The sequence below is a fragment of the Brachypodium distachyon genome, chromosome 5, assembly GCF_000005505.3.
Source record: "Brachypodium distachyon strain Bd21 chromosome 5, Brachypodium_distachyon_v3.0, whole genome shotgun sequence".
NCBI classification, from domain to species: Eukaryota; Viridiplantae; Streptophyta; class Magnoliopsida; order Poales; family Poaceae; genus Brachypodium; species Brachypodium distachyon.
Window position 1 is genome coordinate 16,518,804 of NC_016135.3, and position 138,743 is coordinate 16,657,546.

General features: G+C 47.0%; 14 protein-coding genes, 2 long non-coding RNA genes and 1 other non-coding gene across 22 annotated transcripts; 3 read left to right on the forward strand and 14 right to left on the reverse strand.

Moving 5' to 3' along the window:
* Positions 1–23,259: 23,259 nt before the first annotated feature.
* LOC100827743 (AT-rich interactive domain-containing protein 1A) lies at positions 23,260–26,911 on the reverse strand. Its single transcript, XM_014895665.2, has 2 exons — positions 25,110–26,911; positions 23,260–23,493 (listed from the first exon to the last, which is right to left on the reverse strand). The coding sequence occupies exon 1, from the start codon at positions 26,671–26,673 to the stop codon at positions 25,147–25,149; it is 1,527 nt and encodes a 508-aa protein (XP_014751151.1). The 5' UTR covers positions 26,674–26,911; the 3' UTR covers positions 23,260–23,493; positions 25,110–25,146.
* Positions 26,912–28,591: 1,680 nt separating this feature from the next.
* LOC100828356 (poly(A)-specific ribonuclease PARN) lies at positions 28,592–33,231 on the reverse strand. 2 transcript variants are annotated; one of them, XM_003581283.4, is made up of 7 exons: positions 32,760–33,229; positions 31,897–32,027; positions 31,372–31,694; positions 30,919–31,032; positions 30,473–30,599; positions 30,015–30,279; positions 28,592–29,702 (listed from the first exon to the last, which is right to left on the reverse strand). In XM_003581283.4, exons 1-7 carry the CDS (start codon positions 33,152–33,154, stop codon positions 28,868–28,870), a joined length of 2,190 nt encoding a protein of 729 aa, XP_003581331.1. In that variant the 5' UTR covers positions 33,155–33,229; the 3' UTR covers positions 28,592–28,867. The 2 variants fall into 2 exon arrangements, with proteins under 2 accessions (XP_003581331.1, XP_010240011.1); XM_010241709.3 differs by lacking the exon at positions 30,919–31,032 and having other exon boundaries at positions 32,760–33,231.
* A 131-nt stretch (positions 33,232–33,362) lies between these two features.
* On the forward strand, positions 33,363–34,557 carry LOC100828661 (probable sucrose-phosphate synthase 5). Its single transcript, XM_003581284.2, has one exon. The coding sequence runs from the start codon at positions 33,817–33,819 to the stop codon at positions 34,465–34,467; it is 651 nt and encodes a 216-aa protein (XP_003581332.1). The 5' UTR covers positions 33,363–33,816; the 3' UTR covers positions 34,468–34,557.
* A 3,447-nt stretch (positions 34,558–38,004) lies between these two features.
* On the reverse strand, positions 38,005–42,098 carry LOC104585359. The gene is made up of 3 exons (XR_733099.3): positions 41,588–42,098; positions 39,740–39,806; positions 38,005–38,650 (listed from the first exon to the last, which is right to left on the reverse strand). It is a non-coding gene; the product is annotated as an uncharacterized LOC104585359 (long non-coding RNA).
* A 5,515-nt stretch (positions 42,099–47,613) lies between these two features.
* Positions 47,614–48,778, reverse strand: LOC112269499 (classical arabinogalactan protein 9-like). The gene is made up of 2 exons (XM_024456318.1): positions 48,235–48,778; positions 47,614–47,944 (listed from the first exon to the last, which is right to left on the reverse strand). The coding sequence occupies exons 1-2, from the start codon at positions 48,620–48,622 to the stop codon at positions 47,898–47,900; spliced, it is 435 nt and encodes a 144-aa protein (XP_024312086.1). The 5' UTR covers positions 48,623–48,778; the 3' UTR covers positions 47,614–47,897.
* On the reverse strand, positions 48,746–49,322 carry LOC112269382. Its single transcript, XM_024456058.1, has 3 exons — positions 49,285–49,322; positions 48,883–49,237; positions 48,746–48,838 (listed from the first exon to the last, which is right to left on the reverse strand). Exons 1-3 carry the CDS (start codon positions 49,320–49,322, stop codon positions 48,746–48,748), a joined length of 486 nt encoding a protein of 161 aa, XP_024311826.1.
* A 474-nt stretch (positions 49,323–49,796) lies between these two features.
* On the reverse strand, positions 49,797–54,115 carry LOC100831910 (indole-3-glycerol phosphate synthase, chloroplastic). The gene is made up of 10 exons (XM_003579887.4): positions 53,868–54,115; positions 53,514–53,765; positions 53,250–53,426; positions 52,527–52,601; positions 52,386–52,430; positions 52,119–52,283; positions 51,877–51,955; positions 50,975–51,057; positions 50,243–50,311; positions 49,797–50,108 (listed from the first exon to the last, which is right to left on the reverse strand). Exons 1-10 carry the CDS (start codon positions 54,054–54,056, stop codon positions 50,013–50,015), a joined length of 1,230 nt encoding a protein of 409 aa, XP_003579935.1. The 5' UTR covers positions 54,057–54,115; the 3' UTR covers positions 49,797–50,012.
* A 2,002-nt stretch (positions 54,116–56,117) lies between these two features.
* LOC100829262 (protection of telomeres protein 1b) lies at positions 56,118–61,954 on the reverse strand. Of its 3 annotated transcripts, none has more exons than XM_014896039.2 (10): positions 61,667–61,943; positions 59,312–59,376; positions 58,980–59,163; positions 58,158–58,225; positions 57,995–58,083; positions 57,455–57,733; positions 57,294–57,370; positions 57,136–57,194; positions 56,841–56,996; positions 56,118–56,581 (listed from the first exon to the last, which is right to left on the reverse strand). In XM_014896039.2, exons 1-10 carry the CDS (start codon positions 61,899–61,901, stop codon positions 56,363–56,365), a joined length of 1,431 nt encoding a protein of 476 aa, XP_014751525.1. In that variant the 5' UTR covers positions 61,902–61,943; the 3' UTR covers positions 56,118–56,362. The 3 variants fall into 3 exon arrangements, with proteins under 3 accessions (XP_014751525.1, XP_003581333.2, XP_014751526.1); XM_003581285.4 differs by having other exon boundaries at positions 59,312–59,445; XM_014896040.2 differs by having other exon boundaries at positions 56,349–56,576; positions 59,312–59,445; positions 61,667–61,954.
* A 181-nt stretch (positions 61,955–62,135) lies between these two features.
* Positions 62,136–69,190, reverse strand: LOC100832207 (kinesin-like protein KIN-14F). Of its 2 annotated transcripts, none has more exons than XM_003579888.4 (17): positions 68,944–69,190; positions 68,253–68,416; positions 67,988–68,131; positions 67,289–67,624; positions 67,089–67,157; positions 66,710–66,901; positions 66,024–66,105; positions 65,863–65,952; positions 65,606–65,785; positions 65,239–65,345; positions 64,803–64,981; positions 64,502–64,666; positions 64,143–64,396; positions 63,891–64,054; positions 63,625–63,804; positions 62,744–63,336; positions 62,136–62,622 (listed from the first exon to the last, which is right to left on the reverse strand). In XM_003579888.4, exons 1-17 carry the CDS (start codon positions 69,032–69,034, stop codon positions 62,484–62,486), a joined length of 3,129 nt encoding a protein of 1,042 aa, XP_003579936.2. In that variant the 5' UTR covers positions 69,035–69,190; the 3' UTR covers positions 62,136–62,483. The 2 variants fall into 2 exon arrangements, with proteins under 2 accessions (XP_003579936.2, XP_014751524.1); XM_014896038.2 differs by lacking the exon at positions 68,944–69,190 and adding an exon at positions 68,734–68,819.
* A 5,446-nt stretch (positions 69,191–74,636) lies between these two features.
* Positions 74,637–80,185, forward strand: LOC100832515 (eukaryotic translation initiation factor 3 subunit C). Its single transcript, XM_003579889.4, has 4 exons — positions 74,637–74,802; positions 75,113–75,168; positions 75,422–77,251; positions 78,977–80,185. Exons 2-4 carry the CDS (start codon positions 75,145–75,147, stop codon positions 79,943–79,945), a joined length of 2,823 nt encoding a protein of 940 aa, XP_003579937.1. The 5' UTR covers positions 74,637–74,802; positions 75,113–75,144; the 3' UTR covers positions 79,946–80,185.
* A 4,475-nt stretch (positions 80,186–84,660) lies between these two features.
* LOC100829563 lies at positions 84,661–89,587 on the forward strand. 2 transcript variants are annotated; one of them, XR_002960840.1, is made up of 4 exons: positions 84,661–84,918; positions 85,014–85,084; positions 85,294–86,869; positions 89,116–89,587. It is a non-coding gene; the product is annotated as an uncharacterized LOC100829563 (long non-coding RNA). The 2 variants fall into 2 exon arrangements; XR_733100.3 differs by having other exon boundaries at positions 85,014–86,869.
* Positions 89,588–90,131: 544 nt separating this feature from the next.
* LOC100829874 lies at positions 90,132–91,215 on the reverse strand. The gene is made up of 3 exons (XM_010241710.3): positions 91,003–91,215; positions 90,799–90,880; positions 90,132–90,714 (listed from the first exon to the last, which is right to left on the reverse strand). The coding sequence occupies exons 1-3, from the start codon at positions 91,006–91,008 to the stop codon at positions 90,275–90,277; spliced, it is 528 nt and encodes a 175-aa protein (XP_010240012.2). The 5' UTR covers positions 91,009–91,215; the 3' UTR covers positions 90,132–90,274.
* Positions 91,216–98,360: 7,145 nt separating this feature from the next.
* LOC100830180 lies at positions 98,361–99,605 on the reverse strand. The gene is made up of 2 exons (XM_003581288.4): positions 99,430–99,605; positions 98,361–99,232 (listed from the first exon to the last, which is right to left on the reverse strand). Exons 1-2 carry the CDS (start codon positions 99,433–99,435, stop codon positions 98,657–98,659), a joined length of 582 nt encoding a protein of 193 aa, XP_003581336.1. The 5' UTR covers positions 99,436–99,605; the 3' UTR covers positions 98,361–98,656.
* A 7,537-nt stretch (positions 99,606–107,142) lies between these two features.
* MIR7749 (microRNA MIR7749) lies at positions 107,143–107,288 on the reverse strand. Its single transcript, NR_127036.1, has one exon. It is a non-coding gene; the product is annotated as a microRNA MIR7749 (primary transcript).
* Positions 107,289–108,613: 1,325 nt separating this feature from the next.
* LOC100830489 (heavy metal-associated isoprenylated plant protein 47) lies at positions 108,614–109,577 on the reverse strand. Its single transcript, XM_003581289.4, has 3 exons — positions 109,365–109,577; positions 109,193–109,271; positions 108,614–109,096 (listed from the first exon to the last, which is right to left on the reverse strand). Exons 1-3 carry the CDS (start codon positions 109,368–109,370, stop codon positions 108,834–108,836), a joined length of 348 nt encoding a protein of 115 aa, XP_003581337.1. The 5' UTR covers positions 109,371–109,577; the 3' UTR covers positions 108,614–108,833.
* Positions 109,578–112,594: 3,017 nt separating this feature from the next.
* LOC100830797 (heavy metal-associated isoprenylated plant protein 46) lies at positions 112,595–113,500 on the reverse strand. The gene is made up of 3 exons (XM_010241711.2): positions 113,329–113,500; positions 113,096–113,177; positions 112,595–113,016 (listed from the first exon to the last, which is right to left on the reverse strand). The coding sequence occupies exons 1-3, from the start codon at positions 113,332–113,334 to the stop codon at positions 112,742–112,744; spliced, it is 363 nt and encodes a 120-aa protein (XP_010240013.1). The 5' UTR covers positions 113,335–113,500; the 3' UTR covers positions 112,595–112,741.
* Positions 113,501–130,515: 17,015 nt separating this feature from the next.
* On the reverse strand, positions 130,516–131,552 carry LOC100833023. The gene is made up of 3 exons (XM_003579890.4): positions 131,336–131,552; positions 131,154–131,232; positions 130,516–130,949 (listed from the first exon to the last, which is right to left on the reverse strand). The coding sequence occupies exons 1-3, from the start codon at positions 131,339–131,341 to the stop codon at positions 130,687–130,689; spliced, it is 348 nt and encodes a 115-aa protein (XP_003579938.1). The 5' UTR covers positions 131,342–131,552; the 3' UTR covers positions 130,516–130,686.
* Positions 131,553–138,743: the final 7,191 nt, after the last annotated feature.

A 138,743-nucleotide genomic window follows, 5' to 3' on the forward strand; every position in this document is an offset into this window, starting at 1 on the left:
TCTCTTCATAGGTAAGGTCACTTTGCAACTCGACTTCCTCAAGTGGAACTGTATCTCTCAATGGTGTATCGGCTAATTCCGGGTGGCATTTCTTCAGTTGCGACGCATGGAACACATTGTGGACGCTTGTCAACACTTCCGGTAATTCCAACTTGTAAGCCACTTCCCCTTGGCGTGCCAAAATTTTGTAGGGTCCAATGAAACGCGGTGCCAATTTACCCTTAATTCCGAACCTCTTAACTCCACGTATCGGCGAAACTCTGAGGTACGCTTTGTCACCGATCTCATAGGTGACCTCTCTACGCTTGGAGTCTGCATAGCTCTTCTGCCTAGATTGAGCTATCTTGAGTCTATCTCGAATTAGTCTGACTTTCTTTTCGGCATCCTTTACCATGTAAGGGCCAAATAAACTTCGGTCTCCTACACCATCCCATAGTAGAGGTGTCCTGCATTTCTTGCCATACAAAGCCTCAAATGGTGCCATTCCAATGCTCGATTGAAAACTATTGTTGTACGAGAATTCTGCGTACGGTAAGTTCTCATCCCAACTAGAGCCATAATCTAGAGCGCAAGCTCTCAACATATCTTCAAGAATTTGGTTTAGCCTTTCGGTTTGTCCATCTATCTATGGATGGAACGCTGTGCTAAACTCTAGTCTCGTGCCTAGAGACTCATGCAACTGTTCCCAAAATCTTGACGTAAATTGAGTGCCTCTGTCTGAAATGATCTCGTTAGGGACTCCATGTAGACACACAATTCTAGACATGTAGCATTTGGCCAACTGAGCACTTGTATAAGTGGTCTTCACAGGTATGAAGTGAGCAGCCTTGGTCAAACGGTCGACTACTACCCATATCAAATCATAGCCAGACTTTGTTCTCGGCAACCCGGTGATGAAGTCCATGCCTACTTTGTCCCATTTCCAATCTGGCACTGGCAGCGGTTGCAATAGTCCAGCTGGCTTCTGGTGTTCAGCCTTGACTCTGTTACAAACATCACACAGAGCAATATATCCTGCGATATCTCGCTTCAATCCAGTCCACCAGAAACTTTTCTTCAGATCCATGTACATTTTGGTGTTCCCGGGGTGAATGGAGTATGGTGAATCGTGAGCCTCTTGAAATATCAACTTTCTGATCTCAGGGTCCTAGGGTACGCAAATACGCTTCTTGAACCAAATAGTTCCTTGTCCATCCTCACGAAAACCTTCAGCTTTGTTTTCGGCCATATTAGCTTTTATTTGTGCAATCTCGGTATCAGTTTTCTGGGCTTCTCTAATCTTGTCCTAAAGTGTGGGTTGTACTTCTAAGGTATCTAGATAGCCTCCAATTTGAGGTCCTTGAACTGTTTGCACAATTCAGAGGGTAACACTCTGGCTATAAGTCCATTGACGTAGCCCTTGCGGCTCAAAGCATCAGCCACCACGTTAGCCTTGCCTGGGTGGTATTGCAGGTTCAAATTGTAATCCTTGATTAGTTCCAACCACCTTCTTTGTCTCATGTTCAGCTCCTTCTGCGTGAATATGTACTTCAAGCTCTTGTGGTCGGTAAATAATTCACAATGCTTTCCCACGAGATAGTGCCTCCAGGTCTTGAGTGCGTGCACTACTGATGCTAATTCCAAATCATGAGTGGGGTAATTCTTTTTGTGGCTCTTAAGTTGTCGCGAGGCGTATGCCACAACTCTTCCTCCTTGCATCAAAACACAGCCCAATCCTAGACGCGAGGCGTCGCAATACACATGGAAATCCTCCTGTATGTTGGGCAAACACAGAACTGGTGCCGACACTAGTCTTTTCTTCAGGTCTTGAAAACTCTCTTCACATTTATTGGTCCACTCAAATTTCTTCTCCTTCTTCAAGAGTTCCGTCATGGGCCTTGCTATCTTGGAAAAGTTCTCGATGAACCTCCTGTAGTAACCGACAAGTCCTAAGAAACTGCGAACATCACCGACGTTCTTAGGGATTTCCCATTCTGTCAACGCTGCTACCTTAGCCCGGTCGACAGCAACTCCTGCTCCTGACACAATGTGTCTTAGGAAACTGACTTCCGACAGCCAAAATTCGCACTTGCTGAATTTGGCATACAACTTGTGCTCTCTAAGCTTTTCTATGAACACGACGACAAACTTGTCCAGATATTCTATGAATACCTTGTTCATCATATTCATGAAGTATGCTGGGGCATTGGTTAATCCAAAAGCCATCACTGTGTACTCATACTGTCACGCCAGTGGCACCCGGGGTACCACCGCTGCACGACACGTGGGTTGCATCGCTGAGTTCCCGGGAGGATCTCACCCCGGGCGGCAACGTGCAGGCTGCCCGGCAAGCTACCAGCCCGGAAGGGCTAGCGGGGCTTCGGGGAATAATCCCACCTAGGCACCTCCCAGGAAGGCACTTGCCGGGAGGAGGTGTTCCCGGCCGCAGGTTCCCGCCGTGAGGGAGGGGCCGAGCGAGCAGAGCAGCGGCGCCACGTGGGCGCGTGGCAGGCGCCCAATGTGCAGTCTCGCTAGGGCAAGGAGTGAAGCGCACGACGCATTTAATGAGCTGACAGGAGGGGCGTTATCCGTCTAGTCCTATTTTTAGGCCTTAGACCCCTAGCCGGCGGGTTGGCGCTCGTGCATGCATGCCAGCGCATCGAGGAGGAGCTGCCCGAGCTCCTTGCTCGCCACTTGTAAACCATGCACTGTGGCACCTGTGGTATCCCCTTGGCTATAAAAGGAGGACCCCCGCCAACGGTCAAAGGGTTGGATTTTTCTTGGTTGGTTCGTTGGTTCGGTTGCTAAGCCAACTCGTAGTACAACACTGGCAGTAGCCTGAAGTAGGTAAGAACACTTAGCCAAAAAGAGACCACTCGGGGGCTCCCCCCGGCAACCTGTAAAACAGCCGATTTCACAGTAATACAGGCTCAGGCAAGCAGGACGTAGGGTTTTACACCGCAAGGTGGTCCGAACCTGGGTTAAAAGAGTGTGCATGTGTTCTTAGTGCCTTCACAGGCTTCGCATCGGTCCCGCCGGCGATCGCCGGGGCGATCCCCGCAGCCCACTGCCGAACCTAAAAAGGGGGTGCCCGCCAGGTAGGGGGCGCGTGAGGAGAGCTTGCCGGTGACCGCCGGCGGCAGCGTCTACACCAACATTGGCCTCGTCCACCTCGACTACAGAGCCGGCCACCATGGCCCCCAAGCGGGCTGGTGACTCGAGGATCGACCCGCGTGCGGCCCCAACGGCGCACACGCGGTCGCACGACGTGCTAGGTGCGTCGCAGGAACAGGGTGATCCTAAGCCTGCCCGAGCGCAGCCATCACAGCTGCCACCGCCGCCTCCTCGACTGTCAGCTGATAACCGGCCAAGAGGGCCGGCGGCTCCCATCGCCGGATCAAGCCGCGCGAGCGGCTACAACGCCGCCCACGCCTTGCAGCGGGGTGGCCCGCAGGCCGACGAACCACAGCAGCGGCAGCAGCCACACGAGGAGCACGGAGCGTCGCGGGCGACGCCGACCGGCTCTCGTCCGGCTCAGCCGAGGGTGTCCGGGGATAGAGCGGAGGGCAGCCATTCGGGAAACCGGCAGCCTCTCGCGCAAACCCTGGCGGAGGCCATTATCGCCGCACGAGTCATGGTGCGCTACGAGCCGCCCTAGGGCACGCCGGCGCACGAGGCATGGAGCGCTGAGTTGGACGCGCTCCTCGCGCTCGCTGCCCAACAGCCACAGGGCGAATATGGCCCGGCAGGCTCTGGCATCGGGCAGAACCCGGGACGCGGAGGCGCGCCTTGCGCCTCGCAACAAGGGGAAAACCCTCCCCCGCAGGGAGGCCAGGGGGACGGGGACCCGGAGGGGTCCTCGGACTCGTCACCTACCGTCACATGAGGTGACGCGCGCGGCATCTTGAATGGAGCACCGACGCCGGCGCGATGTAGAGCGCCAACGCCCACAGGACCAGGAGGATGCTCCTATGGGCCCTGAGGATGGCTGCACCGCTTTTAAGCGCGAGCTGCGGCGGGTGACATGGCCCCGCAAGTTCCGAGCACCCGCACGACGGGACCGTCAATCGCAAGGATTTCCTCCTGACCTACACGATGCCATCGGCGCCGACGACAAGGTTAGAGCCAACTGGTTCCCGATGGTTCTGAAAGGATCAGGGAGAACCTGGCTGCTCAACCTGCCTGCTGGGTCCATCGCCACTTGGGCGGACCTGCACGAGCAGTTTGTGAGCGCGTTCCAGGGCGGCTACAAGCGCCCGGGAACGATGGCGGAGCTGCACACTGTAGTGCAGAAGCCGGGAGAGATGTTGCGGAGCTTCGTCAACCGTTTCTCCAGCCTCTCCTACTCCATCCCGGAGGCGGAGGCTGCTGCCATTGTCAACATCTTCGCCATCAACGTCCGTGACCCCAAGATGCGCGAGAAGCTGAGCACGCATCGGATCCGGACGACGCAGGATCTGTACGCCTTGGCGCACAAGTGCGTCATGGCCGAGGAAGGGCGCTTAGCACCCAGAAGAGGGCTCGCAGAAGAAAAGTTCCCGCAAGCACAGCGGGAAGCAAGTCCTCGCCGCGGAGTCGGGGGCTGCTGCGAGGCCTGCGAAGAAGGCCTCGCCCGGTGGCGGGTCTGGCGGCAAGCAGGGTGGCGCCCCCTGCTGCGCCATCCACGCCAACTCCACCCACGACGCGCAGGACTGCCGCATCCTGCAGGGTATCAAGCAGCGGCGCGAGCAGCGCCACGAGGAGCGCCAAGGAGCCGGCGCCTGCTTCAACTGCGGCGACATCGGGCATCTTTCCTGAGGTTGCCGGAACGACCCCAGAGCGGGGCCGAAGCCTGCCGGCGGCAACGCCGGCATGGAGGAAGCCCAGGGGAGACGCGGCCAAGCCCGTGCCGGCAGGGAGCGCCCTCCCCGGGGACGAGACAGGGCCCGTGCCGAGGAGCAGCGCGAGTCCGACTGCACTGGCGGCAATGAGCCGGGCTTCCAGGAGCCCCGCGGCATCGCCTACATCCATGGGGGAGCTTATGCTCTCCCATCTCATGGCGCGGTGAAGCGCCTCACCCGCGACATGTGCGCGCTATTGCCGGACGCGGAGCCGCAGCAGCCGCTGAGGGGGTCGCATGTGCCGATCACCTTCAGCGCCGACGACCACCCAGCGAGGCAGCTGGGTTCAGGGGTCATACCCTTCGTGGTCTCACCGATCATCAGCAACATGACGGTGACCAACGTGCTGGTGGACAACGGAGAGGGGCTGAACCTCCTGTCCGCTAAGTTGGTGGAGAAACTGCAGTTGCCGGTAGAGCAGCTGAAACCCACTGACCCGTTCCGGGGAGTGAACCCCGGGATCGTGCGCCCCCTGGGGCGCATCACGCTGCCGGTGACCTTCGGGTCCCGGGAAGCGTTCTGGACCGAGCACGTGGTGTTTGACGTGGCGCACACCCCGTTGCCCCACAACGGGATCCTTGGTCGGCCAGCGCTAAGTTCATGGCGGCGACCCATTGTGCCTACGGCGTGATGAAGATGCCATCTGTGTACGGCGTCCTCTCCATCAGGTGCGATCTCAAGGACGCGGACTGGTGCGTTGGCGAGGTCGTCAGGGCCGCCGCCGGTGACGAAGACATTGCCGGAGACGAAGGCTCGCCAGGGGACGGCCCGGCGACGATAAAGGTCTGCGCTGCACCGCAAGAGCTTGCTGGGGGAAGCGCAGGCTCGAGCTCATGCCCCGGTAAGGGCCAGAAGCTCCGGGAGGAGGCCACCAAGGTGAAGAAGTTGCCCCTGCAAGCCGGCAACAAGGAGCGCACCGTCACCGTCGGTGCGAACCTTACTGCCGAATAGGAAAGCGCCCTCATCACTTTCCTCTGGGAGAACGCGGACGTGTTCGCTTGGGAGCCGTCGGACCTTCCCGGAGTCCCTAGGGAGGTGATTGAGCATCGACTTGCGGTGCGCCCGGACGCCCGCCCCGTCAAGCAGAAGGTCCGCCGCCAAGCGCAGGAGCGAAAGGATTTCATCAAGCAAGAGGTGGACAAGCTCAAGGCTGCCGGGGCTATCAGGGAAGTTCTATACCCAACTTGGTTAGCTAACCCTGTACTAGTACCCAAGGCAGGAAATAAGCTTCGCATGTGTGTATATTTTACTGATCTTAACCGTGCATGCCCCAAGGATCCTTTCCCTGTGCCCCGCATCGATCAAATAGTTGATTCCACTGCTAGTTGCGACTTGCTGAGCTTTTTCCGGCTACCATCAACTCAAGATGGCAATCGAAGACGAGGAGAAAACAACGTTCATCATCCCGGTTGGCTGTTACTATTACACGTTCATGCCTTTCGGGTTGAAGAACGCGGGTTCAACATTCCAACGCGCGCTGCGCGAGTGTTTGGGACCGGACCCCAGCTAGGCCGGAACGTGGAGGCCTACATGGACGATATCGTCATCAAATCAAAGTGCGGGGACTCGCTGATTGATGACCTGCGGGAAACGTTTGATAACCTCCACAGGATCAAACTCAAATTGAATCCTGAGAAGTGCACCTTCGGTGTAGACTCGGGCCAGCTTCTGGGTTTCTTGGTTTCGCACAGGGGTGTACAAGCCAACCCACGCAAGATAGAAGCTATCGAGGAAATGGAGGCTCCCCGCAAGGTGAAGGATATCCGGTGCCTCAACGGCTGCGTCGCCACACCAGGCCGCTTCATCTCAAGGTTGGGCGAAGGCGCCCTGCCTTTCTTCAATGTAATGAAGAAGAAGGGTCCGGTTGACTGGACCCCCGAGGCCGAGGCGGCGTTCCAAGAACTCAAGCAGTACCTGAGGTCGCCGCCCGTCCTCGTCGCCCCCAAGCCGGGCGAGCCACTGCTACTATACCTAGCAGCGACCGACCAGGTGGTCAGCTCGGTGCTGGTTGCCGAAAGGGAGGAAGATGTTTTGGGGACTGAGGCTGTGAGGCAGGGGGCTGAACGGCCCCCGGCAACCACCGCAGACCCCGGAACCACCCCCGAGCTGGCAATGTCAGCAACGTGCAGGCGGCTCGTGCAGCATCCGGTGTACTTCGTTAGCACGGTGGTGCGCGACGCCCGTATGAGGTACCCGCAGGTGCAGAACCTCCTCCTGGGGATTCTGCTCGCGTCCCGCAAGCTGCGCCACTACTTTCAGGCGCACCGTGTCACGGTGGCGTCAGGGTTCTGCCTTGAGCGAGCCCTCACCAACCGTGAAGCCACTGGAAGGGTGGCCGAATGGAGGATGGAGCTGTCAGAGTTCGATCTGCACTTCACCAACTCCAAGAGCATCAAGAGTGTGGCCCTGGTGGACTTCGTCGCCGAGTGGACGTCGACGAGCGTAGAAGAGGAGGCGCCGGAGACCAGCATGCCAGGCAAGCTAGACGAAGGCCACTGGGTCCTCTACTTCGACGGCGCATTCAGTCTCCAGGGAGCCGGCGCCGGGGTCGTCATCGAGTCACCGATGAGGGATCAGTTGAGGTTCGCTGTCCAACTCGATTTCCCGAACTCCACAAACAACACGGCAGAGTACGAGGGTTTGCTCGCCGGGTTGCGGGCGGCAATCGCCCTGGACATCAAGCGCCTGGTCGTTCGCGGGGACTCCCAGCTCATGATCAACCAGGTTTACAAGGATTACAACTTCCCGCAGAGGACACGGTACGTGGAAGAAGTCCGCAAGCTAGAACGCAAGTTCAAGGGTTTGCGATTCGAGCACGTCAAGCGAAAGGACAACTTCACAGCTGACAAGCTGTCCAAAATGGCAGCGGAACGCCGGAAGCCTCCGGCGGGGGTGTTCTGGCACAGGCAAGCTGCGCCCTCAGTCGCCCCCGAGCCAACTGCCGGGGAAGCCCCTCCGGCAATCGAAGGAAACCCCGCAACAGCAAGGGTCCATGCCGCTGACGTAGCGGCATGCATTGGCAGGGAGACCCCTCCCTGGGCGATGGAAATCCCCCGCTATCTGAAGGGAGAGGCCCTCTCGGAAGACGACGTCGCCGTGGAGCGAGTGGCCCGGCAAGCCAAAATGTATGCCGTGGTGGACGGGAACCTCTACCGCAGGCGTGCAAATGGATTCAAGCTCATCTGCGTGCCACAAGATGAAGGGTGCGCACTGTTGGAAGAGATACATCAAGGCACATGCTCCCACCATGTGTCCTCCCGGGTGCTGGCTGGCAAGGCGTTTCGGCACGGTTTTTACTGGCCCACGGCCCTGGCCGACGCGGAGCAGCTGGTGAAGACATGTGAGGCGTGCCCGTTCCACTCGAAGAAGAGCAACCAGCCGGCGCAGGCCCTGCATGTCATTCCGTCCTCGTGGCCATTCGCGGTCTGGGGCTGGATATCGTCGGCAAGCTGCCGAGAGTAGTCGGCGACGACGAGTACTTATTCGTGGCCATCGACAAGTTCTCCAAGTGAGTGGAAGTGGAACCAGTGCGGAAGGTGACCGCCCAGGCGGCCATCAAGTTCTTTAAGAAAATTGTGTGCCGGTTTGGTGTGCCTAACGGCATCATCACCGACAACGGCACACAATTCACGAGCGTGGTGTTCCAGGCCTACTGCGAGAGCATGGGCACCAAGATACACTTCGCGTCCGTTGCTCACCCAAGGAGTAACGGGCAGGCGGAGCGAGCCAACACGGAAGTGCTGCGAGGGCTCAAGACGAGAACCTTTGACAAACTCAAAGGCCACGGAAAACACTGAGTCGAAGAACTCCAGCCCGTGCTGTGGTCAATCAGGACCACACCTAGCCGGGCAACGGGCGAAACTCCTTTCGCCCTTGTCTACGGGGCAGAAGCTATGCTGCCCCTCGAGCTCAAACACGGATCTCCCCGAGTACGTGCGTACGGCAACTCCAGCCAACACAAGCAAAGGGTTGATGATCTGAACTTCATCGAAGAGCTTCGATGCCCGGCTGCTGTGCGAGCCGCGCGCTACCAACAGGGTCTCCGTCGTTATCACGACAGGCGAGTCCGTCCCCGGGGGCTCGAGAACGGAGACCTTGTCCTGCGCCGGATACAAGGAACGAAGGCTGGGAACAAGTTGACTCCGAAATGGGAGGGCCCCTTCCGGGTAGTGCAGGTGACTAGACCGGGGGCTGTCTGGCTGGAAACCGAAGAAGGTTTGCCGGTGCAAAATAGCTGGAATATTAAGCACTTGCGCAAGTTCTACCCGTGAAGCGGCGGAGCCCGACCCTCAGGTGATGCCGCCGATGCATACCTCTCGAACTAGTGTAGCCGGGCAGCCCCCGCGTGTAAACCACTAGTTATTGTGAATAAAGATAAGTGTTGTTTCCTGCATTTTAAGATTGCCTCGTTTATTTGCATGTTCCTCCTTCTTCTGTCTCCTGCTCTAGGTGCACAGAAGTGTCTTTCCATACTTGGTTGTGAGCGGGGGGCTGCTGGGGCCTCAAAAACATAAACCCGCTACCGGATCGCTCCGGCACGGAACATGCAGGAGGAAGCTGCCACGTGTGCCACATCAACTTGGCATGCGGAGTGGTGAAGACCGTACCGCACTTCAAGGGGCGGGGTGCCACGAGTGCTGCGCTGGCCCGTTGTGCGCGGTGGCAAGCCCTTCCCTCGCGCCTATAAAAGGGGCGGCCCGGCCATGGAACGGCTCAAAGCGAAGCCAAGGAAGAGGCTGCGAAGGCGGACGGTGCCACAGAGGCGCGATGGTAGCGCATGCCATCAGCGCCCAGCGCCGACAGGTGCACTGCCGTCGCGCCCTAGCCGCATCCCCCACTGAGCCCACTCCGAGGGGTGTCGCAGAGACACGATGGGGGTGCATCCCACCCGCGCTCGGCGCCGGCGGGTGCACGGCCGCCGTGTCCTTGCCAAACCTCCTCCAGGGAGCGGCTCCAGGGCGAGGGCTGCCGCGGAAGCACTGTGGGAGTGCATTCCATCAGCGCTTGGTGCTGACGGGTGCACGGCCGCAGTGCTCCTGCCGCATCCTTCCAGAGGGTATCTCCACAAGGAGCGAGGGTTGCCGCGGAGACACTATGGTAGTGCATGCCATCAGCGCTCAGCGCCGACGGGTGCACTGCCGTAGTGTCCCTACCGCACCCCTCCAGAGGCGAGGGTCCTCGCAAGGACGCTGTGATGGCGCCGGTGCCGGCGTCTGCCGTTTGCTCCGGCCCACCACAGTGTCCCTGCTGCGTCCCTTAGGTAGATTTTCCCCAAGCAGCGAGGGCTGCTGCGGGGACGCCGTGATGTCCTCGCCACCCGCGTTTGCCGGTGGTGGCGAGGAAGTCACGACGTCCCGGCTGCACCCCTCGGAACAGGTTCCTCCGAAAGCAAGGGATTTTTCAAAGGCGAGGGTTGTTGTGGAGGCGCGGTGGTAGCATCGTTGTCGGCACTTGTCGCCAGCGGCGATCCTGCTACGGCGTCCCTACTGCATCCCTCCAGCAGGCTCTCTCAGGGGAGACGTGGCAGGCGCACACCTCCGGCAAGCGTGCCGAGCATGAGACCGAACGAAAAGCTAAGTGCTTGAACCTAAACGATAAACTCTTTAAGAACTGAACGTAACTGAACGCTGCCTCACTAAGTGTGGCCCCGGAACCTGCGTGTAGCCGGGGTGTTAGAAGGACGCTTGCGGGGGGAGTGCGCTCCCCGTGCGGCTTCCGGGTCCGTCCTGGGAGGGCATGGCTTGGAGTAGTTACCCCGCAAGTGGAGTGGCTCGCCGCTACTGCTTGACCCTAGGTCGGCACTGCGGGTCCGTCCAGGGTCCCTGGTCTGGTCAAGGGTGAGGCGCGCGAGTCCCCGGCAACACAAGGCACAGCACACAAGGGCGAAGGGATCCACCCCGCGAGGCAGCCCCGGGAACAAGGGACGAGGATTAAGCAGAACTAAAGAGCTTGATTAACTAAGTAGCAAACGATTACATGAACTAATGAAACTGTAATTGTTCAAACGGCGCAAAGCGCCATACTTGCAGGACGAAAACAAAAGAACGTGAACAAGAAAACAGCAAAGGCCGGCAGGAGGCGGCGGCAACTAGTTGCCGGTGTCTTCCGCCGGGGGCTCCGGGGACGGCTCCGGGTCCGGCTTCCGCTGCATCCGCTCGACCACCTCGTCGGCGAACCCACGCACCGCCTGAGTGTGGGTGGGCTCACCCTCGCTGTCCGACCAGGCGTCCAGCAGCGTCTTGAAGGGAAACTCCGGGTTCCGGAGGTGTACCCTCGGAAGGATCGTTCCGGCAACCTCCCGGGCACAGTTAGCAACCTCGTTGGCGCCAAACTTGGCGATCCAGACGTCGAGCGCCCTGAGCTTCCCCACCAGGTTGGAGAAGAACAGGATCAGCGTTGAGACGTCCGTGCCGTCCACCTCCGTGGCCTGCAGCTCGAACCTGGGCAGTAGATCGCGTAGCGCTTGGGCGATATGGAGCGGCTTCTCGGTCTCTAGTTGCCGTTGCCTGATCAATGTGCCGTGGTGGAGCCGGGCATTGAGCGTGGCCTTCTTGGCCTTCCGGAGGCGGCTCGCTAGCGACGCGAGCTCTGTGGCCTTGGCCACATTGTCTTCGCCGGCCTTGGTGAGCTCCTCCCGGACAGTGGCCGGCTCAGTCTCGAACCGGGCCGCCTTGTCCTTGGTGGCATGGAGCTGAACCTCATGCCGGGCCGCCGCGTCCACCGCGCTCTCGGTGGCCTTGGTCTGCACCTCCAGCTTGACACGCAGGCCCTGGATCTCGCCGCGATAGTTGCCGATCAGATCGCTCTTCTCGTCGATCCGGGCCTGGGCCGCAGCGAGCACCTCAACGTGCTCCTTCTTGGTTTCCGCCTAGGCCGCCACCAGGGAAGCCAGGGCTCCCTGGAGCTCGGCGCTGGGCCTCCGGTCGCCGGTAGAGTTCCTCCTCTGGGACGACCGGTGTGGCAGCATCCTCCAAGGCTTCCTGGGCAAGGCGCGCCTCCTTCTTGGCGAGGCGCGTCTCCTCCCGCAGCCGGGAGAGCTCTTGCCGCTCCTTCTACACGGCTTGCCGCAGCTCACCAAGCTGGCTCTTGGCGATCGCGTGGTGCTCCCGCACCTCGTTGAAGGAGGTGAAAAAGGCCAGTTGCTGGTCCTTGACGGCGTCAAGGAACCGGTGCCCCCGGTCGAAGACGCTCGGATCCCAGGTGATGGGATTCCAAGCCACCCCGGCAAGGGTGCTGACGTCGGTGTTGAAGGAAGCGGCCGACGACGACGAAGCCCCCGCCGCTACCGTATAGCTGGGTGGGGGGTCGCCCGCCTGCGACGGGGCGTCCTGTCGCTCCTCCCCGGCAACCTCCCCATCACCCGCGCCCGGGGACTGCGGGGCTGGTGAGGTTGCCGCGCCCCCGGCAGGGGCCACCCCCTGTTGGGCAGCAGAAGAACCCGCGCCGGCGGCACCTCTGGCCGCGGGCGCGTCGCTGGACACCGTCCCAGTGGCGGCGGTAGTCGTCGCGGCCGCTGCGGCCGGCGCAGCAGGGCTTGGCGTGGGGGCTGCTTCTGGCCCCTTCGACGTCCCTATAACCTCGACGTCGGAGTTGAGGTCAACCGCAGTAGCACCTGCTTCCGGTGCGGGTGCGCTTAGGCCTGCAGCGAGAAGTGTGAGAAGTGGAAAGGCTAAAGAAGTTGCCCGAAGGCGGACAAGGGTGCTAGGGTGGTTACCTTGCAGGGCCGTTGGGCCTGCGGGGGGAGGCTTGCTGCGAGCAGAGTGTCGCGTATGGAAAGAGAAGGTACGGTTACGTCATTAACTGACAATTGAAAATGCAGGAAAGGAGGCAGGAAGGAGCCATACCTCTTGCCGGCGCCACCTCCGTTGGGGCTGGGTCGCTGGCAGGTGCGTTGGCGGCGGCGCTGGCCCCTGTGCCGGCTGGGTCGGCAGCGCTGCCGGTGTCCGTGCGTGCCTTCTTGCTCGGCGTGGCAGGCGGGGAGTCGTCCCTCCCCCTCTTGCTGGCGTTTGCCGACGAATCAACCTTCGAGGGGTTGCGCCGGAGCGCGAAGTCCCGAAAGACCCCCCCGAGCGGGCGGGCCCGTGGGTGCCCGTGGGGTTGCCGCGGCCCGGGGCACCGCGGGAACTACCGACGGGGCCTCCACGACGTCGGGGGTTGTCGCCGGTGGGGCGACCGACGCGGCCCCGGCAGCTGCTACTGAGGTAGCCGGCGCTGGGTCGCTGGCGGTCGCTGCAGGGGTAGTCACCGCCGTGGCTTCGGCAACCACTGCAGGGGTGGTCGCCGCTAAGGTGCCGGCGGACGCCCCCAGGGCGGCTGCCGCTGCGGAGCTGGTAGCCGCCACAGGGGCAGACGTCGCCGCAGCCGCCGTGGAGGAAGCCGCGGCCCCTGCGTGCGCCCTTGATCTGTGCACGATCAGGGGCACGTCGTCGCTGTCCTCCTCATCGTCTTCCACGGGGACGACTACCTGGGACGCGGCAGGCTAGCCCGTCTCGTCGGCCGAAGACCGAAGGGAGGGCCAGTTTACCTCCGACTCACCCCCGCTCTCCTCAAGTACCTACTTCCCGCGGGGTGCAGGCGTGGGAGAGCGCAGGGACCGAGTGCGGGTATCATCCATCAATCCCCACTCGTTGCAGGGCGGGAAGGAGGGGACGATGTCGTTCAGCCCCTGAACGCCGGCATGGAGGGAGATAACCCCCGGCGGGAACCCTGTAGCGGGAAGGTCCTCGCCGGAGATCCCCTTCACCCACGCCCTCGCGATGAAGGCGTGTCCTGTCCCCGGGCCCCGTGTACATCCACACGGGGCGGGAGCGCAGTTGGAGCAGCGCGACTCGCCGGCTGATGAAGGTTCGCGCCACGTCGACGTCGGTGAGCCCCGCCACCCACAAGGCCTTGATCTTCTCCATGATGGGTAGGAGATCAGCGTCGCGATGGTATCGATCTCGCCAGCCGCCGTGGGGTTGCAGTAGCTCGGTGGGAGAGGATGAATTTCCCGGGGTCTTTTACCCGGACCCAGCACCAGTCGCCCCACCACTCCTTCTCGATCTTCTTCTCCGACCGGACGATGAACTCAGACTTCATTTGGTCGCGGGCACGGAACACCACCCCTGACGACATCGCATTCGCGTTATCGATTCGGGGGTATAAGTAATGCCGAAACAGTGCCACCGACGGCATTACCCCGACGAATGCTTCGCGGAGGAACTGGAAGGTGGCGAGGAGATAGAGAGACGTGGGGTGGAGCTGCGCCACCCGCAGCAGTTACGACTCCATCAGCGCGTGGAGGAACAGGGAGAACGGCGGCACCGGTCCAGTGAGGATGAAGCGCCCGAACACCCGGAAGTCGTTTTCCTGGTGGTCGACGCCCGCGGGGAAGATCAGGGTCTCCCCGTGCTCGTTGAACCCGGAGGCGACGGCATGCCAAATCTTGGCCAGTGCCTCGCCGTTGTAGCCGGGCCGGTAGAAGGCGAGTGTGGCCCTCATCGCCCGCTTTCTGCTGATCTTTGTCGGCGGCGGCCTTGGCGGCCGCCTCGCTTTTGCTGGCCGCCGGTTTCTTTGGGGCCTTCCCCTCCTTTCCCTTCCTGGTGGTGGGGGGCGCCATTGGGAGCGGAGGCAGAAGCTAGCAAAGCTCTTGAGCGCAAGATGCGAAAAAGTTGGAAGACGAAGGCTGGGGGGCTAAGTGTTTCCCCCTCAGTGCAACAGTAAAAGCTTTATAACACTCCGTCGTTTGGTAACGGCCGGTTCCGCACCCTACGGGCGCGCTGGGATAATTGCTAATCAAAGGGATAATGCGAAGAGTGGCCTTAACTTCCATGTTTAAGGGGAAGGTTATGGCAGAAATCTCGCACCCACTACTCCGTCCGTAACGGCAGGGTATGTTGGACGGTGAAGAGACGCGGGCCCAAGGCGAGTCGGGACCCACGCGTCGGTTGGGGCGTAGCCCGGGAACCGACCAGGGAAGGGTTCGCTCAGGAACGGGTGTTGCCGGCCCACGCCCGGGGTACCACCGCTGCACGACACGTGGGTCGCATCGCTGAGTTCCCGGGAGGATCTCACCCCGGGCGGCAACGTGCAGGCTGCCCGGCAAGCTACCAGCCCGGAAGGGCTAGCGAGGCTTCGGAGAATAATCCTGCCTAGGCACCTCCCGGGAACGCACTTGTCGGGTGGAGGTGTTCCTGGGCGCAGGTTCCTGCCGTGAGTGCGGGGCCGAGCGAGCAGAGCAGCGGCGCCACGTGGGCGCGCGGCAGGCGCCCAGTGTGCAGTCTCGCCAGGGCAAGGAGTGAAGCGCACGACGCATTTAATGAGCCGACAGGAGGGGCGTTATCCGTCTAGTCAGACGAACAGTGGCTGTCCGGTCCTATTTTTTAGGCCTTAGACCCCTAGCCACGGTGTTGGCGCTCGTGCATGCATGCCAGCGCACCGAGGAGGAGCTGCCCGAGCTCCTGGCTCGCCACTTGTAAACCATGCACCGTGGCACCTGTGGTATCCCCTTGGTATAAAAGGAGGAGCCCCGCCAACGGTCAAAGGGTTGGATTTTTCTTGGTTGGTTCGTTGGTTCGATTGCTGAGCCAACTCGTAGTACAACACTGGCAGTAGACGAAGTAGGAAAGAACACTTAGCCAAAAAGAGACCACCCGGGGGCTCCCCCCGGCAACCTGTAAAACGGCCGATTTCAAAGTAATACAGGCTCAGGCAAGCAGGATGTAGGGTTTTACACCGCAAGGTGGCCCGAACCTGGGTAAAAAAAGTGTGCATGCATTCTTAGTGCCTTCACAGGCTTCGCATCGGTCCCGCCAGCGATCGCCGGGGCGATCCCGCAGCTCACTGCCGAACCTAAAAAGGGGGTGCCCGCGCATCCCCGGTGTCGAAGTCCCGTGCGACGACACATAAAAACCATATCTAGTGGTGAAGGCTGTTTTGGGTACGTCTGCTTCTCAGATTTTCAGCTGAAAGTACCCTGATCGAAGATCGACCTTTGAAAAGACACAAGCTCCCTCCAATTGATCGAATAGATCATTGATTATGGACAATGGGTATTGTTCTTTATCGTCACCTCATTTAGTGAACGATAGTCTACGCACATCCTTTGGCTCTTGTCCTTCTTCTCAACAAATAGAACAGGTGCTCCCTAGGGTGATGAACTACGGCGAATAAAACCTTTATCCAGTTGTTCTGCGAGTTGCTTCTTCAGTTCTTTCAACTCATCCACAGCCATCTTATACGGTCTCTTGGCTATAGGTCTACTTCCTGGCATTAACTCGATAAGGAACTCCACATCACGGTCAGGTGGCATGCCAGGTAGCTCCTCTGGAAACACATCTGAATATTCTTTCACTATCGGTACATCCTCTAGGCTAACCCCCTTAAGAGATTTTACCTTGGGTCTCTTAAGTTCATAGGTTGACTTGAAGCGGATTCGCTTCTTTTCCGGGGTGATAAGGGTAATTGTCCTCCGGACACAATCTATGACTCCCTCGTATTTGGCTAACCAGTCCATCCCTAAGATGACGTCAAATCCTTGTGTTTCTAACACGACAAGGTCAGTGGGGTAAATATGCTTCCCAATATCTAAGGACAATAGGCGGCATCCATAAGCCGCTATCATGGCTCCCCCAGGTGATTTCACTCTCATGGGGTCGGTCAAGGTACTGGTAGGTAGCTTATGTTCACTGACAAACAGTCTTGATATGAAGGAATGTGATGCACCGGTATCGAAAAGTATGAGTGCTTGAAAGGTATTTACGGAAGACGTACCGATCACCATACCTTTTTCCTCGGTGATCTCTTCCACGTCAATGTGGTTCACGTGCCCTTTTTGGAAGTTGTTTGGCTTGTGGACATTCCCATCAATTCCTTCCGGGCAGTCGTTGGAGTAGTGTCCAAGTTTGTGGCACTTGTAGCACTCCACTTTGCTGATGTCGCGCTTGGGCGGTCATCACTGCGGTTCCGTCCTGGGTTGCCTCCACTGCTCTGGCCATTGCCATTACCATTGGTGTTCCTCAGACACTAGTGCTGGTGCTGGTGCTGATGCTGGTGCCGGTTGCCATTGCCTCCCTGGTGGTTGTGTCCATGTCCTCCATGGCGATGGTGATGTCCATTTCCACCATGGTGATTGTGGTTGTGGTTCCCATGCTTAACCATTGAAGAGCTGCCACTACCCTCATAAGAGGTGCGCGGCCTTTGGTGTGAACCAATGTGGGTGCTTCCATGGTGGGGCCTCTTCCTGCGGTTCTCCATCTGGTTCTGCTTGTTCTCCAGGATGATGGCGTTGTCCATCAGGGACTGATAAGTAGGAATGTAGACGACTGCCAACTGAACGGCAAGCTCGTCGTTCAAACCATCCAAGAACCTTTCATGGTTTTAAATGTGGTGAAATGCAAGGTGACATGATGCTCATGGAATGCAATGCATTATGAAAGATTTTGAAATTTGGGGATGTTACACTATAACTTCTACACTGCGTCTCAGGACCGTAAAAGCACGTATCAAAATAGTGGTGTAGTCATGACTTCTGAGTCCGCGACCGACAACAACAGCTAAACCAAAGCATTCTTCGGCGTTATCGAGGAGATCTGGGAATTGGACTACTCGATGACAAAGATCCCAATGTTCCGTGTAAGATGGACCAAAGGTGACAAAGAAGAAAGTCACAGGTTCACGACGATGGTGCTACCTCTTGAGATCCCTTTTGAACAAGTTGATGTGAGAAAAATCCCGACAAGAGAGGAACCATGGGCATTTACTAAACAATGCAAGCAGGTATTCTACATAGACGATCCGGCAAATAAAGGCCGCATCGTAATAAGAAGAGGGAAAAGAAGCATTGTTGGAGTGGACGGAGTTACTTCACAAGAAGACTACGAAGGTTTCCATGATCCGACGACCGCCGCAGATGACGAAGAAGCGGAACGCACGATATTAACGAGGAAAAGGAGAGGGAAAAGAAGAAGTGATGGGAGCGAGAGCGAGAAAATACCACAAAAACCCTACCTCAGAAGCACTACTCCGAGGAGTCAAGTTATGACTTACCGAAGGAAGGCGAATGCCTAGTAGTAACATTGTAATGTACTTGTACTGAATTTGAATGCAAACTTTGTACTGAGTGAAATTATGTGTGATCGATGTACTTTTGTGTATGCATGTGATGAATTTTTTGAATTTAATTTAGCACAAATATTAGAGAAATGCATGACTTTATTCATCAAACTTTAAATACATGAATTCCATGAGGTGGTGTACAAATACTAGACAAATGCATGAATTTATTCATCAAACTTGAAATACTAGTAACTATAATCATCAGTAATGGTCGGCCTGTTATCCGCCCGTTACTGATGAGTACCTATACTCATCAGTAACGGTCAGGCTGCTACGCGCGCGTTACTCATGAGTAGTTGGGCATTGCTCATAGGAGAACATTAGTGGCGGTCGCTTTCTAGCGCGAGCGTCACTCATGATTGCAGGATCATCAGTAATGGTCAGGTCCCTTACCCGACCGATACTGATGAGTGTCGGGTATATAAGAGAACACTTAGCGAAATTTAGGGTTATTCCGCCTGCGCGTCCTCAACATACAGAGCGACCAGCTGTTGGGCTAAACCCTAGCACGGGCGAAGCCTTGGGGAATTTCGTGCCGCCGCCGGCGGCGTCCTAGAGCCCGCGCCGTCGTATCCCTCCTCCCGCCGCCGTCCCCGAGCCCGCACCGTCATCCGGTCCCGAGCCCACGCCGTCATCTCCCTCCTCCGGCCGCCATCCCCGAGCCCGTGCCGTCGTCCCCGAGCCCTCCTCCGACCCCGACGCCGCGCCATCTTCCTCCGCGCCGCCCGACCCTGCGCCGTCTTCCTCCATGACGACCCGACCCCGCGCCGTCTTCCTCCGACCCCAGGTGCGCTTGCTCCCCTCTGCCTCCGCTGTTAGGGTTAGGGTTAGGGTTAGTTGCTGTCAAATTAGTTGCTGTCAAAATTAGTTGTTGTCAAATTAGGTTCTGTTAAAATTAGTTGCAGTCAAATTAGTTGCTCTCAAATTAGTTGCTGTCAAAATTAGTTGCTATCAAATTAGCTGGAATTTGATATACATGCTGTTTATATTTGTTTAATTGGGGTTAGGATTTAATTAGGTTTTGATTTTAGGTGTTGCTATCAAATTAGTTGCTGTCAAAATTAGTTGCTATCAAATTAGATGGCTTGTTTGAAAGCTATTCCATGTATATGGGTTATTGTAATTAATTCTTTTATGCAATTACTATATCGTTGTTGTTTGAAGGCTATTCCATGTATATGGGCTATTCCATGTTGTTTATGTGCTATATAAATGTTGTTTATATGCTATATACATGTTGTATATGAATTTTTGCTTTGGAAAGTGCTTCATTTATGTGAATTGTGGGCCCGACCATCATGTCGGGTCATTGGAGAAGGGGCCAGCCATCGTGCCGAGGGGGTACATATGCGGGTGGGTTTTTTATGCAGGTTTCGAACTCCTAGTAGACAAAAATTGCTAGTTTTTTAGCATAAGTCATGCCGAAATTTTTGGTCGATATATATTTGATGGTTTTGATGGCATAGGTACGAAATGGGCAAGAGTAGCCAGAAATCAGTTCTTGAGGACGTAGCTCCTGAGGAGGTAGATCGTGTCGATGAAGAGTCTTCATCGGGAGAGCAAATTGCCAGCTCTGGCGGCGATCCTAGCTCTGGCGAAGGTAGCTCTTGTTCAGAAGAGCAAGACAACGAGTGACGGGTGGAAGAGAGTAACCCGCAGCCAACTGCTTCTATAGCTAAGAAGCCAAGGAAGAAGACGCCGAGGGGGAGCCACAACTTGAAGGAGTTTTGCTTCGTGGTCACCAGGCACTCTGACAGAGCCCGCCCGGAGTCGCCTGAGAGGGCACAGAAGGCCTTCGCAACCACCTGTGGAGCCGTTGCACGTAAATATTGCAAGATCACCGACGAGTGGAATGACATCTCCGAAGTCGTTAGAAACACGTGCATGGCGGACGTTGAAAGGAGGTTCCAAGTGACTGACGAGTGGCGCGAGCGATTCCGAGCAGTCCATCAACATAGAAGTGCGGAATGGTCTGGCGCAAGCAGGACCGAATTCTCGAGACAGCAGGCAGGGTGCCTCTGGTGCATAACATTCTGGAGGAAAAACGTGCTAGAGAATATGCATGTCAGCACATGACACCAGAGGAGTGGGAGGGCATTGAGCAAATGCAGCCGCCTCTTAAAAAATTTACGGTAAGGGTTCACGTGCATTAATTTGTTTTTGGCGTTAATTATGACACTCATGATCCATATATACTCACGTTGGTCCTGTCTTATATGATAACAGGAAAATGCCCACAAATGGGAGGAGAGCAAGAGGTCAGAAACATCCGCCGACTCCGTGCAGAGCAAGAGGTGGGAGTCGGCTGTGACCGCCGGCTTGCAAAAGGCGGAGCACACGGGCCGTGTACTAGGGGGAGCCGAAGGGGCCTGCCGGGATGATTATTTCCCGCCTGCTCCGAAGCGAAGCAGGGTCCATAAAAAGCTCCCCGCTTTTGCTGAAATAATAGAACAAGCTAAGGCGGAGGCGCGAAAGCAGGCATCTATGGCGTGTCAAGAGGTGTCAAGAGAATATGCAGTGCAAGCCGTCCATCATTTGGTGTCGGCATTAGCCAAAGACCACCCCCGCCCTTGACGCCATACTCGGGGGAGGAGTGGACGGTTTGAGGAACCTCCTTCCTCCTCTTCCTCCTCTTCCCCTGTGAAAGAGCACCCCGCTAAAGAGCAGCACCGCCTCCAACACACGTATGGAAGACAATGACACATACACCCCAGGTTACAGCCCGGCTCCTAGCATGGACAACCCCCCCGCTAGCCAACCGGACCCTAGCGAGGGCATCCGGGATAACGATCCGGGTCCGAGCGACAACATCCTTGTAAGCATACTTTTCAAACTCTTTTTCACTCCTTACCTTCATGAATAAAGATCTTACACACATATGCCTTCTTCTTGTTACACGCAGGCACCGGTGAAGTGTCGTATTCACGTAGACAAGCCTGGGAAGCCTGTAGGCGTCATTGGCCGCCTGATGCCCAGACAATCACTGCCACTGGTGCACGGCATTCTTATGAACGACACACAAGTGAGTGTGATGGTGGACTCCGTCGTCGAGGAACATCGTGATTATGCTATCCTGCTACCTCCGGAGGAAGGCGTGGATATCTTAGGCGGTTGTCCAAACTACCGCATTATGTGGCCTAGGAGCTTGGTATCTCTCTACAACCAGCGCCGGCCCTCTTTGACTCCATCTCCCTCCGCCCACAAAGGTACTTCTCAATCGCTGCTCGGCCTTTCCCCTAGGATACTGCCTCCTGTCGATGCCGGCAGAGATGAAGAGCGGAAAATGTCGATGCCTCCACAGCTTAAACATAGCCAGACCATAGGGTCGGCACAGGCTGGAAGCGTCCCTCCTACCTTTTCTCTCTTGGGTGCCGCTGAGTCCATGGGTGGCCGCAAGATCGATGACAAGTACAAGGCAGAGGAGCAAAAGCCATGGGACAATAAGAAGAGGCATAAAAAGAGGGGGCGCGGCGGCAAAACCATCAAGGACTCCTCGAATGTCAATCAAGATGAGATGCACTATGTGCCTGACATAACTGGAGTCTGGGAACACAATAGGCCTGACATTCTCATGAAGAACCCCCGTCAAGGCCAGAGATTCGAAGACGGATCCTATTTCGTGGCTAGGAAGTTTGACCGAGTGCTTATTTACTATCCTGGAAGACCGATGCTCACCGAAGATTCCCTGCGTGCGGTGTCCAGAGAGCAAGAGCTTCATCAGTTCTACATGCAAGCATCAGCTGGTTCTCAACAGCATGCCCAACAATCAATGTTCGAATCCCACGAGACTATGGCTTCTTTGACCAAGAAACTGGGAACAGTCAGGAACATCCTATCACCTTTGGTGTGGATTTCAACGAACTGTTCCACCTCTTCAACCGCCAAAAGCTTGATATCAACCTCTTAAGGTTGTGGTCTGCCTACCAAATAAGGGAAATGCGGCGAATGGAGGTCAAAAAAGTAGCCATTCTAGACCCCGCGGTGTTCAACTACGGTGACATCGGTCTTGAGCCAAAAAAGGATCCCTCAAAAACCTTGGCATCTAAATACTTGGTGGCATATCTGGAGAAATACGCGGATCATGACTTTATCCTCTTCTTCCTTAATTTGGAGTAAGTTGAATTTTATATATGGAACCGTTTGTTTTTTTCTAATTCAGTCTTTCTTATACACCCTTAGATACTAAAGTTTTTTTTAAAAAAAATAGAGACCATTGGGTGACACTACTCATTTGTTTGCCTTGGTCCGCGGTGTACTATTTCGATTCACTACTTCCGAAGAAGGGTGTTCGAGGTCGCTACTGGAAACCCATCAAATCACTCATTAACACTGCCTGGAAAGTTGCGACCAAGGGAAAACTAGCTGATAAAGGCTATAAAGACGAGCCTCACCACAACCACAGGTTCCCTTGCCAGCAACAGCCGGCCGACAGTGTGTACTGTGGCTACTACTGCTGTCACATCCTTATGGAGAATTCCAGCATGTTCAAGCCTGAGTGGAAGGGGTCAATCGTGGCGATGAAAGAATACTGCCGGTCCGAATGACAATGGCAAACCGACCTAAATGGGTCGTGTATAACATTCAAAGGGAGTTCTCCCATCTCATCAACAATGAGGTCATCAAGCCTAGTGGGGACTTCTACGAACGCGTGGAACAAGTGGTGACTAGGGTTCACCGACAACTACAAACGTGTGGAACAAGTGGTGACTAGAGTTCACCCACAACAATAGCTTCAAACTTGATTTTGCTATGAAATTTTGACACTTTGTAATCAATGTCGTGAAGTGAGATATATTTGTATTCTTTATATGCTTTCAATGATGCGGCTTTATATACATTTGTATGCTTTAAATGATGTGGATGCGTATTTTTCTGTGCTGTGCTGTGTATTCAAATATTTTTTTTTTGTGGTTTTAATTATTATTTTTAATTACTGAAAATGATCAGTGTCGGGCGAGCGATGATGGTCTTCATCAATAACGGTCGGGTCAGGCCGCCCGCCACTGATTATGGTACATCAGTAACGGTCACAGCGACCGTTACTGATGATAGGTACATCAATAACGGTTGGAGCGACCGTTACTGATGATACACATTATTACTGATAGGAAGTTAGTAACGGCGGTCCCGACCGTTACTGATGTTGTTTTTCGATCGTTACTGATAAACCTTTCTGTAGCAGTGAAAGACCAAAAAAAAGAAAGATGATCTGCCACATACCCTGCCCACAAAACAAAGCTAAATCATAGCCTACCAGTGAAAGGATGTTGTGAGTGCAATAGTTTAATTATAGTTTTACCTAGGTTTGCGGAGTTAAACAACCCACCATCATTCAGGTCCAGTCTTAGAATGGTTCTCCACGTCGTACCATAAGTTATATTTAACAATTGCAACAGATAATATTTCAAGTTATATCTATCTCTGCTATGTCCTTCCTACTAGTAAGTTGACGATAGTTGATACTGAGTAAGCCCTGTGTCTGCAGCAGATCTGGGTAGAGCACAAGTGGCCGAACAAGACAGCAAAAATCTGTTAATACCTGCAGATATAAATAAGCAAAGTCAGCACATTTGAACACAAACTATACAAGAACATTTCATATTTGCAAGACAATCACAACTGCAGTCAATTATATATGTACTACGTGACAGTGTTCCGACCAAATGGAGAACTTGAAAATGCAGTGAACGAAACCATGGAGCATTCTGTCTATTGTCTAATGAAGCGAAACAAACAGATATTAGTATGTGTATGTGTGAATTGATGACATGGCACAGATTCTTTTAATAAAAACCATCGTTGCCACTGTATTTACCACAAATATACATACCATCCGTTCATTGTTCTGGCCCATCAAACATACTCTTGCACCAAGGCAACCAACTTGCAAGAAATAGCTTAAAGGTAGATAGAAAAAGGTAAAGAAACCCATCTTCATATTCTAATTCCCAGTTTCAGAAATACACAAAATTTAACAATGTAGACCTAGTAGCTTGAATGAGAGCAGATAACAAGGTGGAATTAGTATGGGAAAAGAAACTAGCCCTGGCTAAAACCTAAAAACAAAGTTTATAGCAATTATCATACATAACTACCAGTGTCCAGAAAGGCTGGTCCTAGCTGGCTTGCTTAAACCTGTATGATGTTGAGTTGCTTTGTGCTATTCTAATGGAATGTATATGCACGGGTGATGATACAAGATGTAGTCTGTAGAAGCATATGATTTGGAAATATAGTTAACAAAAAAACTAGAAATTCTTCATGTTACTGGAGGAAATGTTGAATGGGATTTTAAAAACAAGAATTCATAAACCTGGTCTGATACACTAGTTAGAAAGAGACAGTTTGGCACCAAATAGAAGTGCCTCAATTGGATTGATCAGAGCCATGAAGGCATAGTAAAAGCTTCTTTCCAAATACCTAAGTTAGATGTAACAGACATTGACTGAACCTAGCACATTGTTTAGTACAAGAGGCGTAAAGTACATGGTCCGAAGATCCGTGGATGAGCGTAGAACAAGATATATAGTATTTATTTACTTTTTAAAAGTGCCTCCAGCACAACATGACCCAAACATGCATGTTAGTAGCTCTTAAGGGTAATGTATGAAAATTGATTATGAGACAACAGACACTGATTTGTTCTTACTCCTTGTTTTATCATATTTAATTTCTTAAACTGTATCATGCAGCACTCAATTGACACAGGTATTAAAAGGTAGCAGTGCCAAAAAAGAATGGTACTCCCTCCGATCCATAATAAGTGTCTCAGATTAGTACAACTTTGTACTAAGTTAGTACAAAATCTAAGACATTTTTTATGGACCGGAGGGAGTAGTAAGTGTAAACTATTACATACTCTGTTCTAGTGTTATGATTCTGACTGATGACTTTAGAGGTAACTACTAACTACAAGCTAGTTTACATGTTTGAAGCAACAAGCACAATAGGCAGGGGCAACTGGACAAGCCTAACTAGAAGTGTATAGTTACAGGCCACAGTACCATGGATGGTTTCCTGGAAAATGTGCTAAGGAAAAACAATGTTTCTGGAACAGCTTCACAGATTTCACTAGTTAATTAAGACTTGCAGTTACGGTTGTCACAGGAGAAAATATTGAAGTTATAATTTTTTTCGTCCTTGAATTCTAATTACCATTTAGCTGGCAGAAGATACAGCTTGGTGCCCAAAATCAGCGCCGTCTTCTCCGGTAATCGTCATCATCACTGTCCCTTGACTGGCTCCTTGACCTAGCCCGTCCACGCCTCTCCCAATCATCGTGCTCGGTATACTCTGAGTGCCTCCTCTTCTCACCTCCGCGCCGATCATTCTCATCGAAGTTCCTATCACGTTCCCTTTCCTTCTCCAGGACATGCTCCTGATGCCGGTTCCCCTCCCCACGGTTATGCTGCCTGAGCCTTTCACCATCACCACGGCCAAACTGCCTCCTCTCTGTGTTGCCCCGAACATTGCCACCGTCCCTGTCCTCGTTCCTACCACTTGGTCTTTCCCGCCCGGTGCCACTCATTTTTCCATAGTCCCCATTCCGGTACTGCTGGCGATGGTGCTGCTGCAGCCTTGGCTGCTGCCATGGCATCTCATAGCCTCCAAAGTTCCATTGCTGCTGTCCACCCCATAAGCCCCCAGGCCCAGCCACCCCCTGATTATGCCACACCCCTGTGCCAGTGCCACTCATTGCCATCCTGTTGGCTGCCATGAATGCTGGGGTCAAATGGGGCGCTACCATCGAAGGCATCATATCAGTACCCATCCCAGCATTGCACTGACGCACCGGCGGGGACCCACCGCCCATTGCACCGAACACGCGCGGCCGGGAAGTTATGGACAACCGAGCCTGCCCATCGCCCAAGAAACCCACATTGCCCCGAGCTGTTGCCTTCGCGTTACCGCCGCGGCATGGATTTGGAGCTGGGCCGTCAAAGTCGGCACCGGGGCGGTGGAGCGCAGGCGGGCAGGAGAGCGAGGCGACGCAGTGGTAACCGTGGAAGGCGCGCCCGTGGAGCGCGGCGGCAGCGGAGGCGGCCGCGGACGGGTGGAGGAAGTCGGCGCGGCAGAAGCCGCGCGACCTGCCCGAGAACTTGTCGGCGAAGAAGTGGAGGTCCTGGAGCGCGCCGTGCGGCGCCAGCGCGGCCTCCACCTCCGCGTCCGTCGTCCACCAGGGGAGGTCGGCGATGTACAGCGCCGTGGTGGTCGTCGGCAACGACGCTCCCAACGCGCGGTGGTGCGGCGGTTGATGCCGCTCGGTGGGTGGTTTTGGCGCGAGGAGCGCCCGCTGGTGTCGCGGGCTGGGTGGCTTCGGCGCCAGGAGCAGTGGCTCGTGCTGCGGGGTGGGTGGTTTTGGCGCAGGAAGAGGCGGCTGGTGCTGCGGGGTGGGTGGTTTTGGCGCGGTAAGAGGCGTGGTGGGTGGTTTTGGTTGGGGCTCCGGCTGCGGTTGGGGGGTTGGGGAGCGGCGCGGTGGTGGAGATGGGGATGGGGAGAATGAGATAGAGATGCCGGGGGAGGGGGTTTTGGGAGGGGAGGACGGGGAGGGGGAGAGCGGCAGGAGAGGGAGGAACCCGAGGTTGACGTCGCCGTAGAGGTCGTCGCAGTCGTCGTCGGTGGAGGGGGTGAGGACGCAGTCGGCCAGGACGGCGGCGATCGCCTCCGCCTGCGGGAATTCGACGACGGCATTGAGCTGGCCGCCGGCGACGGCGTCCATGGTTGGCTGGGTTTAGCGCTTGTGGTTTCGTTGGCCGGGGAACTACAACAGGGGAAAGGGAAAGACACCACACCGCCGCTGCCCAAAATGGTCACACCCAAGTCCCAACCCAAACGCACTGTACAATCAGGTGGTACGATACTCAACTGGAGTACAAACACGTCAAAAGAATTTTGCAAACAAGCTCCAAATATCCGGTGGATGCATACTTTGTATAGTAAAAATGGGTGTGCAGCTTTGTAACAAAAAATCAGGTGTATTCTTTTCGTCCAACAAAGGATGTCTCACTTTGATCAAATTTGAATGCATATATACAGTAAACCATGTCTAGATACATCCAAATTTTGATAGGGAGTACAATATTTTTCGACCAAGTCTTATCTTTGAACCACCTCGATTGGTAAGCAAAAATTCTTAGTGCATTTCCAAGAGTCATTAGCCAAATGGGCATGCCATTTGCCAAGTGTCCATGTATCACATTTTTAATGTTCATCTTTTAAATTGTCCGTCCCAATTTCTCAATAAATAATGACAAATTCGACGACAGATTAACAACGGGTAAGTCCATGGAGAGGTCGAGCTCCTCCAACTGCAAGAGGCAGCTGGGGAGCCCAATAAGATGGGCCCCGCAAGCCACCTCTCGGAGAGCTAGAACGTCATGACGTGGTCACAGAGCCGCGCCGTAGTAGCGAATGTCCTACCATCTTTGAAGTTAGCGCATTCTATCCTTCATTTCTAATTTTATCAGTTTCCGAATGGTGATGGTCTGTTAAGTCATTGTTACCCTTTGTTATGGAAATTTCCGATTTTTCTTTTGGTAAAATGTTTAAAATATCTATTGTAGCAACATCACTGTAGATGCATAACTTGTGTTCCCATCTGGTTATGAGATTTTTTCGCAGACTTGGAATGGAATTATAAATATAAAAGAGATGGAAATATTTTTTAAGTCGCACATAGATCTAGCAGTACAATTGATTGTTCCGGAAGTAATTTACATATCTTAAATAACAATTTGTGCATGTTTTTATATTTACGTATTAGGAGGCGTGTAAAGGCACGTTCCAACTTCTAGGGGACTAGTAAACCACGGGGAAAGAGACCAGCGGCGCTGTCCAAACTAGTCACACACCCAACTAAACACACTATGTATTCTCTAGTACAAACGGTTCAATGTTCATGATCAATCTCGTATTCTTGTCATACCCAGCTAATGAACCAAACGCATCATGTGAATTTCGTCAGATGCTCTATCTGTCGAGATGTAACAACTAACAAGGACACATTAGTCAAAAAGCCCTTGCCGTTTCTCACTTTTTTAGTGTACCTGCTGAGAAGTGAGAACAAGCTATATTGTGACATAAGTTTTCTCTTAGACACGACTAACATGCATAATTTTTGTTTATGTGAAAGAGAGAGCCAGGAAAAAAAAAATCCTATTCTTCCTTCCATTAGCTAAGAGAAAAGAGTAAAAATCCACTGACGGTCACAAGGGTCTGGTTCACTTTGGTTATCCAACTGTGAATGAATACATAAAAATACGTAAGTTTAACCACTAGTTTTTATTGTAATTCCTCCGTTCTATAATTCTTGTCTCAAATTTGCGTAAATATGGATGTATCTATTCCTAAAAAACGTCTAGATACATGTAATATTTCGACAAGAATTATGAAACGGATGAAGTAGCATATTGTATAATACCCAACAAGATTGTAATATTCTAGAAATGCTTTAACTTTTCCAATAACGATATCATCTAAAGGAATGTCCATAACTGAAACTAGTTGTGTATATGTTTATATTGCCATCTCTAGATGAAATACAGAGCACAAGAGAAAAGTGTCCTCCCAACACCTGAGTGACCATAGGTTCTGTTGGTTTTAACCCATGAACTTCAGAACCAGAGCCAATGCTCTTCAACGAGTGAAACAGAGGATAATTTGAGCTAGTAGTTCTGCACTTCTGCTTGTCTTATAACAAAGGATGGCAGCATTTGGTATCAAAACCATCACGCTATTAAATGAGATCAAGAAAAATACTTGCCTGCGTCAGCACAAGATAATGCTGTACTGCAGAGTTACAATGGTGAGTGCTAAAAAGCACCCTGCACAGATACATTTATAGAACACATACTCATCAGAACAATTGTTGTATCAAGCAGTCAGGCCCCAATAAAGGCAAAAGTTAATGTTAGTCACGTGCTTCTTGTTCGTTTGTCGAATAATGCTTTGCCATCTTGTAGTGCATCTAAGATATCTTGGCATGAAATTTCACTATCATCTTCCTTCTTGGAAACATTCTTTGTTCCGCCTGCATGCTTTTCTGAGGTAGGTATAGTTTCATCAAGGATACTCTCGTTTAGTATTACTCCGGGTGTATCAGCAGCATCTATGTTCTCACATTTGAGCAGACTCTTTGAACTTGAACAGACAGCTTCAGCTTGGTCTGCAAAGAAATACTTCGATACAGATGAGCCACAAATGTCTCTGTAGGTGTCATAGTTTGCAGCTCGTGTTTTGCCTCCTTCCAATATAGTTGACAGAGGGTGCAAGACTGATATAGCACTATCTGTTTTCTCCAACGCAGCCTTCAGATCCATGAAATCGTTTACAGACTCTTGTTTACTGAACTGAACAAGGACAGCAGTGGAATCAATCGAGAAGATTGTCGTGACTGAAGCTGGACCAAACACTTTGCAGATGCAATCCTTTATATCCCTTGGTCTTAGCTCAGACTGGTATCCCCAGATGAGAACAACATTATCATACAAAACAGTAGGATATCTACGCTTATAACCTGTATCTGGTCTCTCCATGCCAGTACTTAAATCAAGTGATGTTCCACTGTTAAAGCTTGGGGACAGAAGATTGATGTATTTCTGCAGCTTATTATTCATCGCTAAGTTGTCCCTAGGTGGGAGGTGCTCAAATTTGACATCAAGATGATCACACAGCTGCGCGAAAACACATCCAGTCATGAAAGCATCATACCCTGCTTCATGCTTAGCACCTGAAGCAAAGCAAGATAACCTGCAGGGTTAGGGAAAAATAAATAATCAGAAATAGTACCAATTGTTAAAACCAACAAATTTATTTAAGACAAAAACGCAGTAGCTATATCCTAGATGCAGAAACAATTTTGCACATAAGCATGTAAACTAAAAGAATCTGAGTACGTCAAAAATCAAGTGTAACAAACCATGCATTGTTTCCTAAGCATGCAAACTAAAAGAATGTGAGTCCATTAAATCAAGTATCTGGACCAAACCATGCATACCATAAGCAAGTAAACTATTATCAAAAGAAACACATAAAGTTTGAAGAATCTGGAACAAACCATACATTGTTTCATCTGCCTCAACTTCAATTCTCACAGGAGAAAGGGTAGATGGCTCTGCAACAGTTGAATGAAATGCAGGGCACAACAATGAGAAAACTGAGGACAGAGATTTGCTTTTCTGCCTCATCAGATATTGAACCGAGTCGCTGGCAGACATAAGATGCCTAGTATCTGCAATGTACGGCAAAATTTTGTGGATACCCAAGGCAAACTCCTTCACGGTTGATGGAAGAGGACCAATAAATTTGCTGTAGACTTGTGCAATGTCTGTTTTACAAAATAGAGATGATTAGAAGAAAGCAACCAACAACTTAGTTGGTATCTACTGGCTCAAATTCCCAATACATCTGTGATGTAATTTCCATGATTAGAAATCATTATTTCAGTGTATTGGGGAACCTCATCAGGTGTGGCAACTGCAAAAAGTTGCTTATCACAGAAACATAAGAAGTCGGTGTACCTAAGAAACAACTATGACCAACAATCAATTTCCTTTCTGAGGCAAGAAGATCAATGACATGGCGTATTCCTACTGCTGATTTGACTCTTGCTTCTCTACTTCTGAGTAAATCTTCCTGTAAATCTTTCTGCATTGAAATGGGATCAGAGTGATTAGTTACCTTAAACCAAAACCTCACCTAGAGATCACTATAGTTTGCTTCCATTAATGAGTAATGATAGTGGTTATATGTAGCTTGCCCTTGTTCAAATCAAAATCAGAGGAAAAAACATATGTGCGAATTTTAATAAAAACAATAATGCATCATTCAATCTAAAGTCGAATAGAAAAGGCAGAAGCAGTCAGCATTAAAAATAGATTTATTGTGGACAGAAAGCAACAATGCATCATGCAGTCTAAAGTGTAGCATGTGCCAATTTCAACAAGAAATCAAGAAAATTTCTTACCATCAATGATACACTGTCGTTACTATCATCTGTATAAACTACTCTTTTTTCGGACGTGTTATCCTCACCAAATGTTGAAATATACATGAGGTCTTTAAAATCTTTTCTTAAAACCTGGATAAGAAATATGTTATTTCAGTATAGCATACCAAGAAGCATCATCTAAATTCATTACATGCAGATAAGTTTAAGAATGCACAACAGAAAACATCAATCTGTAAATCTGCATCAAGCACATATAATCCTAAATCCAATTATAGTTGGCTGTATTTCCATAAGGCATGTTACTACCAAATTGATAAAGCCACAAATTCTGGAACATAAATTCTTGTAAGAATAAACACCATATAACCAAAAATATGTATCGAAATATAGACACATAAAATAGATGTTTCAGAAATTAGCTGTCCAGCTACCGCTCTATTCCAAGGCAATGAATAGGTCAGACAATACCTGTTGAATTAACTTTAACTGATGCGATGTGAATCCATTGAGTAAAATAGCTGGGTGCATTTTGAAGAAAACTGTCTGAAATTGGTGTGTGCTGAATTTATTGCATTCTAGCCAATGGTTATCCATTCTTGGGTTGCTGATTATCACATCACGCCATTCCTTGAATTTGATTTTCATTCTCTCTGTGAAAAGAAGATCAGCAGTACTCCTTAATGGCACATCTTCCTCTTCAGACGTGTTTGGAGATGCTATTCCATCATGATACAACACATTTAATTTCTGAAGAGCCTCTTCTTCTTGTGCTCTGGATAAATAAGATATTCCTGAGATTAACGAAATATCGTAAATAAACAAATAGCATAGGCATTTCATGCATGACTTATATGTACCATAGTTCATGAATAACAACTAAAAAATTGAGTACTACGCTAAGGTTAATCCTCAATTTGGATGAAATAGACTAATAGAGATAGAGACAATAATGTAGTAAGAGATCAACAAAGTATTAGCGGTAAGAGAAATCACCTTCATGGAAGCACGTGTTGAAATCAAACTGGTATTTTGCTAAGAAGTCAATTGAAGTGGTCTGACAGAGAAATTCGTGAGATGAAATGTCATCTGGAAGCTCCTTGCGAGGGAAGATAAAGAAGTTATGCCTGCAGAGAAGAAGAAAAAACTCAAGTCCAGGAAAAGGCTAAATGCAGAACTGATCAAGAAATGAAATCGTGAACAAACTATCGGTAGCAGATCAGCTATACCAAGTTACCAACTCTAAACAGGAGGGAACATTATAGTTTTACATACAAGAAATTTATGCAAGAAGAATCATTCTACAGCAAAGATGTTCTTGGGTGTTGAGACCAAGTGTTCTAGAGTGGCAATAATCTGCGATACACCTACTAATCTGTATTTGAAATAAAACGAAAAATATTGCCAGTCCAAAACAAAGTCGTAAATACTAATTTTCTGCTAAGTATCAACTGTATCATCAAAGTTTTTGATATGACGGTTCTGAGGTACTGATTTTCCATAAAACTCGAAATCCCAGCTCTTCACCAGCATGTAAACAAACAAGGCAAAAAAGAGGGTAGCCAATTCAATCCTAAACCCCAAATCCTATTTCTCATCCCAACCCCATAACTATAAATACAGGCTAGCTCAAAATGTCACCTCCCCCTCAACAGATCATTCGGAGTTAAGCAGGCCCTATGCCAAACGCATTGCGGGCATCAGATCATACTCAGCATAACGCATCAAAATTGGCCGTTCTCTAACACAAACAACTAGTGAATGTCTAGGACCAATCGGCGATGAACAAGCTGCAGAACGGGTGGCCAAGTGTAAACGCGTCTCTGGTGGAGGGGGCCGAGAAAACAAGTGTGACGCACGGGTGGGCGACGAAGGCAGACTTGGCGGGGTCCCAGCGGAAGGGGCAAACGCCGAGCTGTAGCGCGGCGAAGCGCTGCGCGGAGTCGCGGAGCTTGAGGTACCGGACGTCGGCGCGGTCGAGCTCGAAGGTGTCCCGCCATGGCGCGCTCGTGACGCCGCTCATCTCCAGGTCGAGCCCCACGAACGCCGCGTCGCGCACCCGCGCCCGCAGCTCCTCCAGCGCCTCCGCCAGGTTCCCCCGCGTCACCTGCTTGACCGCGACCCCACCGACCCTGCTGCTTCCTGCTCCATCCCCGGCGCCGTTCGCGGGCAGCAAGGAGGAGGAGGAGGAGTACAGGCGGGTGAACAGGGTTCTGGGCGGCGGCGCGCGGGCGAGGCGGCGGCTGCTCTGCATGGCCGCCGTCGATGGAGGGTGGAGGCGGGCAGTGGGTTGGGCTCGATTTTACCGTGAACGGATGGGTCGAGTAAAACAGGTCGTGGAACGGTGGAAGTCGTATCGTATGGCCCATATGAACGAACAAAGACTGATCATGTCATGTGCTACGATGGGCCTTGGGCCGTTCATCAGTAGGACAACTTCTTACGCTCTGATGGACGACGACTGCAGATGAACAACATATGGAAAATTCAATTTTGCTTTAACCAATTACCGCGAATTCTCGTATAGTTGCTGGTAATCAATAGTATATGCCCGTTGCTTCAGAATTCAGCTCTGTTTTGCTAGAGGCAATATGCCTACAAACAAGTGAGCTGAGAAGCTTGTAATCTGTATGCGCAACTAGAGAGCCAAGTGAATCATAAGCAATATGTCCATCAGACCACTTTAGCACTTTCGAATAATAAGTGATACTTGTAGCGGTGTAGCCTGTGGACGTTAGGTGGCTCAAGGCTGCAAAATAGGTGCTTCGAATATCTATTACTATCTACTAAATTGAAGTTGGTGGTGATGGTACCATCGTCACGGTTGCCACCATGAGTTAACTTCATTAAAAATTACAAGCAATATGACACTGCCCGTTATTTTCTTTTCCTCAAGATCAAAACAAGCATCATTGCATGATCCACCGCTTCTCCTGGCCGCACCACTGCCGCCTCTACCTCTCCCACGTCGCCGCCTACTGCGACGACAACCAGCAGCAGCCGCCGCTGCTCCGCCTCCCTTCTTCCTCTGCCGCCGCGGGCTCGAGGTCCGGCGCCGATGACTCCCTCTCGGACTCCCTCCGCGGCCTCTCGCTCCGCATCTCCGTGGACGCGTCCCACGAGCCCAACGCCGCCGACTCCGCCGCCACCATCATGGACACGCTCCGCCACCGCCCGGCCTCTGACAAGCAGGTCCCGCCCAGGGGGAACTCTGCCAGCAGGCCCATGGGCTTCGCGCCTGGCACGAGGCAGAGCCTGCTCGTCCTCGCCGTCGACTGCTACGGGGAAGACGGGAAGCCGGATCTCGAGCGGCTAAAGGAAGCCATAGATCTGGCCATGTCGACGGCCGGCGATGGCGCCGGCGGGCGGACGGGGTTCGTACTGTCAACCGGCATGACGATCCCGGAGGCTACGGACGCACTCAGGGCCTGTGGCGTCGACCCCGCTGCCTTCGACGCCATGGTCTGTAGCAGCGGGGCCGAGATCTGCTACCCGTGGAAGGAGCTCGCAGCCAACGAGGAGTACGCCGGACACGTGGCGTTCCGGTGGCCCGGAGAGAGTTTGTGATTTTGTTGACCCGTAGCAACGCGCGGGCACACCTGCATCTAGCGGCCCAGCGCCCCCTGCCCTCTTCGCTCCTCCGGTGCTCCCGATCTGGACCAAGGACGCCGAGCCCCTGCCCCCTTTCCTCTTCATCTATCTGGACGGGTGGCTGTAGTCTGTGGAGGAGATCGACGATGTGTTCTGGCAGAGGCGGGGCGAGCCGCGAGCGAGGTAGGTGGAGCTCGGCAGCGGCGCTGCAGCCTGAAGACGGAGGCGCGACGGCAGTGCTGCAGAAGATCGGGAGAGGCCGGGTGGCGTTCGACGACTAGGTGGAGGCGTAGGACGACACGCTGCCAGTTGCGAAGCGCCTGGGTCCCGTTGACGGCCAGATCCCAGTGACGAGGATCCGCGTGGGGAAGACAACAGTGACGCTCCTTCGTCCGGCCTGCGTCGTCAAGATCCTCCGGCGCCCGCTCCTTGGCGGGTCGGTCGGGCGCCTCCTTAGCTGGTCGTCGGCGCGCCGCGGCTGCGGATCCGATGCGCGGTGGCGGAGATGGGCATGGTGGTAGCGCGCGCCTTCCTCCAGTGACGCCGCAGCAGCTGCTGCTCCCGAGCGGGCGTTCTGGCGCTGCTACGACTGGCGCTTTTCTCTATTTTTTCTTTATTTTTGCTAAAATCTTGGCCTAATTGATGGTACATGCAAACCATGCTTTCTAAATATAATTAGGACATGGATCTGCTCTAAAAATTCCATTGATTTAATTCCCCTCCATATATGATTTTAGGTTTACCATTTTCCTGGATCTATTTTTTGACCCGATTGGACTTGATCATATGACTAGTCGATGATGGTTGAAACAGGCCCAATATATGTGGCATGGCATCGCATAGATGCGTGATGGAGCAAAGGGAGAGCAGCATCTCGTCGGGACTAACATAATTTTCATATGGGCTAAAAATTATAAAATATGAAATTATATCAGAAAATGTGTTTTCGGTAGACTAAATTAACGTTTTTTCGATCAGAAATTTCAGTAACTGCTAGAGTTGCTCTCAATACGTAGCTACGTGCAAAAGACACCACTTTTAATAACTCAAGCTAGCATGTTTTTCAATTTCTTTTCTTCCGTAGCAACGCACGGGGCTTTTTGCTAGTATATTCTAATACGCAGGCACCGACAGTAAGAGCCTGTTTGGTACAGCTCCACTTTCCAGCTTCACCGTGAAGCAAGTGAAGCTGTCCCAAACATTCTAAACTTCATGTGTTAGATGAAGTGGAGCAGTATTGTTCTCTAGTTCATTTCACTGGAGTCAAGATGGAGTCAAGAAATAGGTGCTTCACCTGTTCCACTTCACCTAAAATTGGAAATATTTATCCATCAATGCCATTAGTGAACCGAACGGTTATGTTCTCTGTCCTCAGGCCCCCCACTCATCGTCTTCCTCCTATCGACATAAACGGGCGGAGCCATGGCGCCATGCCGGCTCATCTGCAACCCTAGCAGAGCCAGCCACGCTGCATCTCCGGCGCTCCCGCCGCCCTCCATCTCCGGCGAGCGCACCCTCGATCCCCCGCGAGCCATGAGGAGTCGGCGGCGCGTCCCCTCTACTCCACCGGATCAAGCCCCCACTGCAGTCCTTGACGATGCACTGTTGTTGATTTGATGTGCCATGCGCGGTTGCGGCTGCTCGAGGTGGCCCTGCTGTTGCTCGTCCATGGCGGCGACTGCTACTGCTTGAGGCGGCTGCACGACGTCTGCCTGAGATGGGGCCCCGACTGCTCGTAAGGGACAGCACTGCTGCGCTGCAGTTCGAGGCGGCGTGGGCGGCGTTGTTGTTGCCCGTGCCTGTGCTGCTGCGTGTTCGTGGTCAGACGGTGGATCAATCAATTGACTCCAGGCAAATCATGAATCCATGATCAATCGATCAGTTCTTGTGGAGCAGCAAGTAGCAGTTTGGTTCGACAGTAAAATGAAAAAAATAACACATAAAAAGGACAAGAAGGAGTTTTCATATCAATCTTTCAATTATTTGGATCTGAAACTAGTTCGTGTGCCAAACACATTTGTTTGGTGAAGTAGAGTTGAAGTGGAGTGAAGTTTGGAGGTGAAGTAGAGTTTAGGTGGAGTGGAGCCCTCCAAACACACCCTAAAGAGCACACAAATAATCAGGAAACAAAAGAGAAAAAATATCTGAAAGCAACTGGCTAAAACAAGAGAAACAAATATCTGAGAGCAACCGGCTAGCTCATAAGCAGCCGGTCATACCCAAAGAAAAGACCGGCATCATCAATGTATAAATATATCAGACCAACCAGCTAACCAAAAGAAAGAACGGGCTTCAACAGTAGGGAGCCAAAAAATAAGAAGGAAACGAAATTAAAAAAGGAAACAGCTTAGGGCATGTACAACGGGGTGATGTCAGCTTTCTCTTAGCGATGTCACATAGGATAAAATCTGATGTGAAAGAGAGAGAAACGAAAAAAAAACACAAGTCTTCTTTTAATTAAGAGATGATCTCTTCACAAGAATGATAAGGCAAAGATAAGGATATTTACCATTGTATTAGATTTCACCTTTTCTTAGCATTCATTTAGTTAATTTTATTCATCTAAATATTAATTTTAAGATAGAACACTAAGAGATAACTCATTGTACAACATGTTTTGTTGTCTTTACTAATTGACGTGGAATGGCTAAGATAAGACGGTCTTGACATAAAAAAAAAAGAGCTCGTGGCCTGTCCTAATACTTAAAGGCAACCGGCAGCAGCAGGTCACCAAAAGGAAATAAAGGAAACACCTATCTGAGGCAACCGGCCGGTCACCAAGAGCAAATGAAAGGAAGCAACCGGCTAGCACAGGTCACCAAAAGCAAAGGGAAGTAGGGAACACCCGCTAGGACAGGCTGAGGACTGATCAGCAGCCGGTTGCATCAAAAGTAAAGCCCAAAAGAAAAAAAGGAAAGAAATTAGAAATAGGAAACTGCGTCCGTGGCTAGGAGAGAGTGGCAGAAGAAGTCAAACAAAGGGGCTTTAGGAGAAACGGTGTACTACGACGATTCTGCTCTATAGAGGTGCCCACGGGCTTTATTACAGTAGTACTAGATGAAGAATGTGATCAAAATGATAACCATAAAACATAATTTTAATTGCAAGTACAATAATATCACTTATATGTCATATAAATATAAATGAATTCAATCTTGGTCAAAGCCTTGATAAAAAAAGCTAATATAACCACTATTGTTCGACGAACGTAATACTTATTTTATTTTTTGGCTACCTAGTGCTCATGCCGGTTCCTTGCTCGGTTGTGAACAGCTGCTCTGCCTGTGCTAACAGTCTGGCTGAGATATTTGTTTCTTTCCACTACGTCTGTATGACAGGCGCTTCAAGTTCTATTTATTTTGGCTCTCACTGTTGATGCTGGTTCTTTGTTGGTTCTGACCGGCTGCTGGCAGTAGCCTACTGCCAGGTTGCGTACGTAAAATACTTGATTCTTTTTTCTAACTTTTTTTGACCGGCTGAGCAAAACAATAATGCAACAAAGAAGAAACAAGAAAAGATAAACATGCCGCCTCTTAACCGGCTTGCTTAGATCCTGCAATAAAACAAAAACGGTGTGGACCATGAAGGTTTCGACACGTAGTGTGCCACCTATAGCACCAAGTTTGAACACGTACACAGTTTAGGTGCCACCTATAGCACCGCTAATGGGACACCCGTCAAGCAGCATGCAATTCAACCATTAATTTTTTTTCATATAAACAGAGCAGCAAGCTACACAACAAGCAAGAGAGAGCAAACTAAACAAGAGACACATTCGCCCGGTTCCGATCTTGAGCCAGCACAGCAGTCGCTGAGATGGTGCGCTGCGCGCAGCTCCGCCCTCTCTGTCTCCAAAACCAACCGTCTACCTGAAGGGATCTTCAACAGCGCCAGATCGATGGATCGCCAAAGGCACAGGACCCCGTCGGGGTTGGGAGGGGATCGACGACGAACCAGGAGGAGGAAGCCGGAGGAGACCGGTGGAGCTGCGGCTCTGGAGCTCGTCGCCCTGGGCGCCGCCGCTCTTTGCTAGATGTGGGGAAGGTTTTTGTATTTTTAGATGAGATGCTATTTTCGTGTGCTAGGCATGTAGATCAAGAGAAGGTTCATGATTCCTTCCTTTACTGAAACACCTTCCCACCCCCTCACCGTGACTTTACTGAAACAGAGGCAAATGTGTAGAAATGACGAATACTGATTAACTGAAAGCAATCTAGCCATAGTTTATTGTTCAGTAAGTGGTGCTTGATTTTCAGTTTTGAGGCATTGAAACTTAACTGAAATAAACCAACAACAACTCGCTAAACTTAGACTGAAAGTACACCAGCAACAACAAAATACATTGTGCTATGCAGAGCTTTGTCTGTGCAACCAAAAACTTTAGACAAAAAAAGCTTAGAATTTCTAAATTCAACCCATGCACAGTACTTTTCTCATCCATTCAGTATTTAGTCTTGGAAGTGTCATTTCCCAGTACAGGCTACGGGAGTATTTAGTTTCAGGTGACTCCATTTTCAGATTCAGTTGACAATGATGACTCATGTAGTGAATAACAAACTATAATAGATATCTCTGTCCATAGTTTGGATGCCCCGTCCCTAATCTGCTGAAACTAAACACTGATTTAACGCTACACACTATATTGATGACTGAAAATGACAAGTATTATCAATACTATCAAGAAATTATTTTTTTACAAGGAAAAAGTTTCACAAAACTCTGTCCAAAGCTCAGACCAGCTCAGGTCTGAGCTTTGGAGAAAGAATTATTTGACAAAACTAACACACACTAGATTATTTGACAAAACTGTGAAAATGACAAGGGAGGGAGCTTGTCGCTGCTGCTAAGATGATGCAAAATTTAACTATCAACAGAGACGCAATTTCTAACCGCGCTGAAAACCGAGGAAAACATGTCCGGGACACATGTCAAACGAAACATGTTTCTGATTGATATTATGTGTGAAATGTGCTAACTTTAGAAGACACTTACACATAGTGCCGACTAACTTGACTGCTATCTCAACCATACGAAAAGAGAAGCGAAAGGAGAAAGGTCTGCTGCTAGGATGTCTAAACTTGGAAGATTTCTTTCCATTAAGGCATGTTGGGCTGTGCAGGTAAAAAAAACCAGAGAAAAAGGCTGGACAATCACCTATCTACGGCCACTGAAAACGGTTTTTATGAAAGATTGCTCCTGTTGCAACCACTGAAACACACATGGAAAAAAAATAGTGTAAACTATTTACCTCTAAGAACAAAGCAGGAACAACAATTAACCCCGTTGTGCCACCCCGCCCTTGCACGCCGCCTGATCTGTGCAAAAACGCAAAACAGACGGAGATTAAAAAGCTATCTGAAACTTAATTATACGAAGTGAAACTGATATTTCAGACTACCAAAAAGGAAAGCAGGGGACCAAATCTAGCAGGAGGGAGGTGGTCAATCATAATCTGACTAAGAATGATAAATCACATACTCTAGAAAAGATCGGTCATAATCTGACTAGGAATGAGTTTATTTATGGCATATTAAATCTACGGCTTCATGAAGTTAGGTCTTTTAAAGAAAAAAAAGGCTATTCTCAACAAGAACCGATTTGGATGTGTCTCCAATTTTCAACGGACCAAGGATCACCTTGACTCTGTCTTTCTTAGAACAATAGGTTCTTAAATCCATCATGGACTACCTTTCTTTCGTACTGCAGAGGTTACGATGGAACAAGCAACATGCACGGTGAGTGGAATGGTGTTAGGAGCTTTGAATATTCTTCCTCTAACATGGTAAGCACCTCATTGGAACGGACCAAATGAGCATTTCATTCCCTTAACATAAAGAAGTAATACATGTCTTCCGGTATGTTAGTGCTGCAGTTTGTCTTTATATATACATCTATATATTTTTTATGAGAACCATAGCTGTCACGTTTTCTTGTTACTTTGAAAAATCTACCATTGCACATGTGGGCATACTCAAATTTTTAGCAAATGTTACATTCGTGTTGTGCAGTGGAATACGTTGAATAGAAACAAGAAATATAGAGGATCCATTTGCATTTACATGCATTGCATGAGAAAGGAGTTTACCAATACCTACCACTATTATTGTCAGTCAATAAGGAAGAGAATGAAGAATTTCCATTGGCATTTCTTAACAATATGTTGTTTCATTGGATAAAGCTGAATACTTCATGAAGCTTCAACAAGATATTCATTTGATAGTACATCTTCTGTTTCAATGGATCAAATAGTTCATCCAGACGAATGTTTTGTATCATATAAATTGCTTGATGTCGGTGCAATAAACAAGTATTTTGCTGCTGTTATTTTATTTCCAATAAGTGAGACATATTTTGCAAATTTAGCTAATATTTCAGAGTTTGTCCACACTAATATACATTTCGTGTGACAATAAAGACACTTGACAACGCAACATTTTTACTCTCTCATTCTTCATATTCCTATGTAATATGCTTAGCATATTATTTGAAGATTGGATAATTTCGGGAGAAGTGAAATTATATAAGCGGGCTCCGGATTACGTATGAACTGATTGTATGTCACCTCAGATAGCTAAGTTAATCATAAATGGCATTCCATGCAATCTATATACAGTTCCTATAGTTGAATATATTCTCAGGCCTATTTGTTTAGTGAAGACACACGACACTAATAGAGGTGAATCGGGAAACAATATTGGCAAAGCAATAAGTTGAAGCGAAAGGCAAGAACCAGTAAACTGCAATTATAATCTAATGGAGTTAAACTTAATTTACCCATTGATACCCTGTTATAGTGCTACCCACAAGTGCAACTATCCACGCACTTAGGAATGTTTTTAAATTTTGCCAGGCAATTAAACCTTTCATTTTTATATTTAGGATTTTACTTAACGGATTATTCAGGATAGCCCCATGGAGTAATAAGTTGATTCAGAACTCAAAACGGAACTACTTTCTCAAGAACAACATACTGGAATCCACCTTGGCCACACCTTATCAAGAACAACAGCTCATATGTCTTTTAGAAACAGAGCAAGCAAAGCAATCTTTCATCTCACAAGCTCCCATTTGGACGCAAGAAACAGAAGGAACCTACCTAACCCATACGCGACCACCAAGCAGCGAAAACAGCAGGATTAGCAAATGCCAGAGCGGCAGACACTCGCTATGGGGTGGACGCATGCGCCGAAGTCGTGGGACGCGACGAAGACGTGGTCGGCGCCGGGCAGAGCGGTTCCAACAGGGCGCCACCGGCGCATGAGTTCGACGGCGTGGGCGAGTAGACCAAACGCATGGGCGGCGAAGAGATGGCGCACGCACCGCGGGTCGGCGGTGAGCCAGTCGCGGTTGAAGCAGCGCAGGTCGTAGACATAGATCCGGACAGTAGGCGGCGCCGTGCTGCTGCTTGTGATGTCCTTCGCGAGGGTGGGGGCTTGTCGTGGTGGAGGAGGAAGGCGGGAGGCCGGAGGAGGGGGGAGGCAGCTGAAGGGGCGGCGGAAAGGAGCGCGAGGAGGTGGAGGTATCCAGGCGGACTGCCTCCAGAACTTTCGGTGAGGCTTGAGGATTTTTTATTTTTTTTGCTTTCGCTCAGGACCCTGCATCGTGTGATTTGGGAAGGTGCTGTCACTTTTTAGTCTGCTAATTACTGCTCCACTCCATTGCGAAGGGGCTGTTTGTTTGCCAATTATTTGGCTTACACAATTCATACTTTGTCGATTATTTAGGAAAAATGTGTGAGAGAGATGGTGTATTTTAAATTGGCAACCAAAACTTTGGCTCCCAACCAAACAAAAGCCAAAAAACTTTGGTTGCTAGTTATTTGGGTTGGTTTGTGTTGGCTCCCAACCAAACAGCCCCTAAATACTCCCTCACTCTCATATTAAGTGACTCAAATTTACACAAATATAAATGTATCTATGGCTAAAAAACGTCTAGGTACACGCAATAGAAAGTCACTTAACATGGGACGGATGGAGTAGAAAAAAACCATATATTTATCTCAAGTAAAGAATTACTCCCTCTGATTCTAAATTCTTGACTCAAATTTGTCAAATATGGATGTATCTATTCTTAAAAAGCGTCTAGATACATGTAATATTTCGACAATAATTTAGGATCGGAGGGAGTAACATTTAATCGAAGTAATAAAAAATAACAACATTTTCATCATACATTCAAATATATATCATGATAGATTCAAATAAAACTAATTTAGAGTTGCAATTGTCAGTAGACTTTTCTATATAACACTCGGTCAAAGTTTAACTTTCTTGGCTTACGACAAAGTTAAGAATTATTTTTTTGCATGGATAGTATACGCTTAGAGCGCGTTCTTACCATTATAGTGCCTTTAGTTGATTAATATCGTTGTTGTTGATACAGTTGCTCTTCTTTGATGCTACACACAAATGAGGGTGTACGAGTCAGGGTTACTTTTTCGATTTCACACGGCATGTAAAACGACAATGCCAATAAAAAATGTCCTCTACGTATATAACTATCTCGCTGTGTATAAAATCTTTCCTATCTACTCAATATAGTTAGCTTTGGATTCTATCCATGTATCGGCCAAGACATCCAAATGGTCCATCTTTTCCCGTGCCTCTTACGGGACTCAACAAGTAGTCCATGTGATTCATTGTCCTTATTCCTCTCTACATATTGTTTAATTGTGATATTTATATATTTATTTGTCTATTTTAGCCATCAGATCTATGCGGGATCGATACAACTGCAAGGTGAAATCCAGCAGCATATTAAGTTTGCTGCTATACTAAGATCTACACAAAAAAAGATTACCACGTATGAACTCACAGAAAAAAAAAACAAGCACAATTCGAGAACAAGTCATAGATGAATATGATGACGCCAACAGTGACATCGGTAATCTACTGTTGCCTGTAACAAAATAATATTTATTCTCAATAGTTAAATTGTATTCTTATTGTTTCCACTTTTACATAAAAATAATATGTAACCTTTATTTTCATTTATAGGCTCCAACTATCATGCACATTTTTCGTGGAGCCTGCTCAATGTCATGAGAATGACGTTTAGGCTTAATGTCCACAAACTTGAATGTAAATGTATGCCGAAGAATAATTTAACAGCATGGATTATGAAGGATCTTCCACGAGGTCTTATGACCTAAAACTTTCCGTAAAAAAAAACATATTCCAAAAGGTCAACTACAACAATATATTTTTTTGGAAAATCTACATGTGATGAATTTGCTGCTCAGTAAAGTGCATCCTCTCAAACTTCTATGTAGTTGGTGATTACAATTGTGTGAATACATGTGTTAAGAGAGAGCCTTTGACACTACTCGGCAGCCAAACAATATCAATAATTGTCGATTTAACTCTGCACAAAGACATGCTTCTTTCACAGCAGAGTAGTTGTATAAACATCGTAACTAAATGAAAATGTTTTCCCTTATTTTGTAGGTATAAGTTGCGCATTCCGAGGCTAAACATCCGGAGTTTCAAGATACTACTTATGAAGGATCGATACCACGAGACAGACACAATAGATAAATACATAACTAGCGTTCGAATTGTACCAAGTTATAGGCCTTAAAATAATATAGTAAGGTAGCAACACAAAATGCATAAAGTACACTACAAACACATGCATGTTTTTTTTATATAAATACTAAATCTGTAGGCAAAAAGAATCTATACTATCGAAGTTCAAAACTATTTTGACATTTACAGTCTTACACTCCTATAAATATTCTCCAACAACTATAGTAATCCTTTTAATCATCTAACTTAAATGGGATTCCAAAATATAATAATCCATTCGTCCAACAAAAAATGTCTCAAGTCTATCAAAATTTGGATGTATCTAGATATGACTTAGTGTATAGATGCATTCAAATTTAGTCGAAATTGAGAGTTGGACGGAGGAAGTATCAGAAGAAACTAAAATTAGGTCACACCACACTACCACAGTTTATAAGGAAAATTTAACAGATATATAATTGCAAAATAAAAAAATGATTATTAGACATATAAATAGAAACGGGCGCGGCGTGCCGCCGCGCCAGCCTACTAGGAGCTTTTACAGCCAAGTGAACTCTTGCGAGAAAAAGACATTGTGACCTCTGCAAAAATTTACGGAACCTGTGAATATTAATTCTCAGGAAAGACTGAAGCTGAAGCATACAGAAACAACACCAGACCGGCCTTTTGGCGCGCATCGTTTCCTGGAATCCTGGCTCGTCAGGCTGTCTCGATGCTCTACACTACTAGGAGGAACGGCAAGATCTGGTGTGCCCCTTTTTCACGTCAGTCATCAATACAAAGACGACCTTAGATAGTTAGATAGTGCTGATAATTTATACAGTATCGTTGTTGATTGTTTGATCGTATGCAGAGTACATATATATGAGTTACAAAATAACTGCCGAGGGAAACCGAGTGGAGATCGTGGGAAGGAAATACAAAGCTAATACAGAGTACAAAGTATAACAGTAGTATTCTGCCTCAGTGCCAGCGATGGGATCACCAACGTTGAGACTAGAACGTATGTCATGAAAGCTTGCTGTTGGTAATCTCTTGGTGAAAATGTCTGCAAATTGAGCACTGGTTGGAACGTGAAGCACACAAACATGACCAAGAGCTACCTTCTCATGAATGAAGTGAATATCAATCTCAATGTGCTTTGTACTCCTGTGCTGAACTGGATTGCCTGACATATAAACGACAGAGATGTTGTCACAGTATACCAGAGTGGCTTGAGCAATGGGGCGATGAAGTTCAGTCAGCAATTGACGCAGCCACACTGTTTCAGCGACTGCATGAGCTACAGACCTGTATTCAGCTTCAGTACAAGATCTGGACACTGTTAATTGACGCTTGGATGACCACGAAACAAGATTTTCGCCCAGGAATACACAGTAACCGGAAGTAGATCGTCGAGTATCTGGGCAACCAGCCCAGTCTGCATCACTATATGCTGTCAAGGAAGTTGGTGGGGAGCTGTTTATGTGGAAACCGAAATCTAGAGTGCCTTTAAGGTAGCGTAAGATACATTTGACATGGTTTAGGTGGGGTAGACGAGGATCATGCATGAACAGGCAAGCCTGTTGGACTGAATATGAAAGTTCAGGTCTGGTGATGGTTAAGTACTGGAGGGCGCCGGTGATGCTGCGATAGAATGTGGCATTAGGGACAGAATCACCATCGGAGGAAAGCTTCTGTCCTAAATCAGCTAGAGTTCGAGTAGGATGACAAGTCTAACATGCCAGCTTTGGATAGGATGTCTAATGTCTATTGGCATTGGGAAAGAAAAAGACCTGAAGATGACCGAGTGATAGAGAAGCCAAGGAAGTGATGTAAATCACCAAGGTCAGTCATGGAAAATTCTGGAGATAAGCTATTGATTATGTGATGTAAGAAGGAATCAGAGTAGGCAGTGAGAATAATATCATCAACATAAAGTAGAAGATAGGCAGTGTGAAGTTGGTATGAAAAATAAATAGGGAGCAATCTGACTGAGAGGGCACGAAGCCTATGGTTTTGATGAAGCTAGCAAAGCGCTGGAACCATGCGCGAGGGGCTTGTTTGAGGCCATACAAGGATTTCTGAAGCAGGCAAACGTGATCAGGATGAGCGGGATCTTCGAAACCTTGTGGCTGTTGACAGTACACAGTCTCTTGGAGGGAACCATGTAGAAAAGCGTTCTTGATGTCGAGTTGGTGAATGGGCCATGCTGCGGATGTGGCAATGCTAAGGACAACTCGAATCATGCTGGGTTTGACAACAGGAGAAAAGGTTTCGTCAAAGTCGACGCCTGGTTGTTGGGAGAAGCCGCGGCAGACCGAATGAGCTTTGTACCTCGACAGAGTGCCATCGGCATGGAATTTGTGGCGATAAACCCATTTTCCAGAGACTATGTTGGCTTGCGGAGGACGAGGAACAAGAGTCCAAGTGTTCTTTTGGAGAAGAGCAGAGTGTTCGTCTCACATTGCTTGCAGCCAGTAAGAATCTAGCAGAGAAGCTTTGTAGGTTTTAGGAATGGGAGAAATGGTGGCGGAAGCGTGAAGGTTCAGACGGCGAACAGGTAAGCCAAAACCTGCTTTGCTGCGAGTCCGCGTGGTATGGTCATTTGCCGGAATTGCTACAGGGATTGCTGTTTTCGGAAGTGGGTGAGGAGCGGGTGAAGAGCTGGTTGCAGAGGAGTTTGGTTCGATGGAATTAGGAGAATGTGGAGTTTGTGGAGAGGAATGTGGACACGTGGTTGGGGTGGAAGGGGTGTTGTTGACTGGCGTGGTTGTGGAGCTGGATGCTGGAGTGGTGGGACCAGGGGTTGGTTCACGCGGTGAAGAGGGAGGACATGTGGCAGTGCGGGAAGGAGCTGGCGCACCGGACGAGGCTACAGGACCATGCACAGGCAGAGGGAGATGTAGGCTATTAGGGCTGCATGTTTCTGTTTCAGGATTTGAGGTTTGGGTTGTGGGATTAAGAAGAGCAAATGGGAAAATAGTTTCATCGAAAGTGACATGACGGGAGATAAGAACTCGACCTGAGAATGGGTCATAGCAGCGATAGCCTTTGTGATCATCGGATAGACCGAGAAAAATGCAAGGAGTTGACCGAGGAGAAAGCTTGTTGTGGGACGTGGCTGCTGTATTGGGAAAGCATAAACATCCAAAAATTTGAAGTTCAGTGTAATTCGGGGATGTAGAGAAAAGGGACTGGAAAGGAGTATGAGAGGGACAGGTTTTGGTGGGTCGAATGTTGAGGAGGTAAGTGGCATGACGGAGGGCTTCGACCCAAAATTTAGGTGGCATGTGGGCTTGTATGAGCAGTGTCTGAAGGATATCATTGATGGTTCGCAAGGAGCGTTCTGCTTTGCCATTTTGTGGAGAGGTATATGGACAAGAAAAGCCAAGGAGAATGCCATGTCGAAGAAATAAAGCTCGGTTGATGGAGTTGTCGAATTCTTTGCCATTGTCACATTGGATGAAGCGAATGGGAAGAGAGAAGTGAGTAGAGACATAACGTTGGAAGTTGGCAAATAAAAAGGGAACATCAGATTTGTTACGGAGAGGAAAAGTCCAGATGAAATGCGAGTAGTTATCAAGAACCACTAGATAATATTTGAAACCAGAGACACTGATGGTAGGGGAGGTCCAAACATCACAATGTAATAAAGCAAAAGGTTCAGTACTACGAGTAACAGAATCACTGAAAGGAAGGCGAACATGCTTTCCTGTTTGACAAGCTTCACACAAACTAGAACGATGTGACTCCCTATTACATGGAATCTGAAAATCCTGAAGTGAAGAAGATAGGATGGCTTGGTTTGGATGTCCTAGCCGCCGATGCCATGTGTCGACGGAGGCAAGATAGGCTGAGGGAGCTGTGGCTGTTGGTGCAGAAGACAACGTGTAGAGACTACCAGAGCAATTGAATCTGGCGATCTCCTTCTTGGTTTGAAAATCCTTCATAGACAAACCGAAAGGGTCAAATTCTAGAGAGACAAGGTTATCAATGGTGAATTTGCGAACAAAAATGAGGTTTTTGATAAGAGCAGGAGCAACAAGAACTTCTCGAAGAGATAAATCATTACGAGAGGAAGGCAGAAAAGCATTGCCGACAGAGGAAACAGGAACAGAGGAGCCATCACCAATAGTTATAGATGAAAATATAGAAGGTGGATGACAAGATGACAGCATATGTGAAGTAGTAGACATGTGCGTAGAAGCGCCAGAATTGAAAATCCAATCCGTACCTTCTCCCTGAGCGGCGAAATTGGTCATGGCAGCAATGAAGGCGCCTTGATCCCAATTTGGTGCAGGAGTGGACGTGGAAGTAGTCGTGGACGCTCCTGGTGCGGCTGCAGCTTGGTACAGTGGAACTGTGGTAGTTGCGGGCACGTCTGGTGGTGTTGCAGCCTGCTGGTACTGGTATGGCAGAGGCTGCATCAGGTACGGCGTAGGCTGCATCGGGTACGGCGACTGGTACGGGGCGCCGTTGGTGTAGGCGTGAAATGCATGCGCCGGTGGCCTTGAGCCAAGTAGACCGGGAGAGCCAGTGTGTGGGCGCGGAGCCGTAGTCCAAGCAGGTGGTGGCGCCAGTGTCCATGCCGGAGGTGGGCAGAATTCCAAGGCATTGGCCATGCCTGCACAAGACCAGTCCACGGATCGTGGGTGGGGGCCTGCCAAGCAGGTGGAGAAGGTGCAGAAGTGCCCGTAGGAGTTGTTGCCGCAGACTTCGGTGGCCGGTATACTGGATTCTTCCCTTCATAGTTGGGGCTTGGCCACCATCCAGGTGGCGGTTGCATGGCCAGAGGAGGGGGAGCTGCATGAGGTGGCAGTGCCGGCGGCGTCGCAGAGCTGGTGTTGGCGTGGAAAACTTGAGGACGAGCAATCTTCCTTGCCTGTGTCATCTCCTCCATCTGAAGGATGCTGCGAACTTCGGAGAAGGTTGGTGGCGGTTTCAGCAGCGGGATGAATGCAGACTGCTTGTCGAAGCGATCACTGAGCCCAACCAACAAAGCATTGATCAGCGAGCGGTTGTCCATTTGGTCACCAAGCTCGCGGAGTTCTTCGCCGATGGCCTTGACGCGCTGATAGTAGACGCTGACCGGCATGTCACCCTGAGAGATGGAGCGGAGCTCGCTGTGAAGAGCGTTGATGCGCACGTCGCTGTTGTCCTGGAACAGGCGGCGCAAATCGACCCAGATGTCCTGAGCGGTTGCACCATCACGAGCGATGAGGTTGAAGAGCTCCGTGCTGATTCGCGTGTAGGTCCACTGAATAACCGCCGGATCGTCTTTCACCCAACGAGGATCTTGAGGCCGGGCGACATGGCCGTCATCGATGTGGTTGCGAAGGGCGCATCATCCAAGATGAACATGGAACAGGTGATGCCAATGATAGTAGTTGTGCTTGGCTAGATCTAAGACGACAATGATATAAGGGCTCACATCGGCTATGGTGTCGCTAAAGGAAGGAGGAGAGAAAAGGGGAATTGATTGGGAAGAGGAAGTATTGCCGGAGCCAGGATTGGTGCCAGAATTGGGGCCGAAATTGGGCAGCAGCAGCAGATTTGGTGGTGCCATGGAAGGAAACCTAGGCGACTGATACCATGATAATTGATACAGAATCGTTGTTGATTGACTGATCGTGTGCAGAGTACATATATATGAGTTATAGAATAACTGCTGAGGGAAACCGAGTGGAGATCGTGGGAAGGAAATACAAAGCTAATACAGAGTACAAAGTATAACAATAGTATTCTGGCTAACAAGTGCCAAGAGCAGATCTATGAAGGTAAATGAACTCGAGCTCCTAAAAGCTACATCCAACTTATTGGATCACATCTTTTGTGTTGCATCTCTTGTACTGTATTACTAGTTTGTTTTAAAAAAAAAAGGTGCAAGAAAAGGCAGCGAAAGAAGAAGGCAGATAATGGCCAAGTAAACAAAATTGCCGGCCGAAACTCTCCAAAAAAAGTGAAACGCTCCATTTTCCTATACAAAATATGAGCGATCCGGCATTTCGTTATTTACACAGCACTCGCATGTGAGATATCTTTACCAAAAAGCCCAGCTATTGCTTTCCCTGGATCCTCCTGCTTGATGAGGGACTCCCCAACGAGAACCTACAACAATGTGCCGAGGAGTCAGCTCAGAAAAAGCAAGAAATGCTAGATTTCGGATTGAGCCTACTATAGTGTTCATTTAAGAGTTGTCTCATGTCTCAAACAAATAAAATTAGAGTTGTCTGATGGCTTACTGCTTTGACCCCAGCATTCTGAACAAATGAAATATGGTCAGGTGTGAACAGTCCAGATTCCCCTACAACCTGAAACAGGTCAAAAGTCAACATGGATGCTGTATGCCAAGGTGTCCTTGCATAATCTAACATGGTGGAACAGGTGAGAGTTTCTGCATAGCAATATCGGCAGTAATAATACTAGCTGATGAATTACAGTTTAATGATAATTTCTCATGATGTGATAGACTGACTCCATGTGCCCAGAGCTACAGTGCTTAAAAATGGACTGATAAGAGTATCATTACCAACAATCTCCTTTCAGCCAACCAAGTAAAAATCATTACTGAAGATAAGAGTAGCGTTACAACATTACTGAAGATACATATGTCAGATTCACAGCATAGTACTACCTAAGGTACCAAATTCCAGTAATCGGGTGTCAATAATGTCAAATAAGAACAACCTTAGCAACTAATGCTAGAAAGAGATGTCAAAATTTACAAAATAGGACATAATTACATGTAAAATATTTTCTGTTGCCAAGTAACTACACTGTAGAATATATTGGGTAGTGCTTCATTATCAAGTAATCTAGCTGTCAACTCCAAAAAATAAATAAATTATGTCTGCATCAAGAAATATGGAAGTGTAAAGTGAAAAAAGAAAAAGAAAAAACTGGTAGCAAGAGCCATAGATAACATGGTTATATTTTACTTTCCACAGAACTTAAAAGTAAAAACAGTTGCTTACAATTATTCCCTTCTGGGCTATAAGTTGTCCTCGTTCACCCTCCAGAAGATTTTTGGTATTCGAGATATCAACTTCAAAAGTCTCTGCAATATAATTATGTGTCATGTGAACTAATGAGCCTATAACAGAATTTGAAGCACTGGAAATTCACAGCCACAAGATCAACATCGTTAATGATAATGAACACATTCACTGTTATACTTCCTTAAGGCTGGTTTTCTAGACCAAGTGTAACTCTAGATTCTGAATTAAGAATCAAATATCTGGATTATAATTTTGTCAGTCAATTTGCACCATGTAATATTAGCGTCATAGTATAATGGCAAATGAAGATAAATAAGCCACCAATTCATATGAAGCAACAAGCATCCAGGTGACAAAATAGCCACAATGACTTTTAGTGAACATATCAGACACAGAACTGTGAGGCCCCGTTAGGATTTGAATACATTACTATTAGGGATGTTACAGCTTATTAAAGACTGTTCAAAACCGTGATGTGCATGTGCATAAGATTGTTACTATCTGATTAGTGTGGTGTAACTTTTTTCTGGTACTGAACGGATCTTAAGAGTTTTGCTCAATCTGTCAATGAACACCCCTAATTGATATGTGATGTTCCCTGCATTACAAAATATAGGGTGTGCAAGTTTCCGATATGTAACTTTGACCGGTAATTTTTCTAACTACTTTACGTGGATTAGTTCATACAAAATTGATAGCAATGAACAGCTCTTTGAATATGAATCCAATTATATCAATTTAATATCGCGTAATGAACATATAAGTGTACTAACCGTCGGTCAAAGTAAAATTTAGAAACATGTACACCCTATATTCTGGAATGGAGAGAGTATATGTTCCAAAGAGAACTTAACTAAACCAAATGAACAATAACATACCAAGATTACGGTTATTGATGCCGATGAGCTGAATACCATCTATCCCTAGAACACGGTCCATTTCCCTTTCATCATGCACCTTTAACAACACAGTCAACATGTTAATTACATCAGATTTGGAATGCTGAAGCAGCAGAAAATGGAGTGCAAGTTGAAACGGTAACAGAATTACTCCAGAGCAGCTAGAGAATGAGTCAAAAGGCTTCAACATACAAAACATAGAGCAAAAACAACTCACTAACCTCAACTAAAGCAGCCATGCCAAGTATTTTACATATTTTCAGCATATACTTGATATCACGATCTGGTAAGACAGCAGCAATCAGAAGAACAGCATCTGCTCCCTTGGAACGTGCATAGTAAAGTTGCCAGGCATCAATGATGAACTCTTTACACAGAAGAGGACACTGCATTAAAAATGCAGATCTTTAAGCCATTCATTCATTTGAACTACCAAGTCTGGAGTCAATGACTTCTTTAAGCAAAACATATGGTCAAACACACAGCACCTGTACTCCAGCATTGCGTATAGCCTCCAAGTTGTCAAAACTTCCCTGGTTACATATCAAAGGAAACCAAGTATCTTCAACATGCATGACTTAACATGTCAAATAAGGGGCTAATCTCCCAAAGACAAAAAAACTACTAACCTGGAAGTATTTTGCATCTGTAAGAACACTTAAGCATGCTGCTCCATTTATCTCGTATGTTTGAGCGATCACGACCTGTTCATGTCCCAATAAATATTAGTTAGATGCATATGTGCTTCTAGTTGGCGTTAAAAATGAAGAGCAGAAGGGCTATCCCCTTCAACAAAAAATAGTGTACATTTGTTTGAGTGAATGTCAAAAAATAAAGGTCTCACTAACTGCGAATAGGACAATTCAAGCAGGCACTAACTACTAAGGACTGACAGAACTGAGTGATATGGAAACACATAAAAAGAGCCATATGCAATAAATTCCATATGGGTTGTTCAAAATACAGGTATGCCTATAACATGTTAGATGTCACAAAATATAATATTAGCAGGCATGCAATCATATATATATATATATGTATGTGTGTGTGTGTGTGTGTGTGTGTGTGTCAAATATGAACCATCTCTAATCGCTTTTATCACAGTTCTCACTTGTAGCACAGCCTGACATCCCCATCTATAGTCGTATGCCCCGTAGGTAACTTTACTGTCAATAACAGGTTTTTGAACAATAGGGCAGGTTTAACTAAAATAACTATGTTATCATCAAGAATGGAAATTTACACGTTGAATAATATAATTCACATCCAGTAAGTAGGTGAATTCCAATAACATACGAGACACTGTTATAGCCGAGTGCACCTAATTTTAGCATCAGTATATATCCACTCACCGGATCAAAATTCTCCCTCAGAACCCCCCGGCTTGGTGAAGCCTTCTTGACCTCTGCAATCAGAGCAGGCAGAGCAGTCCGATCATATGATGCTTTCAGGGCCGCTACAAAGTCCCTCGCTGGAGGCGCATTGTCCAGCGGACCTTTCAGCATGTACAAGGGCCTTCTCTCCTTCATCTGCCAAATGCAACCGGAGCATCAGCCACAGACTAGAAGTAGCACTCGATGGCTTACACAACGCTCCAGAACGTCATGGTCATATACCTGCCAAACCTCAACGTCCTTATTCCACACAATCTTCTCGAGGATGTTGCGAGGCGTGTTCCCCTCGTTCTCGAGGCGGAACTGAAACGGGCCAACGTAGTGCACCGACGGCCCCGTCACCGGGCGCCTCCGAATCTTTATCCCGTCGACCCCCTCGATGCTTGCGGCGGCATCTTCCACTGGGATTCCGTCGCCCTGCTGGGTGGCTTCAGCCGTGGCCGCCGTCTCGTCCGAGCTCGTCGCCACAGCATCCTGCACAGTTTATCCGCACAATCAGTTACTAGGCAGGGGGGAGAGCGCCGCCAGTCGCACTAAACCGAGCTCCCGAGCAGCAAAGGGGGAGAGGGAACTCACCGTCTCGGCGGGAGTGCAGCGGAGAGGCGCGGGGCTCCGGCTGGCGGCGCCGTCCATGGGAACGGCGGCGATGATGCGGCAAGGGGGCGCGGAGGCGAGTAGGGTTTTGGGGCGCCGAAGATGGGAGTGGCGGGTCGGAGGTGGTAGGCCTGGCCGGGAAGGCACGGATCCGATAGCGAGCGCTTCCATTTATGGAGGAGGGACGGGGGCAGTGGTGGGAAAGGCAAAAGGAGGATTGGGGTGGGCGTCGGCGTGGCGGGGTTGTTCCGTTTTTAAGGCGCTCTTCATCAGAGTTCAGAGCAGCGTTTCTTTCGCTACCCATTTTTGTCGCGGTGAACCACCTTCATAGTAGTATAAAAAATTCGGAATACTTTAAAGTTCAACCGAATTTATAGAAAATCTATAAATATTTACAACTCTACATTAGTTATATTGAATTCGTTATACAGTAATATATATTATCGTGGCATACTTATTTGATACTTTTCTATAGACTTCAAATTTGAAGAAGTTTACTTAGAAAAACTTAAAACATCTAGGCACAGAGGTAGTAAGATATCTATTAGTACGTTTTTTTAATCATTTGCCGCACTTTACTTGGATTTTGATTTGCTCTGTGTCTCCGTCTCACTTACACTTAGAGGTGATCCCATACCCCACATGCAAGTGATACAGGACAGGACAAATCATCAAAGTGCAAAATAAAATGGCATTTTGATCATATTTGTTGTTTTCTAAGTCTCATCCTCCCGCGAGACTTTAAACGCCTCTCCCCTAAAAAAGCGTCTATGCATTGCCGTTCTCCATCATTGCCGCCAGTGGTCCTCCTCCCCTTCCTTCATTAGAGCATCGCCAGTGTATAAGGTCACATTTGCAATAAGATGGGACCTTTGCACTAGTTTTGTAGCTACCTAAAAAATTTCACAATGCTTGTGGCTAAACTTGTCTTTAAGATGGGCCCACAACACAGAAAAATTGGCAAGTGGTAAGCCTCCATGTATACATAAACTATTAAAAAGTAATACATTTTGCTTTATGGGCTGCCCACAAGCTTATGGGTTGCCCTTAACCTTTCGTGCTTGTGGACAACCTCCACAATGTATAAAGCTATCCTTAAGGGTCACCTTTTTACTTATGGACAAGTTTTCTAACACATTGCGGGTGCCCTCAGTGCTGCTCCGCGAACGGAACAGGTTGGGGACCTCAGTAGTACGTTGTGGTGCTATGATTTCTTTGAGTTAGGATTTGGTGAAAATGGTGCTACGGTGAATATGGTGGCGGCAGCCGGTATAAATAAGAATTAGGTTTCTCCATTTCGTAATCCACCATGCTATCCTTCTCGAAGCATTCTGACCGTAAATTAGGATTTTTTGCGGTTAGATCTTGCAGGGTTTGCATAGTTTCTGTCATATCATCATTAATTGGTCCCTGTGTCTTTTTTATCATACTGACCTCGGTGATTGCTTCCTGAAAGGCGTGCCAATGCCCAAGTCATTCGCTGACCCTATGATGCTATGTATCGTATCAGCACTAGAGTTGTTCTCACGCAGGTTACCGATGAAATCTTTTGCTCATGGGTCTGTTGTTGTGTGAATTCCATCGCCGTTTTTCAGAACAACTAGCACACAAGGACGGGTGTGCTTTTTTTTAATAAAACGGCTGACATACCAACCATGGTCTTTGGGTCCTGAGAAGCGAGAAGCTTGATCACTCCTTTACATCCATTTCGATGTACCCTGCATAAAAACGGGATAAGCAGTATACCCACCATGGGATTTGGAGAGTGATTAAGGTTAACCAGTGACCATCGTCCACTAGCATAGTCCTTGGTTTGGATTTGAATAGTGTAAGTTCACACGGATTCTGAGTTTCTAACAGTTGAGGGTGCCTGAGTACATCTCCGAGGAAAACACAGGTACAACGGTGAACGGGCATCGAGGAGCAGCAAGTTGTACTTTGCTGTATTCAGCGAGACACTTCAAACTCAGACGGCACTGACAGCGGATAACTTGCCTTCCTTTGCTGCATGCAAATCCATATCGAGCAGGTCATGGATGCTTGTCATACAGCGCACCCGGGCACCCCCCACGAACGGCGCCACCCCTCAGCGATGGAGAGGGCGCCGCGGAATTGCCCACATTTCTTCAATTCGTCGTATCAAGATCCAGCGAGTCCCCACGCCACACAGTAGTGCCGCTGCCCACTGCCATCGTGTCGTCGGCTGGCGGCATGCATTTCAGCATTTGGGAGGAGCAGAAGTGAAGCATACAGAACGGCACCAGTGATGAATAACTACAAAATCGAGTACTGCTACAACAACAAAGTGGCTCTAGGAAGGGAACAATAGCAGCAACTGGAAGTCTTGAAGAGTGTTCCATTCCGTTTCCATCCATCCTAGCAAGATCCATGCCAAGGCAGGCAGGATGTCTATGGTTTGGACGCGGAAAAACAAATACTACTGTACACGGCTTCGTCTCCAAGTCCAAGGTTCCATCTCAATCCCTGATCTCTGTGCCGAAGATCCGGTACCGCCTGCTGCCCCAGGGGTCGTCCTTGTCCAGACGGTAGGATTTCAGGCAACACCATACCCAAGGCGGATTCCTGGTCAACGGGGTACCTTCTTCGTCAGCTTCTTCTGGCTCTGGAACACCCAAAAGCCTGTTCATCTTTCTGGTCAACGCGTCCGGAGTGAGAAAACCGCCGAAAAATCTGACCTGACATGGATAAGATGAACAAAGGTACAGAGGTTTCGGCAAAAGTGAATTTTATGCGTGACTTCATAAGTATAGTTTCTACTATTGAGAACGAACATTTTAGGTAAATACACAAAGAGCAAAGGCTGATTAGTACTCCCTCCGTTCCATAATTCTTGTCGAAATCTTACATGTATCTAGACACCTTTTAGGAATAGATACATCCATTTTTAGGAAAATTTGAGACAAGAATTATGGGACGAAGGGAGTATCATCTTACCCCATCCTCCTTGTGGACGTAGGCATGAATTCTGGCTGTAGGATCTTCAAGAGTCAACCGGAGACAATAATTCCCAGTCACTAGTGAATGGAGGTCATTGCCTTGACATGGATATGCTGCGACAATACGGACCAGGGTTTTGAATTTATGTGTCACCTAGCGCAAAAGACAAGGAGATTTTGATGCTGAATCTTCAGAACACTTCCAGCTCAGTATTGATTACAAAATCAGTGCCTGAGAAACAGCAAATGATGCTGATGAAAAATTGACAAAAACGTTGGGAGAAGAGGATTACCTGTCCATGAGTGAGCGACTCCATTAATGTCGTGTAACCTGCTCTTTTGTACTCCACATCTGATAGAATTGAATTGACAAATAATCACATGGCAGGCCTTGGCAAAAAACAGATGGCAGCAAACATGCATCACATAATTATCTGGTTATGATGCATACCAGTAATATCAGGGGCCTTGTGGAGGCCAGCCATTGGCTGTCGATGAACTTGGATGGCACAACGACTGTCATACATCCTGTAGTAATTAATGCATTTGGTAAATATTTGCCTCAGGGAAGTTTAGGAGGCACTAAACATTCATGGGAAGACAGAAGATTACTTCGATCGTTCAACCACACTGCCATCTTCATTCGATAAAAGACGAACTCGACTGGAAGGTAGCAAAGTGCCTTTCCATATGCCAAACTCATGTTTGCAAGTAATATTGCAGAACCTGGCCCAATAAATATCCTTTTGCAAGTGCAATATTTCCTTTGAAAACTTGTTTGTGAAAACCCGCAGGACAGTCCCAATACAAGGCAGTGTGCATAAAACCTCCCTGGGTAAAGGTGCTCCTTCAAGATGTAGAGGGACTGATGGAACTGCTTCCGTGTCCGAACTACAAGCTCACCAAGAGAAATAACAAGGCGACCAATTAGTTTAAAAAATGAACAGTGAGGTTAGCATATTCTTAATAAGAAGGCAAGTCGTGTTTGCTACGATGCACAAGTTCAAGATGTTACTATTCACTTCAAAACAACGTAGTGAAGGCCCTGATGTAATATGTCAAAAGCACTATCGCATCCTAGATTTAATACGGATTTTAATTTGCTACCGTGTGTCGCTGAGGTTTAATAATGAGGACTGATTCTAACCCTACAATGTCTGAAATTCAGTCGTAGGAGCATCAGTTCCATCCCAAACATAGAAAATCCATTCCCCACTCGGAGCTTGACAGACATGAAGTACCTACAAAGGAAAAACTAGATATGTCCTCTGTTGAAATTAGTATCAAAACTAATTTGACTAGACAAAGTACCAACCTTGCATACAAGATCGAAAGTAGAATCTGACTTTATACTGCTTAGTTGCAATTCAAGATCTTTCAGACCTATGGAACAAAATAGGCATTAGTAACAGTTGCAGATATTGTAGAGGACACTTTCAACAGAAATATTCTGCGTTGAAGATAGAGATATTTCAGAGTCTGTGCACAAACACATAATCATAATTTGTTAGACAATGTTGCACATAGATCGTAATAGGATAGAAAGGAAATATCAAAAAGCAGCCGAATAGCATAAATTTATCAAAGATTGGAATGACAAACACTAAAAAGTTACAAACACAGGATCATGGCAAGAAGCAAAAACCAACAAAAAAGGAGCCATGTGTATACATAAATTTTTAACTGTCACTATATTTGAATGAAACCCATGTAAAGATAGCCCTTTCCTAAGAAGGTAAAGGTGGGAATGCAAATTCAATTGTATCAATAAGTATCAAATAATGTTACCTTTGCGAACACAGAAGAGTAAATAATTATAAGGATCACTGTATACAGATGGGCTAAATAGGTCCGAGAAAGAAAAAGAGAGCTAGATAAGTTCATGCATATCACACACACACTAACTGGCAGGAGAAAAAGTTCGAAGACAATGATAGTGTTTAAGAGGAAAAAATAATCTTCAGGTATGATAGACAAGCAGAGTTCTTGTCTGGGTTAGAAGCACATAATCATGTTTGCCTCCATGTTATTACACAGATGTGGAAATTTTGAAATGGCACGATTGGCACGGCGCATAATGTATATGGGTGGCCCAAAGAAATGCACAGTAGTATGTAGTGTTTAAATTAGGAGTCACCTGGAGGATGATACACAAGCCACATTCTCGTCTGGGTTAAAATTCCATCGTCATGTTTGCTTCCATGATATTTCATAGAAGCCTGGTACGGCCTGAATTCTGTAGACACTTTCCCTTCAAATAGTGCAAATGAAGAAAACTTTTTGTTGACAGTTACAAAGAATTCTCCATAATGCATTGTTATCTGCAGACAAAAGTAGATTTGATCTAGTCACCGCCAGGTAGTTAAAAAATGAGGGAAGAAAATTGCACATATAAGCATGCAAAAGGAATAATGTAATTAAATGCCATGAAATGTGACAAGTGGGCATTTGAAGAGTCTTGGGCTATACCACAACATTATGGAGACTGATCACATCTCCGGTTGACCTAACACAGGGCAGCAGTGCAGTGTTATCTGCAAAAAATGTCACAGAGATCCCAGATGTACGTGATTGATCAACAATCCTCAGTGTAAGAGTGAAATCTGTAAAAAAAAAAAGGAAAATAGCCATGACCGAATGGCACAGTGTTATTTTCATCAATATGTGGATTAGAATAAAAATAAATGAAATTACTAAATCATAAAAACAAGAGTACCATATAAATTAGGCCTATAAATTAACCACCAAGTTCGAGATGACACCATTCTTTTGGAAGAACAGGCTAGATATTTGAAGTTTATACTAAGCTTATTTGAACATCTTTCAGGTCTGAAAGTCAATTTTCTTGCTTAGGAGCACAGTTGAGAAAAGAGCTATTTATGGGAGATTTTTACATGTGTTCATCGGAAAATTCCAGTTTGTGGAGGACTACAAGAGAAGACAGTGGAAAGAAGTTGGCTGGGTATAGGGGAAAATATATCTTAACTCTTGTTTAAGTAGCATGTCTTTCCATATCCTGTCCTTTAGATTCCCAAGGAGTTCTCAAGAGGTTGGACTACTTTAGGGCAACATTGCTGTGGCAAGAGGAAGGAGGAGCTCAAGTGGCCACAAGCATTCAGAAGGGGAACTCTTTCTCTGCTAAAAATTAAGCCAGGTGGCTAACATTTATGGAAGGGTATAATGTGTATTAAGCCACGTTTTTCACCTTCCGTCAGAACAAAGTAAGGGATGGTAACTCCACTCTTTTCTGGGAGGATTACTGGAGGGGAGAGCAATCTTTGGCTTTCGAATTTCCTATACTTAAAAGTTACCAAGCGTTCAGTAAATGTGACTATGGCGCATGTGTTTAAGAAAGGATGGGATGCATAAGGTCAGGAGAATAATCTATGCAGAGTTGCTCATTATGTGGGATGTGGTAACTGCTTCAATTATAATGCAGTTGTCCACTTAGCTGAGGAACCAGGTAGATTAGTACGTATGGAAGTTGGGTGGCAAAGAACAACATACTATGCATTATTTATATCTAGCTCTGAAAACCCAGGTGCTTGCTATCCGTTTGGACTAATGTGGATGATTAAAGTATTGAATGTTGAAGTGTTTTTCTGGCTGGTGCTAAGAAACAGTATATGTTAACAAATGGTAATCTACAGAAGAGGGGGTACCGGGGGCTTAAAGCTTGTCAGTTTCGTGGGGCTAATGATTGACCATTTATTCATTTCTTGTCCATTTGCAAAGTTAATTTGGAATACCTGTAAATGTACTTTTGCTTGAGAGGTTTATTTGGAAATATTCAAAAGTTGTTTGAAGACTGGAGGAATTTATTCCAGAAAGGACAAAGGATCCTGTTAACTCTCTGGAGGGCTAGGAATGATGCCTACTTTCAAAATAAACTGCCTTCAGATCCCTTCGTGGTGGTGTTATTAGATTGGCAATGGGGTGTATTACATAGGGAAGTTGATCGTTCTGTGATGCAGCAAGGGGTCCGGTGATTGAGATCGGTGGCGCAGGAGGTGTTCACCAGGAGCACGGAGTGGAGGGTCAGAGTGTTTCAACTAGATGGTGCATTGTCCAGGAGTAGTTCGACAATGGTTGTGGCTGCAGCAAGCACTGCAATGTTACCAAGGTTAGGATAGGGTGACACCGTTCTATTTCTGGGCTTGTAATGTGTTGTCCCTGTTTATTTTTGGGGTTTGCTTCTGCCTAAAACTTTGTATGCTGAGTTGCTGACTGAACAGTAGCTCAGGACTTGTGCCGTAACTTACGGGTTTCTACTAATGGAAATCCGGAGGGATGCGGGCCTTTATCACAATCTCTTTAAAAGGATATACACATAAAAATGTCCCATGCATAACCCAAACTAGAACAATTTTTAACAATTTGTTCAAGTAGTTACAGCACAGCATTATCATATATTCCGTATTCATTGCCAGGAATGAGTTAAACAAGAGAACGCGTACGGAAGAACCCCCTCACTATCTTATGGTTTCCGCAGAAATCATAACTCATCGGAAGTCACCAAAAAGTTGATTTAGGGATGTTTAAAGAACCGAGTTTTTCTTGCGATGAAACCAACAGCCTGTCGAGCAACAAACTAAGGCAATGTTTAAATCGTGGGTGCCACTATAATCTGACCAGCGGCGATAGAGCTCGTCTACGCATTACCTAGCTCAATTCCAGGCATAAGAAACAACAGCAGAACACCACCCCGAGTCTAACCTAGCCCCGAAGCACCCAAGCAGTGCAATCGGTGCAGCGAACAAAACCCTAACGGGAACGGCCGCATGGAAGCTGTGGGGAAAAGGGAAAGGGGATGGGGAGGCTCACCAGTGCCTCGGCTGCGGACGACGGCGCCGATCTCGGAGACGGCCGCGAAGAGGCAGACACGGACACCGGGGACCTTAAGGGCGTCGGCGATAGGCAGGTACACGTACTGGGCCTCCCCTGCCGCCGCCGCCGCCGTCGATGGAGCCGCGTTGCCCTCGCGCTGCCGCTTCCGCTCGTGTGCCGCTGCCGCCGCCATAGTACGATTTGTGCGACAGTGCGAGAGGGACACGTGCATATGAAACGTTTCCCTTCGGTAGAAATCCCCGTCTCCAACAGGCGTATATTTGTGAAAACGATAGTCTTGGCCAGAGAAATGGAATTCGTTTTGAAGTTGAGTATTGGATCCCGACACTGCCGCCCGAGTACGCCAGCGGCAAAGGAAACTTTTCCCTGGTACGGAGTAAAATTTAAACAGAAAAAAAAGAGATTTTTCATACAGTTGCCAGTTCGAGCTGAGAAACATGAACACTTCACAAACATCGATCATACAACTCATAAGCACCGTTTTCGATCTGCAATCACCACTGCGGCTGCATGACATATAATGGCAACTGCCACATCTTTACATTGTACAAAAGGACGTGAGACTTGTCGACAATCTCTTCTGCTTAATTAATGGATCGAGTGCTCCGTTTTGCGAAGAAAAAAAAGACTTGTCGACAACAAATGAATAAGCACAACAACTTCACTAACTAACGACATGATCCTCAGGTTTTCTACCCAGCCGTAGAAGCCTGCAGATCTGACCACACAATAACGACATCACGCTGACGCCGTCGCATAAATCAAAGAATGGCTTAAACACAAGCTAGCAGATTCACACGGGGGCGAATTTCCCGCGCGGCAGAGAGACGCTGCGGCGCGTCTCCGGCAAGGGAATGTTGGTCCTCTCGGCGTAGGGCCTGCTCCGGCGATGCTTCCCTTCGGTCACAGCCTCCATCTCCTGGACCGACGCTCTGATGATACCCAAAAAAACGAGGATAGAGAGTCTCTGTGAGAGTGAAGTCACTGATGCATCGGCAAGTAACAGGAGAAGGTGCAAATCAATTATCTCAAGAATTGTCTATACGATTGTACCTGAGATCAATGCTCTGGGACTGTCTTGTCACCTGTGGCGGGAACTTCTTCGCCTTCCGGTTGAAATGAAAGGTTGGCTCGCTGTTAGCAAACTCGTTTTCCATCTCGGGTGAGTTCTTCGTGGTCTTGGCTTCCGACCTCACTTTATTACCTGAGTATGTGCAACCATTCACCGTTTGCTGTTGTGGTTCTTCTTTCCGAGTTTTTGTCGCACTGTCAGGTCTGTTCTTTGTCATGCTTTCTCGGACGGATGGCTTTGTGATCCGGTTTTCTTCCGAGTCTCTGAATTTCCTGAGGCTTTGAGCCGTCAGAATGGATGCAGGTGTGTTTTTAGAGCTGCTGCTGTGTGTTGCTTTTGCAGGCAGTTCCACCTTTGAAGTAGGAGTACACTCAATGTTTTCCTTCTTCTCCATGGTTTTAGCAGTGCTAGATCTCTCAGCAGAAAATGAACTTCTTACTGTAGGTGGCGGAGTCTTGAACTTCCGTGAGCTGAAGTATAGTTCCCTGCTAATGGCAGGTGACTTGTCATCCAACTCCCGCACTGACATCGGAGAACGAAACCTTCTCTGTTTTCCAGACGACGAACTTCTGGTCTGCCAAAGGAACAAATTATATATTTAGGCCTATTCTGTGTGAAAGAAACTGCATGTTTAGAAAAAGTGAGTAACGCATAATGTGTTACTCTGATGGTATAACCTGAGATTTTATAAAAACATAAACTGAGTTTCAAGTTACACCTCCAGGGAACCAGAGGGAGGAAGAAAAAGACTAACTCACAGAAGCAAAATGCAAAAGATACATAAAAAAGAAACATGAAAGAAGACTCAGTTTTTTTTGGGGGGGAATATACGAGTAATCAAGAAGGTTTAAAAGCTAAATACCTCGCTTGTGCAAGTGTCTACACTAGAATCCTGACCAGCTTCAGGCTTGAAGCGGAAGCTAGTGGTTAGAGGTGATCTTGCTCTTGCATTTCTTGTCTCAGAGGCTGCACGACTGGTGACATCTTTTAGCTGTGCTGCTTCACGTTCCTTATCATCTAATGCCAATTTTAGTTTACCAATCTGACAAAGATAGTTGTGAACCGTGAGTTATGAAAACAAAGTTCCAATGCCTGCTACATTCAGAATTCAACAACACAGTGACATACCTCTTCCTTCAGGTCTTTGACCTGTGCACCTTCCTTGTTAACACGAGCTGCTCCAAGTTCTATAGTGGCTACACGCTCGGCAAACTTGAGAGTGCTAACTGTTTCGCCAAAAGCATCTGCTTCAGGATTTACATGCACAAACATCAAAGTCTTGGCCTGACCACCTATATTATAAGAAAAAACAAACAATTAGCAACGTGGGTGGGCATTTTTGACGAAAAAGTTTTAAATCTTATAACAAATTCTGTGTACCTAAGGCATCTTGCAGCACTTGTGTTAGCTTGCTATTTCGGTACGGAACATGTGTACTCTTTTGGGCAAGTGCAGCTATAACATCACCAAGTGCGGATAATGATTTGTTTATGTGCTTGGCTTCAGTCAGTCTTTCTCCAGTGGCCTCAGACTTGTCCACCCTCTCACTTCCCGCAAGATCAACCAGATGGAGGCATCCTCTTAGAGTTGAACCAGAAATTATCTCCTTCCCTTGCACATGAACAGTCAACACACTGAAAAAGAGAAGCAAAATTACCACATGCACTTATTCTCTAGAAATGGCAATTTGTAAGGACATATAAATGGCATAACCTTATTATGAGCATCAGTTTGATTACCTGTGCGAGCGGCTACTTCGTTCATTAAGAGCAGTTGCTCCAACCGCCCGATTTCTATGGCCAACTTTCATGAGATCCAAAACGTCCTGTGCACACTTCACTGGCACTAAATTTGCATCAGGAATGTTGAGTCCATTTACATGAGAACTGTTACGGATCTCTAATGTGAGTTTATGGTTAAGAAAAAATCCAGAAATTTTGAAGCAAAACTTCGACAGTGAAGCAAAATAAGCATAAATATATTGTTTTCAATTGCTAGCTTGAGAAATAAAGTTTTTTGCGGGCAGTCATCAAAGGATATCGTTTATTTGCACCATCGGCCATCAATAGATCTCTCACTTGTTCATTGTATATTTCAATCATCTGAACTTTCACATCATATGTCGTGGTATCTGATCTGTTCTGGGAAATATCAAACAGGTCATTTAGCGACCGGTAGTTCACGCCCAAGGTTTCCTCTGATGTTATATCTGGACCGCTCTGAGTGACAAACGCCAAACAAAAGCATTGTCATAAAGAATGCAACGAATGACCATGACATGTAAGGAAAAGAAAAAAAAACTAGCAAAAGGACATTATTGCTATCTTCATCGTTTTCCAGCATTAAAGATCATTATCTTTTTGTTATCAGTTTTGCATAGGAACCTTGTCCAGCATAGTATTATGTTTGTTCATTTGGACATGTTCCACAAAAGCAATGGTTTGAACTTCAAAGTAGAGTTGCTGTGAAGACTTACCATAGTATATGTTTTCCCAGATCCTGTTTGACCATATGCAAATATACAAACATTGTAGCCATCCATCACGGATCTTATAAGTGGTTGTGTATCAGCAAAAACTTCAGCTGTTACAAAGAAAATGAAAGTGAGTAGACTGGTAGAATCAGAAGCACATCATCAATTACAAAATATCTTGTAATTTTCCAAAGTAAAAGCATCATTCCTTTTCTAATCGTGTAGTGCTATGCATAACCAACAAGTAATTTTTATATTTTGAATAACCATATAATTAAGCACTTTAATATAACCTTAGAAAAGTACTGGAGGAAATGCTATTGATTTACAGTAAGTGAAGAATATAAATTGAAAAGGTATGATGATGTACATTGTGAGACGTTAGGTCCAAATATTTTGTTGAATGAGAATATCTTCCGTCCATCCTTTCCTTGCTTTTGAGGGTTAATAATCATGATCTCCCCGTTTTCCCCAATATGATCAACAGTAGATCGTTGATCAAGTTGCATCTTCGGGAAAGGTTTCACTCTGCAGTACACTCGAATGCTACCTAAGAAATGTTTGGAAGTTCTCAGTAACAATATATCTTGCTAGTAATGAAATTAAGATGATCCATTTGTTGTTTACCTTTAAGATCTTGAACTTGATTGTACAGCTTACGATTCTCCTCCAGTAACTTGTGGTAAGCATTATGGTTCTGAGCCTCAAAATAGCTTTCTGCAATAATAGGATATTATTTAGAGCCCAAAGATTACAATGATAGATAAAATTGTAAAACCATTACTCACCTAGTCTCGTCAAGTCTTCCTCCCATTTGGCTCTAGTAGATTCAACTTGAGACTTCATCTCATTGAAGGACAGTTTTAACTTCTGAAAAAATCAAATTTCAAAAGAAAAATCATAATCGCATCATCAATGCAACAATGTTCATAATATCTTAACCTTGAACAGGATATTTATCATTAGAGCACAAACGTGTTAGATAATTTTATTGTTTTTACTATGACCTATCGTTACGAAAGGGTTTAACTTCCGAATATTTCAAATATGAAAGTAAAAATTATAATGAGAACAATGCAACAGATTTATAATATACTCTCTCTGTCCCATATTAATTGACTTTCTATTACATGTATCTAGACACCTTTTAGTTATAAATACATCCATATTTGGGCAGATTTGAGTCACTTAATATGGGACGGAGGGAGTAGATATCATAACCTTGAACAGGATATTTGTCATTAGAGGAGTACAAATGTGTCAGGTAATTGTATTGTTTTTACTTTTAACTTTTGTTACAGAAGGGAACCTGACAAGGAAAACCTGCAATTGCTACAAAATACTACCTAACGTGGCAGCTTAACATATTGCCAGCAGACAATTTATGTTACAGGGATTAAAATGTTGATTTTGCTCTTGACAGACTGCCAGCTAACAAGTTAAGCAGCACAATTAATTGCACATCATTGCCTACCTCTAGCTCTTCTTGTTGGCGTTCAAGTCCTGCCCCGTCATCCAAGTGTTTGCGGCTACCACTGGGTAATTGCAGTGAAGAGAATAAGCACTCGCTATTCTCCTTCAAAGTTTTTGAAATAGCTTCGATCAACTCCAATTTAGAGCATACTCCATTTTCATCTTTCATCATCTTCCTTAAAAGTGATCTGACCTGTTAGATATGACATGTTTACAAAGTAAGTTTTCAATCATAAGTGCAGAGATTTCAGATTCGGGACAGCTTATGGCAGGACTACTATTGAATTTTAGCAAGTGCAACCTATTGTCTATTGGATGAAATACATAAATTTACATGATCATAACAAAAGATGCCGTCAAATAAAACTATGATACATCACCTGATTTCGATGGGAGACGAGCAGAATGGTGAATTCTTTAGAGGCTTGCTCCAGTATTGTTTCGAGGACCTGAAAATTTGACCACCAGAAGCATGTCAGCCATTGGACAAGGTTCAGCATTGTTTGTTAATGGCATCAATTCAAGATAATACTCAAAGGATCAACAAATATAATTATACAAATAAGCAGAACTTACCTACCATATCATCTAAAGGCAGGTCCTCAGCTTCACTCCATTCCAGAAGGAATGACCGCACAACTCGAAGAACAAAGTGCTGGAAAAGAGAATGCTGAGATTCTCCAACTTTAGTTTCCTCAAGGGAGACCTCGGAGAGAAGATGCACAAATTCCAGCATTTGTTGGTTCTGATCAGCTGAGTTTCCAAACCTAGATGAATGTGAAGGCAACCTCTTGCTTGAGGATGCGATCTTCACAATACCTCCATACCTCCATATACCGATCCCACCTGAGAGCTTCCACTCGTGGTACCCTTTGAGACAAAGTATGCAGTCAACAACCTTCATTGATGCACCTCCCTGTCAATGTTGTTGGTAGAACTTAGATTCCATGTTTCAAACATTATGTGTAAATATTGAGCTAAATTCTGAACTAGCCTGTAACATATACTTTGTGTTAGAAAATTCAAAGGTGGGTAAGGTCATTGAATGTGTTTGCTTTATTCTTGCACTCTTGCATTAAGATACTCCTCAGATGCATTATGTCCGAGATACTATTCGAATGTATTCTGTTCATTTGGTTTTGGAGCTTAAATGGGTACTGTTTTTTTAGAGAATGGGTGCTAACATAAGAGACATACCCCCATTCTCTTACAAATGAGCAAATCATACTACTCGCAATAATTCCCATAATATGCTAAGAAGTAAGAACAACCCATGTACCTTCTCAATATCCGAAGCTTCAAACGTCAACAAATTCATCTCGCAAACTGCAACCAGGAAGTTCCTCATGTTCTCGAAGTACTGAATTGCAGACTGCGCTGCCCCATCAGCCGACTGCTCCGCGTCAACGGGATTCTCCACGACCTGCCGAAACAATAACAAGCACTGAGATCGCAAGTACCAACTACCACAGGCACCGAAACATAGACAGTTAGACACATTTGAAAATTTGAAGCCCTCCCTTTTTTTCGTGTTAGGGATGCACCTTGGGGACGGCGCCGGGGTTGACGCGGTTGAGGACCTTGCAGAGGACGAGCCCGTTGCGCAGCGCCATGCGGAACTCCTCCTTCGATGGACTCTCCGGCAGGGCCTCCACCGCCGCCGGCTCCATCTTCCGCAGCCATCGCGCCGCCTCGCACCTCCGCGCAGCTGCGTATTGTCAAACAGATCAGAGTCGAGGAGAATGCTGCCTCGCGATTCGTGCAGACAACACGATCCTGTGGTTTAGCCTCCCTCCGTCTCTGCAGCAGATAACTACAGTATTTTCGAATTCCAAATGCAATGCGCAGTATACTACTCCCATTCAAGAGCAATGGAGTGTCCGAGTATACTAAATGCATCATGACTTGAAATCATGCCAAGCCAGAGTAGTAATTACGAACAACCACTGCAATAAACAGAGATTAAGACTACTCCCTCCTGATTAGCATACTAGTAGCACTGACCAACAAATTCCTCGGGTGTACCTGTGCAAATGGCGCGACTGAGCACAAGTGATCGGCCTAATCAGCGAGCACTCAACCCAGTTCTCGCCGCCGGCCGCAACTCCACTCCACTCAACTCAACTCCATTCAAACACAAAGTCACCAACGCAATGACCCGAATTCAGACAGCGGATCATCCAGCGAGCATCACCGCGCGAAAGTAATCAGGTACTCCAATGCAGAAAAACTCACCGGCTTCCTCAGCCTTGCGCAGCGCCAACCCTTCGTCGTTGACCTTCCCGTCCTCCGCTGCCGAGGCAGCCGCGCCGAGCAGCCTCATCATCTTGTCCACCGCAGCCCGCCAGCCCGCAGATCCCACGCAACTCAGCTTGCACTGTACCGACCCCAACGGCAGGGAAGGAAGGAGTGTTTGAAAACCCCCGACCCCGAAGCAGAGGGGTGCTTTAACAGAAACTTTCCAAAGGTCGCATCGTAATACTTTGAACTCACGGGGGTGCTTACGCTGAAAGCTAGGCGGGTCCGCAGCGGGCGGCCGAGCAGCGAACAGCGTCGTGAGCGAATGGATTTGCTACGAGTAGGAGCCCAGGCATGGGGACTCGTTATGTACGCTGATCGCTGTTCGGGACATGTGTGAGTGCGGTGGGGGGCCGGGCCTGCAGGACGGTGGAGTATTTATTTTCCGGAGCTCTCAAAGATTCAAACTACGTTTATCCTTTTGTTTCTGTCTGATTTCGCGAGGGATTCAAACGGTCGATCCGGTGAGATGAGATCCGACACCCTGCAGAGCTGCGTCAGTGGAGTACTACTGCATGACTTTAATTTTCTAAAGATTACATTGCAGCGATCCGCGAACCAAATACTGATACGGAGTATGAGATACTACTCTGTTACACGGTGAGTTGGACGGCGTTTGGTTACGGCGCCGGCTGGGTTGGAGCGGCCCGATCCTATTTTTTTTTTTGCCTTTGGTTTGTTAAGGGCATTCACGGGATTTTCAAAACGCACGAACAGAAAAAGTACAGGATCAAAGCGGCATGTCATATTTAATACTACAGAAATTAGATGATGTTTGAGCACAGGAAAAACATATGATTCTTACAATGAGGTTGGATTGGATGGAATTTTTCCTAGAAAATCTAATAGAAATAAATTCTAAGGAAAATTTCCTATGGTTTGTAATCCTTCGAATCAAACGAACCACGTAGGAAAAATTCCTGAGGATTCAAAATCCTCCAAAAATCCGTTTGAATTCCTTTGAATCAAAGGGGGCCTAAATGGATTCAGACGGAAAGGCCCAGTCCAGGATTTCTTCCTAAAATTTTGATTCATGTGGCTTGTCCGGTTTCTTGGAACCTTGGCACCTTGCGGTCCTCGGCCGTTTCGCTCCAGCCCGAGCAGATCCGAAAGCAAACACGTCGTTAATTCTTTTGAGACAGATGACTTTAGTCCATCACGTGGCCTTCAGCAAGGAGATCCGCTATCCCCATATTTATTCCTTGTTTGCTTTGAAGGTCTCTCAGTGAAATTCAGACACGCAGAAATCTCTGGCGAGATAAAGGGAGTAAAAGTGTGTAGAGACGCACCTGCTATCTCAAACCTATTATTTGCCGATGACTCTTGTCCTTATGGATGCTGATGTTGAGAATGCCCGCTGCCTGAAGGGTATATCGGATCGATATTGCTCAACTTCGGGTCAATTAGTCAGTGTGGAAAAATCAAGCATATTTTTTAGTCCAAACATTGCTGCTGCTCAATGCCAGGAGGTGTGCGAAACGCTTGATATTTTAACAGAAGGTATTTCTGACCTCCCTCCTATTGTCAGAGCTGATAGATCCGATTGCTTCCAATTCCTCGTCGACAAAGTCAAAAAACGCACAACAGTGCGGAAAGAGAGATTGCTCTCGGCTGGCGGAAAGGAAGTCCTTCTAAAATCAGAGGCCCAAGCTATTCCATCGTATGCGTATGCGATGGCCGTCTTTAAAATCCCAAAACAAATTTGCAAAGGGATCTCAGACGCAATGTCAATGTATTGGTGGGGTGACGAGAAAAACGACCGTAAGATGCATTGGTTCGCATGGTGAAAAATGTGTGTTCCTAAGGCGAGGGGAGGTATGGGCTTTCGAGACATACACTGCTATTCAAGCCATGCTTGCAAACCAAGCTTGGCGTCTGATTTCGGAGCCAAACTCCTTGTGTGCTACGGTCCTCTGTGCCAAATACTAAACGGATGGAGATCTTTTGAACACAACTCAAAGAAGGCTCTTCTTTCACTTGGCAAAGTATTTTCGCTGGCTTGAAGACCTTCAAACTTGGCTATATACGGCGTATTGGTGATGGCACATCTACTCGCATATGAGAAGATTCCTAGATCCCAAACACTCCTTCCAGACGGGTGGTATCTCGTCGTGGCCCACATCTGGTTACTATGGTTAGTGAACTCATTAATCCAGCCGCCGAGGATTGTGATGTTGACCTGGTAAAGAAAACTTTCTGGCCCGTTGATGTACAAAGAATTATGTCAATCCTGCTTTCGGCCCGGGTGGACAAAGATTTCATTGCTTGGAATATGACGAAGACATGAATTTTCTTTGTCAAATCAACATCCATGCATATTGGATGCATCAACATGGTCATAAGCTTCGTCGTACATGTGATATGGAATCCTCTTCCCTACACCCGGCATGGAAAATTCTCTGGAAATTTCGTGTTCCGGCGAAGGTGAAGATCTTCTTTTTTTTTGCGGGGAGAAGGTGAAGATCTTCTTGTGGAAAACCCTTCATGGTGCACTACCTTGCCGTGTTGTTCTTGCAAACCGTCACATGAAGATCAACGCACAATGCCCACTTTGCCAGCGCGATGCCGAGGCTATCTTCCATCTGCTTTTTCGATGTGATCGAGCTATGGAGATTTGGGGGGAAACACCTCCTCTGTGATTCCTTCGGTCTGGAGATCCACCTGCGGGCCTTAGGGAACTGGTGGCAACGGCATGCTGGTACATTTGGTGGGAGCGTCGCAAAGCTGTTCATGGTGAGTCTCCAATCGCCAGAGCGCTCTGCCTTCTCGATACGTGCAATGGCCTCAAATTATGTGACTGCCTCACCAACGAGGCCTGGGTGAAGAGACAGGGATGGCTTAAACCTCCTGAAGGCTGGGTTAAACTGAATGTGGATGTGTCTTTTGATGCCGATGCTCTATCTGGTACAACTGGTGCTGTGATCCGCGACCGAATGGGACTTTCGTATGTGCTACCAACTGGAAGATGGACTTTGTTGCCGATGTCGAGGCTGCTGAAGCCCAAGCCGTGAAGATTGGTTTGGATCTCATTGCATTGTAGGGCTATAGTCGAGTCTTGATAAGTCTGACTCGATGGACGTTGTCGAGGCGCTGCCCGTTGGGTGTAGCAGCAGCTACGTACGAAGACTGCTTCGGTCTTGTGGATGATCGCCCCAGTTTGACGTTGCCCATTGCTGCCGAGAGTTAAATAAGGTAGCACATGAGCTCATTTGGCAAAATATAAGCCAATTAACTCTTGGTTTAGTTCCCCCTACCGGCATTCTACCTCTTCTGATCGAGGATGTCACCATTGTTGCTATCAAATAAAGAGGTCATGTGCGTTAAAAAAAAACTTCCACCACTGGTGTATTTGGTTTCCTGTGTGGACTCAACATGTATTGTATCCTAAATCGATCCTGATAATCAGGCAAAGTGGATGCAAGATGAAGCTGCAGAATTGTTGCGTATGTTTGATGCCTGAATATGTGAGGGTGGTGGAGGTAAGTGCCTAAGTCCAGTGTACGGTTGCCGGTATTTAAGATGCATGTACGAAAAATACATTACAACCATTAGCATACACTGCCCAGGTGTGTATGCACATATGCATCATGTTTTTATTATATCATCTATTTTCTTCTGGTTCTCAATTTCTACATGGAATAAGAAAAGAAACAACCAAGATCAAGTTTGAACCGAAGCACACCAAACAAACAGCAACGACAGGTCTTGTTTTCACATGGAAAATGGCCACCTCTCCGGCTCGCACTATTAGCATTTGTTAGGTCTTGATATTGTCATCCATCTACAAATATTCAGAAGTACTCCGTATGAAATATAGGCAACATGGTTAGATCGAATACATTGTTTGGAAATTAACCACAAAATCAACAAAAATCAAGGATGCTTACACCAAATAAATTGTTCAGAAGTTACCCACAAAACCAACAAATCTCAATCTCTGACTCGGATTTTCCCAAATAAACAGGTCAGGGATCAAGATTGTTGACTAGAGGGGGTGAATAATCAACTACAATTTTCCACCTTGTAACTTCCAATTAGGCACAAAGAAATAAAGAGGTATCTAAAAAAACCAGGTGAAACAATCATATATGATGCTACACAAACAAGCAAGGATACAAACAACATAACTAGCCAAAAAAAAAAGGATACAAACAAGATAAGAACACAAAGTATAATAAGCTCAGGTATAAAAACAACCGAAGAACTCAAGGAGATGCAGATTTATGCTCATGTTCATTTCCTTTGGAGGGAGCTAATAATCGTTGGAGAGGTGTGGGCACCACGGTGGTTTCCCAAATAGTCTTCATGTGGCACATCCTGATCTCCTTGAGCTCCCCAGAAGCTCAATCACTAAGTGGTATGTCTCGAGGTGATCACAGTGTGACTGCAATCCATTTAGGAGTTCACAACAACTCCAAAAGTAACAAGCCAATTGAAGGGCCCAAGAGGGAAACAAATCTCAACTTGCGATCGGATTTCAAATCTCAGTCCAACCTCTCTTCTTCCTCACAAGATTTTCAGATCTAGGATGAGGGCGAAGGGAAAAGTTAGAGTTGTTATTATTTTGGAGAGTTGCTTGAGCTAATGAACTGGTTGGTCCGGTCATGGTCTTCACGGTCAAAAGAGGGGCAGTCTTATAAAGCCATGCTAGAAACCTACACGTTACTCTCACATAGTAGGTTGCTTGGACCCTCCTGGTCAAATCCGGACCCTCCAGGGTTCCAGAATTCTGGGCTTTCGGGACTCCATTCGGAAACGTCACAACTTAGAGAAACATTGGGTTTCGCTGGAAACTTTAGGCTGCTTTAACTGTCGTTTTGGATTGTCTAAAGTTTACATCGGTATCTGTGGATAGGTTAATCTCTTTAGCACATCAACAACACTCTCTTTATAGTACGGATTTTCTATGACTCGACGTGAAACGAAGTTCACTAAAATTGATAGAGAAATCCACTAATGAAAATAATACTCGGTCGCATTTTTTCACATCCTTTTTAGGCTCACCAATCATCTTCTTTTTATTCTTTGGGACATAAGCCGTTCATACATTCTTGAAACACATTAGTCCCTGGATTGGATTGTCATTAACTACCAAAATCCATACTCAGGGCATTGATCCATTTTCTCCATTTTCAACAGCTTCAGATAACTCATTCTCGGAACAAAAGATAGGGAAAAGAGGGGGGAGGGATGCTACAAGGGATTGGAGGAGGACGAGGAGCAGTGGCTGTTGTAGGGGGCTGCTGCTGTACACAGGAGGATGGGAGGATGAAGAGCAGCAAACGCCCTCGTAGGAGGAGAAGCAAACGCCGTCGTAGGCCCTCGTAGGAGGCTGCTGCGCGTAACGAGCCTCCCTCCAACGGCCGTTGTCTTCCGCCCGCGCTGAGATGCCAAACGACAACGGAAATGGAGGTCGACGGCGAAGATGGGTCGAGCGACGGAAAGAGAAGAGGAAATGTTTTTATGGGCCGTCCCGTGCCGACCCGTGGGCTCGAGCCGAGGCCCAGGTACAGCCCAAGCTCACAAGCCGAGACAGCCCGTTTAGCCGCGAGACGTGCCGTTTTTGGCCAGGCCCGGTCCAGGTGGCCAGCTATATAGCCGCACCTCTCCCTCCTTCTGTTCTACTTCTGGCCCATCTCGCCGCCGAGCGCCCTAGATCCCTCCCCTCGCTCATCTTCCTCGGTTCCTCGTCGCGTGAGTGCCGCCAACCCTCCCTCCTTCGGGTCCATCCCGCTGCCGAGCGCCGCCCCAGCCCCCTCGCTCGTTTTCCTCCTCGCGCGAGCGCCGCCACCGCCGGTTGGTTTCCCCTTCGACTCTCTCGCCCCCGATCGTTTCTCCTCCTATCACCCCACGAACAGATTCCGCCCTTTAAGCTCCTCGTTTCATCTCCTTAATTTTCTCCAATTCCTATTTTTTTTTCTCCAATTCGTAACCGAGGCAAAAATCGAAGTAGGACGCCCCCCCCCCCCCCTACCTTGCCTTACTGGGTCCTCCGCCTGTGCCCCGGAGTTTTTGTCAGTTGCCTGTGATTCAAATATAATTCGTGTCCTTCATTTTATATTTTGTCTTGATCATAAGCCTTTATCAACTTGTATACTTTCCACAGCTTGAATCCAGTTCAAGTAACAAGCAGAAGCCATGGCATCTCGTTTTTGGGGACAGGTATATGATCTTTCTCTTTTGTGCTGAGCCGTTGCTCCAGATTTTGTATACTTTCATTAATATACTACTCCCTCTGATCCAGGCTATTAATTGTCGAAATATTAAATGTATCTAGGCGCTCTTTAGGCATAGGTACATCCATGTTTCCGCAAATTTGAGACAATTAATATGGATCGGAGGGAGTACATAAGTTTTGTCTCGCCAATTGCAATTATTTACCGTTTTCTCTGTTGTGTCAATTGCTCAACATCAGGGAGCCAGTGACTCCGAGGAGGAGGTGGAGGATATAGATTCAGAACAAGGGGGTGATAGCGAGAAATCAGAAGCTGGTGATGGGGGGCGTGAGGGGTCTAAGAACCCCTATTTGAGCAAATATACAAGTGACAGTGATGATTCTGATGTTGATAACCCCCGTGTGATTCGCTCATTGAAGGATAAGCGCAACGATGAGATGAAAGCTACTGCGGACCAGATGCGCAATGCAATTAAGATAAATGACTGGCTTAGCTTGCAAGAGAGTTTTGACAAGCTCAACAAGCAGCTTGAGAAGGTTGTACGTATAAATGAGTCTACCAAAGTTCCAAATAGATATATCACAACTCTTGTATTACTGGAGGACTTCCTTACTCAGACTCTTGCAAACAAGGAAGCCAAGGATAAGATGAGTAGAAGCAACTCGAAGGCTCTCAATGCGATGAAGCAAAAACTTAAGAAGAACAACAAGCAGTATGAAGATCTAATCCAGAAGTGCAGGGAGAATCCAGAGAGTTTTGAAGATGATGTTGCTGATGAGAAGGATGTTGATGATGAGGATGAGGATGATGATGATAGTGGTGAAGATATTGTAGATCCTGATAAGATGGCTCTGTCTGAATCGGAAGAGTCAGGTAATGAAGACAACGAGGGTGAAGAGGGTGGAGGCTGGGAAAAGAAGTTGAGCAAGAAAGATAAAATTATGGATAAGCAGTTCATGAAAGACCCGAGTGAGATTACATGGGATATTGTTGATAAAAAGCTCAAAGAGATAGTGGCATCCAGGGGTAAGAAAGGCACTGGGAGAGTTGAACGTGTGGAGCAGCTAACGTTTTTGACCCGTGTGGCAAAAACGCCTGCCCAGAAACTTGAAATTCTTTTTCATGTGATCTCTGCCCAGTTCGACGTGAACCCTAGCTTACTTGGTCATATGCCTGTCATTGTGTGGAAGAAGTGTGTTAATAATATGCTTATTGTGCTTGATATACTGCAACAGTATCCTAACATAGTAGTAGACACCTCAGTGGAGCCTGATGAGAAGGAAACTCAAAAGGGTGCCGACTACAATGGAACTATCCATGTTACAGGTGACCTAGTTGCATTCCTGGAGAGAATAGACTCTGAATTTTTTAAGAGTTTGCAGTGCAGCGATCCCTATACCAAAGATTATGTTCAAAGGCTTAGAGATGAACCCTTGTTTTCGGTGCTTGCACAGACTGTCCAAGAATACCAGGAAAGGGTTGGGAACCTTAAGGCTGCTGCCAAGGTTGCGCTACGTCGTGTTGAACTAGTCTACTACAAACCTCAGGAAGTGTATGATGCAATGAGAAAACTGGCTGAGCAGACTGAGGCTGGCATAGAGGATGGAGATGCTGATACTGGTGATGAGTATCAAGCAGCTGATAACTACAGGGGAACACCACCTTTTGTTGTGATTCCAGAAGTTGTTCCTAGGAAGCCTACTTTTCCAGAGAGTGGCAGAGTTTTGATGGATGGATTGATGTCTTTAATTTACAAGTACGGAGATGAAAGGACCAAAGCCCGGGCAATGTTGTGTCACATATATCACTATGCAATCTCTGATGAATTTTCAGTGGCTCGTGACTTGCTCTTAATGAGTCGTTTACAAGATGGGGTTCAACTTCTGGACATATCATCACAGATATTATTCAACAGGGCCATGGCCCAACTGGGGTTATGTGCTTTCCGGGCTGGTTTAATAGCTGAGGCTCATAGTTGCTTGTCTGAGTTATATTCAACTGGGAGAGTGAAAGAATTGCTTGCGCAAGGCGTACAGCAAAGCAGATACCATGAAAAAACTCCAGAACAGGTAAACTTCCTGACCCCCCTACAACTGCAATTTACACTTCCCCCGTCCTTTATTTGAATCGCTGAACGCTGGTCAGTACACCTAGTCCCAAATGAAACATTCTAGTTCGAAAATGTGTCACTATGAGTTGTTTCTGGTAGTAGAACGACAGGTCTGTTGTCAAAATTCCTTGTTAGACTTTTCTTTCTTGCATGTATTAGTTATTTCATTAACTTATTACTCCTTATTCTTTCCAAAATTTCATTTTACACGGAGAACTCCGATGTTGCATAATTTAGAGTAAAATACACCCGCGTTCCTAAAATTATTGACGAGGTGTCAAGTTAGTCCTAAAATTACTAAACTGCATATTTAGGTCCCAATTTTTTGCTAAGTGTGTCACGACAAGTCCTACGCTCGTCCAGGAGCGTTTGACCGGCCTACGTGGCACGTTGACTGAGTACACATCAGCCAAAGAGCCCGCTGGACATAACTGACGTGAGGAAAAATGCATCCGCGATCCTAATATTATTGACGAGGTGCAAAGTTAGTCCTAAAATTATTAAACTGCATATTTAGGTCCTAATTTTTTGTTAAGTGGGTTACGAGAGGTCCTAAGCTCAGTTAGGAGCGTTTGACCGTCATACGTGACCGAATACACGTCGGCTAAGGGGCCTGTTGTCATAATTGGCGCTATGAAATAGTGTGTTGTCTCACCCATCGCCGCGGTTCTTGCCGGCGAGTCACCGGAGTTGCGGCTAGGGAGAGTAGAGAATTGGGGTGGCTTGTTGGGTTTTTGGGGCAGCTACTGAGTTGTTGGGGGTGCTTGGCGGCGAACCGGAGGAGTGCTGGCAATGAGCTCGTGTAGCGATGGAGGGCGGTGCTAGGCAGTGGAATGCTACACAACACGAGGATGGTCGAAGGGGTACATCAACGAGGCGAAGCTTCTAAGCAAGGAGTCACAGCTCGGGGAGGCCATTGGCCGAGGCGGTGTACAGCGATGACGTGCAGTGTGCCCGGGACCGCACGCAACGGCGCAAATGTAGTTCACGTTCCCGACGATACAGAGCACTAGCGCAGGACTAGCTTGTGGCTCTAGCTTCGGCGGAGAAAAACGGTCAAGGCAACATAGCTTAGAGACCGTGGGGGCCGCGGGGTTGGTTGTGGTGTCAAGAACGAGGTTAGGACCTGTCGTGACCCACTTACCAAAAAAGTAGGACTTAAATCTGCAGTTTTAGTAATTTTAGGACTAACTTGGCACTTTGTCAATAATATTAGGACCGAGGGTGTATTTAATCTAATTTTATAGCTTCAGTCATGTCCAGCGGGCCCTTTAGCTGACGTGTATTTGGTCAGCATGCCACGTAGGCTGGTCAAACGTTCTTGGGCAAGCTTAGGACCTGTCATGACACACTTCCAAAAAAAATAGGACCTAAATATGCAGTTTAGTAATTTTAGGACTAACTTGACACCTCGCCAATAATATTAGGACCACGGGTGTATTTTACTCCATAATTTATACACTGCCATTTTCCCAATCTTGAACTCCTTTTATATTTTATCTATCTACTAGATCTAGGTAAAGATTATCTACTCTGACTCTGTATTCCCAACATTGATATATGTGCTTCAACTCTTGATTTTAGCTGTAAGATTTAATTGGTAAAATTGTTTGTGGCAGGAATATGGTGTGCATATTTTGTCTAGTGATCATCAATGCTCACATAGTTAGCCTTATTCCTGCAGGAAAGGCTTGAGAGGAGAAGGCAGATGCCTTACCATATGCATATAAACCTTGAACTTTTGGAAGCCGCACACTTGATCTGTGCAATGCTAATTGAGGTCCCCAATATGGCCGCCAATACTTTTGATAAGCGGAGACCTATGAGCAAAACATTTCGCAGGCTTCTTGATATGAGCGAGAGGCAGACTTTTGTTGGTCCTCCGGAAACTGTGAGGGATCATGTATTGGCTGCCACAAGAGCCCTCAATAAGGGCGACCACGAGAAGGCTTTCAGTGTGATCGCTTCTCTGGATACCTGGAAGCTTTTGAGGAACAAGGATCACATTCTTGAGATGCTGAAGCTGAAGATCAAGGAAGAGGCTCTTAGAACCTATATGTTTTCTTACTCATCTTGCTACGAGTCCCTGAGCCTTGTCCAACTCACCACGATGTTTGACCTTAACGAGTCACAGGCTCATAGCATTGTTAGCAAGATGATGATGCTTGAGGAGCTTCATGCAAGCTGGGACCAACCAACCAAGTGTATTATTTTCCACAGCGTGGATCAAACTAGGCTGCAGGGACTGCTGTTCCAGATGGCAGATAGGCTATCTGTCCTTGTGGAGAGCAATGAGAGGGCATATGAGGCTAGAACTGGTGGTGCTCTTGAGGGGGCTCCGCCGAGGCGCAGGGGTGGTGATGGTCAAGACTCATCCAATCTGGGGAAGTGGCAAGAGAACTTTGCATCATCACAAGGGCGGCGTGGGGGTGGAAGGTTTGGATACTCTGGCAGAACTGGAGGCTCTGGACGTGGTGGCGGCGGCTACCAAAATGACAGGTTCCAAAATGATAGAAGTGGTCAAGGTTCTCGTGGGGGCTATGGTGGTGGTTCACGATTCCACGATGGAAGGACTCGCACACAGTCTGGTTCATCATCTAGAGGGGATGGTAGTGCACGCATGGTGAGCCTGAACAGGGCTGGTAGAGGTTAGAAGGGTTATACAGTAACAATTATTTTGATCAAGGTTTTTGCAAGTTTTGAAGCACCGGTTACTTGAGATATACATCCGTTCTGAACCCAAATATTCGTCTGCTCTATCTCGTTGTAGCTTTTAATTTGAATCTGTTGCGAAACTTGAGACTAAGAGTTTCTTTCGTTGTGCCGTTATGTATGCACTCCTATACTTGATAAGTTCCCAACTATTTACTGTTACCGTTATGTTTGAAGTTTATGTTATCTGTTACCTGGAATGCCGCGGTGGGAGTTCTAGTTGAGCTAACTGGCCGCGACAGTGCAAATCGTCAAGTCTGTCACTTGATACTGCGGAGTATTAATAGTACTTTCTGTTGCTTGTATGGAGTACAGTGCTGCAATTGCTTTACTTGAATTGTTGATTGGTATAGCCTTCCCATTTTTGCCTGTACCTGGGTAATCCAGTCATGGTGTAGTTCTGCTCTGCTCCAGCCTCCAGTATATCTTTCCGCGGCGCAGATAGAAGACGTTAGTGGTTAATCAGTCTGCAGTTCGAAATAATTCACTGGTACACTGTAGCGGTGAAAGTAAACATTTTCTCAAAGATAGCTCAGAATGAGGTTTACTCTATTTTTAAAAAAAACTCTAAATGAGGTTTAGACTTGCAATGGGCGGAGAGAAATGGTCTAGACAACATTGGTCTAAAAATAGAGTATTTGCTTTTGTAATGTACATAGTTTTCCTGTGTTAGGCCACAAATTTCTCTGTGGGATATTTAAATTAATTAAAACCATGAGAAAACGCCTCAACAAAAAGTTTATACTCATTGTTAACAACATTTAACATTGAAGATAATTTCTCTGATTTCAAGGTACTCCAACCTTCTGTGATTGTGACCTTCAAACAGTGTTGGGACTTTATTTATCGATTCTTCTGAAAGAATATTCCTATATTTATATTTACTCTTCAGATCCACTAAGATTTGAGTCCTCTGTTAAGTGTCAGGTTTGATTGCTATATCGTATTGTTCAGCTTTAACTTGAATAATGTTTTTCATTGGATAGTTTATGCATTAGACACTTCCCACCATCCTATTTTGAGAAAATCAAGCATGGGTCCAAGTGATTTATGCTGTAAATTCTGTACATAATCTGACATCACTTCTTTTCAGCGAGTGTTTGTGCTTGCATTTTTCATAACTGAAAGTGTCGCTACTGGAGCCCGCTTGCGACCTCCTGGTAGAGCTTGAGTTCTGTGTGAGGCTGAAGAAGACGACAGGAAAGTTTTCTTTCCTTTTCATGTTTAGGGCTTGAAGATATTTCTGGGATTTAGATAAAATGTTGGGTGTATAGGGCCTAACAGACATTCAGAACCGGAAAGCTAACGGTAATCGCATATTGCCAAGAAATTTCATGTCTGTGATGGCATATAAGCAAGATGTGTATGTTCGGTGGCATATTAGCAAACCAATCGTTTATCAGCGGAAAATAAGCAATTCTTTCTTATAAGAATGCACGAGATGTTCCTGTTTTTAACTTTAATTAAGTTGTTTCATACAGATCATCCACAAATTTGTTGCTAAAAGACTTCTTTCTAGAAACTAAAATTGTATATTATATGCCACTATATATTATTTTAATTCATTTTTCATTTTACTGCAGATCTATTTTTGTGTCAAATTTTCCCGGTTTTGAGGCTCTGCATAGGCCTCCAGTCAGTAAGTTGAGTTTTAGTGTGCATAACTATATTCTTATGTGGCTGTTAGATCTAATGAAGCTGACAACCTGTTAGGTGACAGAAGAAAGACTAATTGATCACTTTTTGCTAACAGTGGGCAGATAAAGGATTGAGTTCTACGGATATTAGAAGCTATGCAATGCTGCAAATGTGATATTACTCTGTTTAACTGCTAGCTGAGATCAGCTGGGCACAACACTACTTGGTTGGTGTTACTAATTGTTCTTTATTATTTATAATTTTATTTCGTCAATTTGGTCTCTTTATTATTTTCTGCAGATGATATGTATCTTATTTGTAAAATTTTAAAAGTGGGTAAGTATAAAGAAAAACACCAAGATGATATATATATAGTTTGTTGTTCTTTGGTTCTACAACTTGATATTTTCCAATGTGTGGAATAGAGCAAGTTGTAGTCTAATAATCCAAGAAACAAAATCTATCTTTGGTCAGCTGCATGACATCTTTGTTTGCAAGCTAGAGAGATTGCAATAAGCTGGGTCATGAGATATCTCAGTTATTTACAGTAGACCAATTATCAATTCGTATTTTGGAGGTCCGCCTGTGGCAGACGGCAGGCCTTCGCGGTGTCGCCAAACTCTAATGGACGAGAAGACCTGATTCGAGACCGTGAGACCCCCTGAGTAGCCGCTAGGGTTTACTATTCCTTACTTTTCCCTGCTCTGTAGCTCTGTCTCTTCCCTTTTGCTTTGCGCTTTGCGCTTGTATATTCCAACTCTTAATTAATGAATCGGCGCTGCCGCTTTCGTCAAAAAATTCGTATTTTGGCTGTAAATGCTAAAGCATTTGATAGAATCCTTGTACCTACAGTCAGCATCATATGAGCTTAGCAGAGTTTTTGCTTAAGAACTCTAATGTGGTTTCACGGATCAGATGTGAGGGACTGAATCAGATGAGCTTATTAGCACTTACAGATTACTATGCTAAATATCAATAGGGATCCCATATCATTATGTATTGTGTTATTTGGCAATGTTTTGTTCCCTTAGCTTAAATAGCTTATTTTATTTTCTGAAGGAGGCCTATTCGACGTCTGTTCTCCATTTGATATTCTCGTTGACAGGCCTCCACAGCCGAAATTTCAATTGGTTAGTGATAATATCATTGCTCTCAGTTCATAAGCTAAAACGTTTTATAATTCTGATGTCTGAATAATCAATCTTTGGTGCTGACACCTAGATATCTAACCTTCTCAGTTGGACTTTTTGAGGCTAAGGTAATTTAACTATGCTCCGTTCTCGTTTTCGGATCAAATTATCTACTCTCTCCGTTCCATAATTCTTGTCGAAATATTACATGTATCTAAACGCATTTTAAGAATAGATACATCCATTTTTAGGCAAATTTGAGACAAGAATGATGGAACGAAGGGAGTATTACATTATGTAAAACCAGAAAAATATGTCTGGTACACAGTCAACTAACAAATAACCTATTCATCTGCAGAGACTTGTGGGAGAAATTTTGTCGCTGGCCTCGGTGCTAGTGTTTCTCCTGTGTTTTCCTTCCGGACCGCTTCTCACGACCCTCTATGGCTATAAATGGATCGTTGTGTCCGTTTCGTCAAAAAAATAAAAAATTGGCCGCTGGTCTCAGTGGTTTCTTTTGTTGCCGCGTTTACCTAACTGGTCACGAGCCCATGCAAATCCGGTGCTGCAAAAGGGAGCAAGAAGAGGCGGTGAAACTAATCGTCTGGTCACCTTTATGTAATAGTTGGTTTCAATCCCAAGAAGGCAATTTGATGCTCTCTTTAAAGAAAGATTTAGTTGTTCCCAATGTACTCTAATGGCTGACTGAAGTAGCTAGGGTCACTCATTACCAGCAATTTTTTTTGGCTATTTATTTGTACTACCTCTGTCCACAAATAAGGGTACTTCTAGTTTTGTCATAAGTTAAACTTTTTTAGGTTTGACCAACATTGTTGAAAAAAATATCAATATATAAGACATCAAATCGGTATATTATGAAGTACATTTCAAAACGGATCTAATGACACTAATTTGGTATCATAAATGTTGACACTTTTTAAAAAAAATGATCAAACTTTAATATCTTTGACTTAGGACAAACCTAGATGTACACTTATTTGTTGACGGAGGGAGTGCGTACTTGAGCATCTTGAGTGGCCCGACGGAATTTAGACAGAAGAAAAGATTTGATACAACCTAAGTCATCTGTGTTAATTATATGTCTGCGAGATCGCTCAAAAAATTTCGGTATGCTGTCTGATGTCCCTGTACCATTTGATGCTACATTTTAGATATGCTCATGTTTGGTCCGAAATTGCAAGAATACATGCTACTTTATGAAATGCTAAGTCTCATGTTTGGTCTGAAATTGCAAGCATCCATGCTACTTTATGAAATGCTAAGTTCTTAAAAAAAAAATCAGAGGATCGGATCTTGGTACAACTTAAACATATGAATATTTATCATGGAATATTTGAGTTGAACCAAATGCAGATGTGGATGAGTAATTCTTTCAGTGTGATCAGTGAACAATTATCATTGAGAGAATGCAAGATGATTATTGTTGCCCCACCACAACTACATTTTCAGGCCGATCTCATCCTGGGCTCTTCTTAGTTCTTACACCATAGACTGTTGCATTGCCGGTAAATCTATACATGATTTAACTACTATAATTACATATTTATTTGTATATCTCCGTTGCAAAGCACGGACATTTAACTAGTGTACATAGGTTTCCTGTGTTGGGCCACAAATTTTTCTTTCATCTTGTTTGGATGTAGACATTGGCATTGTAAAAGGACCGAACGTAAAGATTCAATGTGTTTGGTTGGCTTACACATTCATCTGTGGCATTCGGGCTCAATATTGCACATCGAGCCCAGCAGGCAAAACCGGGTCGCAGCCCAGAGGTAAACCCCTCGACATCGTGCGGCATTCGGGATTTGCTTGCTCCATCGACAGACACCCGCGCTCGAGTCCTCACGGACGCAATTTCTTTTTCCCTTCTCCCTTCTAATTCTCACGCGACCCACGCAGACCAGTTTCTCCTCAGTCTCGAGCCAACGCTCACGCGACCCACGCGAGCCCCCGGCGGCGGCGGAGGTACTACTCCTGCCCGTCTCCTCCTTCTCCAGCGGCCCCTTCACGCCCCGCCTCCCTCCCCTCTCACCCCTCTTCCTCGATCTCCGCCGGTCACCTGCAGACCGTGGGCTTAGGCGGAGGCGACCCGGCGACTGGCTCAGGCGGCGGCAGTCTCCAGCAGGTAGCCTCCTCCCCTCCTCCACCTCCTCTTGCTGTTGCTGCCCCGATGCCTTCCCTCTCCCTATTCGATCTGATTTGGAACTCACCTCTGTGCAGCACACGTGGGCAAGAACAGCAAGACGATTGGCGATTTCCACCCTATCTGCGATTTCCCTTCAGAACTAGAGGTAAAAATTGTTGGATTACAGCAAAGCATCGTGCTGCCTGATTCTGGGCTGGGTGATGCCAGTATGGGGAGAACATTGAAGGCAGTGAGCTGATGGTGATTCTGATATTTTAGAAAAGGGGAAAAGATTTTTCATGCTGATGACGCTGTATAGGAATTTAGCTTACTTTAGGAGTTGCATATATGAAGGTTTTAGTTTACTTTCTACAGATGGAAACAGCTTTGCTACAAGCATCTACTTTAGGAGTTGCAAGAGAGGAGCACACGGTTCATCATTGTATTCTGTTTCAAAGGGTTAATTTCTTCCTAGAGACTGTTTGGTCTTCTTTTGTGGTTCTTCTGTGTTGATGCTCGTCGGCAGAGGAACATAATGTGGGTGGGATCATAGAGATCTCCAAACCCTCCATCTGTAATTTTATTCTATCTGAATGCAAAGCTATATGTATTACCTCATATCTAGCGCCTGTTCTTTGGCTGTTGTATTTATTATTTGAATAATCGGCGACATGCTGTCCTGGATGTAATGAATAAATAAGCAATCTAGACCTAGTTTCAGATTTGTGTGTAACTCCATTCCAGATTCATTTTCTTTGCACCTGTGAACAGAATAATTTCAATGCATCACTTTGGCCATCCAAACAGGATTTGGTATTCAACATCAATATCAAAGTCTGGGTTCCGAATATCAAAACATCCAAACAGATATATTGGCATTCGATCTCAATATCAATATCCTATGGAATTGGCATTGGAACCAATTCAATGCCAGACTTCTCAATGTCTACATCCAAACATTTGGGATATTTAAATTAATGAAAACCACGAGAAAACACCTCAACAAAAAGTTATACTCATTATTAATTTAAACTTTTTTCATTTCATCATTGTTCCCGCTAATCCCTCCGATTCATAATAAGTTTTTCAGATTATATAGTAATACAAAATTGTATTAAATCTGAGACACTTATTGTGGATCAGAAAGAGTACTAATTTTAAATTCGAGGACAATTCTCCGTGGATCGAGCTAACCTCGTGCACTAAATTAAAGGTAGAGAGAAGTAAGATCGAACCAAAGAACTATTTGCAAACATTGCCGCCAGACCGGACATAAACGAGCGTTACAATCCTCAGAAAAAAATAAAAATAACCTAAATGATTAAAAGTGCTTATGCACTTTTTGGACGGGATGGACGCGCTGGCTTCATCACCGTCCGTTCACCCGTGGAGCAGGAAAACCGTCCGATGCTTTTAGGACAGCCCAGCTTCGTGTTTTACCTAGTCCACGACTCCACGTCTCCTGAGATGGGTCCCACACGTCCTTTCCTTTCCAACCAACCCGCAGCCGTTCCTATCCCCTGGTCATTTCTCCCCTGAACTCTCAGCCTATCTCCTCTCCTTGCTGGCGATTTCTGTTTTGGCGCTGTGATTCTCGGTGGTGCGGCCGTGCGGGTCGACGGAGAAGAGAAGCGCGACAAAGGGGGCGTGGTCTACGCGGGTGGGGAGGCCGAGCTCACCCTCGATTTCTCGTCGCGGCTTCGAACATCCACCGACGAGTCAAGACGAGGGTCGCGGTCGGTCTGCGGTGACGGGGAATCTGCATGTCGCGCGGCGCGGTGGTGGGAGACGAGGGAACTGGGTTCGACTGCAGGTGCTTCGTCGACGGCGGGGCGGAACGAGCTCGCCGGGCGCATCGACCACATCGATTTCACTGGGTTTGACTGCAGGTGCTTCGTCAACGGCGGGGCAGAACGAGCTCGCCGGGCGCATCGACCACATCGATTTCACGGTTAGTTCCCTCTTCAAGCCGGTATCTACGCTTGCGATGTTGATTTGTAGCTCCAGGTCCTGTAATGCTGTGTATTTTGTTCCCTCGTGCGCGCTCGGTTGTGAGACTGCCCTGAGATTTTTGTTCCTGCGCGTCTGTTTTTGCGCGCTCGGGGTGGAGGTTTCCTTCTGGCCCTGCCAATTTTTGTCGTTGCAGAGTAGAGTTAAACTAGCATTAGATTTTGGAATCAAAACCCCCAATTAGTAGGTAACTAGAAGGACACTAGAATTAGATTCAACTTGTTAGGCAACTTCTTCGGTCAGTGGGATTTTTTGCTTTGTTGCATGCAAACTAGGAGGGGTAAGCAGTTGTGTTGATCAAAATGGATTAATATCTGTTGATGTGAAATTATAGCCAAATTGTGCCCAATTGACATTAGGCTATCTGTTGGTATTCTCCTTTCCTATTTACGACGTAATTTGTTCTGAATGTTGTTTTTTTGTGCATTTTTGTTCTACTAAATCTATTGCATTCTGCTACGGAGCCTAAAATTATGCGTTCATGAGTTTTTGCTATTTGATTTTCGTACTGGTATGTACTGTCTCAATGTCTTTAGTTGCAATTTTTTTGTCACCCACATAATTAAATGATAAGAAGTTGCTTTGGTTTATTTAGAATACTGGTTACATCACCGACTAGGCAAAACCAATGACCAGTAGTTGCTTTTGCTGCCTTCAATTTACTTGATTATAAGTTGGCTCCTTATCTGACTCTAGTTCAGATTTCAAATACCTATCACCTATTTGTAGCGATTTTTGTCGGGCTGTTCTAGGTTTGCCCCAATTTAATTTCCGTCCATTTCCGTCTCTGCTATGTATATATCCAGCGGAAAGTGCTGATTGGGTCACGCATGCAGTTTAGGTCAAGTTCCCTAGTTTTAAAAATCAATCTAGTGTCCATCTAGTAGTAAGGTCAGGTTAATTTGATTTTTGTTGGCTCCTGGGCCATGAGTTGCTAGACTAAGTGTGAAATTAGTTGCTTTTCGGTCACTCCACTATTCTAGTAAAGGCTGCATCCTATCCTAATTTTTGAACTACAAGTTGCTACTCTAGCTATCCCTTTTTCCAGATTTTGCTTTAAGATAGGTAAGAATTTTGACTAGAATTGCATTGCATTTTCAATTTTATGAAGCAACTTCTGTCATCCTTCTGCATTAAGTTTTTACTTTTTTTTATGGTTGTTGTGACAATTAGTTGCTTCCTTGGGGCACTCGCATATTTTGGATAAAAAGTTGCGTACTATCCAATTTTTGAACTAGTAGTTGCTGGACTAGCTACGTATTTTTTTGCTTTTGTGTATAACTTGTTTTCTCACCTGACATTGACCAGAAATTGCATTATATAGTCAATTTTTCGAATAGTAGATAATTAGGTGAAGCAGTTTTTGCTTCATTGAGTATTGAGTGTCTGATCTTTTCATGCTTTTGTAATAATAAGTTGCTTCCCTGGGGCACTCATGTATTTTCAAATAAAAGTTGCTTACTATACAATTTTTGAACTACTAGTTGCTGGACTAGCCATGCTTTTTTGCTTTTGTGCTTTTCTCACCTGTGACATGGACTAGAAATTGCGTTATACAGCCAAAATTTTGACAAGTTGATAATTAGTTGAAATCAGTTTTTGCTTCATTGAGTACTCAGTTCTACCTTTTTATGCTTCAGTAATAATTAGTTGCTTCCCTGGGGCACTCACATTTTTTTGAATAAAAGTTGCTTACTATCCAAATTTCGAACTAGTAGTTGCACGACTAGCTGCGCTTTCGCTTTTCGGTATAACTTGCTTTTCTCACCTGTGTCATTGGCTAGAAATTGCATTACATAGCCAATTTTTTTGAATAGGTGATAATTAGTTGAAGCAGTTTTTGCTTCGTTGAGTATTCAGTTTTTTTTATGCTTCTAGTGGCTACTCACATGAATAAAAGTTGCATCCTATCCAAATTTTGGTACTCCCTCCGGCCGGAATTACTTGTCACTGATTTAGTACAACTTTGTACTAAATGTGGGACAAGTAATATGGGTCGAAGGGAGTATAGAACTTGCTAGACTAGATATGCCTTTTTAGCTTGTTGCTTGTTTAAGTTGCTCCCCCTTGACTAGAATTTACAGTACTGCATCGGTGAGTATTCATCATATACAAAACAATAGCTGCACTAAGAAATGTAGCTGCATTATTCAGTTTTGGTAGACTAATTGCAGCCTTTTTTTGCAGTAGGCATCCATGAATACAATTGAGCAAGAAGAAGCAGCTGGAGTGCCCAAAGATGCTGAAAATGGGGATTCAGTGCCTCGTCGTAGGAGGTACGGTGCACCAGTTCGGCAACTTTCAATTGCACAACCTGAGGGACAACAGCTGGTGTTGACAACATGTCAAGTACCGCGCAAGCATCAGTTTTAATGGCTCGCTAGTTTCTAAAGTGGGGAGGTATGACTACTGGAAGCATGTCTCTCCAAACAAAGCAATTTGTGTGTAAATCTAGTTTTTGAAGTGGGGAGGTACAACAAATATGTCAAGTCTAGTACAAGCATCAGTTCTGATGGGGGCTTTCAAAACTTGATTGTTGCTTTTGGTTGTTTGTAGTTAACAAGTTTTGAGCATTATCATATGCTTATTTTCTCTACAGATTATTTGATTTGCCTATATGTGTGCCCGCACTCTCAGCAAGATACAACTATTGGAAGCATGACTTTCTTCCTGACCCAGATTTCAGTTCTGGGGTTCAGAGATAGAGGGGGCTATGGATGGATGCAACATTTTTTAACGCAAAAAAATTTGCAGGTGCATATGAACAACTTGATCTGTTATGGGGTTTCCCCTTTTTTTTGCCTAATGTTTTAGCCTACAGAAGCAAATTTTTCTCTTTGATGGGGATATGACATCTGGGATTCACAGCAGTTTGGGAGGCAAAACAAAACCACTTACTTTCATTAGACTTTAGGTCAGCAAGTTTTCTAGATTGCTTTGTAGGGAGGAAGAAGTGTTGTAGTACCTTCAAAATTCTGGCTCTCCCCTTTCCTTTCTTCTTTTCTTTTGCCTGGATCAAAGTTGCTACCAAACCCAGCCACTGGGGAAGAAGATGGGATCTGAGACGGGTAGAGGAAGGTGGGGGATCGGTTCTCTTTTTTGTTAGCCTTACTTTTTGCTCCGGTACAGGCAACTTTTTCACAGCCTATCGCGGACCTGACGCGGCAACCAAAATCCTGGAGCGGGGAGGAAGGGAGCAACGCTGGAACTGGAGGGGGACCCGTGCTTACTTTTTTTAGATATATAAGGGTGATATGACTTACTATATTTCATGTTTGGGCGTGCACCCTGGTCACCTTAAAAATGCACGAGCACTCCCTAGTTCCGTCCTAAAAATAAACGAGCGTTACAATATCGGGCAGCAGCTGGGCTCTCCGCGGCGACACTTCCCCGCTCCGCTCCACCGGCCCGCAGCGCCGTAGTCGTGCCGCTCGATCATCGGGGAGTAGTTCGCCGGGTGGCTGCACGCCACCGCGCGCGCGTAGCTGCTGCTCCCGTAGTCATACCCAGCTGCCACGGCCGACGCGTAGCCGTAGTCGTAGGACGACGGGCTGGACGACGGCAGCACGCCGGGGTACGGCGACCGGGAGTAGTACTGCGCGGCTGCGATGTTGTAGTCCTTGGACGAGGGGGCGCCGTTGTTGCCGCCTAGCGTCCGCAGCTCCACGATCTCGGCCTCCCCGACCTCCTCCTTCAGCTTCTTGGTCAGCTTGGTGGCGTCCACCCCGTCGCCGGTCACCACCAGAAGGTCCTTGTCCCTGCCGGCCACCGCGATCGACTCCACTCCTGGAAACCAAACCCAAACCCAGTTCAATCCAAGATCTCAATGAGCGATTCAGATATTCACGGGTCTCGATCGATCCTGCATACCGCTGGCAGCGGCTGCCACCGTCAAGGCTCTCTTGTGGCACTTGTCGGAGGAGCCCGGCTGCATCCGGATGATGATCTCCTGCTGCGGGATTTCCGGCCGGCGGTTCAGGTGCGCATACGTGTTAGATCGATCGAGACAGATGTACAGAGTACAGACGAGACGTACTCATCATCGACATAAAGTAGATATTGAAAACCTCTTACTCTCATGGTCTTCGCCAAGGAAGTTTGCTGCTGTTGAAGGGACACCAAATAAACAAGAACAAGAATACAAGATTTGGTGCTGAGGCAGGGAGAGAATGTTTTGCCGCCCCCTGTATGGCTGTATATTGTGCACACACACGTAAGGATGTCTATCTATCCCTGTCTCTCAAATTGTGAGTTGCAGATTTCTGTTTTTGTTTATTCTGGTTGCTGCCAACTGCTCCGGAAGGAGTGCACGTCGTGGCAAGAATTGTGTGGCAATTTCAGTAGACGACATCTCTGTTTAGAACTTGAGATCGTGACTTGACACCGCAGACTTTGCCCAGTTCAAACACACACACAACGCAGAGCATCATCCGTTTATTTTATTTTACTTAAGCAAGAAAGGGAGAGGAAACAAGCTACGAAGCAAAGCGTAACGCTGTTCAGTGTTGACGTAAACAGCGCACCAGAAACAATGGATCTCAATTCTCAGCTTGATTAAAAATTCGTTGACAATTCAGCGTTGCAGCGCAAGGTACGGTCAATATTCGTAAGCCTGTCATTTTTCCCCGAAAGGCCAAAGGTGCAACTGTATGGCTAAATTGTGCACTGCTCGACGATCCCATTGTCGCTGTCTTCTAGTACTACTTCGTTTGGATTGAGGTGTGAGAATCCCTTTGGACATGTGCAAGTCTGCGGCACGAGCTTATACGAGGGGATTATAACTGGGAGCAGCAGTTGAGAGGCAGATGGCGCTGACTTGACCAAAGCTCGACGTCTCCAGCTTGCGAAAGCAACACCATGTCATGTGCACGTCATCGTTATAACACCTAGAGCCAAAGAAAAGAAAAGAAAATTATGATAAAGAAAAGAAAAATGTTAGTACAGGTACTAGTAGTACTCCCTCCGTCCAACAATAGAAGACATATTAGGGTTCGGTTGACCAAGTTTTTGACCACAAATTACTTCATAAATATGTGACTAATGTGATCAAAATCATAACCATAAACAAATATCCTTGAGTAGGAATATAATGGATATGAATCTATGTCATATAATTATATATTAATAGAGTAATCTGTGGTCAAAGTATTAGTCAAAGAAAATCTAATACACCCCCTATTGTTGGAAGGAGATAATACTATACTTCTTTTTTCCGGGGTAACTAGCAGTACTATACTTGTATGTTAGCCTACTTGATGCAGGTGATCACTCTATAATTAAAGGTCGGGTTCTACGATTGAGTAGGCATGTTTATCCTAAGAGGGTAGGCATGTTGTTCCTGTTGATAACTGGCTATTGGCTAGAGCACGGGTGAAATCGTGTCGGATATATGACACCAATGGGATCCGGCAAAAAGCAATTCCGAGTGAATGCCGTGCGCCCACTGCAGAACAAAATAAGTGGTGTAACCTCTGAACTTGAAGCGGCATTTAATCAGGCAAAATGCAAGCCAGTAAACGTGTACTGACTAACATCGTCGTGAACGGACTGTCAAAAAATTCGTGGTAATCGGTGTCTGCTTTTAGTATCAATCCACTTTCTACCAGATATATTGGTCGGAAACAATGTCAATCCATCAAAAACAGGCGTCAACATATTTGAACTTTAGATTCAACATCATTGATCTAACCACCATCTAGAACACCAAACCTTGATAAACAATGGAGACATACAATTGATGTTCACCGCTGAAGTCATTGTAATAGTGTATTATAGAGATGGTTGACTAAAGGGGGGAGGGGTGGGGGTGGAATGACGAATAAGCAACCAATTTTATCAAATTATTTTACTATCTAGGCACAGTGAAATTTATGGTTCTCCTAAATGCAATAAGGTGAAAAACCTGTAAGATGGTACCAAGACGATAAGCACAACGGCAAACCACAAGATAAGCAACACAAGTGAAAAAATATGGGTAAAGGCACAAAGAGATGATGATGTGACCTGATGTTCACTTATTTGGAAAAATCTAACACCACTGGAGAGGTATGGGAATCCACAAAAGGTTTTCCCAAAATCCACCAAAGGCTCACCTTCTTCTCCTTTAGCCTTCACACACAACTTATTTGGTTGGCACGAAATTGGTTACGGGAATTCAATTTCAAATTTCATGGGAGCACACTATAACTCACCTCTATTCCTATCTAAAAGCCGTCATTTCTTTGAAATTTTCTCGCATTCTACAAATCCAAGTGGTAGACAAACATGATTTTTAAACTAAAAATTCAATCAACCAAATGAAATCTATCAAAAATTGGATTTCGTTTAAGAAATGAAAGGATGAATGCCAAACAAGCTGTTAGAAAGGTGAAAAGAGGAAAGCTAACATAGGAAACCTAAGAAAACATAATGGAGTACTGTATATGGAGTGTAGTAGCAGTATCTGTATCTAGTTGTCTTTTGTGGTGTTTGATATTACTAGCTGGTCGTTGTCTTGTATACGAAACGAATCTGAAAAGATAGAGAGAGCAGAGAACCAAAAGATTACGAAAACAAGATTGGTACTCCGTTCACGTTTGATATAAGATCTTCTAGCATTATCGTAAGAAGTTTGACCAAATTTCTGAAAAAAATCTAACAATATCTACAACTTCAATCTAGTTTTATTAGATCCATTATGATATACTTATGTTCATAGTATACATTTCTTATAAACTTGGACAAACTTTAATAAGTTAGACTTAGGATAAACTTAGAACATATTTCTCTGATCCTAAATTCTTGTTGTTGTTTTAGTTTAAATTTATTATATACTAAAAGTACATGACGAAGCAACCACAAGAAAGATAGAGAGGCTAGAAAATCTCATAAAAAGCAAAACATCTGTCCGTTAATTTGATACCTTATAAAATCACAGCCCTTAAATTGATGTTGAAAGAATTACCCACCAAAATGCCACTCGGAATTAATTTTCCTTCTGTCCTCTCACGCACAGGTCATACCTTAGCCCCGATCGAGGTCCCACGAGTAATTCCGGCGGTTGCCCCATCGGATCCCGCGCCACCGATCGCCGTCGCCTGCCGACTAAGGCACGTTAGGGAGCACGTACGAACGGACGTACATGGCCCCTCGTGGCTACTGTATCGGTGGTTGATTTGCTTGCGGATGAGCACCCGGCCACGTTCGCGAATCGCGACCCCGGTGCGTGGAGCCGGCCCCTGCCGACCACAGCGCAAGAAAAGTGCCATGTTCAGGAGATGGCCCGGCCGGCAGAAACAGAAAATTCAGCTAAACTTTTACTCATAGCATGTCAGTACAATGGAGACATGGAGCAGCACGTAATTTTGACATCATGCAGCGCCTGACAGGTATATGGGGTATGACAATCAACCAACGCCTGAAAATTTCGGAAGAGGGAAGGGAGATGTTTTACTACAAGAGAGCGGGGGGCAGAACTCTGCTATCTTAGCTCAACATATACGCCAAAACATGAACAAGTTTTATCTCCCGCTTCTATTATTGTTTTTGCACGTATAGTGCTTTGCATTTATAGCTGACAAATTGGTCATTGTATTATCAATTTCAGGACTGGACGTTTAGATTATTCTCTATGATGCAGTCTAAACACACAGCAAGCATTTTATCATACTCCATTGCATCGATGAATTTATGATCATTGCATCGATGTCTTGATTAATGATGACTTTATGATCAATTTGTCTTGATTTATGGTGACTTTATTCTCTATGATCATTGGAGTACATGAATTTATTATCATTGCATCGATGTCCACTGTTTCTCCATTGTTTTCTGATCTGCAGGTGAGCCCCTTCAATTTGGAAGTTATGAAAAGTATGTAGGACACGCACTGGTGATTAATGGTGACAGATCTGAAACCCATTTTTTAGTATGTTGTATTCCATCTGCATTTGAGTTGATACAACTTTTGCTCCAAATTGAAGTCCCTGTCTCCCACTAATATAGCTACTATGACACCAGCAGGTCTAGATAGTGAACTATTAATAATTACAGGTATTGTAGGCCTATTTTTTGTTCTGAAGTCTTTCTTTCCTCACTGTTTGTTTGGTTTTCTAAAAGTATATACATTTTTAGTTTTCCATGGATAAGATAATTTGTTTGTTGTAAAGGTTACGGTACATGTATGTATGTTGCATGGTATATTACCTTTTCTTTCCTTTCGATTATCAGTTACATGTATTGACAAAATCGTCTAAATGATGAATACCAGGAAAAAGAATTCCACTATCGCCTCTTACTCACCATCTGAGTCAGCACGTTAGGTTTTCTACCTTTCTCTTAAATATTTACTTTAACTAAGAGTAATCACCTTATGAATCTACCATTGCTTATTTTAACTGTTTATTTTCATGTATTTTTATTTGCTACCCTTATACCCACGTTTATTGTATATTCATCGTATAGATTCATCTGCTTCATTTATGTTTCCTTTTTATTCTATATGAAATTGGCACAAGAGTTCATCTGCAGTCAAACTCAAATCCCATCTTCACCTTTAATTTTATAATATGATCAAAGTTCACGTATAAAATTAATTCTTCATATTATGCGACAACCATTTAAAAGTGTGTTTTTTACCCTTTGTTGATTTTACATTACTAAAATATTCGGAGCAGCATGAAACATGTAGGTTACTTATGTAACTACATAGTTGCAATATATTATTCTTTCACGTCACCTTTCTTATCTATAGTACTCTTTGTGTTTTGGGACAATTAAATCGGCCACTAGAAGTGCTTTAGTACTCAGGAAACACCATGGGTAAAGAAAGTTCAGTCTGATATGCTAACCAGCTGCGGAATACTCTTGCCCTTTCTCATATTGTTTGTTCTGCTGACGTAGAAACTGCAGCTCCTGATTAACCACCATCCAACATTGTAATCATGTGTGATTTCTTTTGTGTATTACAACTACGGTTGAGGGCGTAATTGGTTCTCATTGGTCCGATGAAGCAGATTAGGACTTGTACTTTACCAAGCAATAGCATGGCCTAAAGATAGATAAATGGGTGCAAGAGACTACAGGGGGACAGACCAAGATAAAAGAGGGGAAGGTGACTATTACAAATGTCAAGATAGAAAAAGATCGCCAATATTATTCACCCTCCTAAATACAGATTTTCATATTCTGATTTAATAATATATCCTTCCAAACGTCAACTGAAAATAACATTTTTTTATACTACTATCATAACAAAAGTCATGTTTTTGTTTGTAAAAAGGGCTCATGTTCCCGTTCCATTTATCATAGACAAATGAAACATAGTACTCCCTCCGTCCCATATTAAGTGTCTCAACTATTTCTAAATTCGCATGTACCTTAACAATACAAAGCAAGTAAAACTGCCCCTATTATAGAGGTGACTTTGTCAAGTTAAAACTTTCTAGCAGGAAAAGGACATAACATGGCAGCATTTGGGAGATTAAAACGATAAAGCTTCGGCAATGCTTGCAGACCACAGCAAGGTCTTCATTCCTGGAACTTTTATTTGCGAAACAGGCGATTTCTCAATAGCAAAACCGTTAGAAGATTGTCTCATGTTTAAAACATGATTTGGATCAATATACTTCCGTAATTGTAGGGATTATGAGATTGATTTACTCTACTTTTCTAGCTATCCTGGGCTTGCTTAATTATGTCTTTCTACTAACCTATCTAAATATGTCAGCTAGAAAGTAGAGATGTTTCCCTCTATTCAAAGGGGTTAGCATTAATAATGTAAAAGTCTATGACCAAAAAGGGAGAATGAATGTCCTCTAAAGACATCTATAAAGTATTGGGTAGCTCGAAATGTACCGATTTAATAAAAGATACAATTAACACATGGCGGCTATTGACATGGTCTTTTTTTACGAATGACATTAATAATCATTAGGCTACAAATAAATTCAATTTAGAATGCTGTTTTATTTTATGGCCCACTAACAAATGAAAGGCCAGATGTTTTTCTTTTTTGTGGGATTTTCTAGACTCCTATCTTTTTTCTGGTTGCTCCGTCATGTACTTTTAATATATACATATCTAAAAAATACGGACCGTTCCCTTCACCGTCGTCTGTCAAATTTTCCAAAAAATTTGTGGCCCCCCCAAAATTGCACGTATATTAGGCCTACTAAGCCGACTGGCCCGTTACCTACACCAAATTGGACTGGAACTACTAAACCGGCTGGCCCGTTACCTGCACCGAATTGGACTGGAACTCCGCGAGGGAATTCATCGCCAGCGGGATCATTACGAGAGTCGGGAAACAACTCTGAATCTGACGAGAAAAAGATCGCTTCGCCGAAACACTACGGGAGTCGTAAGATGAGACCCGATCGGGCACCCATCGGGCAAGAAACCGAAGCCAAGGCCGTCCCCTCTGTCTCCCAGGCACGGCCACGGCTGGTCCCCTCTTTCGTTTCCCAGCCACGTCCGTCTTCTCCTAGGGCTAAATTACACGAGGAGATGGCGAATTGTTAGAAGAAGCTAATGAGACAGACTGCGAGAGAGAATGGTGGCAGCACCTAGGACATAGTAGAGAGAACATCCAGCTGCCCAAAAACATAAATTTGTTTTTCCTTCTAACTCTTTGTTTTAACGGGTGAAGTGAGATAGTGGAGAGAAACTAAAAAAATTAAGTGTTTCCGTCTCAAAACTTTTTTGACCTGGTGATGTTATATAATTTTCAGAAGAAAGTGTATTATTCTAGTTTGAGAGACTAGAGTATGGAGACACAATCTTCGGAAGATTTTTTTTAAATGGATTTTTGGTGATCGTTAAAGAAGAGTAAATAGAGGTTTTGATGCATGTTTTTGAATGTATCATTTTATTTTGTTGTTCCGTTGCAACGCACGGGTATTTCAGTTAGTATATAATAGATGTGTTCAGCTGCAGAAGCATACCATTTCCAGCCTGAATGACATAAAGATCTATGACATCATAAATTATTGTTCAAACACTTTCGACACACCAAGGCGAGGGCCACATTGCTAGTTAGTACTAAAATAACGTCAAGAATTAAGATCGGAGGGAGTATTATTTAGGAATGGAGTACTATAATATGTATACATGTATTGACGGTTATAGAATAATAATGGTTGAGTGCCTCCCATATAAATTGCATAGATCTGTCGCGTCCATCCAAGGTGTCACGTAAAAGATAAAATATATGGGCCCGGTATGTTGTGCATCACGGTGGCTTTACTAGACAGCCCATGACAGACGGTGCAAAATTATCGTCCGGATGCACCTCTGTCGGAGTTGAAACTAGAGACACCTAATAATCAGCCAACTAATTCTTTCACTTTCACCGCACCCGTCAGTTCCGTGTCATGAGCACTTGATCGTGTCCCCCGAACATGACAAAAACACAAGACGATTTTAACACTAGTACCAATTCCTGGCCAGGCTAATTAATTTCGAGACAGCACGCTTTTTCTCAATTCGAACCAGAAAGCAGCACCAAACTTGCTTACATTTCACAGTACCGTGCATACTAACCTACGTAGTTGGAATCCTTGGATCTGAGCTACAGATTTCACACAACCACGATCCAAGCGTACACGTACGTACACACACTGCTTGCTGTACAGTAATTACATGGAACCGGAGATCGATCATCTACTAACGAGCACACAGGAACTGGCGCACACCACAGCTAGCAATCGATTCTCAAATCGACACAAGTAGCTTGCTTGCCTAGCCTCTCCTACATGACGGAGCAGCTGTTGGGGTCGTCGCCGTACTGGTGGTGCACCACCGTGTGCATATTATTCCCTGCCGCCGCCGCCGGGTACGAGTAGTAGTCCTGCTGCTGGCCGTACTGCTGCGCCGGGTACCCTCCGTTATACTGGTAGTGATCCCTTGCCCCGTACCGCCCGGGGGTACTACCGTAGTAGCCACCGCCCTGCGGCTGGTACATACCCCCTCCTCCCGCCGCCGCCGCGTAGTACAACATGTCGCCCCCGCCGGCCCCGCGCTGCTTGTTGTACGGGCTCGGGTGGTAGCGGTACGGGTTATTTTGTCCCGCGGCGCCGTAGTGGTCGACGTCGTGGATGTCGCCGCCGTCGACGGTGCGGAGCTCCACCACCTCCGCGTGCCCCACCTTGCGCCGCAGCTTCTCCGTGATCTGGTTCGAGTCGATCCCCACGCCGATCACCAGCAGCAGGTTCTTCTCCTCGCCGCCGATCGTCACGGACTCGACTCCGGTGATCGATGCCGCCACCTTGATCGCCTTCGAGTGGCCCTTCTCCGAGTTGATCCGGATCCTGATCACCATCTCCTTCTGCAAAAGCTCTCAAAACTATAAGTATTTGTTCACCGACACATGTACGGTTGGAAGAAAAAAAATACTCCCTACTACGGTCGGAATTACTTGTCGAATATTACACACACATATATAGTTGAATGATACTGACTCAGGAAGTAGTATAGCAGAGAGTTTAATCAGCTGGAACCAATCATGCAAGATCTCTTACTTACCCTCATTTCTCCTCGACCGGTAAGCAGGCAAAGCAAATCAGCAAGCTTGGAAAGAACTTGCTAGTTGTCCCTGGCTACACTCCTTTGCAAGCTTAGGCAGGAGGTTTCTACTGCTAGTACTCTGTAGTCTGAACAACAACCCCGCACTGATCGACTTATATACATCCACACACACAAACCGACCATGATTAAACTGATTAGCAGTTAGCCAATTATACCTCCCTATTGACTTCAGGGGCGCAAGTCGTCGCATTGCACCGGAGGCCGGAGCATGCATTATCTCCAAGGCCTGCAGAGAGCGACGCCAAGGATTTACTAAGGCGACCCTGACTGTACATGTAGTTCTGAGCAGGTGGCCAGTAGCGACTCACTCGCTCGGTTGCAGCCCTAAGATAATTCGCGCACGCAAATGCCACTTGCTCGGGTGATCGCATCATCGACGCGTGAACGGCGGGCGTCAGCTAGCCTCCGAAAAGGAAACGGAAAGAACGGGGGATTTCTTGGCTCTGTCTGTCCAGTGGGCGACTTACTTGCCTCTGATGAGAGACTGAACTGTTATAATAGTCGCACGGAGCGATCCGGGCTGTTATAATTAGTTCTGACACGGTGAGTGTGGTTGGACGACTGGGATTGCGCCGTGACGCCTCGCGAGAGCAGATGGGCCTTTGATGCATGGGGATGGGGGAACATGAGCCCGGCTCAGCCGAGAGCTTGAGACATGCTAATTAAGGTGATATGTTGATGTATGGGACACGATCATTCTTTTCGGGGCATGTGTATACGTGATGTGTCGATGCTTTGCTTCCGTAACTGTTGAAAATATTGTCTAATTGGGAAGAGATGTGGCTGATGCTTCAGTAGTGATGGCGTGGAGCTGATGCCTAGTAGAATAGACAGAAACAAAGAACTTAATACATCGAGAGATCCATAGCAACTTAATTGAGTAACTTCCAGTTCATCTTCTTAGCTTTTTAACACGTCTTTGAGATAGTACCATTATAAAAATATATACATTCACCGTTCTAAATGATCTCAGTCAGCTAGACAACAACTCATTTCAGTTATATGTAAAGAACTGTATTGCCACCAGTATTTTTTTTTCTTTTGAGGAACATCTGGCTTTATTGTTTCAATAAACAAAATATAAGTGATCGTAATTGAAACGAAAACCAAAAAACAAAAAACCCTAACAGATGAAACCTATAAAAAAAATGTGTGTTGAGTTTGGATCGGTAGCCCACTTGATTAAGCATGCGATCCAGCAGTGCATCCTTTTTTCTTTTGCGAAAAACTCAGCAGTGCACCCCACATTCAGGCCTGGCCCTAAGCCCACGAAACAATGTAGGCCTGGTTACTTGTGTACTGGATGGGGGTAAGCGAGGATAGCGGGCGTATTGGGCTTTGTTGGGGGAGCTGATCGATCAGATCACGATATGCACCACATTACCAGGGTATCAGTTCGGTTCCCGCAAGTATTTGGTTGCAGACGGGTCCACCGGTCAGTCCAACGTGGCATGCTACCGTGCAAACTGAACCATCTCTCTTATTCCTCACTCCCTGTTCCCGATCTAGCAGCAATGACGTCCTCGCCGTCTCCTCTGCCCGCCCCGCCGGCCCCGCCACCAATCCACGGCTTGGTGGAGGTTTGCACTTTGCACTAGTAGCAGATGGAGCAGGACAGGGGAAAGGAACGGAAGAGGAGTCCCCCAATTGGCAATTGCTGTCCTTTGGCTGATCCCGTGGTTGCTCTTGCTTGGACTGCGAGGCCTCAACTAGCAGAACAAATCGCAGGGAGCTAGGAGGAGAAAATCGATGGGACGCGCCGCTGCTCGCGGTGCGCCGCCGCGACGCGACACCACTCGCTCCTCGCCGCGCTCTGCCGCTCGCGGTGCTGCTGCCCACGCGCCCACGCACCGCCGCGGCTCGCGCTGCTCCTCGCCGCGTGCCGCCGCTCGCGGTGCTGCTGCTCGCCGCGGCCATGGCAGCGAGCTCGGGAGATCCCACCGGCCTCGCCTACCTTGCCTGTGCCCGCCGCCCCGTGAGAGAGAGCCATGGGCCCGATCTTCTAGATCTCGAGAGAGAGAGAAGAGAGTGTTGCCATGGTGGACCGCCTCGCTGGACGATACGCTGGACCGACGGTGGGCCACAATGGTAAATTAACTAAATTCGGTCGTTTTTGCTCACCAAAACGCGAAGTAATTTACTCATATGCATGTATTGTCAAATTCCAACCGAGATCCAGTTCGCACAAAAGCTGGTGACCCGTTTTTTGAATGCATCGACAGTCATCGCCAGCGGAGCTCTTGCCACTCCCACGCTGTTGAAATGTGATCCAGGAGGATACGTTTGGACTTTGTGTTGGTATATGAGTTGAATTCGTTCCTATTAGGACTCATGTTTATACTCCATGTAGTCACACCTAAAGACGTCCTATCGTCTCGTGCTTGTAATACTCCAACACAGTGAAGTTGCGTCTTCGTGCGTCCGTGGTTTTTTCCGCGAGGGTTTCCACGTTAAAATTCGTGTCTCTTGTTTTAAATTTTTCTTTTTAGAGAAAAGGAGCACGTTCCCCATTCCAATTAATGGAACCAACATGGTTCACTGTTCTAGAGGTTCAACAGGGAAAAAAGAAAAACTGACAGCACTACCGACTGCCAGCCAAATTCGAAACAACCAATACATCGCAGGGAGCAAACCAAAGTGCTCAACATAAGGACCAAAACAGTCTAAGAACCAAGCCGCACACCATCAGCTGGCAGCCAAACGTTTCATTAAACCCCAGCCATGCGATCTACCAAGCACATTAGTCACCATTGCTCGCAGCAGCACAGCAGCATTCTGCATCCTCCTTCGAGATTCAGGGTTCTGTAATGATGCCCAGTAGTCCAACCAATAACATACAGAGAATACCAAGTTAGCTGGATCACCAAGACTTTTGTTCTGAAAACAAAGTAAATTCCGTGCTTTCCAAATAGACCAACATGCAGCAGAAAGACCAATAGAGATAATATTACGAATAGAAAAGGAAAACCAGAGACCCATCTGTACATGTTATTCATGGAGGAGGGCCCTTTGCTGATTCCCAAGGAACAGCACACCACCCTCCAAACAAACTTGGCTACAGGACATTCTAAGAATAAGTGGTCTAATGTTTCATCACAACCACAAAAAACACAACCACTAGGACCTTTCCACCCCCTGTGAAGCAGATTATCCCTAGTCAGAATACTGTTTTTTGCAAGTAACCACATAAAAACTTTTATCTTTAAAGGGACCTTTAGCTTCCAATAATGCTTGAAAGGAAAATTAACTCTTTGAGTTACCAAAACATTATAGAAAGATTTAATAGAAAAAACACCATTTTTCTCTAACAGCCACCTACTGCCATCATGACCATCAGTAAAGGTAATATTAGCACAGCTAGCCTTTAGTTCTTGCCAAGACTGGAAAGTATCAACATTAAAATTTCTTCTAAAAGACATAGACTGGAAGTTAGTACTAACCGCATCAAAAACAGTAATATCTTGCTATAAAGAAATATTAAACAGTCTACTGTATTTATCTTTCAGAGCAATACCATCTAACCAAGCATCATGCCAGAATCTAGTTTGTTTACAACTATTAATAGTCTTAACACAAAATTTATTATATAAATCTTTAAGTTGCAATAAGCCATTCCAGAAATGAAATTGACCAGTTTTCCTCTCACACTGTCCTAGAGTTTTCTTGCTCATATATTTAGCCCTTAACATCTATTGCCAAATACCATTTTCATTCTCAAGTTTCCACAGCCATTTACCAAGGAAACAAATATTCTTAATTGTTAAATCCACAACACCCAAACCACCTTGTTCTTTGGGTTGGCAGATCACAGGCCAACTCACAAGGTGATATTTTTTGACATTTTGATCCTCTTGCCATAACAGCCTAGCTCTAAAGAAATCTAACCGTTTCTTAACTCCTTTAGGTAAAACATACAGGGACAACATATATGAAGGGACATGAGACAGACTAGAATTAAGAAGTGTCAGTCTACCTCCCAAGGATAGAAATCTACCTTTCCAACAGCCCAATTTCCTTTCTACTTTATCCTCAGTCTTTTTCCAATCAGAGTTGCTAAGTTTCCTATTATGAATAGGTACCCCTAGGTATTTCATAGGTAAGGTTCCAATCTTACAAGTAAAAATCTGGGCCAGCTCAGTACCATAATTATGAGTATCACCTAGGCAGAAAATTTCGCTTTTATGGAAATTAATCTTCAAACCAGTAATATGTTCAAACAAGCACAATAAAATTTTTAAATTCCTAGCACCTCTAATTTGCCATCAAAAAGGAAAATGGTATCGTCTGCATATTGCAGCATACCCAAACCACCTTCCACTAAATGACCAACCAGTCCTTGTAGCAACCCATTGTGTTGAGCCCTCTTGACCAGGGTATTCGGCACATCAGCTATAATGTTAAACAGTAAAGGGGATAAAGGGTCACCTTGTCTTAAACCTTTTTTAGTTTTGAAATAATTACCAATCACATCATTAACATTAATCCCCACACTCCCACCCCTAACTGTCATCATAACTAGATCAACAAAATGTGAAGGGAAGCCTTTCATACCAAGCACATTAAACAAGCAAGACCACTTAACCTTATCGTAAGCCTTTTCGAAATCAACTTAAAAAAGTACAGCACTACTCTTATTTTTATGAATGTCATGTAAAGTTTCATGAAAAAGGACCACATCATCCAAAATGAACCTCCCCTTGATAAAAGCTGATTGAACAGGGTCCACAGCTTTATCAGCTGCTACCATAGCCTTGTTGTTCACTACTTTAGTAAATATCTTAAAAATTGTGTTAGAAAGACAAATTGGCCGATACATTTGAATTTTGTCGGCCCCAACCCCCTTAGGTAATAAGGTAATAGTACCATAATTAAACCTGGACAGGTCTAAAGCCCCTTTTCTAAAAGTTTGAAACAACTTAAACAAATCCTTTCAAATCAGGGGTCAAAACTTCTGATAAAATTCAATGGGAAAACCATCTCGTTTCTAGTTTAATCTCTATTTTCGTAACAAGTGGTATCAAAGCCACGTTATTGAGATTAAAATTACGAGTCACTTCGGCGAGTTCGTCCGCCGTGTCCGACATCTTGCCAGTGTCGGTTTTGACGGGATTTATCCCGTTCCGCTATCATTACCGAATCCACCACTGTCACCGAGTTGGTTTCCTATTCGGCTTTCGATCGGAGGCTCTACGACGCGTGCTGGTTTAAATATCAATCGGTCGTCAATCTGAAGCAGGCAGAGCTCTTAGCCGGCGCAGAGCACGTGCGCAAGCAGCAGACTGAAACATCTCGGTGCGTGAGGCAGTCCACGAGCAAGAAAACTCAATCGTTGGCTGTAAGTTCCAAGGCAGCAGCACACGTGAAGATCAAAAATTGATCCGAAATTGCTGCGTCCACCCGTGGTTTGTCCAGTTGCTATCAAATTCAAGTTTTTCGCTCGCGAATTAATTCAATCAAGGATTGTTTCCGGCTTGTACTACTTTGTGCACAAAGTTTAGTCTACTCATGGCATCCATGAAATATGATCTTCCGTTGCTGGATCGTGACACAAGGTTTTTCCTATGGCAAGTCAAGATGCGGGCATTATTGGCGCAAGCCGATTATGATGATGCAGTGGATGGTTTCGCGAAAAAAAAATCTGCTGACTGGACTGATGAGGAGAAGAGAAAGGATCGCAAAGCTCTGTCCCAAATTCAACTGCATCTACACAACAATATTTTGCAAGAAGTCTTGACTGAGAAGACATCCGCCGCTTTATGGTCAAACCTGGAAGAGATTTGCATGTCAAAAGATCTCACCAGTAAAATGCATCTGAAGCAAAAGTTATTTCTCCACTGATTGCAAGAAGGAGGTAATGTGTTAAATCACATCACTGAGTTTAAGGAGATTATATATGACCTAGCGGCAATGAAAGTTAAGTATGATGAAGAAGATATGGGTTTGATGCTCTTATGTTCACTGCCAAGTTCTTATACCAATTTTAGAGATATCATATTATACAACCGTGATACTCTCACCCTTAATGAGGTTTATGAAGCTTTGCACTCCAAGGAGAAGATGAAGCATATGGTGTCTCACATTGGTTCAAGTTCGTCCCAGGATGAGGGATTATATGTTCGTGGCAGAATAAATGAGAGGAGCTCAAATAATGGAAATAGAGGCAAAAGTTTAAACAGCTACAGAGGCCAGTCAAAATACAGAGGCAAGTACAAGTCTTACAAATATTCAAAAAGAAGGATCAACAAGAGGATGATGCCCGAGCCACCGTTGTTAGCAAACAAGATTCTGATGGTGATGTTCTCGTTGTCTTCACCGGTGATTCTAAAATGAGAGATGTTTGGGTTCTTGATACGGCATGTACTTTCCACATGACTCCGCACCGGGAGTGGTTTGCAACGTATGAAGTTATGCCAAATGGTTCTGTGTTGATGCGCGATGATTCGCCGTGTGAGATTGCAGGCATTGGCACCATTCATATCAAGATGTTTGATAGCACTATCAGAACTTTATCGGATGTTCGTCACATTCCAAGTTTAAAGAAAAACCTTATCTCTTTGAGTACACTTGATAATAAAGGGTACAAATATTCAGGTGGAGATGGAATCGTCAAGGTCACAAAATGTTCTCTTGTTGTGATGAAAGGTGATATGAAGGCTGCACTTTACCACCTTCGAGGTACGACAATTACTGGTAATGCTGATATGTTGACAAAGCCAGTTTCTGCCAATAAGTTTGAGCTTTGCTCAGGCTTAGTTGGTATTACATACTAGTCCTATGGACTTTGACGCACAAGGTGTTTATGCTTATTTGTTTTGAGGTGTTTACTTTCTTTGACTACTGGAGGGAATTCGGCTCAAGGTGGAGATTGTTGAAATGTGATCCGAATCCGTTACCAACTCTGCTAGACGTAGCAGGATAGGTTTGGGCTTTGTGTTGGTATACGAGTTGAACTTGTTTTCCTTGTCCTATTTGGACTCATGTTTATTGCCCGTTATATATACCCCATGTAGTCACACCTAAAGACGTCCTGTCGTCTCGTGCTTGTAATACTCCAACATAGTGAAGTTGCGCCTTCGTGCGTCCGTGCTTTTTCCCGCGAGGGTTTTCACGTTAAAATCCGTGTCTCTCGTTTCTAGTTTAATCTCTATTTTCGTAACACACGCTATTAATCAGTAGTAAGATTTGAGTTCGAAAAACTCAGTGGTAAGATTTTATTAAATTGATTAGTATCTTTGTGCTGCTAATTGTCACTGTTCTTTAAAATTCTAGGAGTGTCATCTAAAATGTATGCATCCAGCCGGCCAGCTGTGTATTTGATATGAATATTTTTTTTATGCACTATAAGTGTATTTATATTGGTAAAATACTTATTGGTATGTATGTAGTGCTAGTCAGAGGCGTGGGCAGATAATGTTCTGACGAATGAATGGATAGAAAGAAGATTCGGCAGTTTAAGCCCGGAGTGATGGCTGTAATAACCAGTTAATTGTGGTGGTACATACTCGTGGGCTTTTGTTGGGCTGAGGTGCCTAGCTAGTTTTTTGTTTTCTTGACTAGCAGAATACCCGTGCGGTGCCACGGCTCACGCAACGCACTATTGGGTCTTTTTTTTTTTCTTTTTCTTTTTTTCCTCTTAGACCACACCCGTTCTCGCTCTTGGGCCAGCTTCCCTGAGAGCGCCCATTCCATGCTCGCACGAGCGCTCGTGTCCGTCTTACTCCTCGTGCTAAAAGCAGCACACACGCGCGCCGGCCGCCGCAATCTCCGCCCTCGACGATGCCTCCTCGGCCCGTGACCCGTCCAGGTGCTCTGAACCGTATCCCACGACCCTTGTCTTCCTTTTCCCTTCCTCAATCATTCTCCATAATCACGGCTGAACGGTCTTAGCGTGCGTTGTCGTAGCGGCTCCCGTTGGCCCAGATCAATACGCCGGGGATGAGGACTGAGAGAACGAACATGTTCTTCTATTTTCTCTGAAATTAAACGGTGTCTGACAACATAGAGCCTGCAGGTCAGAGCCGCCGGCTTTCTAATGGAAGGAGCCACCGCATGCTGGACCATATGCTGCATCGCAGGATCAATCTGCCGTTGCACCTACAGATAACGAGCACCACCAAAGCAGTAGAGCAAGGTCGAATGTGCGAAGAGATACCTTTGGCCTTTTAATTGTGTTTTCTCCGCTGCGTCAGGGGAAGTATTTATGTTGGATTAGAAAGGGTCTCCTATTGGGCTGCGCCAGGAGAGGGGAGCTCGGCCGTCTGGAGCGGACGAAGGAGTGGTTTGTGGACGAGGTGGGTTTCGGGGGCTTGATGAAAAAAGGGAGGAAAAAAGATGGAACGGTCCGTATTTTTGACATTGATATAGATATAGAAAAAATTTGCAGGTAATGGGCCAGCCGCCAACCGGTTTAGTATGCCTAATATATATGCAATCCTGTGTGACCACAAATTTTAAGGGATATATATAGATAGATCCGGTGAAGGTAAATAGGTAATGGGCCAGCCAGATTAGTAGGCCTAATATATATGCAATCCTGGGACCTGCAAATTTTATGAGAAAATTGATAGACGACGATGAAGTTTAGATAGGTATAGATAAGAAGACAGACAATTGTCTACCTTAGTGCGTAGCTAGTTAACTATGGGATTAGGCTTCGGCTGTTTATTTGGGCTGAGGTGCTTAGCTAATAGTTGTAGGGATCAGCCTTGGGCTTTAATTGAGTGTAACTTTTTTTCGCTCAAAAAAAGGTATACATGCACGACAGTAGATCGAGTAGATTATCGGGTATGCATTCATCGCTGTCGTGGGGTTCCCAACAAAGAAGAAAAAGAAAAAAAAATCCAGGAAAAACTCGTCACCTCAAAGACTTGATGTTAAAAAAATGTTCGCTTATGTACTGGTCTTTCCGTCCCATGTTAAGTGATTTTCTATTATATGTATGTAGATGTTTTTTAAACATAAAAATATTCATATTTGAACAAATTGAGTCACTTAGTATGGGACGGAGTGAGTATATGCATGCTTGGTTTATATTACTCCCTCCGTCGATTTGTATAACAATCTATACAATTGGACGCCACTTATTTTGGGTCGGAAGAAGTATTATAAACCCAGAAGAATATTTGTACGAAGACTCCGTCCTTGATTACCCCTGCTAAAATGGTAACGATTTGACATCGAACTAAATCACATGATCACATCAACACATCATAAAACCCCTAGTACGTACCATAATTAAACATACGACTTAATTTCTCTCTTCTGATATTGTTTCAACCGTGCTAGCTTGCCGTCATTAATTTACATCGACCAATTCGGCAACACATCAGGCAGCCAATAATTTACATGCTATACGGATAACAGTGGCCATCAGGGTACGGGTAAGCCACTGCCGGCCAGGAGTAGTAGCCGGGATACCACTGCTGCGGGCACGGAGACGGCTCCGGCTTGGCCTCGGCACTGACGACGGCCTCCACCTTCATGAGCTCTGCGTTCCCCATCTTCTTCCGCAGGCGGGCCGTCAGGTTGACAGAGTCCACCCCGTCCCCGACCACCACCAGCCGGTCCCTGTCGTTGCCTTCTATGCCCACTCGTTCCACCACCCCTAAATAAATCATCAAGTAATTATAAATTATAACCAGTAATCTAATTAATAATTAATACGGAATGAACCTGGCTACGTAAAGCTAGCGTAACTCACCTTGTGTGGAGGCAACCAACCCCAGAGCTTTGGAACGGCACTTGTCGCACGTCATGTGCACCCTGATCTCGATCTTTTGCTGAAAGAGCAGAGGTTTTTACTTGTTTCAGTAACTCGCGAGAGAAGTAGTACAAAGGGGGTTTCAGGAATGGAAGTGAGAAAAGGCAACCACCTTCATGTTGGTCCTCTCTGACTCTGCTGCAGATGAGACTGATGGCCAAGTGCGAGCTCGCAGACAGAAGAAGATTCCAGGTCAGAATTGCAGAATTCGAGCTAGGCTGCAGTACTGTAGCCGGTGGAGGTGGTCTAGTTTCTGAGTTCAGACGAGTCCAAAATGGAAACTGGGAGAGATTACTTGCTGGTGATGAATGCAGAGTGCCCCATCAACGTACTTATATAGTTGAAGCAGTGCTGGCCGGCCGTACGTATGCCCGAGGAATGTACTTTGCGCACTCGGCCTTCGGAAGATTCAGAGGAACCCAAGCCCTGACTAAACAAACAAACCTTCCATTATTAAGGCTGGTGTCGTGAAGCATCGATTAATTATAAGACTTGACTCTGTGAGGCAAACTGTGTTGCCGCGTGCCCGGAAACCGTGTGTGGTTTTCGCTGGACTAACGTTGATTGTTGATTATTCTTTGGTACCTGTTCTTGAATCCCCTGGTACTAAATTGGCGCCTACGTACGTGCTGCATCTTCGTGTCTTTGTTAACATTTTCTGTCTCCTTTTTCCGTCTGGCGGTGTTGGCTACCTGAATTGACTACTGTCTGCCTACCTTGGCAGTCTTCCCTCTTTGCACAAATATGATTGTAGACTATATACGGACTACATGTTGCATCATGACTCTTTGACAGTTAATTTGTCAGGATATGGTTTTAGTTATGGTCTGAATGTGAGACTCTTGCAACACTTGTTGTGTTACGACATTGTACTAATTATCATGGTGGCAGTACTTTCAAACACTTTATGGTTTGGGACACCCTAAACCTGAAACAAATACAGAGTACCGAAAGCAAAGCTGCATTTTGGGACACCCTAAATCCGAATTACGTCACCCCATTAGATGCACTGTTGCTATGCTCCAAGGTAATGTCCAGGAAATGTCTCTGTGGACATCACAAGGCACTAATAAGCAATAAGCTCTTCCTTAGTGCTTGAAGCACTTTCTGTTATTAACCCTAGTTTACTTCAGAAGTCGCGCAGTATGAATATCCTAACACCGGTGTAAACCCACGTTCCTCTCCCTTAAGAAAGCTCACCCAACTTTGAGCTCCATATGACGCTACCAAATGATACGTCAATGATCCTTCTCTGCTAATTAAATAACTTGACTTGGGGCTCTTGATTGGTCTAATGATCTCTCGGTAGATATGATGGTGACTTGGCCAGCACTGGATGGCTGGAATACGAAGAGGCCATGTAATTCTCGGGCTGACGCCTTTCAACCTATGGTCACTAGACGACGCTGCTACCAGAGAATGGAAACAAAGCACGCCAATGGGGAAACTGCACTTTCTGACAAAGGCTTCTAAAGTGAAAACGAAATGGGTGTATGGTTTTAGATGGACTCGCCCGCTGCGAAAGGCTGGCAAGACCAACAGGGTTCTAGACTTCTAGTAGCAAGAACTGGTGCTTAAATCAGTAATTAACTGTTATCTTTCGCCTTAAGTAATGAAAAGCAGCGCTAGCCGCTGCATTTTCGTCAAAAAAAATTATACTCTACGTAGTAAATATAAGCATGTGCAAATCTACAGGAGATTCTGACGAAGAAAAACATCCCCTGATACACCAGACCAGGTGCAGGCTCCATATGCAAAAAGTGGCTCATCATTTTGTTTACAGTTTCGGAATTGTGGAGATGGGGACAACCTGATATCACCAGTATAGTACTTTTGTGGTTTTGCCTTTGTTCTGGACCTCTGGTCAGCGGTTTGCTTACTCTACTTGTAGTGTAGACCCCACCATATCTCGTGGAGGCCAAGAAAACCACGCCTTCTTTCAGCTCCTATGAAATCTGAGGCTCCAGCACGTGTCTTTCTTACTGTGTGTTTCTATGATGCAGGTGTTATTTCTATTGGGATCGTTTGAACATTCCACATTGCTATTTTTAGTCCTTTTTTTAATGTTTATTCAGATAAGATGTTTTGAACGTGCAGAGAGCAATATTCCACGGTGCTGTTTATTATTCAGATATGTTTGGCCGTACAGAAAACCCTACAAGCGAAATGCAGTATTGCTGCTCCTGCACGTACTTAGACAGAGGAAACATGTGTCACTAATGGGTGGCGTGGCTATATCTAAGTTGTCTGATTTTTAATCAAAAGAGTAAAACTAAGTTGACGAATCAGATCCGTTGATATTTTTTTAGAATAACTGGAGGCCAACGGGCCACCCGTTACTGGTAATGAAACCATAGTAGATCCATTGAATTAGTAAGTAGATATCATTTTACTCTTTTATTTTTATCATCCGTTTCAAATCTTAAGAACAAATCATATCCAACGGCTGAGGAATCAACTTATCTCTGGCTAAAAATCAGGCAACTTAGATATATACTACCTCCATCCCGAATTAACAGACGTGGATTTGTGTAGACTCTGAAAAACGATCATATCCACGTCAGTTAATTCAGAACGGGTTCTTATACAAACCCACGTCAGTTAATTCAGGACGGACGGAGTATAACAAAATCGATCATTAATAAGTTCGTTTAGGATATAGTATTGGACAGGTAACGTACACAACGGATAATATCGACCCTACGAGGCTACGAGCTTATCATCGCGGTGATATAAACTACTCCCTCCGTCCAACAAAGGATGTCTCAAGTTTGTCAAAATTTGGATGTATCTAGACATGACTTAGTGTATAGATATATTCAAATTTAGTCAAAATTGAGACATCTTTTGTTGGACGGAGGGAGTACTACTCTCTCCGTTCCTAAATACTTGTCGTGGTTTTAGTGTAAATTTGCACTAAAATCAAGACAAATATTTAAGAACGGCTGGAGTACTATTGTACAATGTTATTTTCTTATGCGAGGCCGTGGGCCGGCACGGTGACATCGATTGCGTCCTATATTATCTTTTCAGCTATTCTAAAACGAAAAAATCTTTTCAGCTGGCAAGTGAAAACGACTTAACGTCCAAACCTGATCTTTATACGAAAGCTTCGTATAGCTACCGTTTGTCACGTACAGATTGGTGCATTTATGCATGCGCCGATCCAAATCGATCGCATGCATGATCCATATGGTGTGTGTACGTACGTACAGGTACGAACTTGACGAAGAAGCAAGTTAAATGATCGAGAATTTTCTTCTAAGAGTGATATATGTTAGAAGCCGTAAATACTCCTTCCGTTCTAAAATAACTGACTTTGATTTGTATAAATTCTTAGACTGTATAAATCTACGCCATTTATTTGATTATATTTCTTTCCTTCTCCATTTATTACAGTAGTACCATTTTATTTCTTTCCCTTCTTGTATTCTTTTCTCGCTGACCAAAGTTAAAGCATGCAAGGTGGAATTAACTGGTCCATGTGAATTACATGATGGCGCAACCGCTGGCCGGCTCGTCGCAGACGACCATGTGCTGCGGGTAATAATAACCGGGGTAGCAGTGCGGCGGCGGGCACACGGGCACGGCCGGCGGGGGCTTCTTCTCCTTGGGCATGTCCTTAACATCCTCCACCTTCACGATCTGGGCGTGGCCGAGCTTCTTGCTGCGCAGGCGGCACACGAGGCACACCGGGTCCACGCCGTCGCCGACCACCTCCAGCATGTCTCTGCCGTCGCCGGTTATCTCCACCGAGATCACCCCTATATGCAGTCAAGTTTAGAAGGTGCTCGCGCATTTCGAGTATACATGCGTGGATAAATGAAATGCATGCGTGCATACCGGTTGTTCTCGCGGCCATCGCCATGGCCTTGGACCGGCTCTTCTCGCATGACATGCTGCTCACCTTGATCACCATCTTTTGCTGCAAAACAACAAGGGAATTACAGTAGAAAACTATTATCAATCAGTCGCATGGTTCCGCTCGATCCGGACTCTGGAGCACGCAGTAACTGCTCAGAATCAAGCTGCTTGCTATATATGGGGACACAAATTAAGGCAAGCTGGATCTTTACCTTCATTGCGCGCGCGTGCTACTACTAGTTTGTTTTAGCAGTAGCTGGCAGTCGAGGAGGAACTAATTTGGGAAGGTTTGAGTTCGATCGATGCTAGGTTAGGTAATCAGCTATTGGTCGGTCGATCTTGTGCAGCCGACACAATGCAACCTGCAGATGAAGCGCTAGCTGTCTCGATGTGCTGTGATTCTGAGGAGGGGTGGACAGACCTTATATACTACTGGGAGCGGGTGTGTGGAGAAAAGCAGACACACCACTAGTGCCACTAGTGGATTCAAAGGCCGGAGCGACCCGAGGAGGGAAGCTGGATAGTTGTAGGAAGATTCGCAGCAGCAGCAGCAGCAGCTCGTCGAGGTCCACTAGCCAAGTAAACGCGCAGTTTGTTCGACCGGAAAGCTACGTACGTACGCATGGTTTGGCATTAGACAATGACTCGACGAGATCTGGTGTAGCATGCGACAGTACGTTGAATTAACTGCCTGCCTATTGGCCCCCGCTGTGCGCTTCAACGAAGCCGCGGCTGCCGCGCCCGGACGTACCTATAGGTATAAGTCGTAGAACGAGCCGATCGGCTAGTTAGTTGACGACCCGATCGATGAAGCGACAAGATTTGCCAATAAGATACCTCGAGTCCAACTAACCAACCGTACGTACTTGGCCTTGCCTCAGTTTGTTAAATAGAGTAACGGAGTATTAATTCCTCAAAAAAAAAAAAAAACACAAGTACACGGGTATTGTTCCGTACTTCTTTTGCTGGTGTGAACTTCTGTCAGCATTTTAATTGGTTACTGGTAGTCGTACGTAGGAGCTTTATTCCTTTACCGATGTGAAACTTTCTGTTATGCAGAGGTGGACCAGAGCTGAATTATAGATGGGGCGGAGTCGACCAAAGGAAAGAGTAATGTGCAAAATCGAACGAGACCACGTACGGAACTATATAAGGACATCGCTAAGAGTATATGACACCAAATGGATAGAACACACATGTACACACGATGGAGAAGAAAATAAGGCAACAAAGAAATACCGAGTTTTTTTTTAGCAAAAAAGAAAGAAATACCGAGTACTCGAGTCAATCCTAATTCGGCTGACCAATCGCTTGGCCCAGCTACAAAGCCCACTAACATTTAAATGGGAAATTATTTACCCCTTCATAAGGCCCAGCCCAGCTTTGCGTCGTCTTCTTCCAATCGGCCTAGTTTGAACGGTCCGTACCGGTCAAGAGTTCGTGGAACCCTAGCCGCCACCAGGAGAAAAGCCGCCGGTGTCGTCTTCGTCGGTTCCCCTCGTCTCTGGTAGCCTTTTGACCATCAGAAGGTGAGGAGAACCACGGATCAACATCTGGCCATCGTCTTAGTACCTTTTTTATAAGGTTTTGTGTATCCTTGGCGCCGGGTCCTGACGGTAGAGGCGATGACACTCGGATTTTTGGTCTCCCGGCTATGGCGTGGCTATCATGGTCTAATCCATGGAGTTTGTGGATCCCACGGCTCGTAATTTCGTGATTTTGGTCTTCTTGTCTTGCGAGGGGTATGTCTCCAGCCACCGTGCGTTCAACGATCTTAAGTTCTCACCCGCTGGGGTGGGTAAAACCTACAAGGTTAGTTCAGTTTATGCAGATTTGGTCTTTTACTGTTTCGTCACTAGAGATTTGGAGAAACATCAAGATGCAAAAGATCGCAGCTAGAGAAGTTGGCTTCAAAGATTTTTTGATGCAACTTTCGGTTTATCCGAAATCTTTGTTATCATTTTAGTTTTTTCGATCAGATTTACTTTATTCGTTGAATAAATAAAACCAGATCGTTGTTTAAAAAAAAAACAGAACTAGACCACTTCGCTGCTCGATTAGTCGATTGGCTGTCAAAAGAAGAAGACAAAAGCTCGCTGCTCGATTGGGCCATGGCAGCGCTGCGCCGTGGGGTCACAGGGGTGGATAAATAGATAAGGCAGGATCACCTGGTAACTCGGCTTTCTTTGTGCAACCATGATGATCCCGATGACTTGGCAGAGCTCATATATGCATTCCCTTCTTGCGAAGACAGAAAAACTTCAAAGGTTGCTCAATTTTTTATTTATTTTTTGAAATAATGGGCTCCTCTCATCGATTTCCATTAGAAAAACCGCCCCTAGTTTAACCGAGTAATACATCACAGCAACCAAAATAAGGTACTGTAGAAAGGAAAAAAAAACAAGTTCCTGGCAACATAACAGTGCATAGGAAACAAAACACCCAGCAGAAGACATGAAACATATCACCCAGCTATAGGAAAGGTTGCTCAATTATATGCATGTTTAATTTGACAGTGCAGACAACCACTCCCGGAGCTATTCTATCGCATGTTTTGAACATTCAACAGTGCTATTTTAGTTCAGATTTTTTTGGACGTGCGGAGAGCCGCATTCCACGGTGCTATCATATTCAGATAGATGTTCTGGCCGTACAGAAAACCTCAAGCGAAATGCAGGACTGATGCAGCACGACAGAACAAACATGTACTCCGTATTTAGTTCGTTTGGATATACTATTGGGGAAAACGACATGATGGATCGATCCCAATTTCTTTTTCAAAAATGGAAGCTTTTATTGATCTCAATGCTATATCGAACGATACAAACACAGAGTATCACACCTCCGGCCTCTGCGCCGAAACGCACACAGCCAATAAGTACCAACACACTTATTACAATGGAAGAAAAATAACGACTCAAGCAGCCTCAAGACGGAAACTAGACCGCCACTCAGGGTGGGTTAAAATGTCCCTGCCAACTTGCTCCAGCTGGTTGCATGCCATCAAAGCCAAATGACGTTCCGCCGGCTTGAGGAGTATAGACCAAGTACGGAGCCAGTGCGTGCAAGAATACAAAACCTGCATTGGAAAAGTTAAATTCTTTCTATTAAAAACATTATCATTTCTGTACAGCCAAATAGCCCAACATAAAGCTGCAGCCCCGAACATAAGAAGCGCGCTCAATCTTTTGTTAACACCCCGTAACCAAGACCCAAACATATGAGCAACATCACGAGGAGGATAAAAATCAGAAGCTATTTGGACCATTGACCACACAGATCGAGAGACTCGACACCGGAAAAAAATGTGTGTAACAGTCTCATCCTAAGCACAAAAAGTACACTTTGGACTACCTTTCCAGTTCCGCTTTAACATGTTGTCTTTAGTAAGATCATGGTGGTCTTTTGGGAAGAAAAAAATGTAATCATGATCAATATAGTACTGTGTTTTTATTCTGATGCGCGGCCGTGGCATCATGACATTGCGTCCTATCTTTTCAGCTAGTAGCTGGCAAGTGAAAACTACTTACACTTTGTTGCAAAAAACAAGACGAGTTGTTTTTCTTAGAAGAAAGGCAAAACTTCCGCACACAGTTATATTAGTTTTTACCAAAAAAATGCGTATGCATAAAATAATAAATATATCAGCTTGTAAAAATAAAAATAAATCTTAAATGTTACCATGAACCAATTGTCGAGGACCAAATCTACCAGCGGTAGCACGGGGATGAACACGAAGACGGTGTATACCTCAAGACAACACCGTCAAGAACGAACCACCTTCTGCATGCCGCTCTTACCGAGTGTAACCAACCAGATAAAACATGAGATTATCATCTTTGAAATGGAGCTTCAAGCTAACACCTTCAACGAAGCCATGACACACACATATATCGAAGCTATCTGATCTAGCCAACAGACGAGATCATGAGTTTTTACCCGAAGAAATTTAGTGCACTTGTTATCGAACCCGCCATGCAGCCATCCATCATCTATTGGTCGATGCTTGCAATGGCGCTAGCCGGCTCTTGACTCAAAGGGCGATATCGACCTACTCGTCTCATGGCCTCGTGGGAAAGGAATGATAGCTGCGCGGAGAAGAAAACAAGTGCAACGTATGTCGTTACTCGTCATGGACTAGTCGCCTCTACCTCTCAACCGGGAAAGGCCACCACCCAAACCTTCATCGTCGACATTCGGCAAAGTCACCGTGCCACGCCCCCTCCCCATCCCCTCTGCGCCCCCGAGGAGCATGCGGCCCAGATTTCCCGCACGCCAGGCCTGTCGCCGTCGGTCAACCTTGCTATCTCCCGCGAGAGATCATCGACGGATGAGCCATCTCCGCACCGAGAAAAATAACCAAATGGAAGACCTCGCCACCATGTGGTCTATCTTTTTTATCAGAGGTTAAATCGATCATCAGAAAAAGAATTAGGCAAAAAATCATAATACATTCTGGAAAAATGAAACTTCCACCATATTCATCAAGCGTCAGAAGAGAGAGGTAACAAAAGATGGCGACAAGTGACGCCTGGTAGAGTTTGGCTCTCCCAAATCGTCTCTTCAGGACGACACGCGAGTGAGACCTCCTTTTCAAGCTTCATATAGTTACCGGTCGTCACGTACAGATTGGCCTGCACGTGCGTGGACCCAAGGCGATCACATGCATGCATGATCCATGGGCGTAATCGTAAAAGATTGAGAATTGTGATTAGCGCGCGTACGTCGGCGTTTGTGGCGCGTGATTCCTAGCTGGAACCCAAGGGATCGAAGCCGTATACATATTTATTTTTAGAGCCAATTCTCCTTCTTATTTATTTCCTTCTCCTTTTTCTTTTCTTGCTGACAAACAGTAAGGCGAAATGAATTGGTCGGTCTCTGCCAATTACATGATGGCGCAAACGCTGTACTCCGGCTCGTCGCAGCAGACGACAGCTGTGTACTTCTGCGGGCAAACGGCGGGGTAGCAGTGCGGCGGCGGGCAAACGCAAACGGGGTAGCAGTTCGGCGGGCACACGGGCACAGCAGCAGCTGGCGGCGTCTTGGTGTCCTCCGTAATCTTCTTGTCCTTGACATCCTCCACTTTCACCATCAAGACGTGGCGAGCTTCTTGTGGCACCGCAGGCTGTTGACGAGGCAGACCGGGTCCACCACGTCGCCGTCGCCGACCACCTCCAGCATGTCCATGCCGTCGTCGGTTATCCCCACCGAGATCACCCCTGCACGCACGTACTCACGCGCGGGGCAGTCATGTCAATTAGGGTCGATCACTCGACGAATTCTTAATTTTTGTCGTGATTTTAGTCGAAGGAGTACGTACACGTAGATGGACAAAATGCATACATACCGGTTGTTCTAGTTGAGAAGATGATGATCCGCGCGTTGCCGCGGAACCGTGTGTTAATACAAATGCATAAATATATGTTTAAAATTAACTAAACCTAATGGAAAAAATATAAAGTGTTTTTTTTACATTTAAAACAATTAAATTTTCTTATGCGAGGCCGTGGGCCGGCATGGTGACATCGATTGCGTCCTATATTATCTTTTCAGCTATTCTAAAACGAAAAATCTTTTCAGCTGGCAAGTGAAAACGACTTAACGTCCAAACCTGATCTCTATACGAAAGCTTCGTATAGCTACCGTTTGTCACGTACAGATTGGTGCATTTATGCATGCGCCTATCCAAATCGATCGCATGCATGATCCATATGGTGTGTGTACGTACGTACACGTACGAACTTGACGAAGAAGCAAGTTAAATGATCGAGAATTTTCTTCTAAGAGTGATATATATTCGAAGCGTAAATACTCCTTCCGTCTAAAATAACTGACTTTGATTTGTATAAATTCTTAGACCGTATAAATCTACGCCATTTATTTTGAGAACGGAGGGATTATATTTCTTTCCTTCTCCATTTATTACAGTAGTACCATTTTATTTCTTTCCCTTCTTGTATTCTTTTCTCGCTGACCAAAGTTAAAGCATGCAAGGTGGAATTAACTGGTCTCTGTGAATTACATGATGGCGCAACCGCTGGCCGGCTCGTCGCAGACGACCATGTGCTGCGGGTAATAATAACCGGGGTAGCAGTGCGGCGGCGGGCACACGGGCACGGCCGGCGGGGGCTCGGGGTCCTCCGGCTTCTTCTCCTCGGGCATGTCCTTAACATCCTCCATCTTCATGATCTGGGCGTGGCCGAGCTTCTTGCTGCGCAGGCGGCACACGAGGCACACCGGGTTCCTTCAACTAGCAATGTGGGACTAAACATTTGTCCCACTCCTTGCCATGCATGAATGGGCCACATGGACCTTTGAGATTTCAGGAATTGTTGATTAAATTAAATGGGCTGGGTTAATATTAGGCAAAATTCCAACGGTTCTCGCGGCAATCGCCATGGCCTTGGCTTGTCGCACGACATGCTGCTCACCTTGATCACGATCTTTTTCTGGAACAACAAGGAAAAAAAAAGAAGCTAACATGGATCAGTCGTCTGCCGCGTGGTTCAGCTCTCGATGCAGAGCACGTAGCTGCTCGAAATCAAGCTGCTAATTAAAAATAGGGGGACACGACTACACGAGACGTTGTGAAGTAAATTAAAACTAAAGCATATATGCGCATATGCATGCGAACGGGGGCCAGACATAGACAAGCAGCTAAGTTCGATCCCTTGCCTTCATTGCGTTGCGTGCTGCTAGATGGCTATCGATCGAGGAGGAACTTTGGGAAAGGTTTGTGTTCGATTGAGCAGGCTAGGGGCGCTAGGGTAATTTTTTTTTCCAGAATGCGACCCAGCGGACGCATCGTCAATTAAAGAAGAAGTTGGACAAAAAGTGAAATATCATGTGAAAACCCTCATTCGATGCAAACCGTGAAAACTCCACCAAAAAAATTTCAAAAAATTCTAAAAAAATCACATATGTTAGAAAAGTGATGTTAGAAATATGTATAAAATTTCAAGTCCAAACTCAATTTCATTTGGTAGTAGCGAAAAAAACAAATTCTGCATGAATAGTGATCTTTGAGTGTTTGACACTATTCATTGTAAATTTCTCTTTTTAATTCCTTCTAAATGCTTTTGATTCTGAACTTGAAATTTTTCAGCTTTGTAGAACATCACACTCCCAACATATGGTATTTTTGTAGAATTTTTTTGAAACTTGATTTTTATGAAGTTTGCACGGTTTACACTGAATGAGGGTTTTCACCGGATACTTCGCCTGGACAGAGTGCCAATTACAACACCGCGGAGCGGTTACAACGCCACGGAGTGGCTAAGATAACAAGAGAAACTACGTGGCATCTAGCAACCCACTCGCCAAAGCGGTCGAGAACGCACCCCCTCCTCTGAGAAGCCCGGCATTCTCCCAACGCACCACCACCTCCCGGATGCACGCGACCACCCTGTGGACCTCCGGAGAAGCCCCGTTGAAGACCACATCATTGCGGTGCCGCCAAATAGTCCAAAACACCAACGTGACCGCCGTCCTCAAGTCCTTGGCCACACCATGCGGCCCGGTGATGCGGGCCCACCAACATCATTGAAGGTGGACCAAGGTCTCCGGCTCCTGATCGCAGAGGGGGCAACGCGAGGGGTGGGGAAGCCCTCGCCTTTCAAGTCGATCCGCCGTCAAACATCGGTCCTTTGCCGCCAGCCAGGCAAAGAATTTGCACTTGCCTGAAAGCCCCAGATCTGCCTCGCTAGGGGCTCCACCGTTTTGCCCGCGAACAGATTCCGGTACACGAACCTCGCCGAATAGACCCCATCCTTCGACCAGTTCCACACCAAGAAATCCTCCACATTCTCCTCCAAATGAAACCCCTGAAGCCGAGTTGAGAGGACAAGGAACTCGCTGATCGCTTCCTCCCCCAGATCCGGCCCCACATCCATGAGCCAAGCGCCATGAACACCATCGCGAACAGTCCTCGTGCGTAACATCCGGGGGCGCACCACAACCGCCAGAGACGGAAACTCGTCTCGGATCCGGCAACCATCGAGCCACCTATCGGTCCAGAAGAGGATCCCACGGCCATCACCCACCCAGGAAGAAGTTGCCGCCTCAAAGATGTCATTGACCAGCCCTGTGGTCATGACGGCGAACTCCTTCCAAGGTTTCGAATCATCCACCTTGTGCAACCACAGCCACCTAACCCTCAATGCCGCATTGAGATAGTTGAGATTGGGAATTCCCAATCCACCTAGCTCCTTCGGCTTGCATACCTTGTCCCAAGCAACAAGGCAATGCCCACCGTGCGCCTTCTTACGCCCCTTCCACAAGAAACCCCTACAAAGCTTTTTCACGCCCTTCAAAACCTTCCCGAGAAGATCCAAGGACATCATTGAATAGACCAGAATGGCCGCTAAAGTGGATTTCACGAGCACCAGTCGGCCACCCTTCGAAAGAAGAGGAGCCTCCACGCCGCCACCTTACTCCCCACCTTGTCCACCATAGAGCTCAACTAGTTAGCTGTGACCTTGCGGACCCCAAGCGGAAGCCCCAAGTATGTGCAAGGAAAGCTGCCCACTTCGCATTGGAGCAAGGAGGCAACAAGCTCGCCTTGTTCCTGGGAACAACGAATGAGGTGGGCCGAGCACTTAAAAAAGTTTGTGCGTAGCCCTGATGCCATGCTGAAGTCACTAATGATGGCTGAGCAGGCCAAAAGGTCCTTCCGAGTGGGTCGCAGGAAGGTGACCACATCATCCGCAAAGATGGAGGTACGATGGTGAAACCCACGCTCCGCCAAACGGGAGAGCACACCCTCCGCCGCTGCCTTCTCGAAAAGGCTGTGGAGGATGTCCATCACCAGGATGAACAACATCGGCGACAGGGGGTCCCCCTGCCGAAGTCCACGCCTATGATCAATAGGCTCGCCGAGGATCCCATTCATGAGCACTCGAGTGGTGCCGTCGAGAGAAGCCCACAGATCCATGACCTAAAGCGAGGTCCAAAGCCCCTCCTCTCAAGAGTCTCAAGGAGGAACCCCCAATCCACAGTGTCGAATGCCTTCATGATGTCAAGCTTGAGAAGAACGGCATCGATCCTCGCACTGTGCAGCCGCCTCGTCGTGCCTTAGACTAGCATGAAGTTATCATGCAGACACCTGCCCTTAACGAAAGCGCTCTGATGAGGGCCCACCAAGCACGGCAGGTGGGCCACCACCCTTGTCACCACCACCTTGGCGAACAACTTTGCCATGCTATGAATGAGGCTCACCGGACGAAAATCCCGAACCTCCTTCGCATCTGGCCGCTTCGAAAGGAGGGTGATGAACGCCCTGTTAATGGCCTCCATCCCCCTGACATCGAGCCTAGCCATAGCCCGAAACACATCGACCACATCCTACTTGATAATATCCCAGCAGACCACATAGAAGCGCCCAGAGAAGCCATCCGGCCCCGGCGCCTTGTCCAGCTCCATGGACTTGACCACGGCCCAAATATCTTCCTCCGTAAAGTCGGCCTCGAGGCCCGTTAGATCACAGGTGGGAACACCAAGAGCCTCGAGGTCTAGCGTGGGCGGCACCAAGAAGGGAGGAGAAAAAATCATCCACCGCCATCGCTTTGGTCTCATGGTCCGACACCACCACCCCATCCACTAGAAGCTGCGAAATGAAGTTCTTCCTCCGGCGGTGGCTAGCCTGTAGGTTAAAAAATCTAGTACAGGCATCCCCCTCCTTCAACCAGAGCAGTCGCGACCTCTGCCTCGCCATCGTCCTCTCCAAAGAAGCCAGGGCAAGGAGCTTCTTCTTGAGGGCCCGCCTCAACGCCCTCTCCTCCGTAGACGGTGAACGGCTCTCCATCGCCACATCGAAGCGGAACATGACCTCCGTGGCCACAAGGATCTGTAGTTTCGTGTTCCCCACGAAACAGTCGCTCCAGCTTTGGAGCCGTTTTGCCACCGCCCGCAGTTTCGCATCCACCCTCTTGAAGGGGTTGCCAATCGCCGGCCCAGCATTCCAAGCCTCCTGAACCACATCCATGAATCCATCCACTTTGGGCCAAAAGCTATGGAAGATGAATCTATGGCCCCTCAACAATTGGGCCTCCAACGAGAGGAGTAGTGGGCTGTGATCCGAAGTTGCGGTGCTAAGAGCAGAGAGGAAGGAGTCCGGGTAGCTAGACTCCCAATCCACGGAGGCGAAGACCCTGTCCAATTTCTCCAAGGTCGCGTGCTCCCTCTCATTCGACCACGTGAACCTCCGGCCATTCAAGTAAAGCTCCTTGAGGTCAAGATCCCTCAACACCCGTCTAAACCGGCCCATCATCCGACGATTGATGAGCGAGTTATTCTTGTCACTAGGGTCGACAATAAGATTGAAGTCCCCAGCCAAGATCCACGGCCCAGCATGAAGATCACGAATATCCCTAAGCTCTTGCAAGAAGAGCACCTTGTCCTCATCACTCTGCGGCCCGTAGACCACCGTGAACCACCAACCCGGCCTCTATCCATCTTGGACAAAAGCCTTGACCGCATTCTCGGAGAGGTGTGGGTTCGAAATAGTGACCTCACCACTCTTCAAAGCCACAACAATCCCTCCACAAGTGCCATCCCCCGGGAGAAAGAAAAAAGAATCAAACCCCGGGCCCAAACACTCCTCCATCATGTAACGAGTAACCATGTTTAATTTAGATTCCTGAATCCCTACAACATTAGCCCCCAACGAGGCCACCACTTGGCGAACCGCTGTACGTTTAGCTCTAGAGTTTAAGTCACGTACATTCCACACCAATAAATTCAAAATCGTAGAAGCCATATACAAGCGCACCCACCACCAGCCTAAGGCCCAAAATGGCTCCTCGCGAGCTATCCGCTCGCAGCCACCACCCCTTCACCCTCCTCCAGAGGAAGGGCCTGGAACTCCCATCCGAAAAGTGCCATGATGGCCCCCAGGTGCTCTGAGCTCAGGGGTTGCTCGAAGAGGCGTAGGTAGGCTTGCAAGGCCTCATCGCCAATGTGCTCCCCCTCCCGTGCCAGCCCAAGACGCTGAATCAACACCTGTTGCTGCCTCTTAACACCAGCCGACGGCGTGCACTTGGCCGCAAGCCGGCGGCTACGCCGAGGAGACGACGGCGTCGTCACCCGTCGCCTCGCACATCTCGTCGGAGGCCTGGGCAGTATCTGAGTCATCGGGCGTCGGACGGCAGTCCGAAAGAGCTCAATCGCCTGCCCATCCTCCACCAACCGCGAATCCTCTCCTGGTGTTGCCGGCGCCGGCGACACGCTGACCTCGAACATGCACAAGCTCGGCTGAGCAGATCGAGGCGGAGAAAGCGTGCCCACCACCCGCGGAGAAGAGAACTCCGTCTCATCCAAGGTCCAGCACCCTGCCGACCTCTCCAGCCTCCAGGCCGAGCTTGCAGCCAGGGAAGAGGACCCCTTGGGTCCTGCGTCCACCACAGGTAAGGAAGATCCCTCCAGCCCGACGTCCACAGCAGGCGAGGAGGACCCCTCCTGACCGACGTCAATCACTGCCGAAAGGAAAGAAAGGGACGCCTAAAGGCGCATTGGGTCCCAATCCCCCCCGGCCTCCACATCCCCACGCTCCGGGAGAAGAAAGCAGGCCTCCGTCTCCAGAGGAGAGGCCTGCCGTGGAACAAACGCCAGTGCCATCGTTGAGAGGCGGGACCGGCCGACCACCGTGTTTTCCCCAGCCTGCACCCTACGGCCAGCATCCACGTGTGGCCCCGGGTGGTCGCCGACGTCGTCACTATCGACACGCCCGCGCGAGCACTCGAAAGAGGTCCGCCACGGCCCACGTGCCTCTCGACCCGTCCTCGGGTAGTACCCTGGAGCACCACCATCGTAGTCGTCGTCCGACACCCAATCGCCGTGCGACGAGCGGTCTGTCGACTCGCCCACCTCCTCCACTTGAAGCAAGTGAATGAGGACCTTGTACTCGAGCAGGTCCACCACCTGCGGAACCATCTGCTCCGGAGGCACCCTCAAGTCGTCATCCTCATCTTCCTCCACCGGTGCCGGCGGCTCGACAACCTGGTAGAGTTTCTCCTTTGGAATCATGTTCGGATTCGCCGTCCACACGAAGACCCGAAACCGGCCCATATCCACCCGGTTCGCAGTGTCCGTCCCCAACCTCTCAATCGAACATGCTGACCCCAACACAGAGGCAGCAGCTTCCACGCTCCAAGTATGGGGCGGAATGCCTTCTAGTTCAAGGTGAACCCGAAACAGCTGCGACCGTCCCACCGCCTGACGAAACCTGTTCCCATGGCGCGAAGCTGAGATTGAAGCCACGGCCTCCAATCACCTCCGTGGCCAGCACCGCATCCCGGCCCTCACGGGACCGGAAAACCACCAGAAAATCATCTGGCCAGAAGTGGTGGGTGGAGAACGAGCCCTCCAGCGCCGGGAAACGGTTGCCGATGACCGAAGAGACAGAAGAGAGTGAGACGCGAGGCTGGTTGCCGATGACCCGAACCACAAGGCTCCACTACAGAGTCTCCGACTCATCGTCAATGGCGCGGGTTCGCTGGACGATGCAGGTGTCCACCCTCGGACGCGCTGACGCCGCACCCCAGGGCAGCGCAATTGAGGAAGGCATCGTCTGGGGCAGGCCAGCAGCCGGTGCCACGACATCCTGCGACTGGACAGTGGGCGCCGGAGGCCGCGTCTGCGTCGAGACCCAGGCGGTTGCCCCAGCCACCTCTGCCACAGGCGCCGCCCCTGCCGCCCGCGACGGAACCACCGCGACGACCGCTGGCCAGCAGCCGAAGCACGCGCCACATGCCGAGAAGGAGCAGCCGTGGCCGTCCGTGCGACGGCCACCAGGGATCAAGGAATGCTCCCCAGCAGGAGCCGCAACAACGGGCGGCGGGGTCCCCTGACCCGTCTCGCCGGCGGCGAGCCCGAGGAGCTGCGACGTGACATGCCCCTCCCCCTTGCAGCGGAGGTACACCGTGGGGTTCGGGCAAAGGGCTGCCACATGATCCTCCCCCAAGCAGTTGAAGCATCGCCCGGAGAGCTCCTGCGGCAGCTCTGGGTTAGCGTGATCACCCGTAACGTCTGGCCGGCCAATAGAAAACCTCTCCCACGACCAGAGTTGCAACAATAAAGGACATCCAAGCAGGGCTGACTTGGGCGACGCAAGCTGGCAAGCGTTGCACATACCTCGGTACGTAGCCACTAAGACAGCCGAACCCCAACTCCTCTGTGTGAAGTCGTCACCACAAGTTGCATTCGCGATCTCCACTGCAATAGGGATGTAGCATGCGCTAATGGTGGTGACATGGTTCTCGGTGAACATCACCTTCCCGAGAAGCCACATTATATATGCCTCAAGGCTCCGAGTGATCTGAGGCTCAGTCATTTGGGTCTCTGGATACCCAAACTTCTGAATCTGCATGCAACAAAAACAGTGTTAGTAAAGCCATGCAAGTATATGAGGTATGCTCTTAGATATATTAACTTAAAACACATTGATCTAACCTGGTAATTGAGCAACCAATCTAGCTTAGATCCGTGAGCCTCTGAGGTGAGTGGCCTAGCTCCGGCAAGAATACCTTGAAAACGTAGGGCACAAATTAACACATAGTTCCACATAGAGTACAAATTAAAACATAGGGCACAAATTTACACATACCTTGAAAATGTAGTGCCATACCCTCCTGCCAATCAGCCGGTGCCTGCAACGGTCCTATGGGATCACCCACCAATGGTAGTCCCAGTAGTATCGACACATCCTGGAGAGTAGGAGCCATCTCTCCCCAGCGAAAGTGAAATGTGTGTGTCTCGGGCCTCCATCTATCCACTAAGCAGCTCAGCAGTGAGTGGTCAATTTGTAGCCGTGTAGAGTTGAAGCCTCGTCGCTCGCCCTCTACCATTTCCGCACGAGTTGCCTCAACAAGTCGTGCGAAAGGTAAAAGGCCAGCCCACTTCAAACTGCATAAATAAAATGGACATGCAAGGGATGAATAAATAAAATGGACATGGAAGAGATGAATAAATAAAATGGACATGGAAGGGATGAATGAATAAATACCGCTGAATCCAGGCAGGGTGTATCATCCAATTTTTCTTAGGAGTGCGCGTGACAAGGGGCTCGACACACCCAGGATGCGCCACCAATCGAGCAGCCCGATGCTTACTCTCAATCTCCGGAGCTAGCAATGATACTCTCTCCATTTTGTACCTGCAACATTTATAAACATAGTTAGACATACAATACAAAGTTAAGCATAGTTAAACTGAGAGTGCATATTAAAACATAGTTGAACAAAGCGTACAAATTAACACATAGTTTTACACAAAGTACAAATTAAAACACAGGGCACAAATTAACACATAGTTTCACATAGAGTACAAAATAAAACTTAGTTCCACATAGAGTACAAATTAAAACATAGAGTACAAATTAACACATAGTTTCACATAGAGTACAAATTAAAACATAGTTCCACAGAATACAAATTATAACATAGTTCCACACAGAGTACAAATTAAAACATAGAGTACAAATTAACACATAGTTTCACATAGAGTACATATTAAGGCATAGTCTTGTTTCTTCCTCTCCCTCGTCGTCCACGTCTCCCTCTTCCACGAGCAATAGCTCCGCCAGTACCGAAAGTTGGACAATACGTGTCCCTATGGCCAAAATGGTTTCATAGAAAACATTGTCGTGAAGGTCCTTCAGCTTCAGATTCATCCATATCATTTCGGATGCGCCTGTACCAAGCGCTTAAACATATTTCTATATATACATACACACGTATCCTCATAAACATATACATTATAGGATAAATACGTGAGAGATTAGGATTTACCCTTGAAGCGTGTGAACCCCAACCTCGAGCAGCCTCACAGTCACCGGATGAGCACCACCACCACCTCCAAACTCCTCCAAACCACCACCATTGCTCCAACTTTGCACCACAAAATTAGCTTTACATGGCCTATGAAAACAGTAGATCGAGGTGTCTTTGGGTGCCAACTAGGTAGGAGATGCGATTTTGTGGGTTAAATGGGATCAAAATACACTAATTTGGGCTAGAAAATTGGGGCATTTGAGAAGAAAAGGAAGAACAAAAGAAGAACAGAAGAACGAGGAGGAAGAAGTAGGGGGCACGGGCGGCTCGTCTGGCTGGGCTCAGGCACGGGAGGTATGGGAAGGGAGGAAGGGAAAGGGAAAAAAAAGAAAGATTCCGGTGGCCCGCGACCCACCAGGCCCCTTTCGGCCACGGCTAGGCCGACTGGGCTTCAGTCGGTCTAGACCAAGCCGATTGCCTCGTGAAGGCCTCATGCGCTGAGCAGCCGGCCTGCAGTCCAATCTACTTCTGCCAGGCCGACTGGACCCAATCGGCATGGTCCATGCCGAGACCGTATTATTTCTGAAATTTTTAAAAAACACGTATTATTTTTAAAAATGATTAAAGAATCGTATTATTTAAAAAAAAAATTGCACAGCAGTCAAGCTCCCAGGTACTACGTACTGTATTAGCAGTACTAGCCAAGTATTGACGTGTTGTGATCACAACCGCTCAAAAAAAAGAAACGTGTTGTGATGATCACAAGCTCTCGATCGATGGCCGGGTTGATTTTAATTTGCGATTGGAAAGCTACGTGTACGTACGAATGCATGGGTAGGTATTAGACAGTGACTCGACGGGGATCCGATGTAGTGTTATGGATGCGAGATAACCAGTTGTGTTAAGTACTTATTGGCCACCGTTGTGCGCTTTCAAAGTAGGAAGCGGCGGCTGCCGCCGGACGTGCCAACCACAACGTCGTACACTGCACCGGCCCGAGTCGATCGATCCCGTTAGTTGACGACATGATTGATGAAGCGACAAGAATTGCCTGTAGCCCTGTACGATCGATCAAGTTCGGCTAATCATCGGTACTTGACTCAGTTAATTAAATACTCCACTACGGAGTCCAATATTGTGGGAATGACGGAAACAACCTGACAATCTTGTAGTACTACTTCTTTTTGTTGCACTGAACTTTTGCCAGCAGTTTGGTTATTCTACTCTAAGTCACGCAAGTTTTCGGACGGAAGGCCTTGGTGATAATAAGTGGTATACAGGTAAGTTAATTTGTATACTTTTGTGCTCGCTCGGTTTTTAAATATAAGAAAGTTCTAACTTTGTGTTGAGTTAAAAAAATTCGAGTTTGGCCAAGTTTATCGAAAGACCCACAAAGATCTGCAATACCAAATGGGTATGCTATGAAAAAATATATATAATGACAAATTTAGTAAAATTGATTTAGAGTTCAAGATCTTCGTAGGTTTTTCTATAAACTAGGTCAATTTGTAGAAGTTTATCTTAGGACAAATTAAGTTAGGAATTCTTATATTCTACCGGCGTGACAAAGTCACGTTGACGCCTCATTATTGGTTCGTCTTAACGAGACACACAAGATGCCAATCTAGAGTTTAACACTAACCATCCAACCAATTATCGGTTCTTATTCAAACGTTAGCTAGTTTGCTCAGATTCCTCCTATGTTTTTTTTAGCGTCAGGTTCCTCCTATGTTGATTATATAACCAGACTTGGAACTCTTTATTAGCCTCGTTATTGATTTCTTGATAGATATGATGATGAATTGATAGGCAAGAACTGAAATCTGAAAAAGCACATGTCTCACAACTTAAATACTACTTATGCATTCATTACTCGCGTTGAATCTTATGAACCTATATTTGGTAAACACTAGCTTATTGTATTTTTGAGTTGTAATAATTAAGATTTTATCAGTATTTTATGATTTCATAATATTATGATTGTGTGCATCGATTGATGAAGAGCCGGAGGAACACCCGCCTCTTCGAGAAAAAAGAAGCCAGATGCCTAGATGAAGCAGGATTGTAATGCAGTAGCCCACCACCTTGCGCAGAGAGCCGGTGCGGTTTTACTAGGTAGCCTTCTTTAGCTCTAGCCTAGTCTCTAATTTTGTTAAAAGAATGTCAAATATATGTGCAGATCGAATTGGTCAGCTATGAATCAAGCATTTTGTATTCGCTAGCTAGTTCAACTTTGAAGAAGAGAACTAGCGTCAAAAACTATCTGTACTGATTGACTTACCTACCGATTGATTCTGCTCTGGCCAAATTTAGCTAAATGTTAATTCTAAGACCACAAAAAATAGATGCATGTGTAACAGCACCGGTGCAAAATAGTATACAAGAAAGAAAGTTTTATGATAAGATATATCAGTCCGAGTGCCGTGTCCCCTAAGATGATTGGGTATTGTGGAGATCGTGACAATCTGATATTAACAGGCTTGTACTTTTACGGTTGTTCTGGACTCCACGTCAGCGGTTTGGTTACTTGTTAATTAGTTGAAGACGAAGAAACCCACGCCACCGTAATATTGACCAGGACAGAATCAACCCCCACGAAGTTGTTTTATTTTCTTTGCGCGTGCCACACCTTAATTCCGATGATGTCCCTGACTGAGGCTTTCGTGTACAGACTACAGATTAGGAACTTCAGGAAGAAGCAGGTCGCGACTACTGAGATACGCGTTGGCGTTTGCATATACTGGAGTACTCCGTAGCTGACAAAAGTGTGGCCAAACCTGCTTCGGATGGCCATGATTATTGTTATTACATGATGGCGCAACCGGTGGGGGGCTCGTCGTACGGGACCAAGTGCGGCGCCGGCGGGTAGGCGGGGTAGCAGTAGTACAGCGGCTGGTACTCTGGCTTCTTCTTCTCCTCCTTGTCCTTGACTTCCTCCACCTTGACGATCTGGGCGTGGCCGAGCTTCTTGTTGCGCAGGCAGCAGACGAGGCTCACCGGGTCCACGCTCACGCCAACCACCTCCAGCATGTCCTTGCCGTCGCCCGTTATCCCCACCGAGATCACCCCTGCACGCCACGCACGCAGCTGTTAGTTATAATTAATTACTCCTTCCGTTTCATATTAAATGACTCAAATTTGTTTAAATATAGATGTATCTATAGCTGACAGGTGTCTAGATACAATACATGTGATAGAAAGTCAATTAATATGGAACGAAGGAAGTATTAGCATCACTGACACGCACATACGCGTGCAGACAGAGGGCTTACCGGGTATCCTCGCGGCTATCGCCATGGCTTTGGACCGGCTCTTCTCGTTCGGCATGCTCAAGCTGATGACAGTCTTTTGCTGCAACCAACAAGGGAAAAAAAAGTTGCTAAATATATTCTGTGGACGTAACGAGAGAAAGGCCGGCCGGGGGGAAGAAACAGAACACTTGTTCCATCCTTACCTTCATTGTGTACGTGATGCTAGCTTGTTATAGCTGGGAACGCTTTTGTGTTCTATCGAGGCTAAGGTTGGATGCTTGGGCTGGGCAGCTTTTGATAGATCTCCTGCAGACACAAGACCACCTGACCTGGAGAAGATGTACCCGTGGCTTGTGATTTCACGATTGAATGTAGCGCTGTTTTATACTAGTGGGCGCGCGCGGGTGGGAGATAAGGAGACCACACTTTCGTAGGTTGTAAGAAAATTCGCAGCAGCAGCAGCAGTTAGCTCCGCGTTACGCCGAGCGAACTACAGTAGAGTAGACTAGCCAAGTAAACGCGTCGTGATCACAAGGTCCCGCGCGGTTGATTTTTCCGGTCGGAATGCCCCACGCATTGGATTGGTCGATAAACATTAGATAATGACGAGATCCGGGTTCCGGTCGAAGACTACGTACGTGCGCTCCTACGAAGACGCACGCGCATGCCCATCTACGTCTCGTGTGCCCAGAACATGAGCACACGCTAGATCCCATCCCCATGTTATTTATCTCCATTTATTTGTTTAGTTGACACTACCACAAAACGGTTTATATCTCACGGCACATCAGTAACGGGTCTGGCGCGACCGTTACTGATGAATAACATCAGTGTCGCTCGCGGCCGCGGCCGTCACTGATGAACAGAACGGAGTCTGCCCGTCCCCGCCCAGCCATACATCAGTGACAGTCGCGCGAGGCGACCGCCACTGATGTACCATCATTCCTCGTGAGAGACATCAGTGACGGTTGCTTAAGGGACGACCGTTACTGATGAGTGATACATCAGTAACGGTCGCCCTAACGTGCCCGTCACTGATGTACGGAGCATATCAGTAACGGTCGCTCGCGGCCCGACCGTTACTGATGTGTGGTACATCAGTAACGGGCCGATATAAAGCGACCGCCACTGACGTACCTCCTATTATCAGTAACGGTTGCCCAAGTCTAGACCACCACTGATGAGCGTCGCGGTTTAAATACGCTGGGCAGATCCGCAGCTGGTCGCGCTGCGCGTCGTAACGGACCAGCTGCGTCCCCTTCTCCTCCGGCGACGGCGGAGCGCTGCCCTCCGCCTTGGCCGCCGGCGAACCCAGGTAGCCCCTTCTCCCTCTCCCTTTCTCCTCTCTCCCCCGCCCGGCGCCCCCCATCTCCAGCGAGCTCCATTTTTGGAGCTCCGGCGGGCGGCGGCCGATGAGCTCCATTTTTCGATCCCGAAGCTTTCCTCTCACTTGCGAGCTCTCTCTCCTTCCCGATCTTTCTTGCCGGCCTCCATTTTTTGTCCGAAGTTCCCCAATTTCAAATTTTTGAGCTCCGACCGCCGGCCAAAATGCGGCCTCCTCGTCGTCGCCCGGAGCTTCCCTCTCCCTTGCGAGCTATCTCTCCCTCCCGATCTTTCCCATTGTCCTCCAATTTCTCTCTGCATGTCCCCAATTTCAAATTTTTAGTTAGCCCTTAACCCCGATTAATTAACACCTTAATCCCCTTTTAATTATTAGGCTAACTATTTTGCTTTGTGTTTTCTTGTGTGTTGTAGTAAAATAAAATCTTTATATGGCCGAGCCGTAAATTCTACATGGCGACGACTAAGTCAACATTTTCCCAAGTATGAGTCAAGACGCCCACGTGGCGCAGTCAATCCTACGTGGCAAAGGAAGACAAGTCAACAAGTCAAGTCTCTCATGCCATGGTCAAAGAGTGGAATGAGCTAGAATAGGGGCAAGAAAGGTGTGGGGATGAGACTTTTGGTCCATGGTGGACCATGGATCAACCCTCACTTTCCCTCTCATGGTGCACACAAAAGGTCTTTTGTCATGGACCCCTAGGCTATAAATATCCCCATGGGGGCATGTACCATTCACTCTCATTTGAATAAACTCAAGGGGAGAGGGTTAGAGTGTTCCCTCTAAGGTTCACTCTCGCGCGCCGCTCTCGACTGAAAGTCGATCGGCCTCGAGAAAGCCTTCTAGGGGACTCTAGTTTCGAGGCTCCGAGCTAACCTTAGTTGGCACTGGCTCGAAGGAGAACGGGTTGGGTTAGACTTTCGAGGGTATCCTAACATCGATACTTGGAAAGACGCGTTCGGTCCAAGTACGAGGCGGCCCCGACGAATCTCTCGCTAAAAGGTGTCTTGGGAAGATCCGTTCGGCCCAAGCCCTTGGCTAACAACCCTCTCGAAGTCTTTCCTAACATAGGATTAAGTCGCACCCGCAAGATCGACCGAACCTATTCAAAAAATATCGACACGTCAACTTGTCCAAGTGTACGTCGACCTTTGCTATAAGGCCGGCGTACACGCCCTACCTTTATACCCGCACTTGTGCCATCGAGTATTGACACCCCTTACTCTAATTGTTGTCAAGAACAACAACAGTGGCGCCGACCATGGGGAACCCTCGCCGCAATTGAAGATTTAATGGCCCCGACGAAGCCTACTTCATCAGGTCCCCAACTTGCCGCAAAGTCTACACAGTTGCAAACGAAGGTCTTTTGTCATGGACCCCTAGGCTATAAATATCGCCATGGGGGCTCCCGAGGAAGAAGGAATCCTCACCAATACGGACGTCGCCGCAAGCACGGTCGCTGCGACGGAAGTCGCGGTCGCCCCTTCGCTACCGTCCGTCCCGGAAGGAACCGAGGTGTTCGAAACCGTCGTAGGCGGTCCCTCGACACTCACCAATGTGGTGGCAAGGATCGGTGAGCTGCCTACGGTTGCCACCCCCGCAGGGGATACCTAACTCGGCATGCCTCGCTCGATGGGCTTCGCGCCACCTTTCCTACAACTGGTAGTGACCCTGCCCTCGGGAACCTACAAGAGGAAACAATGTGGCGTAAGGAGGATCCGCGCCGGAAAACCAAGGAGTCTCATCCTACGACCCCTCCAACCCGGGATTACCTCCAGTGGTGCTCACCGTGATCGCCCATGGAGCTCCTTGGTATCATCCTTATTGGGGGCTTCTGCCGCCAGGCGCTCTCCAAGTCGCACACGCTCAACATCAACCTCGCTTTGCAAGTGCCCCGCAAGCGCCCCTTGCTCCCCCCGTCGGAGTCGAGCAAGGTGGCAACCAGGTACCTCGCGACACCTATAGCGACGAAAGCGACGAGGGAGGACCTCGCCACCGAAGGAACCAAAAGAATCGGCCGACTTGCAACCCTCTCACGCGGGAGATCCAAGACACGCCTTTTCCGCCAAGGTTCAAGCCGCCTACAATACGGCCGTACGACGGGGAGTCGAATCCTCTTCAATTCTTGGAGGTCTACTCCACCGCAATACGGGCCGCTGGGGGAGGACCCATCGAGATGTGCAACATCTTTCCGCTCGCGCTCACCGAATGGCGCAAACTTGGTTTTATAACCTGCGGAAGAACTCCGTGCACTCGTGGGAGCGCCTCCAAGAGGTCTTCATCGCCAACTTTCAAGGAAACTTCAAAGAACCCGTGCGGGCTCACGAGCTATACGCCATGAAACAAAAGCCGGGGGAATCCCTCTGAAGCTTCTTCCATCGCTTCGCAAAGGTGCGAAGCCAAATCGTCAATCCGCCGTCGACCATCGTAATCGACACATGCATGCAAGGCCTTCTCCAAGGAGAAGTGAATTGGGCCCTAAGTCGTAACCCACCGAAGACGACCGAGGAGCTCTATCGAATCTTGCAAGAATACGCCCGGGGCGAAGACAGGGACATCGCCAAAAAAGACGCGCCGCGTGCCACTCCCGAAGGAACTCCCTCGTTCGATAAACTCCCTGCGCCCACTTCGTCTTCCAAGAAGAAGAGGAGATGGGGGAAAAAGGCCCCCGGCGACCAAGCCCGGAAGATCTTCACCGTCGAAGGACAAGCACCATCCCAAAAGACTTGGCAACCCAAGAAGCCACCTCGCCCCGCCGAGGGAGGAACTGGGAGATGCCTCATCCACAACTCAACAAGCCACATCACCGAAGAGTGCAACACTCTCATCACGGCTCGCAAAGAATTCCAGGCACGAATGCAAACCCGGTGCAAGGATGAGAAGATAGCCGACGCTCCACGCCCCGCCAACGTCCTTGTCGTTGACCCAGCACCAAAGGAGGATAACCTCCCGTTCCAGGAACCCGCACATCACGTCGGAGTGATACTCGGGGGTTCCGCCACGGGACGGGGATCAATGCAGCAACGCAAGGAGTATGCTTGAGAAGTCAACATCGTGGGAACCTTCACCCGACACCACCACCCAAGTGGGCAGCGTGCCAATTGCCTTCACCGAAGAAAACGCCAAGGGGATATGTTTCCCACATGACGACGCCCTCTTTGTGACGACGATCGTCGCCAATTGTGAGCTCAAGAAGATTCTCGTGGATGGCGGAAGCTCCGCCGACATCCTATATCTGAGCACGTTAAAGAAGCTGATGGAACCACAAGGGGATACAAGAACGACTCGTTGCAGCCATCCCTTTATCCCCTCACCGGCTTCGTGCCAGGGAAGTCCATTTAGCCGCTCGGACAAATTGAGCTCCTCACGACCTTCGGAGACGCCACAAATCATCGGACCGAGCTTGTGCGTTTCGACGTGGTGGATATGGAGGCCTCCTTTAACGCCATCCTCGGGAGGACAACGCTAAACCGTCTTTGTGCCGCCATCCACCACAACTTCTTGTGCATGAAGATCCCAGGCCCAAAGCGCGTTGTGCCGCCATCCACCACAACTTCTTGTGCATGAAGATCCCAGGTCCAAAGGGCGTGATAACGGTCCACGCCGAGCAATCTTCCGATAGGAAGACACTCTACCGCCATGAGACCAAGTGCGCCGAAAAGGGAGAATGATCCAAGAGTATTAACATGTTTTCGAACGCGGGGACATCCGGAACCAATCACCTGGAGCGCTACATCCCTAAGCCCCTCCCCGAAGGAGAACTCAAGGAAGTACGCGTCTCCCAAAATGATGCCACACGCACGGTGAAGATTGGAGCCGACCTCCCGAGTAAACTCGAGGAAGAACTCGTCGACCTGCTTCAAAAGAATTCCGACCTCTTCGCTTGGTCACCTTCCGACATGGGAGGAGTCCCGCGCGACGTCATGGAACATCGCCTCGCCGTGAGACCCGACAATGCTCCCGTAAAACAAAAGCTCTGGAAGCTCTCCACCGAGCGAAGCGAAGTCATCAAGTAAGAAATCGCCAAACTCTCCCACGTCGGTCTCATCCGAGAAGTTTGGCACCCCGAGTGGTTAGCCAATCCAGTCTTGGTAAAGAAAGCCAACGGCAAGTGGCGAATGTGTGTCGACTTTACTGACTTGAACAAGGCGTGCCCCAAGGACAACTACCCGCTCCCTCGGATCGACCAACTGGTCGACTCCACGGCGGGATGCGAAAGGTTGAGCTTCTTGGACGCCTAATCAGGGACCAAGTCCACATGGCCAAGGAAGACGAGGAAAAGACCAGCTTCATCACTCCCATCGGCACCTTTTGCTATCGCAGAATGCCTTTTGGTTTAAAGAGCGCCGGCGCAACTTTCCAACGCCTCGTCAGCCTCATCCTCAAAGAACAATTGGGGAGAAACGCCAAAGTCTACGTTGACGACGCCGTCATCAAAAGTCAAATTGCGAAGACCCATCCCAAGGACCTGCAAGAAACCTTCGACAATCTCCGCAAGTACGGCGTGAAGCTCAATCCGAAGAAGTGCGCATTCGGAGTTCGAGGAGGAAAACTCTTGGGCTTCCTCGTCTCTCAACGAGGGATCGAGGCCAACCCGGAGAAAATCCGGGCCATCATGGAGATGGAACCTCCTCGCTCCGTCAAAGATGTGCAACGCCTAGCGGGAAGAATGGCGGCCTTGGGACGGTTCATCGCCCAGTCAGCCGAGAAGGGTCTTCCTTTTTTCAAAGCCTTGAGAAGCCTCGACAACTTTGAGTGTACCGACGAAGCTCAAAGGGCCTTCGAAGAGCTCAAGACCTATTTGTCGACCCCTCCACTTCTCACGAGCCCAAAGCAGGGGGAGCCTTTGCTACTGTACCTTGCCGTGACCCCGGTCGCCATAACCGCAGCACTCGTGAAGGAAGAAGACGGGTCACAATGCCCAGTATATTACGTGAGCGAAGCCTTGGGAGGAGCAAAGGGTCGATACACCCAGATCGAGAAGATCGCATATGCCCTCCTCATGGCCTCTCGAAAACTCCGTCATGACTTCATGGGCCACACCATCATGGTGCCAACTATCTTCCCACTCAAGAAAGTCTTCGGCAATAAGGAGGCCACCGGAAGAATCGCCAAATGGGCCACGGAATTGGCCCCCTTCTCCCTGGAACTCACAGCGAGAGCGGCCATAAAATCCCAAGTCCTGGCTGACTTTGTGGCCGAGTGGCATGCTCCACTGAGCCCGCCCAAAGAAATCGCCTCCAAGATCGAGCCCCCCGAACAACATTGGATTATGAGGTTCGATGGCTCCAAGCGCCTCGACTGCGCCGGGGCCGGAGTCATACCCATCAACCCCGAAGACAAGATCTTGGAGTACGCCGCCCATCTTGACTTCAACGCCACCAACAATATGGCGGAATATGAGGCGCTACTTCTCGGGCTTCGGCTGACCAAGGCCATGGGAGTCCGACGCCTTCTCATCTAAGGAGACCCCCAACTGGTGATAAACCAAATGGACAAGTCATATCAATGCCTTGGTGAAAGGATGAAGAAATATATCGAAGAAGTTTGCAAGATGGAACGGTATTTCCTGGGCATGTAGGCGCGACGCATTCCACGAGGAGAAAACCACCTGGCCGACAGGTTAGCCCGAACGGCCGGTTCCAAAGAGCCGCTGCCACCCGGTGCATTCTTCGAAGTAATTCGCGCCCCATCTATAAAGGAAGAAACCAACGCCCTTGACGAAGCTTCAAAGACCAGCATGATCATCGACGCTCCACCCTCTTGGATGACACCAATTATCTGCGCCTTCAAAGGCGAGCTGGACGAAGAAGCGGAAGGCCCAAGCGCCAAAACTCTGCTCGCAAAAGCCAAGATGTACGTCCTCCTCGATGGGATCCTATACAAGAAAGGAGCGGCCGCATTGCTTAAATGCATCACTCCTGACCGAGGAGCCGAGCTCCTCATGGAAATCCACTCAAGAATATGCGGCCACCATCTTGCGCCAAGAGCCACCGCGGCAAAAGCCCTACGTCAGGGATTCTATTGGCCCACCATGGTGCAAGACGCAATCACCATATTGCAGCGCGAAGTTTACCAGAAAATGGCTAAGTCAATCCATGCGCCCGTGACTTCCCTGAAGAACATCCCGATAACATGGCCATTTGCACGCTGGGGAATGGACCTTCTCGGGCCTTTCCTTGCATGCAACGGGGCCTGCAAGTATCTCGTGGTGACGATTGATTACTTCTCCAAATGGATAGAAGCAGCGCCGCTTGGCAAGATCACGT

Bases quoted from the DNA above. Each gene is read 5' to 3' on its own strand.
- LOC100827743 (XM_014895665.2), bottom strand. From the start codon at position 26,673: ATGGACGCCGTCGCCGGCGGCCAGCTCAATGCCGTCGTCGAATTCCCG.
- LOC100828356 (XM_003581283.4), bottom strand. From the start codon at position 33,154: ATGCAGAGCAGCCGCCGCCTCGCCCGCGCGCCGCCGCCCAGAACCCTG. The intron at 30,280-30,472 runs GTACACCGACTT...TTTGTAAAACAG, and splicing joins TGGTCATAGTTGTTTCTTAG to ACATTGCACAAGTCTACAGC. The intron at 29,703-30,014 runs GTATGGTTTGTT...CTAACCCTGCAG, and splicing joins GTTGAGGCAGATGAAACAAT to GTTATCTTGCTTTGCTTCAG.
- LOC100828661 (XM_003581284.2), top strand. From the start codon at position 33,817: ATGATCCACCGCTTCTCCTGGCCGCACCACTGCCGCCTCTACCTCTCC.
- LOC112269499 (XM_024456318.1), bottom strand. From the start codon at position 48,622: ATGGCCAATGCCTTGGAATTCTGCCCACCTCCGGCATGGACACTGGCG. The intron at 47,945-48,234 runs GTACGGATTGGA...TTGTCTATGAAG, and splicing joins TTTCGCCGCTCAGGGAGAAG to GATTTTCAAACCAAGAAGGA.
- LOC112269382 (XM_024456058.1), bottom strand. From the start codon at position 49,322: ATGACGGCCATGTCGCCCGGCCTCAAGATCCTCGTTGG. The intron at 49,238-49,284 runs GTGAAAGACGAT...CACGCGAATCAG, and splicing joins GGCCTCAAGATCCTCGTTGG to CACGGAGCTCTTCAACCTCA. The intron at 48,839-48,882 runs GCAAGGAAGATT...CGCCAACACCAG, and splicing joins AGATGGAGGAGATGACACAG to CTCTGCGACGCCGCCGGCAC.
- LOC100831910 (XM_003579887.4), bottom strand. From the start codon at position 54,056: ATGGAAGCGCTCGCTATCGGATCCGTGCCTTCCCGGCCAGGCCTACCA. The intron at 53,766-53,867 runs GTGAGTTCCCTC...TAAACTGTGCAG, and splicing joins GCTGCACTCCCGCCGAGACG to GATGCTGTGGCGACGAGCTC. The intron at 50,312-50,974 runs GTAAGCAACTGT...GACCTGTTTCAG, and splicing joins TAGCCCAGAAGGGAATAATT to GTTGTAGGGGAATCTGGACT.
- LOC100829262 (XM_003581285.4), bottom strand. From the start codon at position 61,901: ATGCACGTGTCCCTCTCGCACTGTCGCACAAATCGTACTATGGCGGCG. The intron at 58,226-58,979 runs GTGACTCCTAAT...TTTGTTCCATAG, and splicing joins GCTTGTGTATCATCCTCCAG to GTCTGAAAGATCTTGAATTG. The intron at 56,582-56,840 runs GTAAGATGATAC...TATCCATGTCAG, and splicing joins ACGTCCACAAGGAGGATGGG to GTCAGATTTTTCGGCGGTTT.
- LOC100832207 (XM_003579888.4), bottom strand. From the start codon at position 69,034: ATGATGAGGCTGCTCGGCGCGGCTGCCTCGGCAGCGGAGGACGGGAAG. The intron at 67,625-67,987 runs GTACATGGGTTG...CAACATTGACAG, and splicing joins AAGCTTCGGATATTGAGAAG to GGAGGTGCATCAATGAAGGT. The intron at 64,055-64,142 runs GTACACAGAATT...CTTATAATATAG, and splicing joins AGTGCTGCAAGATGCCTTAG to GTGGTCAGGCCAAGACTTTG.
- LOC100832515 (XM_003579889.4), top strand. From the start codon at position 75,145: ATGGCATCTCGTTTTTGGGGACAG. The intron at 75,169-75,421 runs GTATATGATCTT...GCTCAACATCAG, and splicing joins CATCTCGTTTTTGGGGACAG to GGAGCCAGTGACTCCGAGGA. The intron at 77,252-78,976 runs GTAAACTTCCTG...TTATTCCTGCAG, and splicing joins ATGAAAAAACTCCAGAACAG to GAAAGGCTTGAGAGGAGAAG.
- LOC100829874 (XM_010241710.3), bottom strand. The intron at 90,715-90,798 runs GTATGCAGGATC...TTTGGTTTCCAG, and splicing joins GGTGGCAGCCGCTGCCAGCG to GAGTGGAGTCGATCGCGGTG.
- LOC100830489 (XM_003581289.4), bottom strand. The intron at 109,097-109,192 runs GTGAGTTACGCT...TGATTTATTTAG, and splicing joins GTTGGTTGCCTCCACACAAG to GGGTGGTGGAACGAGTGGGC.
- LOC100830797 (XM_010241711.2), bottom strand. The intron at 113,017-113,095 runs GTATGCACGCAT...GACTGCATATAG, and splicing joins GATGGCCGCGAGAACAACCG to GGGTGATCTCGGTGGAGATA.
- LOC100833023 (XM_003579890.4), bottom strand. The intron at 130,950-131,153 runs GTAAGCCCTCTG...CGTGGCGTGCAG, and splicing joins GATAGCCGCGAGGATACCCG to GGGTGATCTCGGTGGGGATA.